This window comes from Strix uralensis, chromosome 3 (assembly GCF_047716275.1).
Source record: "Strix uralensis isolate ZFMK-TIS-50842 chromosome 3, bStrUra1, whole genome shotgun sequence".
Classification (NCBI taxonomy): Eukaryota; Metazoa; Chordata; class Aves; order Strigiformes; family Strigidae; genus Strix; species Strix uralensis.
Window position 1 is genome coordinate 23,232,377 of NC_133974.1, and position 144,179 is coordinate 23,376,555.

Sequence of the window (144,179 nt, forward strand, 5' to 3'; positions counted from 1 at the left end):
GATCAAGAGGTTAAAACTGAAATGATAAAATTTGAAGGATGGGTAAAGTGATTATCAAACTGAGGAAAAGCAGCGATATCAGATGGTTTCTGTGTAGTGACTGAGCAAGTGCTCTCTTAGAGCACAGGCAGACAGGAACAGGATAGAAGAGAGCATGTGTCCGTTAGCTCGTACAGAAACCTCACTTCCCTGACCCAGAACACAAAGTAACATCCTACTGACCCACAATCCAGTACCAAATGGCAGCTCAGGCATGATTCAGAATTGGCTCCCAAGAGATTAGCTGCATCTCCTTTACTCAAGTTTTACACCAATGTAATTCTGTGGCCTTCAGCAGTTTTACTTTGAATTTACATTGGACTGTAACCTATTCTCTAGACAGAGAAAACTGAGCAGAAGAAGCTAAGGCTCCCTCTACTTGTAACTCATCAGGAACACACCACATGCCTGAGCAATGGCAGCAATCACCCCTACCACAGCGCATGCCCTTGCCCAGATTTGGCCCATGTCAACCAGCGCTTAGGTAATTAGGTAATGTCTCCTTAGCAGGGTAAGGAACATCAAAAGCCGGGGCGCACTCCTGACAGACATCCAGCCTGTTCTAAGGACAAAAGCTATATCATGCCAGCTTGATCTCTGGTGCTAGCCCATATAATTTCCCACAGTACATGTAGTAGCCTCAGGGTTGAATGAGCCATCTGGATCTGTCAAGCTGGTTCCATCTCAGCAATGTCTCCTGGTGTTTCCAAGCTTAAGTCTGGAGAACTTCAACTGTGAAAGGTACCTCTCACAGTCTTGAGTGTCGTCTGTGCAGTGTTGCACTGGAATCCATGACAAATCCATCACATTTTTAGAAAAGAAAATGAGTGTAGATGTAAATGACAGTTTGTGCTCTCCTATTTATGCAGATCACAGCATCATTTCACTATGCATTCAGCTTTCACAGAAGCAGACATCTCTGCACTTTTAAAGCCTATCATTTTTTGTCACTATTTTGAGCCCTGTTGAGAGTGAAGACTTCTCCCACTATTTTTTAGTTTCAGTTTGAGGCAGGTTTTTGCTTTCTATTTAGACTAGTCTATGATGCAGTAGTTTATATGTATATTGAGAAGTGATTTTAAATGATAATCGTGTCCCTTGTCTGTGGACTGTGTTCTATGCATTGTTTAAAACCTTAAATTGTAAATGATCCTATTTTCAAAATCTTTTTGTTTGTAATTCATTGCCAATCAAAATATTCCATGCTAAGACTACCATTTTCCTCTATGTCCATTGGTGCAGAACATTCTACCAGTAGGCCCATCTTGAGTAAAGGGCGAGCTGAAATACTATGGATCTATGAGATAGAGGAGGTGAATAACATAAAATGAATGCATGCAGTTTATGACACTGGCATGCACAAGAATTCTGTGATAATCTGCCTGACTTCATTATCATGAGATATGAAGGTTGCTGCTGTGCTCATGAATGAAGAATATGCTTTTCCTTTCTATGGTCAATAATAAAAACGGTAATTTCTAGGAAAAATATAAACTGAATAAACAAAGACCATGTATGTCTGTTGCTGAAGGAATAATATGATTTCGAAGTACAGTTCAACCTCACACAAAGATTGTCTTTATAATACTGCAAGAGCCACTGAGACTTTAGATTAATTTATGCTTCATAAATGTAGAACACAAAAATTGAATCTCTTCAAGGGCTGAAGGAACTGACAGTAGCTTTTTGAAAAGACAGTCTAAGCAATGAATTAGTGAAGTGACCAGGTATATTCATAAAATATAAAGAAATAAGAAGTCCTCCTGCTTAGGAAGTAAACTAATCACTAAGAGCTGCTCATATCCTTCATGCAGATTCATAAACCTAAGGGAATCACAAAGGAATTCTAAGTTCCTTTGAAACATTTGCAATTGACTCTATTCAAAACAGATTACAGCTTTTTTGCGGGATGAAAATTCTAACTTTTTTGTGCTCTCTGTAGGCTCTTCTAGACAACAACCTCACTGACACTAAAAACTATATTCATATAGTATAGCTACAAGAAATAAATTAATTCTAATCCTAATTCTCCTGGATAATTGAGGCAGAAAGAGATTAGCTGAATTGTCCAAATTTGCACAGGAATTCCAGTCAGAATCTGACCTATGGATCCCATTGCATAACCTTTCCCTTTCATTTTGAAAAGGAAATTTATTTTCTTCTTTTTTTTCTCAATCATGCCAAACCCATAAATGTTTAGGCTAGTTTAGTCTACCCCTAAAATTTTAGTCTCATTTTGGGCAGAGTTTGTGAGAATGATGCCATCTTCTTGCAAGGGAGAAATAATGTTATGCATTTTATTTTCTTTGGATCATTCTATAAGTGTTTCTGAAAATATGTACATGATATAACTTTGGAATAAATTAATAGCTTTTTGCAAAAACACAAAACTACTGTTTCAATATAAAGCTTCTTTATTATGAAGTTAACAGTAAGATCTCCTAGTTTCTTGCATGAATGTAAAGGATTCGTCAGAGTATTCTCGTTATAACTTTCATTTGATTCCTTACTCCTGTGCAGCCAAATTAGAGGACAGGCATATGAGTTATACAATATAGGCAGATCATGTGAGCAAAGTCTCCATGGAAACTGCCTAATTCATGCTTTTATTTAATTAGACTTGTCCATTACCTCTCCAAATGAAATTTAATTTAAATTCATATGCCAGTCATTTTTTAAATTGTGTATGACTTTTTATCCGTCACTTAATGAGATCTCTAGTAGGCTGTATTTTAGCAGAGTGAGTTTATTTAACAATTGAGTTTATAAACAAGATGTTTATTTGACAGCTCAGATTATTCAACATTCTTAACATCCTCAGGACTTATTTTCTATGTGGTACCTGTGCTATGCTACCCATTGTTATCAGTTGTATATTCTTAACCTCATGAATTGTCAAAACCAGGAACAATTGTTTGAGAGTATCCACATGAGTATATTCACTCATTTTGCTTGCTGTGACATAATTGGGAAAAATTCATAATACAAATAAAAGGTGCAACCAAGCCAAGAAATATACAAAATGCACTGTTAAATGGAGCATTGAAACAGGCAAAACAGTGTGCCTGTTGTAAGCTGAACCACAAAAAAACCCCAGCTGGTCTGATACAGGGATTGAGGTACTCTTGAGAAAAGTCTGAGTTGGTTCAAACTTACAGGAATGTCTGCCTGAGAATATGAGGAACATTAACTGATGTGAGTTCTTTAAAAGTCATCAGTCCTTGGTCATACACTACAGAAACATGGTCTGCAATACCTGATTTTGTCTTTCTCTGAAGTATTGTTGGTTGAACGTATAGTGAGAGGCTATGGAGTACTCCATTCTTTTGCTGTTCTTTTGAGGTGACTGTGCTTGTAACAGGCACAGATGGTAAGAAAGAGTGCAGTGGAAGACTACCTATACTCAACTTCCACTCAACTGAGACACCAGCAAATATGGATAATAGGGCAAAAACATTTAAAAAAAAAAATTAAAGATAGTATTGTGTACTTGCATGAAACACATTGCTGTGATATTTTGTATCCTAATATATGTATTCTCCAGCCAATCTTGTACCTTAAGGAAGTGTTACTGACACAGTTTTCCATATGCAGCTCCATGTTAGAAATATCTGAGCTACATGCCGTGTCCAAGTTAATTTGTATGACAGCATAACAATAGCGCAATGCGGAGGCAACAAGCTGCAATTCTGAAAGTGATGTAGGCAGGGTAGCTAAAGGCTGCACTCGGGCCATTCAGCAGGTTTCTGCATATGTCACTGAATTCACACAGCATAGACATATCATCTGAGTTTAAGTACTTTTCCAGAATTACAGAAGTTGTCTCTGGCACAAAAGTAAATGTTATTGATAGGAGAAAGTCACCATCACAGCATTATCAGAGTTCAGAATTGCAGAATTGAAATGGCTGTGAATAAAATGTAAAGAAAGTGGCCTGAGAATCATGAGTGGCATTATTATCATCAGAAGTGGGAAGTGCTAAAGGTACCACTGGAAGACTGAAAATAATGATTCTTCCTGGAATGAATACATTAAAGCTAAAAGGCTGTAGAATTCAATGCAGCTAAGCAAGGATGAAAAGAAGAATGCAAAAGGTGTTATAAAAAAGCATTTATGAATATTATGACACTAGTGATGTGAAAACGTCTGGCAAAATTAAAACAAAAAATATAGAAGAACACTAGAACAACTGACAAAGAGGAATAGATACTGCAGATAATTTCATCTCCACAGCTTCACAGTATCAGAGATACTGAATGGTAATAAGTATCACCGAGTGGATTTAAAAACTAGTGGAGAGTTTATGTCTGGGTATACAAAAATATCAGAGTTATTAAATAGCTACTTTGTTTCTGTCTTTTCAGAAGAAGAGGGTGGCGATCTGCTCAAGTCGGGCTTCAGTTTTCCAGGGACGCCAGAGGAGGAGCTAGGTACATATATGATCTCTCAGATAACTTGTACTGCTTGTACATCCAGAGGCTGGGTGCAGCCATGGGGGTGAGGAGGCAGTAGGCTGCTCTGTGGTACAGCCTTTCTCCAGCCAGAAAGTCCACAGCAGGCATGGCACCAGACCATGTTAATGAGAGTGGCCAAAAACCTCTCAGTCCAATCCTTCTGGGAATTTCTCACCTACTATATAAGGTTAGAGAATTAAAAGCAGAAAAACATCAGATTTGGGTAACATCCAGGCAACCAAGAATTCAAAAGAAGTTGTTCAAAGAAATTATCAACTTTCCTTCTTTTGTCTTTTTCTTTTTGTCTTACCCCTTAGAAAACATAATAATTGCAGAAAGAGTTTTTGATGTTATCGTTTAAATTTAAAAAAATAACAGAAGCAAGAAGAAATCAGAAACTCATAGATCCCATGAGTGAAATCTTGATATCTGCCTCACAAAGCTAATAGTAAAATGTCCCACTGGCTTCAGTGTAGCCAGATTTATACCTTTTAGATTGCAAAATTGAGTTTCTGTTCCTGGAATTTCATATTCAGATTGCCACTGTTTTATGTGAAATCCATCAAAATTTTGATTTATATGCAATTACTCTATGTGGTTATTTTTGGAAGAGAAATATGGAAAGTGGTTTCTGTGTGTTTGCTAGTTAAAGCTCCCTTTATTCAAAGTGAGTATACTTACATTTCAGAAGTTAGTGTAACAGTAATTTTCCTCCTTTTATGCATATGCTTATGTTAATACATTACAACAGTTTATTTTGTGTTATTAGGATATTTTTGTGTTTGACAAGAATATTATAACGTCTTACCCTGACCTTATTGTTGCACACTGATAGGAGGATAAGTCATAGTTGCTATGTTAAGGAACAAACCCAAACAATTTGAACAAGGAGCATGATTTCAGGCAGGGGATGTCATTATGTTTAAATAATCTCTTAGAACAGGATTTTCTAAAACAAGTAGTGTTGCCACTGAGTTACACTCAAGTTAGGGAGTTCCATAAACATTTAGTGTAAAAATATGTGTATTATTGGACTTTTTTAATATTAAAAAACAAGTGAAAAAAGCTATGGGATACATTCCAAAGATCAGATGAAAGGATGTGTTAAGGAAGAGATTGAAGAGCCTTCAGGCAGCTTCTGCCTTAATTAAAATAGTGTAAGAGAGGAGTTATGGTTAAACATGAGGCTCCCTAGGAATCTCACAAGTGAATCCTATGGAGGAGTCATGGAATGAGCACATCTTCTTGGACATTTGGGCTTTTTTCTCCCTGCTGCCCCATTTCACAGCACACAGGAAGGAGTTCAGATGCCCTGAGGTAGAATTCATCTCATCTAACGGTTGGAAAGTAATTCAGATGTAGATGTCTAAACTGTAGATATCTGAACTTCCTTTAGAGTCAATGAAGAGTGATAGACTTTTCTAGGACATAGCAGACTTGGCCTACTTTAGAAGCTTAACTTAGGGTGAGATGAATCATGCCCTAGAAGTAACTGTAAGAAAACTGTTTTCCTTCCCATTTGGTTGAGAAAGAACTGCAGGATTTCTGAAGCCAGATGTATAAATCAATAGCATTAAATGTCAGGTATCTACAGGAGTAAGGACCCTCATATGAAAGAGGTAATCAAAGATTAACACAAAGATGCGCTAAACCGATCAATCATCCAGCATCCTGATTAGGAAGAAGATGGGGAATTAGTCAACAGACTAAAAACAGGAAAGTAAAAAACAAGAGTAAAATTGCAACCAGACTACAAAGAAACTAAGCTGCTTTCAAAAAATTCAGCTCTTTATGACCAGAGGACCAAAAAAAACCAACCAACCAACCAAACATGCTAAAAGCAAGGAAAGATCTGCCCTTGGTCCTAAATTTTGGGTCCCTATTAGCATCCTCTGAAAGTAAGTAACAAAGATCATTAGGTAATGAATGGAGAGAGGTGGATGTCTTGAGTATTTTCAGAAGGAAATCCTGTCCTCCTGACTTAGTTGCCAAACTGGAGATGGCCAAAATATGTGGACTGGCTACCATCAGTAATGTAAAAACATATGATGTCCCATTCTCCCTTAGAGAGAATCACTGTAAAACAAGAAGGAGCATACTATGGAAGATGGAAATTGGGAAGACTTTTATAAAAGTTTTGGGATAGTCAGTTAAGTTCAGAGTAGACAAGCTCTATAGTTACAGCTGTTGTAGTGATTAACATTTCCACAGACAGCTGGGACATATCTATCTGTCTGTCCCCCAGTGTTGTGTTCTGTTACTTGAAGATTTGAGTTCAAATCCATGAACTCAACATAACATTAGTGAAAAAGCTACAAACTATTAGATCTTTTTCAGACTCCTCTTTTTCTTGCTGTTGCATGTGTATAAAGTTAAATATTAATTGGAGAGAAATCTGGATCTGGGTGGATACTCTAATCACTGGGCTATGGAAATGGGCTCTCTCTCTCTCTCCCCATCCCACGACTGTGTAATTATTTTGTATGAATAGCCTCAGTCTGAAGCACTGATAGAGATATTCATTCCTGAAAAAAACACAGAAAGGTCTTTCCTTGAGAAGCAAAATGATTGCCCCAAGTCAAGGCAGAGTAGAAATGATATTCCTTAAGGTAGCTTTAACTGCAGGGCCATTCATTATTCTAGACCCTCGTACCTGCTCACTGTCCCAAGAAGCTTCAAGTTACAATCTCTCTGGTACTGAAAAATCTCTGGCTCCAGGCCCTTATTTGTAAAATGGGTTTAATATTTCCCAGTGAGGTTTCAGGACTTTGGTGGAGATTAATTAATGTTTGCACAGTATCTCACCAGAGTGAAAATGCTGAATAGTCACTAAATAATATTATTAATACAATGATCCACTGCCTTAATTGGGAAAAGGTATCAAGGGGTGGGACTGATCTCAGCTCTTTTACATTATTGATTCTATAAAAGACTTCATTAGTTAAAACAGGCAGAAATGCAATGGATTCCTTAAAAAAAAGCTTACCCAAGCATTCATAGTCTGTTCTCAAGAACAATATTTCATAGCTTTTCTGTTAGCATTTATTTGTTAAGAGATTTCAGGGTGATAAGTATTGTCACGGTTACAGGATTCACACTCACACCAAAAATTCCTATTCTTTTCACTAGGAATATCTCAAATAAGCAACCTGATAAAGGTAGCAGGGCATGGTGGTAGGAACAAGAGATCTGACATGCGTGATCTCAAGCAGCTCGCTCTAAGTCTCATGGAAACTGGAGTTCTTTCAATCCCAAGCTTTCTTCTGGCTGGTGGTTATAAAATCTGAACAATGTTAATGTGTTAGACGATAAACATTTTATGAAACTACTCTTTTCTATGCATCTGGAAACTTCTCAGAGTCTTATTTACTTTAGGCATGTATAGGGTAAAGCAGTATTTGCTTTGGGTGTCAAAAAACAATAGTGCAATCTAAACAAGAAACATATGGAAAATGTGCCATGTTTAAATGTCATTCAAATAGTAAAAGAAACGTGAACAGGGAAGATGGGATGAACTTTTCCTTAAATATAGATTTTAATAGATAGTACATGAACAAAATAGAGAAAAATATATTATTGAAAAAATATTTTAACTCCTTTTTATAGGTATCTAAACATTTATTTTACACAAGTTTTCTTAGCTTCTGATGCTAAGCAAAGAAAGAGAACTCACACTAAAGGCTTTTTGTTTCAGTAAATTACTGTTCTCTCTTCAGGAAAGGATATTGAGTTGATGTTAAGAAAAAGGTTAAAACGTATGAAACAGGTTGCAGTTACTAACAATGCTCTTAGCCTGCCCCAATTGCAAAGTAAACTGTAAGGGAGTTTAAAGGCAGGTTACATAAATGTATTTTTATTTCATAGTTGTTGCAGTCATGCTTTTGATTAATTGGTATGGTTCAAGTGTCAGATAGTAACTCATGGTTATTCAATCACTGTTGATTGCATGATCACATTTTTATGACCTTATGTGTTGAAAGGAAGAAAAGATATAGCCGTTCTTGAAAAAAAAAAATAAATAAAGGAATGACTTTCCAGTCTGTCTGTCTTTCTACCTAATGATCCAGCCTTCCTTCCTCAGTGCAGTCAGCATCTGAACACTTTGCACTTTTCATGGAGTTTAGCTTCATATAACAGGCATGACAGGAAATTTTTCCCAAGGACAGACAAGGGTTTGGCTTTCCTCTGTGCCAGATCCATGCCTCAGCCAACCTTCCCCCAGAGCATCTAGGGATGGTTAAACAGCTGCAGACATTGACTGGAGCTGGTGGGGCTTCAGTCAGACACAGTGCTTGGCCACACAGAATAAACTGCTACAGTGACACCACTAATTAGTAGGCACAGTAACAAACACTTTATTTTAAATTCTTAGATGGGCATTATCCCAGAGACTGAATGTTTCCCTGCTTTCTGACACTAACCTGAGGTACAGAAGTTACTTTTATTCTTGGGCTGTGGGAAACTGCAGTAGGGAGTATACAAGAGATATCCACAAAGGTTAACTTTAACCTAGTGAGGCAAGGTCAAGACTCTCTGTGGCCACTGTCATCACTTCCCATGGCCTTACCCTGGATCATACAAAAATTCATGGCTGGACAGGAAATCTTGACTGCAGATTTCCCAAGTTAATCCTCTAACCACAGGACTATCTTTCTTCCATATAATAAATATATGTAAACAGGTGGTTTGATGTGGAGATATAAAAGTCTTTTAAACTTACAAGAGGTTTTAAATATGAGATGCCCCAATATGTCTCAGTGTCACTGTTTTATTTGCTTATTGGTACTAGCTGAACAGATACTGCAAAAAATAGCCTTTTTTTTTTTTTTTTTTTTTTAAATTCCATCATACCTTTAAACAGTTCTACTTCAAATCCTTCTTTTTCCTGTACCCAGAAACTGTAGTGTAGAAGTTTACTGATGTGATGATCAAGGCCACAGAAAATGTTAATGGAATAATGAGGAATGTTTTTCAGAAAATAAATTTTGAACTTTAAATTCCTTTTAGTTATGCTTATTTAGTTATGCTTTAATTAGAGCTTATTCTGTGAATTACTTTGTCACAGAACAAAATCATATCATATGGCCTGAGTATCATATAAAAACATGCTAACTATCCTGCATTTTAATTATAGGCTGTTGGCAACAAATGCTTACTAACAATCTGCAGACCAGAAGCTACTTCTAAAAATTAAACACCTCATAATACCAGATAACTCTCCAAAAATCCCATTAGACCTAAGGTCAATTCACAAACAAGAGAAGATATTTGTAAGAATGCAAGATTAATCAAATAGCTTATTTGTTATGAATTATTCATCCATTTCTACTACAGAATACAAAGGGGCTTATGCATTTGCTACTTTGCTAAGAAGCAAATATTTTTGTTCTAAATGATTTGTGCATTCTGACAGGGCTGTCTAGCCAAGGAGTCTTCTAAGTTCAGTTGCAGAGGAAATATATTTTTCCAAATTGGGAAGCTTCATCCCATTGTTAGACCACATCTAGACTACTGATTCCAGTGTCTGCACTGGAATGAACAAAAGACCTTTCCAAGGAAAAGAAAGAGAGGGAAGAAGTGGGGAGAAAGTCAAACAGCTTAAGTTCCACATTTGGGATGTGGGATGTTAGCACAGGAGGGTTGTCTTCCTCTCCCTCATGCCCCACTGACCTCTGTAACACCTGGGTGCATAATTGATCTGCAACATTTACTTTCCCACAGAGAGGGTGACGGCTGCAATGGAGATGAAAGACTGACTCATCTGACTGCTTTGCCATGCCTGTCTTCTTCACTGTCTTCTCTGTATTGTCTTTTTTCAAAAGGATAAAATGTGCAGCCTTTTAAATGTATTCCCATGATGGGCAGCTTAAATTATGTGCTTTCCATTTCCCCAGAAAAGTCACCATTCTTTACCTCCATGTTCATTATAGGCTGCTTGGGCTCCATTGAGGGTAGGACAATTTGTATTGGCACAACCAGGGTGGTGGGGGTACTTCCAGCGTGAAGGTACAATGACCATGGCTGTCTCTTACGGTGCTGGCCATGAAGGTCACTGATTCAGTCTGTCTTCCTAAGGGGATATGACTAGCGTAAGTAGTGCAGCAGGATAAACACCACCAAATATTGCTAATACAGTCCAGGCTTTCACTGGTGAGTTCAGTTGTCACCTTTCATCGTGAATTTCTTGTGCAATTCCATTTGTTTTTTAGAACAATAGATAATCAGACAGCATCATATTAAGATGCCCTGTCTCCAACTTGCCAAGGCTGTGGGTACTTACACCACCACCTCATCTCAGGAGCAGGGTTCGCAGTTTGACCCTTCACTGCCACATGGAAAATCTGGGTGCTAATGGTTGTGGGAAAAGGTAACTAATATTTGCAGTGTTTCTAACAGACCCAAAACAGAGCTCAGCCAGGCAGAAAAGAGATGGCACCCTGATTTGAAAAATTCCCAGTCTGAAGGTTATGGAAAGAGGGAGATTTTTCTGCCTGTTACTATGGCAACAGGTTTAAAAGAGAACTTGTCACCAGGCTGCTGTTTCTTCCTGTACCCCATAGGAAAATCAGGATGAGACCTCCTCCATCTCAGTGGGTTGAGCTGAGCAGAAAAGTTCACAATACAATGACAAAACAGCAAGAGGTAGTGCCAAGGGTGTACAGCTGAGCAGATAATGATGAAGTCCAAAAAGTAAAAGAAATAATTGTTTTGGGTCAGACCAAGGCTCAAATTCTGAAATTTTTGGTGAATCAAAAGGCTGCAAAGAACTGATGCTGAAGCAAACAGAAAATCAAATCATTTTCTTCAGTTCTGACAATTTAAAAGCTGTATTGAAAGTTTAAAAAAAAAAGTAAACAGTATTTTGAAATCAAAAGGTATTTTAAATTGCACAGTCATATGTTCTGTGGCAATAATCAATGCTTTTGAGAATTAATGCTTAGATTATTTCTTTCCCAGAAGAACACTCTATAAAATAAGCAAAATCTTTAAAATATATCCATGTCTTAAAGAAATAATAAAAGGCAAGTTAGGAGGAATGTATAAGAAATATTTTTGCTTGGGTATAGAAACATTAGTTCTTGCAGCTCCTTCAGTATTACAGAGGATGGTAAACTTCCTCCATGATATATCATCATAAATAATGGACATATTCAGAAGAGTTCCAGAAATACTAAGCAAAAATAATTCATTCAAGGAAGAAGTTCATAAATATCAGCATTATTTCTTTTGTTTGATTTTCATTTAAGAATCAATTATAAGTATTTCTTATTAGAAAAAAAACCTTGGAGATTTGCTAGTTCCATTCAGCTGAATAGTTGGTCCAAGTGGTTTGAATCCTTGGGATTAAATCTTGGCCCCTGTGCTATCAATGGCAATATTTCAACACAACCAGTTTCAGCCTTCCATACCATTGTCTTCCTGACTGGGGACCCTTCCAAGCTTCTAACACATTTATTCCAGTCCAGCATGAATTGTGCTTTATGTGAAATACAGCCCTGATTAGAGGTGATCCTCCCCCAGGGATACCAGGTTTCACTGGTAAACTGACCAAGAACTTTTCTCAGCAAGTTAGTTTAGAACTAACCCTGACTCCAGTGAAGTTAACGGGAGATTCGTCATTGCCACCAATGTGACAAGGATTTCCCTTTTACTTCTAGAGTTGTGTAGATTCCTGTGTATAACTTTGACCTGTGAGACACAATTACTTCGGCTTTCTTTAATTGCTCAGAAAATTGCTGCAGTTCTAATGACACTGAGGGAAACTGATGGTCTCCTGTATTTGACCTAGTAACTGCAAGCAGCAAAATTTTCTCCTTTAGGAAAAGAAGTCCATAAAACCAGGCAGAATAAGGAACAAAAGTTTAACAGTGTTGGGCTAGCTTTTCTGGTCTGTATTTGAAAGCATTATAACCGATTGTTCAATGGTATTCACATAATGAAGCCCTGATTGACTTGATACAGCTGTATTTCTCCAGAAGAAAGTTTAACATGTTAGCTAGTTTAGGTCAACCTAATCTTATACTTTATATGTTTTTGAAAAGCTTCACTGTTCATACAGATTCTGTGAAAAAATGTTACTCATAAACCATTTTGTGGGCTTACTTCTGTCACAGCACTGTTGGAAAGGTGAATAGTGGCAATGTACTTCAAACTTGCAAAGCACTGTGAAGGTCTGTGTGCTACATACCACTCAATACTAGGACATCATACACTTCAAGCCAATGGAAATTAATTTTGCACCATCCTGAGGACTCCCTGCACCCCTCCACTTCAAACCCTGGACCTTCTTGCAGATCCCATATTGCCTCTCATGGTTTTCTGTCCTGTCCTTTGTCATGGCATGGGCACAGTGCTGTACCTCTCATCCTCCCTATACAGTCCAAGTGACCATTCTTCCACTCATAAGATGTGGGATGTCATAATTCCTCAAACACTGTTTCCACATTTCTCCTTTTTCACATATGGAATGCCCTATTCTCCATGCCAAGCAGTCAGTGTTGTAAGCCTATTTAACACATCCCTGGTCACAGCTTTCTCCAGTGATCGCAGTTCTCTGTGCTTTTCTTCCTCCCAGTATATTTTACTATGTGTCCCCTGAAATTCAATACCCCCACCTCCCACTCCGCCAGCTGAAGGATCCCATTCTTGCTCATTGACAGTTATTCTGCACTCCTTTTAGTATGTACCCTTTTCTCTGATCATGTTTATTTATCTCAGAATTAAATCTCTTGGGATGTTGGGTTGACAGTCTACTAATCTGTATTTGAAAGATGGATGGAGCTGAAGTCAGAGAATAGTTGTGCTGAACAATACAATTGGGTACCATCAGATATTTTTTCCACCTGCAGACATCTGTGTCAGTGCTCGAAACTGTGACTATACTGCATAAATGGAAGCACTCCATGTGCTCCCTACTTCTCCCTTTGGGTTTTCTGACTTTCCTCCAAATTGGAACGTTCTGGTCACTGATGCTGTTTTAGGAATAGCATTTGCATGTCCATTTTTATCTAACACAGGGGTTATAAAAACCATCTTACCCTTGCTTATTAGCTTGGGCTGTCAAATCATTTCCATGTTTTAGCATTAGACATGTGCCTCAGATCACCTACATTTATATATTTATGATGTAGTTTTCTGCATTGGAACTTGTCATCCCACAGCTTTTGCTGTAGTCAGCAGAGATAAATATGTACACGAAGGGTGGTATTCATCTGACATTTTTTAGATATGTACTTAAGGCTGGGATGAATCATGCCAGTTTCTCACACTCCAGAATAAAACCACATCCAGACAGCATATTTGTAACAATCTTTGGCCCATGTTGTTCTTGAAATCATGTCTATATATTTGTTGGAAGAGTCCTATTTACGTAGAATGAAACTATGACGGCAACGGTTTAACTGTACAGACTGATCACATCCTCTAGCTCTGTTTAGTCTGCTAGTATAAACACAGCGTATGTGCCTCCCACAAGGACCACTCAGGATCTGGAATAGAGAGGTATTTCATTTTCAGGCTTAAGTGTCAGAACAAGACAAGAATCCACGTGCAGCCCACGACTAGTGTTTGTGTGACAGCCTTGGGCATTTTGGTGTTTGGCTTTAGGTCCTCAGAACTGCCTACTTCTCTCATTTGACTGTGCAAGGAGACTGAGTACATAAAGTACCTTGTTGCAATAGTTCTGATAGGGCTGATAATACTTATTTTTGAGGGGATGCTACCCCTCAAAGTTCAATATTTCAAGTAAGCAGCCTGAGATGTTAGATAAGAATTCACAGATAGGTGAACGCACTGCATGCAGTGGAAATGCATCAACTCTGTGTAACGGAAAATACAAGTCAGATGATTGTAAATCTAAAGTTGGAGGTTAAAGTCTGGTAGTCACCCAATCTTTGCAATTTTATGTAAATTTTATACAAAGTGTTGTGCTACATAAATAGATTGGAAATCTCATGAGACTAGAAGAGCAGTTTAAGGCACCTCCAGAATTTCTTCCTGGCACTTGGCAGGTTAGTCATGCTTCTCAATCCCTGGAAATACTCATTTTCAAGGTTAGAATAAAACAGAAGAATACTATAACAAGTTAATGAGGAAACAGTGCTCATTAATGCTACTTACTGCAGTCCTTGGGCAGACAAATCTCCAGCTAAAATATTTTATTTATGCATTTTAATATTTAATATGCACTTATTTGATTAATACCCTTGGGTTTACATTATTTAATATTTGTATTACTTATAGGTTAGACTGTGAGTATATTTATTTCATAATACATTGCAGCACTAATTGAACTGAGTGAAACAGCATAATGCATCAGTCTGGTTTTTTGAAAGCTACATTCGGTATCTCTATTCAGCAATGCATTTTACTGGTTACACTATGCAAAAGAGCTGTTTCTTCTCCAGTGAAAACAGCACAAATGTTTCAGATGGGTAAGCAGTTTGCCAATAGGCTTGCAAGGTGAAAGCAATTTAAATTAATTTCTCAAGAGAAAAAGAAGTGCCTTGCAAAAAAGAAATAATTTTTAAAAAATTAAAAAGCAAAAATCAGGCACCATTTATTAGTTCCAGGAATTATTATTATGCTCCAAAAGCTTCCTTTCAATACATAACTCACCAAAAGATTTGTACAAAAAGATTTGTGGAGACATGCACTTCTTTTAAATGTCAGAGAGGTTTCCAGTGTTTTTACATTGATTGTTTTTAGCAAAGAGCAGTGTTCCAGGAACTCTAGAAATGCACAGCCCTTATTTTTCATTGCTTAGAGGTTTTTAGCCCTTCTGTCCTTGAACATCAATACTAATTCTAATTAATTATTTCAACCAGGATTCTTATTCCTTGAACGTCTCTTCGCTTGATACTGGCACAAGGGAGAAGCTTGAATGCTCTAAAAGTTGTGTCCAGTCCCTGAAGTCAGGCAAACTAACATCTGCTTGGTATCAGAAAGTCCAGAAGAAAAGACAGGGGAAAAAAACGGGGAAGGTCATGGCATAACATGGAAAGTGTTGAAGTAGACAGGAAGGCATGCAGAAATCCTTCCACCTGTCAAAGTTAAAGGTTGACTTATATCTGTATAGTCTCTGAAAAGGAGAGCTTTAGGGGATTTTCAGGATTTTGGAATGACTGGATTCTTTCTGACATAACAGCCTATGTCTTGGTCTAGGTCCATCCCCCTCCCCCACCCCCCCCCCAACCCTCCTCCAGTATTTATGTATTATCTGGTTATCCATTCAAAACAATGGAAAGGTTCCATTTTGCTCTGATGAAGCCTAGAAAAACACCATTCCTGTGCTCACATAGAATATATTTTTTCTCTGTTCCTATTCCTCTGTCTGCTTTGGGTTACATTTATTTGCTTTTCTGTCTCCCTTCTGTTCTTTGGTTCTGATGGTGGCAATTTCTTTAAGGGACTAGACATCAGTATGCTCAATTATTTTTACATTTTTAGGTTCATTACCCTAAGAAAATATAGGAGCTGCTATAAAAAAAAAAAAAAAAAAAAAAAAAAAAAAAAGAAGAAAAAAAGAAAAAGAAGCTTGCATTTTATTCTAGATATCATTATCTTCAAGACATAGACTAAAATTCCAGTCCAACCTGTCATTATTGGATAAATCTGGCATTATTTTGCTATACCAAAATCTTAATTTTTTTTTAAAGGATTGAGAATAAAACATGAATACTGTAACTTTAAGAATTTTTATGAATCAGCTGAGCTGTGGACATTGACTGTAGAGTCACTTTTAGCCCTTTGCAAATGCTAGAAAAGCACGTTAGCTTAACTGAATTTTAAGCTAGCACATTTTTCTTTGCATTTCTGGCAGTCCAAGAGCTAGCACATGGTCAATTACACTGGTCTGGTACCATACAGTAAATCATTCAGCCATAGCTCAACTGTTTCTTTGAGCCCTGAAACTGGCCTTCTGAACAAAGTTGACTGAATAGTACAAAGCACAGATAACTTGATAAATTTAGATTTTATACTGCAAAATCTTGAAGATTTTCAGATGGTTTGTAAGAAGTAATGGTGCCTAGGACATGAAACACGTTTGATGTCCCAAGCAGAGCCCAAACCTAATTGGAATGATAAATTTAGATGATTCACATGTAAGTAATTTGGGATTTTATCTAGTATCAGTTACTCTCTATGGCAGATTTAAGAGGGGAAAATTACTTTTGGAAAATGCCCCCTTCTTAATTCACTTTTTAGTTATTTTGATTATGCTTATTAAATGTCTACAGCAGTTTCTAACTACTGTGTTTCAAACCAAAAAATTCAGACATTCCATGAGGCACATGAATTGCTATAAGACTGTGAAAGCAACGTACAGAAAATTGTATTCTTCTGTAGTTACACTGAGCTAGAATCATAAGAAGTCATGAGGGATGGAAAAGCTGTTGTTAGATTATCCATTGCAGTGCAATCAAATCATGATGTCTCATACTCCTAGGGATGTAAGAAGATGAAATGTTTGAAGCCTTCTGGGATATGTTTGGTGCTGCATCAGGCCTAAAGAAATCACCAGGGACTACCAGTTCTGTGCTAGGAAACTCATTTAAATGAGTTTCTTATTCCTGTCTAACTGCTTTTGTTCTGGATCTCTGCCATGCCCTTCCATTTTTTTCTCGAATGCATTGCCGAGATGTAGTGCAAGAGATACCTTCATTCATAGATGTGCAAGATTGTGACGAAAAGACTCGGGGTTGACTCTCATCGTGCTGTCAGTTTGACGGAAGAGCCTCTTTCCACCTCCCTCTGGCTCATACCACTGTGAAAATGAAAATCAGCAACTCCACAAGCACTTTGGAAAATGTTGCCTGTATTCCAGTTTCCTTTTCTGTAAAAGGAGAACAGCGCCTTCAACATCTCATGGGACTGTAAGAACTAATGCAGTAATCTCTGTCAGGTGCATTGGGAACCCTTCATGGGAAGCACAGACTAAGTTCAACACATGGACCATTATTATTCCCCTGATAATGTTTGGTATTATACTGGGTTAAGTACCATTAATTACGGCGCTACTTATGTGGCTGAATCCCAATGCACTGTTATAATTTACTACCTTGTCTATATATAGCTGTACTTTTAATTGGATAATCAAAATTATGTTATATCAGAGAAAGAGTTATATTTCCTTTTTGTAACTACATTTATGCAGGGTATTATAACCTAAATAGTACAACAGACTGAGTAATCAACAGTAATAAGTTTTTATTCTAATGTGAAAATCACCAAGAATAAAGTAAAAAAAACTGGCATAAAACCAAAATAGAAGCAGAAAAGGAGATATGCACACACACATCAGTCTGGAGGTGACATTTAGACCTTTAAATCCATCTTTGACTTTATTGTGGCAGGATTGTGCCTAAGATGAAGAATATTTTATTATTAGTTTAATGTTACATTCATTTTAAAACATTATGCGGAGCTCTAAGGAAATTAGGATGTAATAAAATTATCTAAGCATCTTCCACTATAGGAAATTTAGAGCATTTAGGTTATGAGATTGCTGATGCTAAAGACTTGCAACAAATTGCATTCTGTACTGAAGGTATCATGACGTAACACTTACTAATTGAATAAAATTAAAGACATATGGGTATTGATCTGTTTCATGACTATATCCAGGCACTGAGTTTTCAACAGCAGTGGGAATATGATTTAGGGTAGTTTTTTCATATATTTAGAAACCCCTCAAAGTTCTGTTGGCTACTGCGTTATCTCTACAGGTTGGTCTCCAGTGTCCAGTTATGTTGTTATATATAATGAGTACATATTCTCTGGCTTCCATTCTGGTTGAGGCCTTCAACATCCTTGTATCAGGCACCTGTGCAAGATTATTTAGATTCTCTAGAGCAAATTTGCAGACAGACTGTGCTAAGCGGGTTGTATAAACACTTATGCATCTGTCTGATCCTCTAAAGGATCATCTTGCATCCTATATCTTTGTCTGCTTTTGAAATGTTGCTTAAATAAGCTGAAATTAAAGAGGGAAAGTGAATGCAAAAATCAAATTGAAGCATTTTTGGGTTTTTTAATTTTCTGTTTGTAGCATTTGACAGCTGCAAGAAATTGCATGAGAGGAAAAAAAAATGACTTGAGTATCAAAATCTTTGCTTACAAGCTACTTTTATTTAGTAATCATGCTTGTTTAATAACCACAACTTGGAGCACATGATCCATAGGAACAAATAATTGTGTATATCAAAACCTGTAGCTTGTACCTAATGATATTTGTTTTATCAGGAAAAACACAGAGTTGTTAAATAAATATTTTCTAATTTGGACATAAAAAGGGAAAACTGCTTAATAGACAAGACTTTACATATATGGGAATAGCGATAATACTTCTGGACTAAGGATAACATTTTCAAATAGTATGAAATGCTTATTCATAAACTGTTTAGTGATACAAAAATTAAGCTTCATTTCAACACGTTCATATTCCTTTTCTCTTTGCTGTTTATTATTTATGTTTATGAACAGTGAATTTGGGATCCTGAAACTGAGATTCATTTAAGAAAATGAAGTTCAGTTTGTGATATGGAAATGGCTCCATGGAGAAAGGATACATTTAGGTTAAGATATCCAACTGAGAAATCACAGAAATAGAAACTAGGCACATGTAACTCAAATGACTAGACACAAAACTTGACATATGAATTCCAAATATCAAATAATAAACTGAATATTGAATGTATGCATTAAATCTACTTGAGTAAATTTGCATAATGAATAGCTTCATAAAATTTAGAACTGTTAGCAGACAGTTTTGCAAACAAGAAGGAGACTGCATTCACCCCATAATTTGGTCATAGTGAGCAATTTTAACCAGTTTTAAAATGGTGAATGAAATTCCATGAATGGTGAGAGTTTCCATCAAACTCATAGAGAAAAAATGTTTAGTTTTGCAATATACTTGGATTTTGCAAATTAATATTTTAATCAGACACATAACATAGGTTTATGTGTTCTCCTGACAGACCAGCAGTACTCATGGTCGCCTTCTCAGCACTTCAATGAAGAAAGATACTCTCCTGCTCCGAGGAATATGAAAGGATTATCTGGTAGTCGCAACCAACCACAGTTATGTTCAGCTCATACTTGTGGCTTAGCATCCCCTGAAGATTGTGAACACACCCACGACCATATCCACCATGGGCAGGAGCCAAGGCAATCATATCTTCTCAGCCCCACAGAGAGTTGCCCGATGGACCACCATCGTTGCTCACCACGCAGCTCCATTCATTCTGAATGCATGATGATGCCCATGGTAATGGGCGATCACATGTCAAGTAGCACTTTCCCCAGAATGCACTACAGCTCACATTACGACTCAAGAGACGACTGCGCCATGTCTCACGGTAACCCTAAGATTAACCGTATTCCTGCAAATCTTTTGGACCAATTTGAGAAACAACTTCCTCTTCACCGGGATGGGTTTCACACTTTACAGTACCAGAGGACCTCAACAGCTGCGGAACAACGCAGTGAGAGCCCAGGAAGAATACGCCATCTTGTTCATTCAGTCCAGAAACTTTTTACTAAATCTCATTCTCTGGAAGGATCATCCAAGGGCAATGTTAATGGAACAAAGGGAGACAGTCGAGGGGATGACCATCATCATGGCCACCATTCCAAGCATAGCAAAAGGAGTAAAAGTAAGGAGCGAAAACCAGAAAGCAAACATAAATCTGGAATGAGCAGCTGGTGGAGCTCTGATGATAATTTGGACAGTGATAGCACTTACCGAACCCCTAGTGTGGTAAATAGGCACCATGCAGATCATATATCCCACTGCTATCCTGAGGCGCTCCAGGGGCATTTTGGGGATCTCTCATTGAAGACTTCCAAAAGTAACAATGATGTGAAGTGTTCGGCTTGTGAAGGGCTAGCAATGACCCCCGATGGTAAATATATGAAAAGGAGTTCTTGGTCCACACTCACAGTAAGTCAGGCTAAAGAAGCTTATCGCAAATCATCACTGAACTTAGATAAGCCTCTGGTTCATCAGGAAATCAAACCTTCCTTGAGGCCGTGCCATTACCTTCAGGTAAGAGGAAGATTTTCTTAAGATTTGTAATGAAAAAAACATCAGTTTATGCCACAGCCATCATAAAAATACAAGGGTAATCGGTATATCTCAAAGAATATCTGTATGGATCACCTAATGCAGATATTCCATGAACATGAGAAAATTCTAGTTTTTTTCTTTGTTTATGGGGCACAGATTAAAAACTATAAAACTGGTGTGATATAAATTAGTTTAAGGTCAGTGGATGTGTTTTCATCTTTGGAGTTCACACTGAACATCTTGATAAAATCCATGTATCAGACTGAAAAAGGGGCAGTTCTGCCAGCAGCCAGGGGTCTAGAAAAAATGTTTCAAACACATCTGTGAATGAGTGATTTTAAAAACAAGCTGCGTGGAATCCTATTTTTGTGTTCTTTTATTCCTTTTCTCCGGGTTTTTGTAAGTAACAGGAGAATGGATTTACTGGTGTACTCAATTGCTTTGTCTTGATGATGATTACTCACAAACTCCCTTTTAGTGATTGGGTCACCCGAGGTCATATTGAACTGAGTCTCTTTTGAGACCATACTATAAGCTATCCTTATTGAAAGTTACATGGGTACCTCAGGGAGATAAATATTTCAGGACTGGCATTCAGTCTATTTGTGGTTGTGTTCTTCACACTTGTTTTCTCTAGCAGCAACCAAGAAGCTCCCACTTTTTCCTACATTTAAACTCTTATACCTGCTGCTTGCTGCCATTTGCCACCCCACAGTCATGCTAACGTAGCCTTTTGTGATGCTGCATGATGATCTGGATCTTAAAGTGATACGGGTTTAAAAAATAGCTGCCAACATACTTTTTTTAGACATTTACATCATTTACATGGTCTAGCTCCAACACAGTCCCATGACAAGTGACATTAGCACATCAGGATGTACAGAGAACTGCAGTGGGAGCAGAGCAGAAAGGAGGGAGTAGTGGAGAGGACTTCTTCAGCTAGCTTTGCCACTGAAAAAACATAGTATACAAATATTTCCTTGGGTATTTTTACCATATACAGCCTTCAAAGCGTGCATTGTTCTGAGTACCTTCTCTTTTATTTATTTTCAAGGAACTTCTCTTTCTCCAGAACTTAACTGATTCTCACATTAACATGGGCAAATCTCCACTCCAGATTTATGTATCTAGAGATTTTTAGCTCCTGTGGGATCTGCAGAAACCAGCAAACACAGGCTAGCAACAACCATTGTACTTCTGTGCAGAGCTCTCTCCCCTCTGAGCAACAGAGGACCAAAACTAATGAGTCACACTTGAAGAGCCAGATCTTTTCAAACAAATATGCAGAGATCCAGCTTCAATCTTCCCCTCTGAAAGAGGGAAAGTTCCTCATTGCAGAGAAAAGAAAATAAATAAATTGCAACCCTCATAGCACTACCGTGCAAATGGATTCCAATTTAGACTGGCAGGTGTGATATTTTATCATATCCAAGTAGGGTTCTCATGTATGTAAAACAGCCTGCACTTCCCTGGAATTTTTTAATCTATCTCAATGAGCCAGAACTGGAAGTGCATCCTGTGCAGAGAGTTCCACTTGTGTGTTCTAAACCCATGTGTACATCTGCAATATTACAGAGAGGTTTAAGTATCGTTAGCTTTATCCTTACTGTGACATACTCCTACCTCTACACAGACAGCTCTGGTTCCTCTACATCTCTGCTGGGGTTTGTGCTTTCCTTCTCATCATGTTTCATTGTTTCTTCTTCTTTACATCTCATTTTTCTTTGCAGAAGCCACCAGTTTTTACTTTTTCATGGGCCTTCTCTTTACTCCCAATTTATATCAGCATCCTCAAGTGAATGTGAAACACTGAGTTCACAAACTAACTTGATTATCACTAAACTTTAGATCAAGCTCCCTGGCAAGCGTAGGGAACAGGAAAGCACATTTTTTGCAGTCATTGTTTTATGCTTTTTGTGAATTGGGATGACTACAGAAAGGAATTTTCATCCAGTAATTAGGTAGGTTCATCGACTGGCAGGTTTATCCAGCTGAAAAACTAGGAGATGGGAATTTAAATTTTTGCTGCACCAGAGACTTTCTCTGTGATCTTTGTTTTTAAGCCCCTTTAAAAATGGGATAATAGCCCTAGGGATCCTATAATGGAAATTTGTTAAGAGTCGAGTGCTCTGTTACTACCATAAAGAATCTACAGTTGTGTCCAAAGCAATAATACCAGGAATTCTATAACAGGAATATTCTCATTACAAAATATTAAAATAAAATATATGTTCTATAGAATCTGAATATGCTATTCAGAGCATAAATATCCTTCAGACTGAGTGGCTGGTTTATTCACTAGCCCAAGGTCAGCAAACAAACTGAAGGGACCCCATTCTGTCAATGTCATAACTAAATGTTTAGTTTTGAAACTTCTGCTTTGAGGGATGCTGTGCTGTCACACTGTAATCATTAAGACCAGAGATGTAAGTCCCATTATTAGCTCTGCCATGAACTTTCTCTCTGACCCAGGAAATGTAATTTGTTAATGGCTGTACACTTCAATTACTCTATCCGTGAAACTGAGGAGGGATATTTAACTTTTCTTATGGCAGTGTAAGAAACATCACTAAATAATGATTGGGTAAAAATAACCATTAGGTTCAGAAACTGAGAAAGGTGGAGAAACATGTCAGGTTCCCTAGCCAGGAGACTTTACTGCTTTGCTCCAGAATATCTGGCAATGAGAATTCAAGGGATTATGAAGTTGATTATGCAGCAGCAGATTTCCCTAAGGTGCATAACTGCACAGATTAGTGAAAAACCCCAGGCCCTTCATGGGATCTCTGTGTTTATAGCATTACAACACATGATATTGAAAAACATTTCTCCCAAGTGATGTCAGCTATATATTTTTTAATTCATTTTAAAACAAAGCTGTGAAATTATAGTCCTTCAGTGATCTGATACCTCAGAATAAGATAAATAAATTTTCTATGGTTATCTATTAATATTATAAATTTGTAATATATATGTGGCTTTTATTCTGCCACCTATTTATATGAGGATTCACTGTACCCAGCTCACTTTTCTATCTACTGGTCTCCTTCTTGTTATTTTTTCTTTCGACACCTGTATAAAATATTGCTACTTCTGTTTTCCACTGTAGAGTTTTGGTATACAGAGTCCAAACTGGAAGATGATGGCAGTGTCTTAAGCCTTTGCTTGAGACCATGTTTTCTGTGTTGTGTTTTGGGGCTTCAATTTTGTGTTCCATAGTAATTACTGAGCTGCTTTTTCCTTAAAACTGAAACTCTGAAGAGTGAACAAAGGAAATTTCTTTCTAAGAAGGGAGATTTTACCAAATTCACAGATACCTGAAAACAGGAGACGAGAAAGGAGGTTTTGAAGGCATCTGCACATTATATACTTAAGTCATGTCCTAGAGTTGAAAGCAGGTATTTCTTTAACCTGGTAAATCTCCAAGCTTGGTCTCTGGCTCCTTTCTTAGAGTATCACATTCCCTGCTCCTCCACAAACAGTCCTTGAATCTGGGGGATCTTCTCAGACAGAGAGTGTGCTCTTGTTAGAGGTGATTCGGTCAATGTGCCCTCTTCCAGCATGAGTGGTCATCTAGCCCTAAAGTGGACACTTTCAAAGAACTAAATTAGTAGAAATAAAGCTGTATAAAATAGTGGTTATTTTTCCCATCTAAAGCTTGGATCAGATTTGCATCACTCCTGATACAGTGGAGGTGGTGGGTACATGCAGAGAGAAGGGAGAGGGGAAGGGTGGGAAGCCCTTTTGGCCTCCGGCTCATTGTTAAATCATCTTAGCTGTAAAGTTAACCAGATGGTCAACTAGCACGACAAGAGCAGAGAGCAGCCATTTGTAACTATACACTAATAGCATTTATCAGATTCTTGTGAATGATTAGCAACAGTTTTTATGTATGGGCCTTTAATTTCTGTTTTGAGTGCAGACAAATTGAGCTACAAATGCCTATCTGGGCACCAAACACTTCTGTCATCTCACTCAGCACACAGAATAGCCTAAGTACATCACACATGCAGTAAAGTGCATTTTTGTATAGTTTTAGTTATAGCAGCTGCTACTGTTTTCCATGTCATTTTAATTTTAATATAAAATATGTTAAGAAAAAGATAAATGAGTTGTGAAATCTCTTCTGTCTTCATCAGCTGTTTTGGCTAATTAAGTTCAACATGTATACAGTGCAATGACTTTGATTAATTTCACTCTGATATGTGTACTAGTGAGGAGCAAAGATTTTCAACAGGAAAAATGGATACGAACTAGATAGCTGTGCTAAAATGATGAATACAAAAGTGTTGCTTACAGTTTCCAGGACTGAAATACCTGTGAATGCTAGTTAAAGAGAATTCCTACAATAAAGCCAAAAGACAGGCAAGAGCAAAGCACTCACCATCACTGAAGTTCTGGAGCACAGTGCTACGTGTCACTGATTAGTATTCCTCCCGCAGCCATTGAACAGCCTGCGAAGCAGCAAGCAATCAAGGTAAACATACCACAAGGTACAGTGAATGAGTCAGCACTAAAAAAGAAAATAGCATGTTGTTCTAAAAATGGTTTCAGCCCACTCCTGACTTCCTAGTGCATTTAAGTACTAGCGTCATCTGTTACAGCAGTGGCACTGCTAAGCATGTGGGTAATAATGTCAGCTGTGTACTCTACAGAATGAAAGAAAAGCGCAAGAGTTGATCTCTTAAAAGAGAAAAAGAAAAAAGCAGCAATTTCAACAAGGCTGCTGGTTTAAGTTATGCCTACATGGAGAAGAGATTTGAGGACAAGCTAATGGATAAACAGGCATTATGCCCTCAGTTACACTTTTCCAGGAACTCTTCTTGGGGACAGGACAGATTCCCACAAATGACACTGTTGCCCTCGAGAGGCATGCTACTGCTTTGCACTCTGGTTTGTGAGGATGGATGGATTTGAACTCAGTGCACCTTTCTCACCACTTCATCTTTGTGAAACTAGATTGTATCTGTTTGCTTGACATAAACCCCATATATGAACTACAGAAACTATATCCAATACTCTACCAACTGATGCATACTGTGGAGTTAGCCAGAGCCAGCAGAGTTTTGATACTAGCAGCCAAATCACTACCACCCACACTGCCTTCACAATGATTTATGACCAGTCACCACTCAAGAATTAACTGGGTTGTTTCCACAGCAGGGAAAGCTAGTAGCAATAGTAGGGTAGCAGGGTAGCCTGCACCCTAAATCAGCATGGACACATGCTGTGCCGTTCTGATTTCCACGGCCCATTACAGTCCCACATGGACATCTCAGCTAGCCCTGTGCCCTCCTAGTCAGGAGTGGAGATGTGCAAGAGACCTGTAATGCCCAGACAATAAGGGAAATGATGGGACAGTTAATGCCCCACAGTCCATTCGCAGTGTTAATGTCAGCCTGCAACATCTGGTACAGCACCAGGGGCCACTCTGTGGAGTTATTCCCCAGGTCAGTAAGGTATAATCCTGCCATACAGAGCAGCAAGCTCAACCATTCATACTTGTTCCTTATAATGCTCTCTCTACCCATCGTATCTCTGAAGTATGGCACTACAATTTTAAGAGTATTAAATAAAAAGGTTTTAATACACTTCCCTGTGTTTACAGCATGCTGACAGTTTCATGTGTCACAAATCCCAGAATACTTCTTAAATGCCCCTTCCAAGGGAAAAAGAAGGAAGAAAAAAAAAAAAGAAAAATGATAGTGTAAAGCTCTGACCAAACAGTTGTCTCAGATTACTGATATCTTGAATTACTGTTTTAATCAGTGATTAAACAGCACGCTGCTTCCATGCCCATGTACTAGGATGCTTATATTGGCTGAAATGAATTGCTGAAGTTTTTTCCAAAAAACAGTAGAAATTTCAGAGTTAGTATTTTCTTAAAGCTGCCAAAGCAAGTCCCTATTACTGTAGAAATGTCAAAGCTAGGAGCAGAAAAGGGAGGCTGTGATCCCACTGCCCTTTAATCAGGGGGAATTGTCCTTCTTTATAATGTTAGTACAGCATGTTGCCAAATTGTTTTTCAATGTTTGCCTCACCGAAGCTGAAGGCTGACCTTTGCAGTTGTTACCCAAAGGTGTCACTGAGTCTGAAGAAGTTTTCAGCCAGGAGTAACTTATTATTTTATAGACCCAGGCCAGTTGCATCCATCTGATGAGACAGCCAGGAACACGCACTTGGGGCTGTAATGACCGCACTCTCTCCTATGCTGCAGGCTTGCTGCCTAGGGCACACCCAGCTCCTGTCCTGAGCAGTTTATACCATTTTTCCTACAAGGAGGTGACTGTAAAAAATGATGAAGAATTCATAAATTTTGCTTTGATTTATGTTTTTTTCCATCTGGTTTTGGCCATTTTACAGGGCTGTGCTTAAAGGTTGTCTTTTAAAGTGGAGTTGCAGGTGTGTTTAAATGGCTGAATGTCTAGATGGACAAGGTCCCTGGTACTTTTGGTAAGGAGAACTGGTCTTTTGAAAAGTGTGCAGATAGTTAAGCATTACCTAGTAACTAGACAGGAAAAAAAATTACTCATTTCGTTCTGTAAGCTAAATTATTGGAGTCATCTGTCAATCATTAGTTAAAATGAGAAAAATGGATGAAAAGCAAATGTGTATATATATATTTTATATAGCTTTTAAAATCATTTTTTTTTAAAGTCATGCAGTTTTTTTCAGTAGTAGCCCTATAATAAATAGGAAAAAAAAGGTGATATCATTTCCTGCTTAGATTAAATAAGACACTGTTTACTACAGGCCACCTTTTGGGTCAGCCCTGGGACAGCTGCCCTGTCTAGCATTATAATAGCTCTGCAACAACGGAGTCCTTGATACATCTGCAGTCTCTGTGGTTTTAGAGGTACTGTGTGCATTTTAAGTATGTTCGGAGCACCTCTTCTTCCTTACTCTATACTTTTGTGACCATGTCTGTGGGGTCTTGCTCCACTCACACAGGTCACAACTCTGAATTTTCCTTAGTGTCTGCAGTGGCAAAGGCAAAGATATTTCCAGAGGGACCTACAGGTGATTTTGGCTAATAGGTCATGCAATGTTGAGGGTCTGGGCTGAAGGGTCTGATGATACTTTATTTTCCCATTTCTGAAAGTGGCTAGAAAAGGACGGAATAGTAAGGCACTGCAACGCCTGCGCTGTGCTGCACAGAGCCCCATCTGCCTGTGGGAGTGTTAGACGTGATACAGCAAGGCCACAGGGAAGTAGGTGACCTTCTGTGAGCAGGAACGCATGCCTCACGCACTCAGAGTCTTGTCTCCCACAACTTCATCAGTCACAAAAACCTGGGCTCCATTGTTTTTCAGGCAGTTCAGTCTACCTCTCCCAAAAATATCTGTCAGGAGAACTTGTAGTTAGTTTCAGTTGCTGATATTATGGTTCCTTGGGGGAAAGATTTCTTTCAATGATTGCTCAATAGCATGGGTGTGGAGTGCTGCAGGCCAGCTGACCTCCAGGCAGCTGAAAACTTACCTTTATTTAACTTTATTATGAGGGTCATACAGAATCACAGAATCACAGAACCATCTAGGTTGGAAAGGACCTTGAAGGTCATCCAGTCCAACCGTTAACCTAGCACTGACAGATCCCAACTACACCATATCCCTCAGCGCTATGTCAACCCGACTCTTAAACACCTCCAGGGATGGGGACTCCACCACTGCCCTGGGCAGCCCATTCCAACACCTAAAAACCTGTTCTTAAAGAAATGCTTCCTAATATCTAGTCTAAACCTTCCCTGGCGCAACTTGAGGCCATTCCCTCTTGTCCTATCACTTATTACTTGGTTGAAGAGACTCATCCCGAGCTCTCTGCAACCTCCTTTCAGGTAGTTGTAGAGGGCGATGAGGTCTCCCCTCAGCCTCCTCTTCTCCAGACTAAACAACCCCAGTTCCCTCAGCCGCTCCTCGTACGACATGTGCTCCAGACCCTTCACCAGCTTCGTTGCCCTTCTCTGGACATGCTCAAGTCATTCAATGTCCTTTTTGTAGTGAGGGGCCCAAAACTGAACACAATAATCAAGGTGCGGCCTTACCAGTGCCGAGTACAGGGGTAAGATCACTTCCCTGTCCCTGCTGGCCACGCTATTTCTGATACAAGCCAGGATGCCATTGGCCTTCTTGGCCACCTGGGCACACTGCTGGCTCATGTTCAGCCGGCTGTCAATCAGCACCCCCAGGTCCCTCTCTGACTGGCAGCTCTCCAGCCACTCCTCCCCAAGCCTGTAGCGCTGCTGGGGGTTGTTGTGGCCCAAGTGCAGCACCCGGCATTTGGCCTTATTGAAACTCCTACAGTTGGCCTTAGCCCATCGCTCCAGCCTGTCCAGGTCTCTCTGCAGAGCCTCCCTACCCTCGAGCAGATCAACACTCCCACCCAACTTGGTGTCATCTGCAAACTTACTGAGGGTGCACTCAATCCCCTCGTCTAGATCATCAATAAAGACGTTAAACAGGAGAGGCCCCAAAACCGAGGCCAGGCAGAACTCTAAGTCACTTTACCATTACTAGCACTGCTTGAAAAGCTGGATATTGCTTAAGGAAAACCTTCCCCACTTAAGTTGAAGGTAGTATAATTTTAAAGTGGCTTAAGCTGACCATGAAGCAGCATCCTGGGTCACTTACAAAAGGAAATATGCAGCCAGCTGGAACTCAGGTTTCTTGGTTGAATCCCTACTGGGTTTGTGTCTTAGACTGAGATATATATATATGAGATATATATATCTAGGTTCTCATTTAAGTACAGGCAAGGCCCTCCCTTCAGTCCAAGCTCATCTCATATCAAAGTTCTGGCACAAGATCTCAGTGAACTCCAGGCTTAGCAGGCTAAAATCACTTATAGTGTGGACAAGCCCACCACTGCCCTCTGACTGCACCTTGCTCCACCATGTCAAAACAGCACAAAGTCCAGAGGGTCCCAGAGAGATCCGGCAACATAGCAGATGATTTGGAGGTGGCTGAACTGCAAGGGTCTTTGCCAGCAATATGAGCACAGCAGGTCATGAGGTAGGCATTTGGCCCACATTCATCCAAACAGTATAAACAAAGCCACAGTCCTCACAACACTATTTACAGTATTTAACCATCCTCAGATTGCAATTCATATTGTTGCTGGAGACCCAGTTAGGAAACATAGTGCTGGTTCTTTTTTTTGAGTTCATCACTGTTGAGATATGAGTTATAAATTATAATTTAAATTAAAAGAACACTGTTCTTTAGAAAATACAGAAGTGGTGACTAAGCAATCTTCTTTCAATCAAGGATCAGTCAGTGCAGCTTTGCTTGGAACTACATGTGAAAAACTAAAATCAGGCAGTAAATAATGCTGGTACTGGTCTGCCTATTCGAACATCTCCCAGCTGGAATATTATGCTTGTGTTCTGTGATCTGCATGGGTGTCCAGTTGTTTCAAGTTGTTTTCAATCCAATGTAAAACATATATTGTTTGCGATCTATGTAATTTTCTTTCTCTTTCTGTGATAATATGACTGTTCATAGCCTGGAGAGAATGGCTGGCAAGGCTAAGATGTCTCTTCCTTTCTCAGATTAGCTCCTGCCTTGATGGACAGACTTTTGGGGAATGCTGCAAGAATTCTCTGTGCTTTTGAGCTGTCAAGGAGTTCAGGGAGTAGGGGGTGGCATGTGAAAATTAAAGCTAATTACAAGGACTGGCAATGCTAGTGGTGAGGAGTCATCCCTGGCATATTTTGTAGATATTTTTGAATGGCTTCAATGTATAATTCATATTCTTTGAACAATGAATCAGCACATTAAAAAAAAAAAAAACCAGAGAAAAAACTAGTTAAAAAATGAGCACTGAGAATGGTGTTGAGGTGCAGACACAAGGTTAGCTACTGAGAAAACAAAGTTTTATTTTCAGATACTGCACTCTTCCCTCCTGCAAAAAGCTAAACCAATAGGGTCTAGAGTCCACAGCCAGTAAACAGGTAAATGTCATTACTGTCATTAACTTCAGAAGAAAATTCTAGTAATTGGTCAGTGTTCCTTCTTCAGCAAAATTTTTGAATACACAGGAGGTCCAGCTCCCACCTCCCATTATAATATCAATGAGACTTTCTATCAAACTAAAAAGCATTTCTGTCTGTCTTGCAAGATTGTCATCTACTTTCATCTACTTGCAGCTATGCACAAAGGCTGTTTTTCTGAGGCTCCTTGAAGAAGGCATGATTTAAGAGAAAATCTCTTACCTACATATCAGATTGTGACCTTCTTTTTTGGGGAGGGACGCGTCATCTTCTTGACCAGGCTGAGAAAGCATAAAATTACAAAAATTACATACCTACTACATAGTGTTTCATATCTTACCTTTCTTCATGTCATCTATAGTCTAATTTCATGCACAGACAGCTTCTGCTTCTAGTAAAATATGAAGTTTATATTACTAAAATAAGATTTAGGTCATAATGAATATTTCAGTGGATTTTACATCTGCATGCTAATTAAATTTCACAGGACTCCTATGAGGTAGGTAATCCTTATTTTAACCTTTGAGAATAAGAAATATGAAGAAGTGATAGTCAGCTCCCTCAGCTGAAGCCATGTATTTAGAAGTGTTTCATTTTAGATAGTAAAGTGATATGCCAAATTTTAAGCAGATCAGCAGTTTAGTGGTAGGTCACCTTTAAAATTCTGGGAGCTGGGAGCAAATGTCATAGAAGTGGGTGGAACAAGAGGAACAGATCTTTTTTGAAATGCCAGTGGCTGTTGACAGTTTGACTTCTTTAGCTAAATCCTAAACTGAAATAAAAAAAACTTGAATTAACAGTGGTCAAAGTCCAGAATTAATATTTCATTGGTTCTTCAAGTTTTGACATAAGTATTTCTTAGATACAAGGTTGGGTATTCACACTGCTAGCACTAGTTCCTAAATGAGAGCCTAGATTACCTATCTCTGATTAGATATAATGAAAAACTTTTTGCCCCTGAGTGTGGTCAAACATTGGAACAGGTTGCCTAGAGAGGTTGTGGAGTCTCCATCTTTGGAAACATTCAAAATCCAGCCGGGCACCATCCTGGGCAACCTGCTGTGCCTGACCATGCTTTGAGCAGGAGGCTGGACTAGAGACCTCCAGAGTCCCTTCCAACCTCAGCAATTCCATGATTCCTAGTTTGTTCCAGAATTTTGGTGAACTCATCCCCGTTTTCCCTGACAACATGCTGTTGTTTACATGCAGAATCTGTGCAATCTGAGAATCAGGTTACAGACTTACTGCTGAAGTCCAGTATAACTGAGTATAACCAAGCTCCCTCATTCCAGGTAAGTGCCTGGATCACAAGGCTGCAACGCACCCTGTCTTTTACATGAAGTCCTTCTCTTCTAACCAGCTCTCCCCAGGCAATCTGTGAGTGTTTCATGAAAAGACCATGTGTTACAAAAAGATGAGGAGAGTATGCAAGCTTATTTATCAGCCCTAAGTCTTCTCCTTCCTGAGCACTCCAACCATTATTGATTGGTGGGCAGTAACATGTCCCCGTTCCACAGCCGTTTTGTCATGGAAGGAAAGAATAAGGCTGCTTAGTTCTTTGAAAAAAAAAAAAAATCTGAATTTGTTCTTTAGAAGATGGTTTTAAGCTGTGAATGGAAATGACAGAAGGGCTTTTCTGCTGCCTGTAATCAAATACAATAAACCCACGAAAGGAGAAGCATTCAAGATTTTCTTCATGTTTTGCATTTTGGTTGCTAACTAAAGGGACATTTTGGTTCCTTTTGGATGCTACTCTGAAGGAGCTAACTCTCCTAAATGCCTTTTATGGGGAATTTAGGGTCCTACCTAAGGTTCTGGAGTTCACTCTCAGGATCGGCTTCATAAAATGTATTAAGTTTTAGGTACCAGGTGCTCTAATAAATTTGGCCCTAAGTGACTAATATCAGATATCACAATGAATCAGTAGCAGAACCATTAAAAGATCCCAAATTTCCTGAACTTGGTTGTGCTCCTCACAGCAACAGTGCATGAAATTTATGAAAGAGACTCATCATTCTCTGTAATAGTTACAACCAAATCAGCAGCCAGTGACAGAATTAAATTAAAAGATCTAGACCTTGTCAGCTCGTTGTTCTTACAAAAGGAAATTCATATGGTAATATGCAGTCTAATTCCTATGTGGATAGAAACTGCATATACAAAGATTCATGTTAACATCTAGAACAGGAGGAAGGCCTTTTTAGACGTTATAAATATCAGCACTCATCACTATATGCAAGTAGTTAATTAGGGTAATTATTCCCAATTAGCAGCTGCAAGCCCTGCAGATGGGAATTTCAGGGGCTGGTAACTATTGTAAGAAAGCATTTCTGCAAGCTGCAAAGCCCTTTTCATGTTTTAGAAAATATGCATTTAATGACCCTCACGCATGCTGTTAAATATTTTTGTTAATATTTCAAAATAAAAATCTTTCCTGCATTATTATAATTCTTCTGCTTTTCTTTAAAGCTATGTTGGGGTCTGAGATGGCCTGGATTTGGAAAGATTTTTCCAAGTATTTAACCTTTCAGCTAAAGTAAATGATGAACCAAGCTAAACTGTGACTCAAATTTTGCTTTTATTCTCAGTCCATGAGGAAAAACATTGTTAAGGGCCCTTTCGTTGGTCTTTGAAGACAGCAAAAGGACTCCAGCTGTTTTCCTACACTCTGCGTGTAACCTAAGAGAACACATTGCCAAATTTGCTTGCCAGGCTCCAGAAACATTTTCCCTGTGTTCATTGTATTCTGCTCCTTTGAATGGCTGAAGGGTAAAAAATGACATATTTTAATTGTGAATATGTTTTTCAACCATAAATGCTTCTGTGATAGTCAATGAGTTACTCTGATTAGAAAGGAATTCTTGGTGTATTTTGTACATCACAAGCACAAATGGAGCAGGGCCTCTTCAGTTTTTAGCTTTTATGTGAATTCATTTAACTTATGAATTCAGAAAGCAAAAGAAATGTAATCAACAAAAATAGTAAGGCACATAACTGTAAGATTTGTCCTCATGAAGCTCCTTATCACAGTGAAGAAACTTAATTTTTTAGATACTTTAATGTAAAAAATCAGTCATTCCTATCTTTTAAAGTAAGATTTCAACTTCAATCAACAAATAAGCCTATGTTTACTCATTTAAATCCAGTCATTATCTAGTTATTTGAACATAGAATTTCAGATAAAAGAAAGTTGAGAAACTAATAATTTTTTGCATTTGTGTAAGTAAAGTGTTATTGATCAATGTATTTTTAAACTTTCTATCTAATTATCTTTGAGCTAAAATGAAGTGATTTCAAACCAAAATAATTATTCTATGAAAAAGTTATGAGTTTTTGAAAAAATAATATTAAGACTGAACATAATAATTCAGCTTTAGTACAGAAAATTGAACAGTATAGTTTGCAGTGGGCCCATGTGTGTTGCATTTGTGTGTGTGTGGTGGGGGTTTGGTAGCAGGGCAGTGGGCTACAGAGGTGGATCTGGTGAGAAGCTTTTTCAAAGCTCCCCCAGCTCCAAGTCAGACCCACCTTTGCACCAAGGCTGGGCCAATTAGCAATGGTGACTGTGCCTCTGTGATAACATATTTAAGAAGGGGAAAACCTGCAGTAAGGAGAGGAGTGAGATGTGAGAGAAATACCTATGCAGACAACAAGGTGAGTGAAGAAGGAGGGGGGGAAGTGCACTGGAGCAGAGACTCCCCTGCAGCCCGTGGGGAGAGGGCTGGCTGTGCCCCTGCAGCCCATGGACGTCACCCGTGGAGCAGGTGGCTCTGCCCGAAGAAGGCCAGGACTGAGAGAAACCCGCACTGGAGCAGTCTGTTGCTGGGAGGACTGCAGCCCACGGGAAGGACCCACGCTAGAGCAGTTTGTGAAGAGATGCAGCCTGTGAGAAGGACTCATGTTGGAGAAGTTCATGGAGGACTGTCTCCCATGAGAGTGACCCCATGCTGGAGCAGGGGAGGAGTGTAAGGAGTCCCCCCCCTGAGGAGGAAGGAGCGGTAGAAACAATGGGTGATGAACTGGCCACAACTCCCATTCCCCATCCCCCTGCACCTCTCAGGGGAAGGAGGTAGAGAAATCAGGAGTAAAGCTGAGCCCAGGAAGAAGGGCAGGGTGGGGGGGAAGGTGTTTTTAAGATATGGTCCTACTCTGTTTGATTGGTAAATTAGTAGTGGTGGTGGTGTTCAAATTAAATAGATGTCTTTTTTTTCTTGACCATAATTAGTGCATAAGCCCTCCCTGTCCTTGTCTCAACCCCTGCACCTTATTTTCTCTTCGCCATCCCACTGGGGATCTGTGCGATCTGTTTCATCTCTTCTTATCTGACTTCATCTTCAGTCTCTCTTTTTTTCTCTCCTGATCTTGCTTCTTTAATTTAATATCTCTATCTTTACTTGTTCACCCTCTTTTAAAACTGCATTTCCTCCTTAAATCCTTTTTGGGACTCAAAGCTCTAGGTCCATTCACTTGGTGTGTGGCTAATTCATGTACCCTGAAAGGGCAGTAAAGATGACAGGCAGATCTTATTTAAATCTGATCTCCAAGACTGCTCGAACCAATGGGAGCATTTTCTTCAGCTCTGTAGTGAACTGTCTGTAGAAGGTCTCAGATATGACTTGAAAGTCTTTATTAGACATCCTGGTTTGCAGAAAGTCCTCAGTATATGTTTAACTGGAATTTCAGATTTATAGTATATTGGTAAATAATGTCATTGCACTGTTTAATATATATGAAGTCATTATGTTGATCAAGGATTTGATGCTGCCAAGTACATCAGTCCTGGTCCACTGGTGTACTCTGTCACATCCTTCTTTTTAACCATGAGTCATTATAATGGATTTCAGAGAGTTGCTTATATACTTCAAGTTAAGCAAATGCTTAAGTGTGTTTCTGGATTAGGACCAGAGGACTCAGCACCTTGGAAGATTAAACAAAAAGCAAAGAATGAGCAATACTGGCAGAGACAGTCTTGCTGAATTTAACCATAAATCTTAAAAGAAGGCTGATTTCACTTTGGATTGGAATATTCCTGCTCAATTCTCTCCAATTTGTGGTGCAGAGAGCTATCCATCCACCAGCTGTGGATTATCTGACTACCAATCTTATTATTTGAAAAACCACATCAACTGCATGAAAGCAGCTTCAACAAAATGTATTAATAATTAACTGGCTATGTTCCTGATATTTTAGAATCTCTATGAATTATTTTTCAGTTTCTAACTAAGAAAAACGTCAAATTGCCACATTTTTTTTTTCACAAAAGTTTGCCCTAAATCAGAATCCTATCCATTTATGCCAAAATTACAGCTTAGTTTAATTTAAATACTTCATCCACCTTCCTGAAAAGCAGCCAAAGGCCCGTATAAGGAGAATTGGTAAAAGACTTTAAAGTGCTCAGTTTTCATTGAGTTTTAGGTCTGAGACACCTGATCAACTTACTGTTTATCAGCTGGAAACCTGTGTGTAAACTTTTAAGAGGTTGAGCTAAGCTCCTTCCTGCAATTTAAAGCATGTCTACAAATAAATATTGCAGCTCAGCTCACAAACCATGACTTGATTGTTCCTTAGGTTCCAACATTTATAAATGGAAAATTTCCAATCTTGAAGTTGGAATTAAATTGCCAAATCATTTGGGAACCTTAGAAATGTCTTTCTAAGTGATCTGTTTCTGAAGAATAAAAAATTCATTACTTGTCTTTGTAAAATGAAAAATTGAAGGAAGTATTTAAGTATATGAAAAATAAATGCACATTTCATGTGTGTGTTTTATGGTCTCCATTAGGTACCTCAGGATGAATGGGGAGGATACCCAGCTGGTGGGAAAGATGAAGAGATCCCCTGCAGAAGAATGAGAAGTGGGAGCTATATTAAGGCCATGGGAGATGAAGAAAGTGGAGACTCTGATACTAGCCCCAAGACATCACCAAAATTAACAGTACGACCAGAGTCGCTATTAAAATCCATTGGACAGAGACCACTGGGAGATCATCAAAAGTAAGTTTCACTATACCATGTTATACACCTTTTTGAAAGTTGCCATGACTTGGGTAATTTTTCTTTGTGTCTTACTGATAGTGGTTAGTATCCATGAGAAAATATGATACTGTAGTTAAAAAGCTAACTTTTGAGTCTTTGTTTTAAATTAGCCAGTTTCTTGTGATTACTGGATGAAAAACTGCCATCTTCCTCCATTCATATAATAAACCTGCTACTTCAGAAAGAGTTTGTTATATTTACTGAAAGAAATATAGCTATATTTTTATCAAAATTTTAAAATTCTGAATATTTCTTCTCTAGAAGGATTGTTTTATATTATAAGTCTTTGTTATTTCATTGCTTTCTCTGAAATAGAAAATATATTCTATACTAGCTATAATAACAAATATATAATTGTATCATATATTGGGCATCTCACACCTTCTTTATCGGTACAATGCTTTGTGTATCAGCTGTGTATTTAAACACATTGTGGAGGATTTTGTTTGACTGAGGGTTTTTTTCATTCATACTACCTACAATATGATCTATTAAATAACTAAAGCAAATTTTAAAACTGTAAGAAAATATGCAGTTATATAGGTTTTCAAATAGATCTTTATTTTTCTCTCCATTTTATCCTCTCAATCATTTTATAACTAAACTCTAAGTATACTCCTGAAGACAGTTTCAGAGTGGTACCTGATTTCAAATCTGAAGCTTCAATTAATGTGACTGGGTGTTTCTCACGGCATAGAAAATTGATCTTTTTGCCTGGAAGAAATGCATAAAATGAAGAAATTAAGAGTGCAACCTTTGATCAAAAGTTGTTTATTGTTCTGTAGGTAATACCATGCATAGTATACCAAAGTGACTCACCTTTTCATAAAATAAAACAAAAACCTTAGGCAAAAATCTTTTTGGTTTAATTAAATTGAATTATTTAGCTTGCAATCTGGAAGAAACCCATCAACTTTCACTATTATTGAAGAGAACATTTTACAACTCTGTAGTTTTGTATAGCTTACTCATGCATCTCTGTAGGCTCAATTCAGATGCACAAAGGAGTCTGTACCATGAGCTGCTGTAAGGCTTCTGAGATACCATGAAACAAGACTGACAGGTCTCTGCTCTCGATTGGCAACTAAAATCCAGGCAGGATACCTAATGGCATCTCAAAGAGTGTCAGAGACCTATGTTTAGGTAACTGAGACAAATTCTGAACGTGAATCTGAAGGACTTGCTAGAATATTAGTTTCAATGATGAAAACATGGTCTGTAATGTAAGTATTGCTGGCAAACCTGTACCTGGCTGATTTCCAAAGACGAAATTATGAGCTCTTAATGACAGTGGTTGGAAGTAACATTTGAATTTTTTATATCCTCAATCATTGTATCTGTGCTGAATTTTGGGTTTGAGGCATGCTGGCTGCATCAATTGGTTCAGTTCAAATTTTGAAAGTCCACAGAAAACAAAAAAGGTGGTTAATTTTCAGCTTGTGAGCATGTGTCAGTGGGAGCAGAAACCTTTCAGAATGAGAAGCCCATAATTTCTGAGCCATGTTGGAGACATGTGTTGCGAATTCTTTAGTCTTGTATTTTCTCATAAATGGATCTGAAAGCTGTGGGTGTTGCAAAAGGGCAATTATCCTTGTGGGATAAGATGTGCTAAGGGAGAGTGATCTAATGTCTGTGGCTTACTAAGAATGACCCTTCTGGAGGCAACAGGAAAAGAGGAGACAGGTGACTTTGTCAGACTTCCGCACATCAACCAGATGTCTTCCTGATGGTAAATTAAACATTTCCAGAACACAGACCTGAGTACAGAAACCTGACCATGTACACTGACAAGGTTGTGGAGTGGTCCCTTGCAGACTTGTTGCCTGGGTCTATTAGCACTGTTCCAGCCACTGCCTGGCCAAGTTCTGGTCATTGGTATAGGCCAGGGATCATTCACAGAAGGCAGTTTGGATGCAGTCATCCTGTTTTGGAGGGTATGTCATATCCATTGTAGTACCACAGACTTAAATATTTTCTCAGAGACAGTTCTAACTTTTCAAGTACCAAATAAAATATATACTATTCTGGTTTATGTTTTCAGCTATGGTTGGTCCTCTGTCATGATTTGAACTTGGCTGGCAGCCAAACACCACGCAGCTGGTTGCTCACCCTCCCCGCCTCCAGCCCAGGAAATAGGGAAGGGTCAAAAGGAGACCTGTAGGTTGAGATAAAAACCAGTTTAGTGATGGTAATAAAACAAAACAATAACAATAATAGGAAGTACAAATAGGTAAAGTACAATGCGCTTGCTCACTAACCACCAAGTGATACCCAGCCCGCTCCGGTCCAGCAATCCCGAAATAATGAAGATCCCACCATCACAAACACAGAAGCGAGAGAGAACCTGCCTCCTTATACACTGAGCATAATGTCACATGATATGGAATACTCTGATAGCCAATCCAGGTCTGGAACTCCAGCTGTGCCCCTTCCCAGCTCAACAAAAATTAACTTTATCCCAGCTGAAAACAGGACAGCCTCCCACAAGTGAATGTAGATAACAGCACAAATTTTCCTGTGAGCAGCAGGTCTCAGTGCCTGCCCTAGACACCTACAGCTTATAAAGAGATCCAGACAGCACCGAGACATACATACGTATTCAAACAAAGAATATGTTTCAAGAAAAAAAGTCTTTCTGATCTGTTAAATCCTGAAGGCAGGTGGTTATTAGTAGGCCAGTACTAAATGTTGTGTCTTCTGTCAGTTTTCCATGTATTGAAAATACTGCTCAAAATATAATTGATTAAAACATGAGTGTGATGCTGATGCAGTATTCTAGGATTGACAGCTGTGCCTGTTCATGGTCCCAAAGGATTTAATGGCATAGTTACCATGAACTGGAGTCGGAAAAGGAGGAAGCTTTTTGTAATACTGTGAAATATTATTAGGGGCTCTGTTGAGAATTTGTCACAAACACTGCACTAGGAATAATTGAGCAGCCAGGCTGCTGCTGACAGATATCTTTTAAATCCTCGGTTTTCCCTTAAACTGAGGGGCAGCACCTTGAATCTGCCAGCCTAACATACACACTTTTTTTTCTAGTGAACTTCAGGCAGAAATGTGACAACTATTCTGGTTCTTGTATGTCTTTCTTGCAAAAATCTGTGAATTTCAGCAGTCTTAAAGCAGACAGAAAATTTCTTGTCTGACAGGAATACAAAGCGCTGATCCTAAACCTGGGTTTTCACCACAAGCCATCTTCTCCCAGTATGTCTCCATCTCCCTGTCACTGTGGTTACCTTCTATGTCTGTGATTTCTATGAAGGTTGTAGCAAGGGATGATGGTTATAGAGTCTTCCTTCCTCCTCTGGCACAGCTCGGTAATCCCCACTGCATGCCGAGTACTCTTTGTACCACTGATCGTGCTGCTGAGCCAGAAGCCAATGTTTGGAACAGCATTCCTGCATGTATAGCAGGGCTGAATAGCATTTCTGGTATGTATTACGAGAAATTACATAATTCAAGATGTCAGCTGCATTAGCTGGCTTTTTAGCTTGTTTATCAGGAAGGAGGGAGCTAATGCACAGAAATAAAATGGGGCTTATACTCTCTTAGTCCTCTGCTTGGGTGACAGAAGAGCTCAGAACTGAGGTTTGACAGAGCACCAGTAATCCTGTAATAAAAACTGAATATTTATAATTTTGGCGGTGTAAAAACATGCATTGGCTGCAAAACGTATGTAGGTGGATTTTATAAGAATAAACCTAGTTTGCTATCGCTATCCTGAATAGGATAAAATGAAAATTAGAAAAGCCTTTACTTAACCTTCAACAGACTTCTGTGTGCATGTTTCTCCTCTAAGTTTTATCAGGCATCTTTGCAAGGAGTTCTTTTCCATTTAAATTCTGTTTCTACCTTGACAGAAGTAATCCCATATTTTGTCGGTTTGTGTTGCTCAAAGATTCAGCAAATTGAACATTAAAAATTCATAAACAATAAAAATTCATATTTGTATCTGAATAAATGATTTTATTTAACAACATACAAATAGGTAAATGTAACTGATTTAAAAGAAGCATTAAAATTCTGAAATAATTTCTTTTAAGTTACTCTTGGAAAGGACTATATTTTACTCTGAGCGGGAATAAAAAAGAAGTGCAGGGTCTGCCACTGCTGGTTTGCGCAGACAGCAGAAGCAGGGCATATATCCAACCACCATCATCTGATCACCACCTCTGTCAAACTGCCAGTACAGCCAGGATGATCCTCAGCCTGCTCTCTGCCTAGGCCACCTGGCTCTCCTCTAGATAGTGCCCAGGCATGCTTCAGGGACTAACCCTGTTGGATGCATCTGCCCTCCCTATAGGATAAGGAAGTTTAAGCATACAAGTCAGTTGGCCAAAGGGTCAGGTAACAGACCTAGCTTGTTTCTGAGTATAGCTGTAGCCTAAGTGAACTGAAGTTTTGCTGTATTTCTCAAAAATTAAATGTGCCTAAATATCTACATTACTGACTGAAGATAAATTCATTTCAATTATTTCAGTGTGAATGCTGTTTCAAACTAAATAGTATGTTGCACTACTTAGTCCTATAACATCAAGTTGAAGGCCAGTATAATTTATTATTTTTATGAAATTGCATTTGAGTGAAATATAATGCAATAAGGCTTGCTGTGGTGGAGATAGGACACATACTTGAATTTGCTTCCTTTCCAACTTTTTGCTTTCTTGGAACAGTGCCAGCAATCCCATTTATTGTGGAAATTATCTTGACTCCCAGTAGTCCCAGGAGAAAAAAAATATTTTTTATTTGGCATTTTGATTAGACATACGAAATTTTTCAGATGTCAGTTTTGGTATTCTATGAACAAATATAGGTCTTCTGGAGGTGAAATGCAAGCCCTTCCAATTCAGTCCACTTTTCTCTGCTGTGCTGTGATGCTGCTGGGGATGGAGTTAAACTGTGTTAGAAGGTAGTTTGCAGAAGGTAGCTTGTAGAAGGTAGACATGCTGCTAGGTATTTTCATTTACAGTAAAGGTCAAAATAGCTGAACAGTTTATGGAACCAGTAGCTGAAACAAAGGGAACATCTGTCCTAAATAAGTTTTGTGCAATCCTGGGAGAAAGACTGAGCCATGTGATTTGTAACGGTGTCCTTCCAACCTAGTACATGTCATTTCTCTGTGACAAAAACAAGTAAAGCCAATAGATGGAAGCATCAGAGACACTGGGATCCAGAAAGGAAAGCTGAAAAGAGGTCAATGTGATGGAAAAGCATTTTTATTACTGAAGATAATATTCTGGTTATTTGGTGCTTCTTGTTTTCAGGAAAAGAGTACTTAATATACTGATTATATAATGAACAGGATAGCACTGTAGAAATAGCAAGTTCCATTTTCAGTATCTCCTTTTTAAAGTATTGCAAAAGACTCTGAAAACTGTCTAACCATTTAGTGAAAAGGGATAACAATAGCATTTAGCCGAAAGTTAACACATTCTATTTGAAGATCAAACTGGTATCACTCACGCAAATGAATAGTCGTGCTGTGCTGAAGTTTTCCATTATGCTCTGAAGTGACTCATGGGAAACTAGATGCTGCAAAAATGAAGATGAAATAGGTTAAACTACAACAAAACAAAATCAGTGACAGCAATGTGTACTTTTGTTTTGTGAACCTTTAATGGCAGACTTTACTGTGGCAGCTGATAGTCCAGATACCTTAAGCTGATGGGTAAGCAGACAGGAAGGCATGTGAGCAGATAGTACAAAAAGAAGTTTTGATAATGCAGGCTGTAGGTAAGCATGCACATGTGGAGGAGTGGGTGTGCTGCAAAAACGTAATTGATTAAGAGTTTAAGCAGAGCATCCTTGCTGGAGAAATTAATGTCCTATTTCAATGCTATCCATTGCTGCACACTAGTGATGCAAGCCTCTGTTAATATTTAATGGTAAACTTCAATTTACCATTAACTCTTCTTCCGCATTTTAAATTAGGAATCGTTTTGAAGCCATTCCCGAGAAATATTTTCAATAAAAAAGATGGGGAAAATCACTAGAAAAGTAACCCTCATCTTTTATATGCTTTTTATTTATCTTTGTTTTTTCCTCAATCTTCTGACTCTAAAAAGCCTCATTACACACTTCATTAGTAGCTTTCTGAGGCCCTATAGTGTAGTAGCATCTACTCAGAGTCTCTGAGGGGTGAAATTGGAGATTTACTGAGGAGAGTTTGAGGTCTAATTACAAAGCCTTATCAACTAATAATGCAATCAGTGGGCCACTGGCACAGTGGTAGTGTTCTCTGCTGCAGTCAGTAAGATCTGGGTTAGATTAGTCCACAGGGTTAAGAGGGAATGCTGATGAAGGGCAGCTAGTCATCTGGCTACCTAGGAAGTATCTTTTATGGGGTCAGAAGATGGTGCCCATCCTTTCTTCCTTTGCAGAATAATAGGAAATGCTCTTAAGCAGTGTTAGGCACCTTGTTCTCTTAGAAGCAGCATAGTGTGAAACCCAGGCAGTAATTGAGCCCAAATCTCCTGCCTCATTGTAGTGAATACCAACTTTTTGTTGTAGGGCTGAAATGTATTACCCTGGATTAGTGATGGAAAGGTGGATCCCAAGGCTCTGAATAAAGTGCAGAGTCTCCCTAGGAATAAAACAGGCTTTTGTCAGAAAGATGCAATTATGTGATAGATGGCAGTGAAAATGCAGTAAGATTCAGGCCAGTCTTACAAATACTGAGATCCGAAAGAAAATATGTTTCTGGTTTCTAGTGCTTATTCATTCCTGCTTTCAACAAATGTTAGTTTTACTTTTAATCTGAAAAGGATCAAGACCTGCCTTTCTCATTTGTTTAGCTTTTAATAAAAACTAAATGAGACTATAAAGTATGTGTGTAGAAACACTTTTTCAGGCAGTGATTTGAAAATTAAGATGCTTTTGGTTAAAAAGCAGAAATCTTGTATATATTTTCACTTCTTCCAATTCAACTCTTATTTTTTCCACAGAATTTACATAGTCTCATTAATGTCTTCAACTTCAGCATGAAAAGGTCACTTATTTGCTTAAGACCTATTGTCTCTAATGGACTTACTTGTATGTTTAAATTAAGCTCATGTTCTGATGCTTTAGTGAGTCCTGATGGTCTGTAGTCTACATTTGTTCTGCCTAGTTATGTTTTTTTGCATGTGTACATGTATATATACCAAAACCAAATAAAAGAAAACAAAAGTCAGATAGCTTCCTGAAGAAAATGATGAATATTTCAGTTCCATAAAGGGATTCAGGAACATACAACCAATATTTGAGTTCTGCCTAGATCCTTAGATCCATTTCCTGAACTGATACATGATGCTTTAAATGCCTCTCAGTTTTTGCCATAACATCTGCCTGAGTTTTGTTGTTGCTGACCAGTTTGTGGCCTACTCTCCAGGGCTACTCAAAATAGGATATCGGAACAAGGCTTTTAGGATTAGCTATGTGTGCACATCTGTCACCTCTTACAAACAATAGCTCTGAGTTTAGATTTCCCACATCAGACTTTTTTTATTGCATGCACATTCTGCGTGATTTGGAGTACAGGCTTGATTGAGCCTACATTCTCTGTATCTTTGCAAGCAGTGATCAAGCCACCAGACTGTTTAACTATTCTGGATGATTTCCTCTCATTCTCTTCTGGTTCATGTTGTACAAAATCCCTAAATACTTACCAACAAGAAAGGTTCTCTCCTACCAGTGATTAGTAGGCATTTCATAAGGACAGAAACGGCAGTCTCCACCTCTTTCCTAATGTATTTCTGTAATAAATCATATGTTCAATATCTTTCAGGCACCTTTTTAAAAAAAGGCTATGGGTCAATGGTGAAAAATATAGGCTTCTTAAAAGTTTAATTTGGCCCAAAGTCTCATATCTATCACTGATCAAAGAGAAGCTCTAGTCTGGCAAAGATTAGAAAAGAAATTCTTCACTACAGATAAATTCACCAGATTTATGTGTACTTTCAGTTGTGCTATTTTGAAGGGAGAATCAGACATAGTCTATATTCTAAGTTCCCCAATGTTCCCCTGCATGCAGGCACATCTGTGCCCCTTTGCAGAGCTCTATTGACTTCAGCAGGGATTCACGGAGACACAGTATGACTTGCAGCTGCTATACAATGACATTGCTAGCTAAGCTTAATCATTAGATTCTGGTCGATGAGTTATTTCATGTACCTACAAAGACATAGTTAAGATAGATCCAGATAGATAAATGAATATCCATTGAAATGCAAATCTCTCCGTAAAATAGGTTTTGATAACTTATGCTACCTTGCTAATCCTAATGCACCTCCCTTTTAGGTGCTCAAGATGAATTCTTTTACAAATTTTATCTCTTTGTCCCAGAATGATACTTCTGAATTACATATACTGATTTAAACAGAAGTGATTGTACTTTCTTCAATGTTCCCATTCATTCTCAGATTTTTGCACAAATGCGGGAATGATCATGGAAATAAAAAAGTACGATCTTAGAATATTACTATTCCAGAAATTAATTTGATGGAAAATGGACTTTCTTTATATCTGATGCTCTTACTAAACCTGATAGACCCATTCAGAGTAAGGAGGTGACTTTCTTGCTGCAACTTTTAGAGGCCTAGGAAGATTTTAATTCACTTTTGGTACCTTCTTAACCCAGGGTGCACTGGTGGCTGAACATCTGACAGAGAACAGGTACTCTGGGGAGTGATCACTATTTTGAATGTGAGTAGATCAAGAAATGACCTTGGCAAGTGTACGACATTTGCTGCATTGTTGGCATCATGTTCATACTTTTTTGAGCAAAGGTTTATGACAAAGTATATAATATCAATCACTTATTAGAAAATAAAATACTGACAGTAAAAAAAAAAAAAAGCAAAAAAAAGCAGCGTGATAGAGATCCCTTTCTTAGGACTCACACACCCCATGTTCCCACTAGGGTTGTCTTGACTGTCAAGTACTGCTGCTCAGGAGTCTGAATTTGTAGGGATAATTTAGGAGGCTTCTTTGTTTTGTTTTGACCCTGGCTTAGCCATAAGCTGTAAAACCATGTCAGCCTCTAAATCTGGCATTTCAAGGTGTCCTAAAAAGTGAAAACATGTTGTTTTACTATCATATATACCTTTTCACCAAATGGCAAAAAGATTTGTCTTCTGCAAAACATGCAATGGTTGCATAAGTCACGATACAGTACTGAGTGTTGTAATTCTAGCTTACAGTAATACTTGTCATACAGCAATGACAAGAGACTTCAGGAAACACACCACAAACCATCCTGGGTGTTCATAAGCATCTGAACTCAGTGATGACAAAGCTTGGGCTGAGTGCTGCAAAAAGTGATATAGGTCAAGTCAATGGTGTAAGCTGTATGGTACAGACCACAGCAGGAATGCCTCAGAGCCCCCAGCACTCTACGCTGAAGTCGTTGGGCTGCTTCAGACACTATCCATGGTCATATAAACTTTCCAAAAGTTATATAAAACAATGCAATGCAGGAAAAAACCCCCAAAGTTAGCTATTTACTGTCTATAAAGTAAAGTAAGCATCTTACTGCTTTTAAAAATACAGTTAATAGAGGAGGAAATAGATGCCTAAATAGATGCCTAAGAAATGGATGTCTAAAGATGAGGAAATAAATCCTTCCCTTATCATTAGTTAATGCTTGATTGCAGCTATTGGATTAGTTTACGTGATTGTTCCTTTCATTAAAACATGTTCTGAATATCTTTACAAGTCTTCTGTTACAATGGCATAATTGGGAAAAGATAAGAAGATGTAGCTGTGCTCTTCAATCTCTGGAAATCTCTTGACAAACATTATCTAATACACTTGAACTTCTTCCTACGTTTTTACTGTACTGAGTCCTATTAAGGACAGTTACAAGACATGGCAAAACACAGAAGGAAATTTGTTTTCTGGAGTCAAAAGAGTAAAAAATCATCCCTTTTTGGTTTGGTTTGGTTTTTTAGTGCATTTTGTTGCTTGTAGGGCTAAAGTAACGGGTATTTTCCAGCAGTTATTTTCCACCATTCTGTTCCTAAATTCATTCTTGGTGAGATGTGGGCAAGAACCATTAGTTTGTACAGGAGAAGAGTTTGTGCTTTTGTGGAAGCCAGTGTCCCCAGTGAGGGAGTAGGGTTAGATGGCTGTAGCAGGGGTGAGCTGTACTCTGCTGACAGGTAGAGGTGTTAAAGGTACTTTTGAAATCTGCAAAGAAAAGAAGTAGGATAAGTGGCCCAATGCTGGCTTCTGTGATGATGTTTTGGAAGATCTTGAGCAGGACAACTGTAAGCTGGGAATTAAGAGGATTCTACGGAGCAGTAAGGATTAGGATCTGAACTGGTCAAGAATGAAGGAGAGCTGTACTTTGGGGTTTTGGTAAATGAGAGTTCTAGGGCTGGAGGAAGGGACAGCTTTCAGATAGGAACAGCAGGGCACATGAGGTTTGGATATAGAGGTCTGAGTTTCTGCAGACTAGGGAAATGCAAGAAAAGAAAGGCTGTGATGCAAGACTCTTAGAAACTGCTAAACAGGAACTCTTTTTTGAACTGATGCCTTTTCCCTTATTCTATATCTATTTTTTGCTGATGGAATATGCAGCCTAACCTCTTTCCCATTCACTGTCTATCAGTGTGACATGCTATCCCAGATATGTTATTGGATATGCTATCAGATATACTGTCCCAGATAAGCATGCTGTGCTGTAGCTCACTTTATGTGGTTATAATACAGTGTTTTGTGCTCCCTGAATACACTCATGCAATCTGCTGAGTGCTGAAAGTGCTGTTGCAAATTTAGCTATCTTCACTGGGAGTCCTAAAGCTTTGCTTTTAGAGTAGAAGTTCTCAAAAGCTGCAAGGTCATTACATGGGACTGTCTTATACCCAAAAGTTTCTCTAGGCTTTCAGCCTTGCTTGCAGCTAAGATACTTCTTAAATTTAAGACCTCTTCCTAGCTGCCCTGGACTTCCTCTGAAGCCAATGGAAAATGGAAAGCAACACCTGAGGGCAAAAACACTTTTAAAGGGGAATCCATTCCTATGATTTCCACTCTTTGGAAAAGCAAATGCAGAGAACTGACATGCCAGTTTAATTTTTCCTATTAGTCTCATCCTCTTCCTCCATAGTACCTTTTCCATAATACCAAACCTCCTTGATGTCAATGTGTGTATTTGTTCTGTGGTCCTGGAGATGAACTGTCAAACCATCTTATGTGCTCATGCTTGTCTTGCCCTTCTTCAGTGATCAGCTGAGATATAAGATCATCTATTACAGAGCATAAAATAAAAATTATTTTCTTTTATCAAAGTGATAAAATTGTAGTGTTTTGGAAATGAAAGTCACGAATTTTGTTTCCAAGCTTCTAGATAGAGTGGTTGTCATTAAAAAGCCAGCATTTATCAATGTCACATGTGGTGTGTGTTTTGTAGTGTTGACAAGCACAAAAGTTCCTTGAGCAACAGATAATGACATTTGAGAGCAACTTTTCCTTGTAACTTTTGGATCTATGGCATTTTGGTTCTGGATCATGTTTATACCAAGGTCATCTTTTTTACCACCCATTGACACATTTATCCTAGAAGATAACTTTGAATGTATATCTTAGAAATGAAAACTAATCATTTCTTTTTATCAGAAAAATTTCCAAGTATTAATCAAATGGATGTGAAATTGATTTTACAGCCTAATATATGTAACATTTCTTTTATTTTGCTACAGTCTTATGAATCAATTGCTCTCCTCTGATAAATGAAAGATTATTTAACTATCAGGTAATGTCCAAATTTGTCCATCAAAACTCAGCTGCTTAGCAGTACCAGGGAATACTGGACTTCTTTCCCTAAGAAATTATTGCTCTAGAAATTGTTGATTGTATTTAATGATAGCAATACCTCACAAGGAACCACTATGTGCATAATGAAATACTAGGTTGTTGAGCATTACTTAGCAAAAGAGACAGTTATTAGGAGCCAGTTTTAATTAGTTAATTCTTAAGTAGTTTATAAAATAATTTATAATTTATAATTTAATTCTATTGCTTCTATCTTTTCTTAATGTGGCCCATGTTTTAATGAAGAAACCTCAAATGTCTCTTTCACAAACCGTTTCTGAACTCAGAATCCCAGATTTTGCCACCTGATGACAAGTAGAAGGTCCAGATGGGACTCATCTAACTCTTTTGAAAAATACCAAATTAACAATACCAGACAGATTTAGTAAAGCATATGCAAAGAATCAGAATGACACAAAGCAGGTAACAGTTATCAGCCTGCTGCCTATAGAAGAAAGGAGGTTTAGTTACATCCAGCAACTAAATATAGATAGGGAGGTTCTACACCCCTTTACCTAATCTATTTGTCTTCATACCTATGGGAACAAAAAAATGCTGCTACAGTTCTTGTTTTCATCATCTAAAACCAAATTAGACTCACTATCAGACAGCTATCTTAATCTGCAAATCACTTTGTAATGACTTAATTAACCTCAGATCACATGCCTACATCAATCTCATACATTTTAATTTTGGTTTTAGCAGTTATAGCATAGTTTCTACATAGTTTACCTCTGCTGTGAGGTTACAGATGTATTCCATAGAAGGCACTGAATAAAGGCAGGAAGAAAAAATGTTTTTTCTCTGGGGAAATTTCTTAAGAATTCAAAAAAATGCCTGTCTTTCACCAAGATGAAAACAAAGCTTGTCCTTTTTTATTGAAGAAGAAGGTGGCAGCCTGCCTTAGAGGAGCAGATAACCCAGCCATTGGCAGATGCTCTGAGGAAGCAAGGCTATGTCTATGTTGACTCTGAGATGGCCAAGTCAGGGAGAACATGTGGAAGTGCTTGGGAACAGATCTCCCAAGTATAAGGTTGAGTGGATCCATAAATCTCATCTGCTCTTGCAGCTGGTGATTGTGAAGGGACCCTGGGTCATCACATGTCCAACATCAAAGGACATGGACACCCAGGGAGATGGACCTCAACACTATTTGCTGCTCTAATCGGAGCCACTATAAAAGGTCTGAGATTCCTTCCCAAGTGCTCCTCAGGGATTGCATCCAGCCCAAACTCAGGTTGCATCCACTTAGTGAGGAAGGCTGGATCCTTCCTCAAGCACCAACCTATGGTGACACTCAATCTTTGATAAATATAGACTAAGAAAGAAGATCCTGGTTTGTGCCTTATTTTGCACCAGAAGTTGAACCTGTGGCTTTCTCATCCACTGAGTGGTCTGGTCCTTCCAGAAAGGAAGCTTCCCCCTTCACAGGGAAATTCCCAACAGCCTGGGCATGTGTGACAGCCACGGCTGGGCTGAGTAACTCTGCCAGCTCAGTTTGAAATAACTGTATTGCCAATATTGACAGATGTTCAACTGGCACAAATCTATTGTTTCCAGAAACTACATTTTTGTTATAGCTACCTTTAAGGAATGAATATAAGAACTGCCTGTTTACTACCTGAAACAAAACATTTTCTGAAATATTAATTTATGCACTGATGTCTAGGGATAAGTGTCACATGACTTCTAAAATCTGATTTTTAGAGGTTCTGAGAGCTCTGGTAAACCTTGTCTGCAACTAATTTTTTTTTTTTTTTTTTTAAATTTTGTATTTTAAACAAAGTATTGTTCTTAGGCTTATTTATTTTCCTGGAATGATAGATAATCAATATATTTAACATAAAACATGAAGACTAATATACTCTTGTAGTGAAAGCATACTGTAAGGGGCTCAGTGTGGTGTTAAGGTCCCAGTCCTCCAAACTGGGAGAAGTGCTGTAAAAAAAACATTTCTAGAGCTTTGTGCAGTTGCTCTGAGTACCTTATTAATCTATTTTTTTAGCTGAACATGGGATATTTTGATCTTTTGTAAAAATATACCAATCCTTTGAAGATAAAAGGTCTCTTGATGCCTAACACCCTGATGAAAACCAGATGACAAGTAGCAGATTTTATCTATGAAGAAAGATTTTTAGTTACTTTGGTTTGTGCTTTAGCTCTGATTCTTGTTCCTGTTGACCTAGACATTCTCTTTTAGTAAAGTTCAACATTAACAGCCAGGAGGGTTGATGATGTTTAAATACAGTAAAGACTTAAAATTTCATATCATCTAGGTAGCAGAACTGCAGACAGATTCTCTGCTTGTGATAAGGCATGTGACTACAACAGATCTATGATACTTTATACAGAGAGACATCTGGACCCTGGGGAATGGATTTGTGAGTCTCATAAAAATTACTGGTTTTAGTGTCCTAATTGATTCCATCTGTAGTTTTACACCCTTTCCTTTTTTCTTCCTCTTTCCTTTGTAGTCAGAGCTACCTTCAAACTGCAAGTGACGTGCCTGGGGGTCACAACCTGGATCCCTCTGCAAACTACAATTCCCCAAAGTTTCGCTCAAGGAATCAGAGCTATATGAGAGCAGTGAGCACGCTCAGTCAGGCCAGCTGTGTTAGTCAGGTGGGAAATTCTTGTTATAACTTTTCTTATAGGTTAATCACAGATGCGAGAGTTGTTACTAGTGAATGGTTTTAGGGGTTTTTTTTAATTAATATCAAACTGAGGATGTGAATTGTCAAAGTAATTCAGTTCTAAGGAATGTAATCCTTGTTCAAAATTTCAAGAAAAATACTGACTGCTAGAAACAAAGGAACACTGTCACGCATAATATTTTCCATTTATTTTTCATTAAAAATATAAATACTGATATTTTCATTTTTCATCTATATTAAATATTTAAATGTTAAGAAGATTCAGACTGAGCATAAGGGGCACACTCCTACAATACTCATCCTCTGAAAATATCTACTCTGATTTCACTAAATGTGGGTTGTCAGATTAAGATATAGATTGAAATAATTATGCTCCAAAGGAGCAGTGATTCATCTCTAAACTCAATCTCTCACTCTTCTTGGGTGAGAGAATAAGTCCCATCAATTATTCTATGTACGGGGACTTCTGAAAAGAGACGTTTTTCCACCCTGATGTTTTTATGTTGCTTAGTTAGTACTAATTCATGTTAGTGAGACCTGAATCAGGCCTGAAGTGCAAGCAGCCTTATGAAGTATGCACATGTTCTGTTTAGCAGAGGACTTACATAAAATTTCCAATGTTTCTAATGTTCATTGATCCTGACATTTCTTCCCTCTGTTGCTTCATGACAGGTGGGCCCTGACCTCTTCTCAGACATGTGTTACTTTATTTTTCTTTGACCATTTAGTGAGGCACCTAAGGGTATAGTAGCTAATTATGCACAATGGTTAGTGAAAAAAATCTTTTTTAAGAAATTTTATATTCATCCACATTCAATTTGCATTGCATGGCTATTCAGGCCTGGATTCAACTCATCTAACTTGAGGCTTTTAACTGAGGCAACAACTAAAGCTTCCTCTGTAGTTAATGGAGTGAAAGAGTTTCTTCCAGGACAATGCACATCCCAAGTGGGCTTAGAGCCTTCTGGAAATACTTGTCAGTCTCCACTGACTGTAGAGAGTTAGAAGGCACCAGTCGCCTGACTAATGCCCTTCAGTCAAATTCCTTAATTTACGTGGGATAAACCTAAGTATAATCTTGTATAGCACACATCAGAATTAGAAACAGACAGTCAGTCATTTTCCAAACCTTTCATTATTTTTCATAGCTCCCTTGTAAACCTGTCCTCATCATTCTCATGCCTTGGTGTTCATTATCCTGGTTTGGTTATTTTCTATTTTTATTACACTCTGGTTCTGAGAAAGTTTCACAAGAATTAGATTCTGCATTCAAAGCAAGTGCTGTTGGCTGTCACCTAACAATGCTATAATATAGAACTATTCTGCCTCTTTGACCATACTTGTGCACAGAGGTGTTCACTGAGCTGTCCATAATGACTAATTGGTTTCAGCAGTGGTTAAAATTCTTCATTCAAATGTGCATTACCTGGAAAGATGTCCACAAGAGATTTCACGTACAGGTAGATTGCTCAATTGGCCAGATTAACTAAACCTGCTGGATATAGTTCCTTACTTTCTTTTCCAGTATTCACTAACCTGTGTTCATTTTGTGTCAACCACATGCTTCCTACCTCACAGTTCAGCTGTTTCCAGACCAGTAGTAAATGCATTTAATTGATACTACACAAAGTAAATGTATTAAAATAACAAGTTTTGAACCTTTGCTGTTTCCTGTTCTTTTTCCATGAAACCATCATCTTCTCGTCCCATCTACATAATAGCAGTTTGTATGATTCGTGGTATTTTTAATGCCTTTTTTTTTGTGAGATCCTTCCTTTTTCACTCTTGACAAAGAGTGAAGAAAGATGCTGGGTTCCATGGTTTATATTTTAAATTTAAGTTTTAAAACTTTTATTTTTCTATTGGCAGTGACCTTAGTTTAAAAGAAGTGGTTAGGATTTAAAGTGTTTATGGACTACATTACCATAAATTTCCTGATCAATGATGTACGCAAAATATTTCAGAGTGAGATTTTTTTTAAATATTTTCCAGATTGCATTAGTCTACTTAACTTTATTAGAAGCAAATTTTGTGAAGCGTAATGTAATTCCTTTCAGAAGAGATTTAGTAGAAAAAATGTCTTATATGAAATTTAAATATCAGTTATTATAATTAGAAGTTCCATATGAAAATTCCATTTACTTAATCAAAATCCTAAAACATTTGAAACATTTGCACTCATTATGTTTCCATAATGAATAATGTACTAGAAACAGTAAGAAAGAAAAATGCACTTAGCAGCTGTATAGAAAAAGTAATATCAACTGGACATGCTGTTTAGTGACGCAACAAATTTAACTTGGTATTTATACTGTTTCTGATTTCTAGCACTCTCTTTTTAAAAAAATTATCATCAGGAGTACATAACAGGAGGCCATGCATTTGTCTGTCCAGTGTCAACTTCCTATCTGATTTTGGATAAACATAATTTTGAATTATTCAGGTACATTTACAGGTAGGGCTGACTTCAGAGAACCTGTTAAAAATGATGTAGGTAGAATTCAGGCACTCATCTTCGAAACTGGAATACACAGTTCCCTACCGAGAGGTTCCCTAAGCCTGACCAGCCTGACTAAACCCTGTTTATTATGAAAGCTACCTAAAAATGTACAGTTTTACATCATGCCCAACCTGCAGGGCAGGGTCAGCAGGTAGATGCTGGCTACTGCTCAAACCCTGCAGGAAGCTGGAGGGTGGTGCTGAAATCCCCCAAAGGGACATCCTTGGAGGTGACACAGGTAGGCACATCTAGGGTGCTCTGACAGGCAGGGCTTCTCAGCACACCTCATGGCAGAAGTATCAGACTTAAAATAATGCTGCTGAAGAAAAGACAGCAGTAGTGGCTGCATCTTGTTTTTCCACAGTAGTTGAATGGCTGACCCAATTAACCAGGAAATGAGTTTGGTTTAGGGCCCTTCTCAGCTAAAGCTGGTCCAAGATTACTTTCTCATCTGACCACTTTTCACTCTATTATTTCAAAGATCCTTTCACATGCTTCATGGGACACAACTCTTGATGTAATATTTCTCAAACCTTTCAGAAGCGTCACCTCCTCTGAACTTACATATCTTCAAGTATGAGATACTTGCTTGAGCCCCTTTATAGTGAGAGGAAGATAACAACCTGACACACAGCTAAATGTCCACATAAGTGGACTTTGCTGACAACTTAGGAACCCAGGCAATCCACCCTTACCTTTCGAGGGCTAATATTAGTATAGATTATTTCTGTTCTCCTATCCTGGCAGAACATGGATTTCTATCAATGCAGAGTGATCTTGTTAGTTACCATTAAATCATGTATTTACAATCCTCTGAATATGCCAAAAGACATTAAATGTAAAATTAATTGTATGGCATGTGTAATATACTTACTATATACATATAAACAGCTGATGTAAGTTAAAAAATGTGAATGTGATCAGAAGGGATTACTACATTTTAACTATTTGCTAAAACAGTTCTTCATCAATGTACAGGTGTCCATTTGAGATGTTGAGGCCGTGATGATCACAAAAAAGCAAGTCAAAAATCAAATGCATTGTTGTTGTTTATTCAGATGAGTGAAGCAGAGGTTAATGGGCAATTTGAATCGGTGTGTGAATCAGTGTTTAGTGAAGTTGAAGCTCAGGCAATGGATGCCCTTGACCTCCCTGGATGTTTCCGAACAAGAAGCCACAGTTACTTGCGTGCCATTCAGGCAGGCTATTCCCAAGATGATGAATGTATACCTGCGATGGCATCTTCCAACATCACCTCAACTATCAGGTCAACCACAGGTAAGCAAATCTACACTGACCCTTCCATTGTTCTGTATGTAAAAATATGTCATCTTGTTTTGTAAAAGGACGTTTGACACTGGAAACAATTTCCCTGTGTAGTGATAATATTTGATACCAGTATTCTTAGGTTTGCAATACTGTCCCATTGTGGCTACAGCTTGGAATAAGCTCCTTCTAGGGAGAATCCTGCAAGCATAATATAATGGACCTGGATTTTTGACCCCCATTTCCCATACATACAGTTATCCAGGCACAAATATAAAAATGCAAGTGTAAATGGTATAATTTAGATATTGTTAGACATTTAGGTATTCTTATTTATCAGGTAACTGATCTTCTAAACAAGATCAGCTGCACTGATTTTAATTTAGGTCCTTAAAGTAGAAAAAGAAAAAGAGAAGCAAGATTTTAAATATTTGAATCTGAATCATAAACATTATGGCAAGCTTCACACATCTGCTATTACCCATCAGTAACCATTAGCATGCATTGTTATACCATTCACATTTAGGATCTTTCAACATTCTTCTGGCAACTTTCTTTTCTCTTATTAATTACTTAGCAAAGATTATAGCTTTATTCATTTTAGAATATTAGTTTCTAGTATAGAGAAAAGATTGCACAGATAGAAGTTAAATAACTAAAATGAAATCGATAACGAATACATATTCTTTGTTAAGTGATCCAAATTCACTTTCATGATTCCAAATATGTTAATTTTAGTTCCTAATTATGATATTGTCCTTGCCATGTACTATCAAATTGAAGTGCAGGCCACCCATATAAAAACGCAGAGCTCAGAATGTATCATGCAAAAATACTTTTTTAGTTATTTGCTTGACACATCTGTTGTATAACAGAACAGTGGGAGCTTAGAAAGGAAGTAAGCTGAGGTTGAATAAGATGAATTTGCATTCCAGAAGTAGCACAAAATTTTATTTTATCTTAAGCATAGTATTTTAATTGCTATATATAACTTTGTGTAAAACCAGAAACTGTGGTTTGCAATGCCACCTCTAGGGATGTTTCTGTCCTATGTTTAATAGAGGTGCTATCATAATATAAAATAAGATTTTATTGCTACCGCAGAGACTAATTTTCATCTTTGTCATATAGTACTGTATGAGTATTATGAAGAAACCTTCCATGGCAAAAGAAACAACTAAATGTCTATTTTGGTATCTGACTCCAGGTACTGAATTGGAATACTTTCAGAATTACTTTGGTTACCAAGTTTATTGGTTTTAACCTAAGCTGTCTTGAGTTTATATGCTAGATAAGCCCAAAATTCTCACTGAAAGGAATTTATTTTCTCTAGAGCAACAAAGCTGAATAATAGAATATGTTTGAGAAAATAACCAGATTAGGGAGTAAATATGTTTGCATCCCAGTGTTTTCGTACTTATGAAAAATGTTTTGCATTGATTAGCAGTCTGCTGGTTAAATACTGTGGGTTTGAAAACCTTTCTTTCACACATGGCTTCTCCCTCACCTCAGAAATTATTTATCAAATAGATTTTCTTATGCAAATATATAATCTTACTGCTTTGTTGTGGTGAGGTGATACTGACTTCATGGAGAAAAAAGATTATTTGAGATGTTTTCCTGAACCAAAACTCTTTCCAAGCCTATGGACTGTATACAGTTCTGAGTGTGGTTCTGTATTCAAAATATTATCCCTGTACCACTGAGCAAGTTTGTCCTTAGCTTCTATATAAGATAAATATTAAAATTAGAAATATTTATCTGATTTACAACAAGAATAAGGATTATGTGATTAACTATTAACTGAAAATTTCAGTTGCCAAATAAGTTCTCCTTTTTAAAACCCTAGGGGTAACTCTTCCATATTTCTCTCTTCAGACCCTGTCACTTTGGAGGGAGGTGCTTCATTTCCTATCATTACTATAATTGAAAAAAAAAAAAAAGTCTTACTTCTCTAGCCCTCTCTGAAAATTGTAGAAGCTGTTGCCTGAAATGCGAAAATGGCGTTGGCAGATATTTGACGTTTTTATGGACTTCATTCAAATAAATGTCAAAAAGGTCGAAGTTTCACATCAGCCTTCAGTTCCAATTCAGTCTTTTGAATTCTTAGGAAAATTACATTACATTAATTCCTTTTTTGCTTCTAATGTAACAAACTCTTCTTGGCAAAGAAACTAAGGCAATTTCTTAGAAAATTAACAGGCATTGCAATTTAATTATTACTTGAAATTTTAGTGATATAGGTCATGATTGCCTCTTATCGATGTTGTAAAGCAATTAAATCATAACACACAGGCTTAGCTAAAAATTAATTCATGTAACTAAAAATGTAAATCTAAAATAAAAAATGTAATATTTGATCTATTAATTCAATTACAAAAGTGTGGAATATATATTTACAACATGCAGTTTCTTAAAACGTTCCTAGATGCATTAACAGCTTTCAGAAGGTAGGAAGGTTGTAACTATAGTAAATATTATGTGGGACAATATTAATGGACTCTGTTAGCAGGGTTTTCTAATAGATGGAAAAAGAATGATCAGTAACTAGCTCTTCTTAAATGCATACAACTTTATAGAGAAAGCCCAATGGTAATATCTATGGTACTAATTAACACATAACTTTTTCACGGACCCACATAGTTTAATTTGTGGAACCAGACTTCTTCACCTCTGATGGAGGCTGTGTGACAAGACATAGGGCACTGCCTGTTGCCCCAGGTGTAAATGAATGAGACAAGTGACAGTGCAGAGGAGGCAGCCAGCATTGCTGTCTCTCTGTAAGCTAGACCTGGACTCCGTGTGACCCATATTTCATTGTGGTTAGGGCATTTCTAGCCATCCTGTTTCATTTTGTAAAGAGATAATGAACACAGTAAAAAATATTCATGTTAAAAGCCCTGAATGACAGCATATGCTTTCTGTCTCTGAACTGTATCCAGTCGCAGCTGTCAGATGCACAGCTGAGAAAATACAGCTCCAGCTGCTGCCGCCTCCCACCTTGTCCCTCCATCACTGACAACATATAATTTCCTGAATGGGAAGTCACAGAGTGCAGTAGTCATTCTAACTACTACTGCCTTACATCTTTGCTACTCTTGCAAGCAATGCTTCAATTCTCAGGAAGAGTTCATAAAACCTAGGTCACTTTTCCGTGTTGTACCAGCTTGGTTCCCTATTGATTAACTATATCTGCACATATATATGCTAAGCTGTCAGCTTCGAAGGCTCCTTCCTGGTAACATCTGGGTAGCATAGCAGAGTGCTGCGGGGAGGTACGTGAGCTACCTGAGGTATCACTGGAGTTGTGTCACCAGCAGCTCAGTGCACAGAGCCCTGGCTGTTGGGAAACAAGGTGCATTAGGCTGGGAGCAGTGCCACAGTAATATCCCTCCTGCAATACCCAAGTTGTTTTACTGAAAAGTAACTCAGATACCCTGGTACAACACTGGATTGTACTATGAAAACATAACCAAGGAGGTCTGGAAGATATTAATCACTCTCTCCCTTGTTTCCTCTTTGCCTGAGAAGGTCAACTTATTTTTGTTACATGTCCTATATGTAGAGAGATTCCTGTATATGACTTACTTCATAGACTAACTTATTATAGAATATTTCAGGATGTTTTCTCACGTTTTTTTTTTCCTGCTGCTGTTGTTTGGGTTTACTGTGAATGCAGAAATATTTACTGTATTGCAATGGTACTGGAGATAGCAGTTAGGATGGTCTGTTATGAAGCAGAAGAACATGTTAAAGTCTGTTCTCTGAGACAGAGAGTAATTTGGTATTTGCACATTTGGCCATCCAGGATAACCTGAACACCAGTTTATCATCTGTTCAGATGGCGGGGGGCACACTCAGTTTCTTCTGATGGCATTACATTGTACATAGAGATTGCATAAAACCCTTTCACCTTTATTGAGAGAGACACAGCCGCTCTAGCCTGCTGCTCAGGACACTCACCCATCAGGTGGGATATCTGCTCAGTGAATATTGCTTTTATATGCAAATTGAAACAGCTAAAGCAGTAAAGACTAAATATGCTATAAGGAGGAACTGAAACACTCCAGTCAGAGGTACAAAATCCTTCTCCAGCAACAAGCACTGAGTGACTGGCCTCAATTAAGTTCTTCAGCTTTTAGGCTGATGAATAAAAGGGACCATCATTTTCAGTTTCTTAAAACTAGTTCATATTTTCCTCTAACTCAAGTTTTTTTGCTAGAACTGTATTTTTTGATGAAGTAATTAATGACAGAAAAGATACACCTAGTTATGGACTTCAGCACAATGGGAATTGGGTCACGGTACATAAAGACACCTGGATTTCTGTCCTATGTTAAGTGTAGTCCAAGATCACTTCTCCCACTTCAGGGATTTCCAGACGATCTTGAGAGAAACTTAGCATAAAGCACTGCTGATTTCACGGGGTATAGTTACTAGCCTTAATTGTCCAGTGCACTACTATGACTTCATTTTTCTAGAAAATGTGGCATAATGCAAACCTGTCAGATCAGTTGTATATGCTCTTCCTTTGATCTAATTCATAGTAGGTAGCTCTACTAAATTCATGTTTACTAAAGAGTCCACTGGAAAATATGAGAAGTAGGGAACTGTCTTTTGTCCATTTTACTTCTCTCAGCCAGTAGCCTCTGCTTGGCAATGAGTAAACTTCAGAGAATTCCACATTTACTGAACTATTGAGCACTAATTCCAAAACCAATTAATTCAAACAAGGTCACATTGCATGAGGGAGTTTTCAATTACAGCTCATACGATTACTCAGATGCCTGAGGAATTGCAGGTTTCCTTTCTCCTGACTTAAAGCTATTTTCAGCTTTCCAATTTTTAAATAAGTGGCTACGTAGGTTGAATTTTTAGACCACATGTTTGATATTTAGCCACAAATCTCTCATTGCCAGTAAATAGATTGCATGGTCATGTACCTACAAACATAAAGACATGAGGATACGGTATTTCATCAAGAAGTTCCATAGCACAAATACCCCTGCAGACCCAAAAAGGACTGATTCTCTTGTTGCTATCTCAACACTAATGACAGTATTTATTCTTTTTGGTTTTCTGGGTTTTTTTAAAGATATGAGGATACCAAGGGCGGGCAAAAGCTGTCATGCTACTACATGTGGAGCTAGTGGAGTTCAGTGAAGGGTCACTAAGAAAACAGAGGGTCTCAAGCATCTGTGGCATGAAGAAAGGATAAGAGAGCTGGGACTGTTCATCCTGGAAAAGTCTCAGAGGGGATTTTATTAATGTATATAAATATAAAAATTGGAAAAACACACTCCTCAGTTCCTAAAAGATCAATAAATGCATGATTTTCTTTTATTTCCTCAAGAATGAGATACTTCATCCAAGTCGCTGCTTGGATCTTCTTAATCCAACACATTATGGCTAGGAAAACCAAGCCTAATGGGGGAAAACATATGCATGAAATGACATCTCCACAATTTCTGTTCTCTCTATAGAAATAAATGCTGGGTCTTAGAGGTTTTTACTGGTACCCGTTGCTAAATAATAGCTAGCACCGGTATCCACAACAGGTATGTTTAAAACCACAAAACCTTAAATCCAAATAAGATATAGAAGGCTGTTTTCTCAATTATAATTTGCCTATTGACTTTGCTTAATTACTGTTGGGGCTCCATGGAATTATCTGGCACTCTAACTCTCTGCAGGAAACATACCATCTATCTGTGGGAGCACTTGGGGATCCTGAATTAATACTTTGATGCTGTGCCAACTTGTGTGCCTATACTGTGAGAATTAATCTTATACTAACAAATGACGAGGCCAGTTCTACACTTGGATACGCACACATCATTTTCATTGCTCTGGGTGTATCTGGGGGGAATAATTAGTCTTTAATTCTTTAGCTCTGCTGCTATGCTGACACTGCTGTTTAATAGCAGCTCTACATGGTGGAAGTGGCCCAGGGAGTCACTGGGATGAAGGTGACACAAACCCTTCAGTTCAAGGAGTTGAACAGAGGATGGCCAAAGGGCCATTGCAACTGTTCATAAGTCTGGGATTCCCTGAGATGGAGTAAGACTGTGCTAATCAAGGACTGCTTGGTTGCCTGGCCTCTTCAGGCTGATGAGGCATGAAAACAGTTGGAGCAGTAGCCAGGAGCTTTTCATAATTTTCATTCTCCTTGGTATACATGATCTGCAGAGGCAAAGATAAAAAGTGAAGTCACAGCCTTCCATCTATGGTTAGTTTAAAAAATGTGTAATGAGTGTTTCTCCCTTGCTCCTCCTGTTCTGTGCTTAACATAATTCCTCCGTAACCTATTAGGTTTACCTGACAGCTGGTTCTTTCTTTATTAAAAAGGACACCCCTGTTCCCTCCCCTGGCAGAACTTGGCTTCAAAGCTGTTCTGTGGGATCAGTTTTCACAGAGTTTTCTCAGCTCCATTTTCTGTATGATATCATACAGTGGGAAAAAAAAAAAAAAAAAAAAGAATGTATAAGAAAAAATCATGCAAGGAAGGTGATTCACTGCTCAGTGTCTGAAGTCTTCCTGACATGATAGAAGCTAACAGTGGCAGAAGTAATTCTCAGCACAGCTATTTAGCTTGAGGTTGCCAGAGTGTTTTGTCCTCAGGTGGGTCTGTGCAACTGGGGGAAGCTTGCACTTGGGTGGGTGAGCCTGGAAGCACCAGTTCATCATGCTTCCTTGTACCTTTAGTAAAAAAGAAGATACGACCCCTCTCCTGTCTGTGCTTCTCCTTCTGTGTTCCTCTGTGAATAAAAAAACCTCTAAGGAGTCTTCTCAGAAGCTCTGCATGTATTCAATCCTGGATTTTGTTAAAGGCATATATGTCACGAGCCATAATGGTGACACATGCACTGGAATTACAATGCTTGCTGTGCTGGGTGTACAGACATCATTTTGACTGCATTCTGACACTAGTTTTTATTAGTTCGTGTGTAATATTTCATCCATCAGGGCTTAGTTAATGTGACTAAGCATAACTCTCTTGAAGTTGACCCAATTTTGCTTGTTGACAAATTAGCCCTTAACTTTGTTACGTTTTCGGCACAACAGGGATGTGAGCTGTGTTCTGCTCAAACCTCTTTACAATAAGAAAATTCTCCCAGAAAACTGTGTGTGCAGCCACAGGGGAATTCCTGTGGGTCCCAGCAGAGGCACAGGGACCAGGAGAGTATGTGTGAAGAAAGAGAGCTGCACTTCAAAATGACAATAAATTCCTTTACAGCACGTCAGGTCTTGCTGCCATAGGGACCCTTCCACTTCTAGAATGTCCATTGGCTAGTAAAGCTATTTCCAAAAATGTATTATCAGGCATTTAGGGAGGCAAGTTCAGGTGCTTTCGCTACTGTTCTGCCTCACAGTGAGGACATTTTTATTAATGCTCGCCACTTACAAATGTAATTCTCCTGAAGGATGTTATGTCTAACCTGCAAAATTGCCTTTTCCAGGAGAAGAGAATGCTAGCGGGCAGCTGCTACCCAAATCCTTCCCAATAACACAAGAATCTGAAGGTAGAGACAAAGCAGGTTCTTCACTAAATAAAACAGTATCTGTATTTCAGTGGAGAGGCACAGAAGTAGGAGAAAAACTTTTATAGTTACCTTTAGTTTTATTTCTGGCAAATTCTGTTTTGTTAATATAAAAAAAAAAAACCTCTTGGGATGCTTGCACATCTCTGCTGGCTTCTCAGCAACTCCCATCCTCTATTTTCACTTCCCTGAAATGGAGTTTCATCAACATAAGCTTGTACTGAAGTCTCCATTTCTGTGTCAGGAATTTTATTCAGACTCAGGTCTACCCTAGAAAGGCAACTGGTAAACCTGATACTTAAAATGTACTTGAAAGAATTTTTTCAGAGGATCAGAGAAAATAAAGATACTAAAATTGGTGACATTTCTAGGGCGTGACCAGACAGAATTAGCCTTTGGCCAGACAGTTTAGTTGAATGGTGTGGGGATTGCGTCCAGATCAAGTCATCTAAACATAGATGCTGTTGTGCAAACTAGTTGTCTATGTTCCCATGCAATAAATTCAGATTAGTTCAAAGGCAATTGGCTGGTACTGTTTGAGATATTTGAGACATCCACATGGGATCTGTGAGAGAATTGCATCCTTCTGGACAAGCAGCTGTAGGCTAGGCAAGAAAGCCTAGTACCTCTAAAAAGGTCTTAGATACCTATGTTTAGGTGAGTTTGACTCAGACTGAATACAGTGTATGGAACCTATTGTGCAACAATAGTCAACAAACCCCTACCTACACTGAGGTGTCTTACACTCACCTAATAGAGCCCGATACTTACCAACAAACTCTGTACTCACTGTAAGGCCAAGGTTTAATCTCAGTTAATATAGTCAAATATAGTCAATTAAAATATACACACTGGAATCCACAAATATCAGAGCAATCCAATCAGCTCATTACTACTCAAGGGCAACTAGAAGACATCCAAACAAGGTTAGGGAAGGTATTGAGTTTGAAGTGAGTAACCCACCACTTGGCTTTCTGAGGCTGAGGACAGAATATCAAGGACATATCAATGAGTCATGATTTTTATATGCATTTCTTTACCTTTTGGAATAGTTCTGTGTCCAGAAAAATACATATATTTACGCTCTTTGTCTCCTTCCCCCAATCAAAAAAACCATAAACATTTCAATCATGAAAATTCATCTCATCTAATACACATATCTAAAATGTGGCTGTCAAAGGCAGTCACATTAACATCCTATTACAGTCAATGGAATGTGATTTATCTCCTTTAGGATTGGTATCTGTTATGAAAGAAGTTGTCCTCTGGATGTCCCTATTTCTCTCTGTTGCCTGTAAAAGTAGTCTACAATGATAGCATAGTATAGTTAGCTAACTTTTATAGATCTGAGGTAAAAGTCAGGGCTATTCAAATTGCATTATAGGCTGAAACGAAAGATTAAATCCTGGTCCCACTGAAAACAAGGATAACTGAGAGACCCATGCTCTCACTGATTTAGAGGGTTGAGAGCTCAAAAAACAGCAGCATCATTTGCTGCACCTAAATACAGGGCCAGCAGCCTGCAAGTAGCTTTCTGAGCACTGGTTTTGACACTGACTCCATCTGCATCTTGGGTAAAGTGATTTCTTGCTTTGACTATTGCCTGTATTGTTGCCACTCTCAAAAGTTCACTCTGAGATTGTGTCCAGACTTGTCACTCTCTGTGGATTAAAAGAAAGATTTAAAGGCATTAAATTATCTTCAATTAAAATATCTTGCAATCATTTAAATTCTTTAATGTAGGACCATTGTCATAATACACTGTTAAAATGATTCCATTGTGCAACGCTTCCTTAAGATTTACTGAGCAAACTTTTCTTGTGCTATTCAGTTTGGAATTCCTTACTGTAAGTTAAAGAAAATCACAAGCTGCACGTAGTTACTGCAAAAATGAGAACAGAAAATATAGAAATAAAACCAATGATAAACCTCCATAATATGTCTGTAAGTGGGTTTAGGAGGCTAATGGAAATTATTTGACTTGAGTGATAAGGGTATGTGGGAAGTCAAGAAGAGATTTCTTTTTTTAAGTACAGAAGTACAGCAATATTGGTTTGATTCTATTGAAAAATGTTTTCAAAATTCCTTTTTTTTTTTCAATGTGAAAAGAGTAGCCCAGTAAGAATGACTCTTAGCTTTTGGAGCTCTTTTTTCTCTTTGTCTCTTACTGTTTTGATGACGTGACAAATGCAATCTGTATTCCTGAATAGCTGGACATACATTCTGTAAATGAAATATAGTTGAAGGTACATGTTTCCTTCCTGCAACTGAAAAACTGAGATGGTGTTTTTTAATGCAACTTCAGTATTTTAGAGGCACATAGGAACTGTTTAAAAGAGCAAAACAGCTGTCCGCACTTTGCCTTGCCATCTACAGGATGCTGGCTATAATTTCTTGCTAATTAACTGATCTAAAATAGAACCCTTTGTAACTAGTCCATCAGCAATCCATGAGGTTTGTGTTGCCCACATCTCTTTTAACTTTGGCAAAGCCTTACAGTTTCTGATCTTGATGTCTTGTTTGATTTGCATTTCTGTTTTGAGACTAACATTAATTACACTGTCAAAACAGATTTTATCGTTTATGTAACATGGGCTGCCTACAGACTTAAGTTTCCTCAGTATGGAGGTAACAACTTATGCACTGAATGACTTGATTACAGTAATTCCTTTTAGACTGTTCTCCTCCTGGGAGACTGTAGCGTGTACTTAGACTCCAGCTTTTTTCAAATTTAATGGTCACATTTCCACTTAATTGTTAATTTCCTGTACAAAATCAGATAGATGTACAAAACTTAAGCCTAAAAGGATCTACTCTGAATATTGAGTCTAACCTGATGCACACACAGATCTTTGAAAAAAACCACAACTCATCCAGTAATTTTGCCTTACCCCATTAAATTCTGATTGAGGTTATGTGTCATGTTAATGATTTCAGTCTTTTTTCACAAGTGCTATATATATTCTGTTTAGCAGAGAGATGTCAAAAACAGATGCTGCTTAAAAAATAGCATTTTATATGGGATTCATATGACAGCAGTGTCTCAGTGACATGCTATTTTAAAAAACTCTTTAAAAAGTCATATATAAGAAGTACAAATCTTGCTTATGTCAGTAATGTTATGATAATGTTCCAGATACTGAGTTCGTGTGAATTGGTCTGATTCCACTGACTTCAATATCAACAACTTCAGTGGGATTAACAGCATGTTCTAGTCCAGTGCCTAAAACTGTAACCAATTTAAAACTACAGAAATACAGAAGGTTTGCTTTTAATACCTCTGTGGAGCTACAAAGGAACCTTGGGCCAAGCTATTACTAGCTTCTATGTAGTAGCTGCAGCGGAAGGGATCAAGAAGCAGGAAATTAAGATTCAGTCATGAATGCAGGCAAATTCCACGCAGGCTTGCTTTAACAGACAGCTCACAGGGGATGTGGAGCAGAGGAGATGAAGCTCCCACCTTTCCAATGAACACAGGTTACAGAAGACAGGAGAGGTTATGTCCCAGTGCATACCAGAGTTCTACCAGTGCTGTCACAGGGACAGAGCTTTTGGCTAGAGTTTATCTCACCCCTTCAAGCATTTCAAAATTAGATGTCCTGATCTGAGCTGGTTGTCCTTGGTTCCCTTTATGGTTGATGGAGAAAAGTAGGCACCTACATAGAATGATTCATTTCTGGGTAAAATAAGCATCTAAGATGGATGAGAGTTGCCCCAGAATTACTTATTTTTCTCCCAGTAATGCTAAAAGAGATCAGACAACTAACTTAGACTTGGATGACTGTTTTTTAAGTGACTAATGTGAGGTGAGATATATAGTTCTCAAATACTGTCTTGAAGGTATGATATAATTCATTGTTACTAAAAGACCCTAGTTAAAAAACTGGCATAGGATAAGTGCAGCATCTTGCCCCCATGGACTATGGCAACATGAGACCATCTCAATTAATATCTGACTTTAGGGTGTAAGAAATATCCAGGTTTACCTAAACATAATACATGTAAAATGACCCATCATGGAAAAAAGGTTAGGAAGTTATAGATACCTACCATCCAGACAATGCTTTGGGTTATTTAGTTTAAATAAAATGCAGCTCATCATATAAACTGTTCTGATAAAACTCATCTGGGTGTAAGCAGTCTTTCCAAGAAAATATCTCACAAAAGTATCACTGTGAATATATCACTGTTTTTTACTACTTAATCTGGAAAGCAAGAAACAGGGTTCTTTTCACTGATACCCAAGCTCAGAATGACACTCTACTGAGAAACTACCTGGTCTCTTTACTTGCTAGGATTCATTGTAAAGGGCTGAATGAGAAAAGGGAAGAAGCAGGAAGATAGGTTAATAACCAAAGTATCTTTCTGATTATATTTGAGAGAAATCCATCCAAGATTCGATTAAAAGAATTAAATAATTTAAAACAGTATGACATTGGTAAGTTTTAATGACTATTTTTGCAAGGTTTGAATATCCTTACAGTTCAAAAAAACGCTCTCATTACCTCACAAATGGAGAGACTCTTGAACATGGAAAGCCCTCAGAAATGATAGGACCTTTCACTAGCAGAACAGCAAGCAAAGGTGTAGACCTACCCAGGGAGCTGCAAAGAAAAGGACTGGAGAACCCTGGACTGTATGAGGGTGTGATGTGTCTTCCCCACCTGTCCTGCATTCACATACAGCTGATGTTTCAATTTAAGTGCAAAGTGGGTGTGTTTGAGAAGTACTTTGAAAGACTTGCATTTATATTCAGTTAGCACTGCCTAGGGTCAGGTAATGGAGCAAAACTTTTTTTTTTTTTCTGTGCAAAGCCTGAGCACATACTGCTCCAGCATTGAAAAGAGAAAGTAGACCCCCAAATCACCTGTGTAGGTCTTTGAGGTGGCCACTGATGGCACACATCAAAAACGTCAGACTTGGATTGAAACAGAGTAATTTACCTTAACATTTTCCTCTCATTCTAGATGATTACTTTTTATTAATTAAGTAACCAGAGGCTACATGTGTCAAAACTAAGCATTTCTAAATCATCTTGTTATGACTCAACTTTAAAGGTATTACTGATCCAAGAATGAAACCCCTTTCTAACATTTCAGAATTTGACTTTAGGAAAAGCCTAATTGCTTCATAAAAATTAAACTGGCCTGTTTGACACTACAGTCTCCTTTTAATTATGTTTGACATTGGAGAACAGTGTATAATGGAAGTTGGCAAGACACATATATAAAAAGATGTGTCCCAACATCTTCTCTTTTAAATAAGGACTTGTATTCTTATTTTTGACATCCATGGCTTGGTAGAAAAATCATCAAAGACTTCATTCTTTTTGTGGGAAATAAACTCTTTTAATGGCTGAGATTTTTTTTTTCCTTTGATTTCTTAACAGTCTCTTAATGTTCATCATTCTTTGTTTTGAGAAGTAACTGTTATGTATCCACACAAACATTTTTATTTTAAGAGTAGCTTAGAGGTCCTGATGGCCATAATGGAGCATAGTGAAGTGCATTTCAAGGACAGCCATGTTAGCTGGTACTGTAAAAGCCTTTGGCTAGAACAGTATTCATGATGGTCAACAGACTATACCAATAACTGAGCACCCTTTTCATACAGGATTAGATTTAAATGTGGCCTTTCTTTATGAGAAGGTCTCTTTTTCCTCTTCTGAAATGGTTTCACGGTTAGCATTCACCTTCTCTGTGCAAAGCAGAAGATCTAGCATCAGCCTGGGAGTCTGCACAGTGTTTCTCTCTGTGCTGTGGTTCCCCAGAGAAGCCCTGTCTGCCTGCAGCAATATGCCCCTGGGAGCTCTGCCTCCAGGGCAGATCCATACTCCCTGCAGAGTAATTATCCTCCTTCAGAATAAACCTCCTTACAAAACAGAAAATCCAGTTTATTTCTGCCGTGTGTCATAAGGGACAACTGTTTCCTTTAATTGATGGTGCTTTCATGTAAATTCATCATCCATTTAACTTTGTGATCTCAGCCTAAATAATGTTATTTTGACTAAGTGCTTAGTGGTTATATTGATTTGTAAAAACCCCTCAGGTGACTCTATCTTGCAAATGGACCAATAGCAGTGATTTATTAAAAGGCTGTCTTTTGAAAGGTGTTCTGTATGTCACCTACGGCCACTGATATTTCATCAAATATATCATGTCTCTCCTCCTGCCTTTTGTCTGTGAATCTCTATGGATAACCTGAAGTTATATCTAAATTGAATTATTTTAGTAATTTTATTTCTAGTACAAACTGTGTTGGCACTGAAATATGGGCAGAGTAACTGACTTATTTCTATGGCTGTAGCAACAGTAACCTTAAGCAAGTTTAATGAAATTCAGCGTAGATTAAGAGGGATATTCTGCTTCCAGTTACATCAATTCAATAAAAAAACCCTGTTACTTATGAATTATTAGGAAGCTTTCCTTGGATTTCTCTTGTATGTGTCCAAACCATCAAATTGTCAGTTCTCCAGTGCTGGGATTGTCTTCCTGGTTACTCTGCAGTATTGCCATAATGCCTGATGCTCTGGTTCTGACCGGTGCTTCCCGGCTGGGATCACAAAGCACATAGGAGAAATTAATGCCGTTTACAAAACAGGTCACTTGTAGCCATCTCTGTGCCAAATTCAGCACTGATAGGCAATTTTGTATATGTGAGGGTCATCTGGTAGTTAAGGTATCAAATGTAAGTCATGTATGTGCTAGGAGAAGATAACTGGAGTTGGTGTAAATGTGCACTACAGTCTTTATATAAAGGCAATGATCCTTACAAAAACAAATTGATGTGTTAAACGTTTTCCTGCCTGAGTGACAAATTAATGCATTGCTACCTGATCCTTTCTCCTAAACAATTTATACCTGGTTTTCATCATTGTTTAGTCTAGCCCACTATGAAACAGCACAGAAGCCATTTTTGTGTTTTCAATCCATTTCTCTAAGAATGTCCTTCCTTAAAGGAAAATACAGTGGAACCAATTGCTCATGTTTATGTTGAGGCGAGGCAAGTACCTGAACAGTTAATACTTTGATTCAAATGGAAGTCTGAAATACCCATAATAGTTTAGAATTAGAACAGTTTTTTACCATTTTTATCATTTTTGGTTGATGATCATAAGCTAAAAGATGGAGATAGACTGCATCTTATGAGCTCAAAAAAAATATTTTTCCCACTTTATTAAGAAAGACAAAAAATAAATTCTTCTATGTTGAGATAGCCTTTGAATACAACTGAAAGGAAAATCTTAGTTTCTTTTTCATAATTCCTTCTGTGTTTAGTTTAAAAATTAAAATTATATATTTACCTCTTGTGCCATCTACTTTTCTTTGCATTTAAGAGCAGCTCTAGATTTTACAAATTGATTAACAGCATGGCAGAAGGCTGTTGCGTTTACTTTGCCTGAGCCTCACTTCTCAGCAGCAGAATTGGTGAGAGAAATATCAGGACTGCCCAGCATATGCACACTAAAACTACTCAGAAAACTAAAGAAATCGGAAATCTTTGGTCATCTTCTGTGAGCCACAGAAACAACAGAAGATTATCCAGGATTGATATTTTATATGTCAAAACACAAAGCATGTCTCTGCTTCTGCTGAAGTCCACATTTTAGATCAGTCTAAAGTTGCACTGCAAGAGCTCTGCCCTCCTGGCACTCTGCTTTTGCACCCCGCTGTCCTCACTCTGTGCTTTGCCCCCAGCTGTTGTGCTGGCTCTGACACCCAGCCTGTCCTGCTGTGACTGAAGACAAGGATCCTCCATCCCAGTCTCCTTTTTCCCAGTTCAGCTTTCAACACCAGTGCTCTGGATGCAGTTACTCAGGCACTTTCTTTGGCCAGCGCTTGGTGCCCAGGGGCTGCACTGCCCACCACCAGCCCTCCCTGCAGAGATGGCAAAACCCACCACAGCTCTGGAGTTTGTAGAATGGTGGACCAAAAAATGGGGAAGGCATGAAGCAGCGCTGAGGAGGTTTATGTTGCTTACTTTGAAATAATGACCACTAAGGCCAAGAAAATTTGCAAAGTAGCAAATGATGCAAAGCTGTCAGGAGCTCCTGTCCATCAGCATAAGAAGGGGATGATAAATGAAAAGGAAGTTAATTTTCTATTAGGAAAAGGAAACGTTTCCTCCCATATATAATATGTGGTATGTACGACTGCTAGACCAAGAATTGGCCCTATCATCAATACTGATGATAACAGGAACATTCATAGACATAACAACTAACAGAAAAAAAACTTGAAAGTGACATAAAATTTCATGCATCAGACCTTAAGCCAGTACTTATTTATTAGAGACTTAAGACAAAGCATGAACAGTAAACTATGGATTACAGGGTTACTTTTCCCCTTTAACAAGCCCCTAATCTATTATGTAGTCATCTCTTAAATCAGCAACACATACCAAGTTTATCTAAGACAAGTCTTGCTCACATTATTCATCTAAGCTATCCCATTTACTTCACTAGAACTGCTTGAGTGATTAAAGCAAATAGAATTTGGTGTCAAGATTTGTCTCGCAAATTCACACTTCCATCCTCTTACCTGACTTTGTTACAGTCTCCAACTAGTCCCAGATCTCTGTGGCTCTCAAACTGTTGTTCCAAATATGTATTCATTAACTGTGTAGAGATGGATTTTTTTTTCTGCTCAATATTTGATCTCTGTGACTGTACCTTAGAAATTAATCGTATTTCTTCATGCCATATTTCACTGTAAATATGTTGCCAGTTTCTCACAAACTTTCAGTCTTTCTCCTGATTTCTTCTCCTTATTGAACATCTGTGGGTTTTTAAATTCCCGTTTAGTGTTCATGATCAAATGCTTGCCAGAATACTGCAGTAACTGTAATACTTAGTGGCTTCAAGACATGTCACTCCACCAAAACAATCAGAAATTTCCAGAATAAAATATTCAATCCTAGGGGAAAAAAAGAAAAAGAAAAAGCAAGTGACTATTTTGGTTTTGCTACAAGGAGAATTTTTCTTTTTTAGAAATGTAAATGAAGATTAAGTTAGCTATGAAGGGTTGCAACAGAAGTTTAACATTTATATGCATTAGACGGAGAAGTGATCTGCTGCCTGAGTAGTAGGGACATACTTGCTTGTGATGTTTCACTATCACATTTGCCATGTTTCATTATTCATTATTTGCATGAAGACAGACAGTTAAAGACAGTAAATTAGTTATAACAGTGATGACCTGTCTTATGTTATAGGTAAAAATATCTTCCTGTTCTGGATTTCATTCACCCTATTTCACCCCATTGTCTCTATTTCTAATGTTTCCCAGCACTTTGATCACTTGCATCTACGTTTGCAGGGGGAAGGTGGGGGAGCAGTATTATGGCAGCTCTCTTAGTGGACATTCCTTAGAGCCACTGCTTGAGCTCATAGGACACTGTCTAAATTTCCAAGCTTTACAGCCTCTCCCTTCTTTCATGAACTTTCTGTATTCCCTAAAGCATCTGAAAAATATTGGTTTTTTCTTTCTTCTTAACTGCTGGTTACAAAACTGACAGGAGATAAGATTGGTGATAAGACAAAAAGACAGCACTTCAAAAAAAGCACACAGTCTCAGAATCTGAAGAGCATGTTTTCACGTGTTTCACTCTGTTAGAGCAATTTAGCTCAGAGCAAGACTCTCTAAATCTGTACCAGAACTGAGCAGTGTCAGTAGTAATTCAAAACGTGCTTCAAATGAAGGTTTTCAATTCCTAGCTCTGCCTGGTGCTCTTTTATTTATGATCACCCTTTTATTTATGATTATCAAGAAAGAAAATTTAAAAGCAGTCTTCTCTAGTCTCACTTTTCCCACAGGCTAACCTGGTGATACAGGCTCAGCAGTCCCAGGTATTATCAAATTCCTAAACTGGTCTCTTTTCTCCAGAGAGCTACAACATAGCTTCATATCAAAAATCATGACGAGAGAGGCACTCTTTCTGATGCATTGCTCATCGGCCCATATTTGTATAATGGAAAGAGGAACTCTTGTAGAATCCTTTTTGGACTCAAGTAACCCCAATCCCAAGGTTTTCTGAGTCACTGTTGCAATGTCCAATACATTTAACAACAGAAAAAGGCAAAACTTAAGTCATTCATTGTCCTGGTCTCTGCATGTTACATTATGCTACTTCAGCATTATTGATATGGGGAAACATAATAATTTTCTTTATCTTCCTGAAATTATACAAGAAATGAATTGGACTTGATTTTCCTGTACAGGAATAGGGAAAGCTATATCATGATGCATTTTTGTATCAGTTGCAGATTTTATGAATTATGATTATATGTGCTTTGGGGAAAAAACTGTTCCATAACATAAATGATCTTATTAGTAACAAATAAGTATAGTGGGCTTAGGCAATTAGAAAATTCAGCTGTGTGATATTAATGACTAAATATCTATCTCTATGAAATCTCTAAAATTTTGAAAGGAAGCAGTATTGGCACAATTCTGCATCTGTAGAGCTTTCTTGGATGTTTTATTGAGCCTTTTGCTGCAAGACAGCATCTATGTTAAACCAGCCTCAGACCTGCTCTGCTCATCAGACTAAAAGTCTTAGTTCTGCTTATGCATAACCAGTTCTCCCAGTGTTTCAGACCCTTTTTGATGTCTATATTTCCATATTCTCTGTATTTAGGTATATCCCTCTTCGATGTATGTTCTAAGGATTTAAGGCTTACTGCAGAATAATAGACAAAACTCACTTGGTATTACTTGTAGTTTTTGCTTGTTGTCCAAGTGTCTAGTAGCTTTGCACATATTGTAACATTTTTTGCATGCCTGGGATTTCCTTTTATTCACCATATTGTGGATATTTTTAAATCATATGCTTCTTCTGTAAGTAAACAATCTTGCCTAATTCCAGTCAGTACACCTGCAAGTATTTTTAAAGTGTGGCATACTGTAATGTAGAAGTTTCTGAATAATATTTTGTTCCAGTATGTTGTTGCTACTTTCTTAATATACTGTATCAATACTGAGTACAGCAGAAATGACCTTAGAAGCCCCAGTGTGTACCTACCCAGCACAAGTCTTAACACACACAAATCCTCACTAACTCTCTTTCATCTTCACTGTAATCTGGGACTCCAGTTTCCACCCCTTGCTTCCTGGTTGAAATAAAATGGTGCTGGGGATATTCATCTGACTCTGAGACACTTTCAACTAATAATGAGGTTCGCAAAGAGTGCTATGTTGCACTGTCTTCATTTTTAAGTAGCATAATCTTAATGTTAAGGTGATTTCTGTCGTGAAGTTTCCATCAGATTAATCTTGTTTTTTCTTTTCCTTTTTCTTCTTTGTTTTTTTGGGTTTTTTTTGGTTTTGGTTTTTTTTTTTTTTTTTAATTCTTTCCATAGCTGTAACTTACACAAGTTACAAAAAAACACCGCCACCGGTACCCCCTCGTACCACTTCCAAGCCACTGATCTCAGTCACAGCACAGAGCAGCACAGAATCCACCCAGGATGCATATCACGACAGCCGGACTCAGAGGATTTCCCCATGGCCACAGGATGGGCGAGGGATGTACAACTCCACCGACAGTTTGGACAGTAACAAGGCCATGAATCTCGCCTTGGAAACTGCGGCTGCGCAGCGCCATGCCTCTGAGAGCCAGAGCGCCTCGATACGAACCAGTGACAAGGCCATTTTAGTGACAAAAGCAGAGGAGTTTCTTAAGAGTCGACGTTCCTCTATAGGGATCCAGGTAGCCTATCATTAACATCTGTTCTGTGATGAATTGCTTGCCTTCTTTCTGTAAATAGCATAGAATGACTCATTCAGCTTCACTGGCTCTAATAATCTAACAAACAACCCCTGGCTGCTTAGCGTTAATTGTAATTCACATCATGGCAATGTGGCTGTGCAGAAAAGTCTTCAACTAATATGCTGTACCTGGAAGAAAATGAATGAATAAATCTCTAGGGAGGTTCCCTGTCATTAACACTTGATATGAAAATTATACTGCAGAGCTACAGGTGAACAGCATGTTCATCTCCTGCCCTCCATGAATTCACAGTCCTTTTTATAGAATTACACCAGCTTTAAAATGCTTGACTGTATTTTTTCCATTATCTTTCTCTTCTGACCTTGGAAAATGTGTGATGCTGCTGGATCTTCAAGTTATTCTACCTAAAAAGAGCCCACTCCACCCTTAATTTCAGTTGTGCTGGGGAGAAGGTACCAAGGAAGATAAAGAAATGTGCTGGTGTAGATACAGCATAATTATAGATGGCAAGTAATGAAAGAACATTAATAAGCACAGTCTTTCAGCCTTCCTCCATTTGTACACCAAATGGAATATTTATTTCACCTGGCAAAATGTCTGTCAGGCTATGGAAACCTCAGTTACGTTGTGTTGTTTCAGGTGAATGAAATAAGATGATTCCAAATGCAAATTCTGAACCCTATTTCTTCTACTAAATGGAAAACCCTATAGATAGCAATGGTCATTGGTTTAGATCTTGAGGAAGTACCAAGTAGTAATAAAAATCAGAAAGTTGAACTTGCACAGAATGCAAAGTCCTTTGAGACACAGGAGTAGAGGAAAATTTAGGCGTCTGTTCTGCTGTTACTTAGAAACATATACAATTTTAAGTATGTGAATATTCCCTTTTACATCACTAGGCTCACTTCTGTGCTTAAAAATCTCTATTTTTGCCAGATCAGCTATAGAGAAAATGCCATGTATTTTGGCATAGTTACAGGTATTGTGGAGACAGCAACATAGATCTTGAGCAGGTAATAGTCCATGTAACAAAGCCCAGTGAGTGACTGTCCATCTACTAGGAAGTATATTATTTTCCTTATAAAGTAGTAATTCCACATCCATTAATGTCCAAACACAATCAGAGAAAAGTATTTGGGTTAAGCATGTCATAGCTATTGATTGAACTTCACTGTTTAACATCTTAGTGTGGTATAATTTTGCTGTTTCACAACGTATTAGACTGCCAGCAAGTTGCTTGTCCATTTCTCAACATAAAAGTATTGGCTTCTGCTTCTTTAGATGCAATTTAACAACAATAGTAAAATATTCAGATGGCTACTTTTCAAATGTTTTACAAATTATCCTAAAAAAGAGCCTTAGCAGATAACAGTGAAAATCTTAAACAAGCAGTAAGTCATTTTTGGTACCTTTTAGTCCATAACCTGAAACTTACTCTTCAGAAAGGAATAGTATCTAGTGTTGTTCTTATCTCTTCTTTACAGCAGCTGTGCACAGTGGTATTTAACAATGTTGGTGTCTTGCTTCAGTCAGTCCTGGTATTTCAGCAATTAATCCTGAAACTTTGATTACATCACTTGATCCTGTTTCTTACTGCAGGTGATGACCAGTACTTTTCACGGGGCTCTGACCCTTCTTGGTATGTGGTGTTTAATAATACATGCTTATAATCCGCAAAAAACATCTGGGCAATGATTTCCATGGAGGCAGCAGATCTTCTGTAGCAACTTATCATCTGACGCTTGGCCCATAATACTGGTCCTCAGGTGCACACACTGAAAAAGGCAAATATTGTTTGCAACAGCGAGTCTCAGAAGGATGAGCTGTTTGTTATCTTTTGGGAAGTACAAACTGCTTGGTTGTACCATTTGGCATTAGATAACGTTAAAATTGCAAAATTACCCTCAACACAGTATCCTGAGAATACATTATAGTTGTCTGGGTTTTTTTCAGCAGTAAGTTTCAAACTTCACATTAGTGTGAAAAATACCTTTCTGCAGCATTTCTAAGCAGAAAATGCATTTTGTTGTATGTCTGTTGCCAGGTTTGTAAGGAATAAAAACACAGGGTAAAATATTCTTATTACAAACTACATAAATAATAATTTATGCCCCCAAAATACAGTTGAAATATTTAATTTCTTTTAGACTTCTGCATCAAAGCACCTTAAAAACCAATGGTTTTTATTTGCATATTTCCTTGATTGACTAAATGACTTGTTTTCTCATTAGCATGCCATGCCAGGGTAATGCATTGGATTTGCATTTATTTGCATTAATTAATTTGCTATCAGGATGGTTAATTTGTGCATTTTTTAATGCTTCATTCCTTTAACACATTGGTGTTAGAATGCTTGCCAATGGAGCTTCATACAGGATCAGAGAGGTGCAAAGATAAAGAATGACCAGCAATGCCTCTGCATGTGGACCCAGCCTAGGGCTCCCATGTCTTAGGTATAGATGATTTGTGTGGTGTACATGTAATGAAGAGAAGTCCTTTTAAAAAGTCCTGCCATACTAGGCATGTGCCGTAAGATTGGTATTCACATGTACAGGGAGTCCAAGCTCCTAGGGGAGCATTGGACTTACTATGAAGATCAGTAGCACCCCATCTGCAGGGACAGAGAACAGCACAGACATGGTAAGCCATCTCATGGTATGTTAACCGTATCCCAGATGGGGATTTTGAACAAAAAAAGCCTCAGAAACAAAGCTTTTCCCGAACATAGCTGTTGGGTTTTGTTTTTTCTTCACTGCCATACCTAAATCAAGAGGAAAATTGTCAGACGTGTCAGTAGGCACTGGAAAAAAATGTTGATTCCTGAATTCAAATGAATTGCAAAATACTGCTTCTGGGATTAAAAATCTAGTCAGCATTCTTAAGAATATATATACAGAAAAAAGAACAAAACTCTAGTAATACTAGTAGCTATAGTCTTCATATCTGTCTTCTATCATGACAGCAGAAGACTAACGAAAGTATTGGAATTCAAATGGAGCATAGAGATTGTCTAGAGTAAAATAACCACTAAGTCAAGAACAAAGTTATTGCTAATATATTTTCAGGGATTTTACTTGCTCTTTTGCACAACCTTGTATATATGCTAATGATTAACATTCAAAAACTGCTCTAGTTATAAATCATTTTATATTAAAAGCATTTAGATTGCAAAATATATGAGAAAATATGTCAAGAAATTGTTCCTTATTTATTTCAAGTATTTCAAAACATGCAGTCCTTTGTTTCTTCTTTATTTAAAAGACATCAAGGCTTCTCAAAAGAACAGAAACCCCGGAAGTAGATGAGATGGAAACAAATCTTCTAAGTGTGGAGGCTGATTCATGATGGTATTTTTGGAGATGAGCACTAATTGTAGCATAGAGAATGGATTCTGTCATCTTCATTTATCATCAGGAGACCATGCTTCAAAATATCTAGGGTTTTTTTTAATCTCCAGAATCTTCATTAAACAAATCGTTCTTGTAAATCAGAAGTTGTATTCAGGAGGATTAGTGCAATAACTCGCCTGCCTAATTTTTTGTGTCAAAAGAGGATCTTCTGCACAATATTTATATATGTATTTAGTGAAATTATTAACATTGTGTGGTAAAAACTTTTTTTCAAAAAGCTCTGCAGTCTCAAACTGGAATTTCCCTTTAAGGCAAAGCATTTTGCACCCACATGGCATACTTACTTGGCCTGTAGAAGTCAGTAAAAGTTTTGATAACAACTCCATGGTACAGACACTATAACCTGGCCTTTAGAGTTGGAATTGACCTATACATATATATATATATACACACATATAGATATATATAGAGAGAGAGATGAGTTAGAATTCACAGACTTAGCTAGTAGTTGCATTTTGGCATCCTCAGTTATCAAAAAGCTTAGCAGTTGGAATTGTAGTTAAAACAAAGCTATGATTATTTTAAAGCCATCTAATTTTTTACTCTTTTCACAAATTACTGTTTCTCATTTTCTTAAGTGCCATCTAACATAATGAAACATTCAAAGTGGGGAAGACACAGACTGCTGCCTTGCAGAATATTTGTTGGTTCAGAACAATTTGCCACTTAGCATTAAATGCACCAAAAAAGTTATGAGCAACCACAGCTTATCTTGTTGTTACTATTTCATAGTAACTTAACACAAATCCTGTTTCTAAACTCTAGCATGCATTTTTAGCAAAAAGTGCTTTCTTAAAAAAACAGCAGAAGTTTTCAACCCATTGTAGGATATTCTTGTGGTAATTAGCATTTACTGTGCCACACAACATATTTGAGTAGTCCAGATGTTCTGCTGGAAACTCAAGCATGAAAGTGTAGGTTTATTTTGGTGGGTTTCTAAAAATTATCTTGAAGGAGTGTATGGTTTTTGGCTGATAAAAGTATTCTGTCAGTTAAGGAAAGCAGTAGTAGTTAGTACTGTAGTTTTATTTGAAGTATTTTTCCTACTCACTGCATACAAATGAGATCTCCCTGTACCTAAGAATGGTTATCTGCATTCACAATTACATGTTCCTGATCTAGTGTCAAATGTAGTGTTTTCTTCCCTTTTTTCATTCTTGTTATCACTGAGAAGCCTACGCAAGAGAGGTAAGGTGAATTATTTCCCTTCCTGTGCATCATCAGAGATTGTTTATTAAATTCTAATTATAGAACAAATTGGTTACAGCAGTGAAAACGCACTGAGGGCAGTGAAGTTGCATGGGGAGAGATAATGTGGCCTGAAGGGCTCTTATTACTGATGCTTATGAGAGAGAACCAAAAGACACCAGGTTCTGTTTCCCTTAGAGACAGTATGTATAGAAGGTTAGACTGGAATTTTTAGGACACCACAATGTTATCACAGAATCATAGAATACCAGGTTGGAAGGGACCCCAGGGATCATCTGGTCCAAGCTTTCTGGCAAAAGCATGGTCTAGACAAGGTGGCCCAGCACCCCGTCCAGCTGAATCTTAACAGTGTCCAATGTTGGGGAATCCACCACTTCCCTGGGGAGATTATTCCAATGGCTGATTGTTATTGTGAAAAATTTTCCTCTTGTGTTCAGTCGGAATTTCCCCAGGAGTAACTTGTACCCATTACTCCTCTTTTCCCTGTGACTCCTTGTAAAAAGGGAGTCTCCATCTTCTTTGTAGCCACCCTTTAAATACTGGAACATGGTGAAGAGGTTTCCCCTAAGCCTTCTCTTCTCAAGGCTGAACAAACCCTGTTCTCTCAGCCTTTCCTCATACGACAGGCTTCTCAGTCCCTTGATCATCTCTGTGGCCTTTCTCTGGACCCTGAACAGCCTGCCCACACCTTTTTTGTATAGCAGGGCCCAAAACTGAACACAGTCACATTTCAGTGCTCCTGTCTAAGAGCAGAATAATACTTTAACAGAGAAATAAAGGTTCCTTTTAAGTAGTTATAATTATCAGCTAAAAAAGCTTACTAAATACTTTGAGGGAATAATTTAGTCTGTTCATGCATCTTTTTCTAGAATGAGTGCCTATAAACAAACCAAGATTGATTATAACAAGCAAGTTATTTGCATTAATGATTTGCATCTATTCAAATAATTTTATGTTAGTATAACTTACTTGTGGATCATTTATTACCAAGCCAGTGCCACTATCTGATACTTAGTTTTCAAATTTGAGCTGGATCAGTCATCAGTGACTGATCACAGAGGATTCATAGTATTGTCTGCTCCTTGTATTGGCAGCAAAAAAACATGGAGGAGAGTGTAATGCCTTTGTGAAAGGTAAGACAAATAAGATAGACATAATCTCGAAATGCTCCATTACATTTACTATTAATATTATAAGCCTCATGGGCATACTGTAAGCCCATTAGACAACATTTTTCATGGCATAAAGTGCCAAATTTTTAAAGAAGTTTTAGTTCTTCATTTGCAAGGAGAGAGGAAGATGACATGCTATATTAGATCTACTCCTTTCTTCTGCTTTTGATCAGTGTCTGGCTATTTTCTTTTTTCCTCTTCTGTGTGAGATTCCCTCATAACCAGATAGACATAATTTGTCACATTATTTTGCTTTACTGAGATTGTGGGCCAGTTTGCAAATATTAAGGCTTTTAGAACCCATGCAAATATTAAAACATAAATGAATCGTGGAGAATAACAACAGATTTATTAAGACTTATTTGAGTTTCAGGAGCCACACAATCAAACCAAATGCATTACTTTTTCTCCTCTGCTCATTTGAATCTAGCCTGGCCAATCTGATTAAACCTAAAGAGTTTCCTGCTGTCTTCTAGCAGGAGTCTTTATAATATCTGTCATTCAGAAATGCAATTTATTTGTTCATTTGTTTCTTTGTAAGTGCAAATTATTTTGTTGTTTCCCAATTTTACTTGTGTTGGCACTTACCTCCATTTCCCAGATGTATTTTTTTTGTTGGTTGTTACAATATTTGCAATCCTAGATTGCGCACACACACAAAAAATTTGGCATTCTCCTGCTGTTACAAGGCACAGTGAGGAAATGAAAGCATTAAAATATGAAAGCAATCATCAGGTCATTTAGTCAGTGTCAGCCTTGGCAAGCTGAAGGGAAGGAAAATTTGGCAAGAGTTTATATTTAGAGGTAACTAATGTCATTTTTATTTTGATACCTGAGCCATCATTTTTCTGATAATTTTGTTTTGAATAAAATTTTAGAGCAGATTACTTCATTTATGTCTGTAAATTCTAGGTGTCAATTGTATATTGGGCAAATTATTCAGAATATACTTCTAGGTGAAATACCAATAAGAAAGCACTTGAAAACAGGAAGATGAAAAAGACTTTTTCTCGCTCTGTTGTATCAATGGAAAATACCAGCCCATCTAAAATATAAAAGGGAAATATGCCTCCACACATCAGAAGCAGAGTTCAAAAGAAGACATGCTATCTGTTACTAAACCAAACAATGTAGCTGGCAAAAACAGATATGCTTTTGATATGCAATACAGAAGAAAATTGTGTGTTGCCAGTCTGCCTGCTTTGTTCCAGCAACATCAATTGGCCAAATTGATGTTCTCTGTAGGGACCTTCCCTTGTTTATATCTTTAGACCATCATGTTTCCAACAGCACTACGTCTGAGCTGCAGAGACATCCTCATGGAAGGCCAAAGTCTCTGTCCATTAACCATTGCTCACCTCTTCAGTGTTACTAGCTGTATGCTAGCCCCACAAGGATGATACCATCGAACTTCCTTAGCCTATTTCCATGTCCAGCAACCTGGGCTCCACTTCATCCCTCAGGACTCATTCAGTGGGTCCCAAGGAGCATAGGATGTAGAAATGGTCATCCTCAGAATATCAGTCTATGAAGGAAGTGCAGCGCTTTAGAAGGAACTGAAGACAAAGACTGACACATGGGGAGATGTCAGCTTGGTTTCTTTTGTCTGGCTTCAGCTTAGGTCTGGTCTGGCACACATTGTCTGTCCCTCCATGCTGAGTCATGTGAGTGAGCAGGAGGCCCTGACGAACCCTGTGTTCCCATCTGTTCAGCTTCTTCAGCCTGGCCACCCACAAACCTCTTTTCCCTTGTCAAACCTTCAGGCTTGTAATGCTGTGAAGCCTGAGCCTGCAACACTGACACCATCATCTGGAGCTGTGGTTCATCCAAACAATTTCAAGGATCTTGATCAACAATCCCACAAATGGAAGTAATGATGTTGGTCCTTTCCTTGGACCCAGTCCAACAGAATCAAAGAATAGAATAGAATCATAGAATGGTTTTGGTTGGAAGCATCCTTAAAGATCATCTAGTTCCAACCCTCCTGCCATGGGCAGGGACACCTTCCACTAGATCGGGTTGCTCAAAGCCCCGTCCAACCTGGCCTGGGACACTTCCAGGGAGGGGGCATCCACAACTTCTCTGGAATACCTTTTCCAGTGTCTCACCATCCTCACAGTAAAGAATTTCTTCCTAGTATCTAACCTGAATCTACCCTCTTTCAGTTTAAAACAGTTACTCCTTGCGCTATCACTTCCCTCCCTGATAAAGAGTCCCTCTCCATCTTTCCTGTAGGCCCCCTTTATGTACTAGAAGGCTGCTACAAAGTCTCCCCAGAGCCTTCTCTTCTCCAGGCTGAACAACCCCAACTCTCTCAGCCTGTCCTCATAAGGGAGGTGCTCCAGCCCCTGATCATCTTCATGGCCTCCTCTAGACCCTCTCCAACAGGTCCATGTCCTTCTTATATTGGGGGCCCCAGAGCTGAACACAGTACTGCAGGTGGGGTCTCATGAGAGCAGAATAAAGGCAGAGAATCCCCTCCCTTGACCTGCTGGCCACAGTTCTCTTGATGCAGCCCCAGGTCCGATTGGTTTTCTGGGCTGTGAGTGCACATTGCTGGCTCATATTCAGTTTTCCATCCACCAGTATCCCCAGATCCTTCTCCACAGGGCTGCTCTCAATCCACTCATTGCCATTTGTGCTTAGGATTGCCCTGACCCATGTGCAGGACCTTGCACTTGACCTTGTTGAACTTCATGAGGTTTGCACAGGCCCACCTCTCTAGCCTGTGAGAATCCCTCTGGATGCCATCCCTTACCACACCACTCAGCTTAGTGTCATCTGCAAACTTGCTGAGGGTGTACTCAATCCCACTGTCCCACTGTCCATGTCCCCAAGAAAGATGCTAAATAATACTGGTCCCAGTGTGGACTCCTGAGGGACACCACTCATTCCTGGTCTCCACTCAGACATTGAGTTGCACTCTTTGAGTGCAACAATACAGCCAATTCCTTATCCTCTGAGTGGTCCATCCATCAAATCCATGTCTTTCTGTTTTAGAGACAAGGATGTCATGTGGGACAGTATCAAATGCTTTCCACAAGTCCAGGTAGATGAAGTCAGTCACCCTTCCCTTATCTGTAACTCTGTCACAGAAGGCCACCAAATTTGTCAGATACGATTTGCCCTTAGTGAAGCCATGTTGGCCATCCAACATAGTCCTAGCTGTGGTCCAAAGCAATCCAGGTATACTGACTTCATCATACCATCAGCATCTTACCTGGTGTAAAGAAGCCTTAAGAACCCCGACAGGGTCAATGCCTTTTTCCATGCCTTGGGATTGCCATTCACAATCAGTTATACTGTGATTCTCCTTTACACTGCCACTAGACCTTGTCAGAAGCATTGCCACGTGAGGCTGTGCACAAAGACCCAGTCTCTTCTCCAACCTTTGACTAACTGGTCATAGCACTTTGACATTTTGTCCTGCTTCTATAAGGAGAGAGATGCAGGCTCAAAATCACCCTTACTACTTATTGTCCAAAATGTCCAGGTTGGCAGTTTTATCGATTATACTTCAAACTTCTGAGGCAGGAGGTATAAAAGGAAGTCCGTGTTCCCTCTGTCACTGCCCTGAGAGGTATTACCCTCATCACTGGGACGCTGTGAAGTTAGAGCCTGCTCAAATAGTTACCTTCCACTGTGTTCATTTTGCAGAAGATTCATCCTCTGCCTTCTGTCAGTCAGAAGTTTGTTTCTATGATTTAGGAAACAGTGCTCAGACTTTCATGCATCCTCCTGAAGAATGAATGAAACTGAATGTTCCCATAACCTGACATCAACACTACCAGATATCTGACTATCTTTGTTAAATCTGTAAGACCATAATGAAATCCACTAATATTCCTTGGTAATTGCCTGTCTTCTGCCTGTTCACTACAAAGACAATAGACTGGAAATGCTCAGGAGATCAGATTTCCTCTATCACTACCACCTACTTTAATAGCCACTGCACCTTCTCAACATAGGAAGAAATCTTGATTTTGAGATCATGGTCTTAAGCATTCCTCCAGTGTCACCTTTCAAACTGCCAAGCACTTACTGTTCTTTAATAACAGAAATTACAGTCTCCTTTGTCACTCTCTTCCTCCAATAAGTGCTTTATAGTGACTCCATCTGAGATCAAGATAATTTCTCTGGCTTTTTCACAGGTGTTACATGATGCATCAGATATGGCTTGGAAGGCCATGGTCTCTGCAACTTTAAAAAGATCTTCCAGTCTTCTTATCTCCAGAAGGAGACTAAATCCTTGATTGAAGATGTGCCCTTTGATGACATTATTTATTGTAGTTTAAACTCACCAAGTTCCTAAATTATGTCTTTTAACTCAGACTGAGTCTGATTGCTTTGGGGATGAAGCCCAATACCATAGCTCTTAACAACAGTTGAGATTTCCTGACTGCTCCAGATGTTGCTATGGATTTCTACATCAAAAAACTTCCTCCAGAAAATTTTTCCCCACCTTAGACATCATCTTCCTGCTAGCACTCATACAGGTGTACCCAAAAGCCACAGTCTAAACATTTCGTGTTATCTGCTCTTCTTCACTACCTACCGTCTTCTGTCCCTTTGAGAATAAGTTGACTTCATTCTTCAAAACATGTCTATGCATATTTGACAGAGATCTCATCACTGTAGTCAAGGCTGCAAGTGTAATTTCCCTCTCCACTGCCCCTCAGCAAGCTAGATGAGTATCTCATTCTTAGCCCAGTTAATTCATTTCTGCTCACCTGTCACTAATGAAGATGTTTTATATGCAGCTTTTCTCACATTCCCTGAAAGAGTTAAGTGAGTGCCTAGTCCCTCAATTATACTTGAACTTATTATTTAAGACTCTTTTGAACCCTTCTATGCTATAAATAATGGTGTCTATCCTGACAGATCTCTCCTGTGCTAAGAGACTGGACCTTATGGCTGTTCTACTTATAGCAGTGTTCTTTCGGCAGAGGGTGACCCTCCAAGTACAACTTAAGCTTCTCAACCATGTTGCAGCCAAGACTCACCTTAACTAGGAAACCAGCTTGCCTGTTTTTTGGTTGGTTCTTGTGTTGTTTTTTCTTCCCCAATATGCCTACCTCTGTGGTTGAGGGTTTTTTTCACTGTCAACATCAAGAGGGATCTTTCTTTTTATATTGATAACACCAAATCCTGGAGACTGTTACCAAATCTGATACCTTAGTTCTCTCAATGTTTTGCCTGTCCAAGTTAACATACACAGCTTCCATGCATTGCCAAGGTGGAAACAGACAGCAGCGCACGCTTTCTCCTAGACCTCATGCAGAATAAATGGTATGGATGGTAAATATGTCTTTCCCTGACAGTTTCCACACTGAGCTTTTGGCAAACCTGTGCCTGACACTACACTGTACAGTTATTAACATGCTGTTAACATTTACTAAAGGGTTTCTGCACTAGTTGTTTTCAAGAACATCTTCAGTACCCACACCCAGGTAAATATGAATGTGTACTGATTATTGGCTGGAATTCCCTTCCATGCAAATGTACATGGAGCTACAGTTTGAAGATGGAATCAGAAGTTACCAGCAACTGGCTTCTTCAAGTAGTCCACATGTACATTCACTTTCCACCTTCCTTCCCCCTTCCAGAAACCTGGTGGGACTGGGACTCTGCAGCTGAGATACAGCTGCAAAGGCCATTGGGCTCCTTCCAGAGGTGCCTGTGACTGCTGCAAAGGGAAAAGTTACCTTGTCTTCATCATAAGATATACACTTTGAATTCATGCATGGAGTATGCAAATTGAAAAACTGGTTGCTGATTTTTGTTTTATTTATGAAAGTATCATTCAAAATGAAAAGTCAGTTCTATTTTTTTTCTTTTTTCCTGACTCTCCCTCGATTCAGTATAATTTGCATACTGCAGCGCTCGTTATGTCTATGTCAAAGACTTGGGGGCGGTATGGTGGTGGGGAGTGTTATATAAAATCCCACAGAAACTTGCAAAAGTAATGTGGTCTCAGTTATGAAGAAAACTCTACTCTGAATATATCTCAGTAAGTGTATTTCAGATGGGAATACTATAAAAAGTGCATAAATTAGTTGCTTGATATAGCATTTTCAGGACCATGTTATTAAAAAAGGTAAGATATGGCATTCTGCTGTATCCTTCACGTCATTTAAATGGTTCTGTATTTGTCAACGCAGTTGTCAATAAAATTTCATTGCAGCATTTCTTTTTATCACTTGCAAATTTATCAGGCTACTTGAGATTTTATTTTGTTTTGTAAATCAAGGACTATAATGAGACTGTTTTATAATAATATAAAAAGAGTCTATCATTTGGATTCCTCGTTCTAAGAAAAAGCTCTTCCAGACCAAGCTTAGTCCCTGCTTCCGCTGAACTGAGTAACTGCATCTGCTTAGGTTTGAAATAGGGAATTACATAGAAGAAGAGAAGTACTTTTGCAAAGCTTTATAAAACACAGCACCAAAACTATTATACCAGGCTGAATACCTATTTAATTTATTTTACTGTTCTAGGTGTTTCTTAGCATTAAGAGAGGAAATATATAATTAATTTTGAACAAGTGCAGGTAGAAATAGGGCTGAGTTGTTGGTCCTCACTCTGCAGATGTATCTTTTGTGTTGAATTAGGTGGAAACAGCAACTGATTCAGATACTGAAAGCAGAGGCCTACGGGAATACCACTCTGTTGGAGTACAAGTAGAAGATGAAAAACGGTAATTCAAGAATGTACAAAAATCTGTAGTCTTTTATAACACAACACACATTTGTAAACAGAGTCAATAACAAACATCTGGCAAGTGCTGCCCCTAAATAATTCACAAAGCCAAATTTCTTATAGGCAAGCTGGTCATTCGGTAAAATTTTTAGATATTATTTAGCAGTTGCTTAATATTTAGTTAACTTTCCAGTTTTTAATTGGAGGGAAGGTAGTAAAAGTTTTAAATTAAAGTACTGGATTAATATAATATGTTGGCATAACAAATTCAAAAAGTTGTATATTAGAATACTCTTCCTTTGATAGGACCCCTCACACTGATCCAGGCTTTCCCAATCCACACAGAGTGATATAACAGTTAGGATGTAAACCATGGTACCTTTATCCTAAACTAGAATCAGCTTTTATGCTTGTTCAGTCCTTCTCTAGCTTTGTAAAACTGCTGGCCCATGTACTAACCCACAGTTTATCCCTGGCAGGCACTGCCTGTTAAGTACTGGACTGGGACCATTATCTCATTTCATGGCAGCTGTCAGACAGTATCTGACTGCTAATTACCTTTTACCATCATTGACTAGAAGTAATTTGAAACAATAGTCTCAGATGTGAAAAGATTTCACAAATAATGTTTGCTTCTCTATCTAACTTTTTAACATAAAGCTTTTCTAAAATGTCATTATTCGGTGGCATATCACAATAGAAAATCAACATTTAATAGCTGTCCTATGAGGCAAGTAAAAAATACCACAGTCTTAAACCTGCTGCTATTATTTTTCTTTTATTAGAGGATTCTCAACAGTCCTAACTTAGGAAATTTTCAGATTTTGTCTAATTACAATTCTTAATATTTAAATTCTTTTTATACATGTACTTTACAGACTTCTATCAGGAGATGTAACCTTGTGGTTCTGCTAGTTAGTTCCAGTTCATTTAGTAATGATACATGGTATTTTGTAGTATCACAATAAATCAATATATGCTTCCAGTGATAATTTAAATTATTTTCTTTTGTATCTTTGCACAGATCAATGATGCCACTATGCATTTTGGTTTTCCTCTCTGTTTTTACTCATTGTCTTATTTTAGTGTGTCACGCACAAAGAAAAAATATTTAACATAAAGTCCAAGGAGAAAGCCAAAATCCATTCACTGAAACATTATTCTGTGCCTCTGTATAATCACATATGTATTTATATGTCTTAGTCTCTTTTCTTTCTTCCCTCTTCACCAAGACACGGTCGATTCAAGCGCTCAAACAGTGTAACAGCAGCTGTCCAGGCTGACCTGGAACTGGAGGGTTTTCCAGGACATATCACCATGGAGGACAAGGGACTTCAGTTTGGTTCATCGTTCCAGCAGCACTCAGAGCCCAGCACGCCCACCCAATACAGCGCAGTGAGAACTGTACGGACACAGGGACTGTTCAGTTACAGAGAAGATTATAGGACCCCAGTTGACACCTCAAACCTTCCACCACCAGAACCCTGGCTAGAGCCAGCCATTGAGACAGTAGAGACTGGTCGGATGTCTCCTTGTCGACGAGACGGATCTTGGTTTATGAAGTTGCTACATACTGAAACTAAGAGAATGGAAGGATGGTGTAAAGAAATGGAAAGAGAAGCAGAAGAAAATGATCTTTCTGAAGAAAGTAAGAACATTTCCGTATCTTTTCTTATAGATGTCTACTAAAATAAGAAATTGGTTAGGATAAAGTTGTGGTCTGTAGTTTATCCTTGCTCATTTTGTAGTAACAAAGATACTATACAGAACCATTAGATGGAAGACCCCTGTCCTGCAACTGACTGTGCAACCTCCAGTTTTCCGGAGTAAAGTTTTGTAGAAGTAGTTGAGGACCCAACTGTAGAGTCAGGCACATGTTCAAAGTCTGGTATTAGAAATGGCTCAAATGGTGCAATAGCTCCATCCACAGCTCCAACTCTGACACAGTCTTCCCACTCACTTCTATGGCTCCAGTGCTTGACCCTTTGCCAGAGCACACAAGGTGGTCCTACGTGAACATTTTTTGCTGTTTTCCTGAAATCTGAGAATTTGCCTCTTATTGATGAATAGTCACTTTTAAAATGTTTTCATTCCTTTACAGGCACTTCTGCCTATCATAAGGGGTCTGTTGGAAGAACAGAAAGGAGTAGGCAAGAACAGTAGTTAAAGCACTTCTGCAGTTACACAGGCATACGCACTATTAGATAGTTCAGCTGCATTTTCTTATTATAATTTTGTCAAGAATCGTTATTATTCTCTCACATCTTGTGGACACCTTGAAAGGAGTGATGGGATAAAGTGAAAAATAATGTAGACTATTTTGGAACAAGATCCAAGACAGCACTAATGATAGTAATATATCAAAGTGGTCCTAACACGCAGTAGCCAGCTCCCCGTGATTCCCTCTGAGGTCAATTATCCTTGTTCTTCAGGCTCAGTTTTAGAAATATTTCAATCCCTGCAATCTGAATTATTGTCTCAGCTGAGATTTTCTCAGATCACAAATTAGTTCATACTGAGTTTTTTTACTAGCATCTTTTCCTGCACTCTCACGAATCTCACCATCGCCTCCAAAAACTCTTTTCTGATCATCTTCTTTCCCCCTCACTGAGCTCTTGCTATGATCTACCCTCAGGTCTTGGGCTAGGCCTGCATGGTAACTAAAGGGCAATTTCTATTTCTTGAGCTGACCTCTTCAAAAGAAAGGATGTCTACATTTTTACCTCATCATTTTTTATTTTACAGTCATATTTCTTCACTTTATTGTGCACAAGTCTGCCAAGTAACAACATAGGATTTGAGGTGGGGGAGAGCATGAGGCTGTTTTTCTTCCTTCAGCCTCCAGTGCTTTCTGGAGTGTAGGTTTTTGTCCTTATTTTCATCATGGCAGAGCTGAGCTGAGAATTTTCCCTTTGCATTGATACTGTGAAGACTTTAATACTCTCCTAGGGGCTGTTAAAGTACGAATAATAAAATATTTTGCTTTGCTTAGCCTGTGTGAGGATTTCCAACCCTTCTTTCTTAATGGTTATTTTTTTAATACTTCATTTTACTGTATACATCTTATTTTTCAGTTCTCCAAATCTTTGCACCGGTGAATACTGACATTTCTCTGCCATCATTGAGTATCCCAAAGCACCTGCTTCCAAGGTTGCCTGTTACAGATGTGGGGACATGAGTGCTTACAATCTGAACCAGAAGTTCAAAGAGCAAGACTTTAATCTCCTTAGAAAGAGTAAAATTATTAGGGAGCAAAGGGGAGAAACACACATGCAGTTAGCCCCTCTCTTCCCCTAGGAGGCTAGTGAGGACTTTGCAGGCAAGGGGTGGACTTTTCCCACCTCCTCTCTCTGCAAGCTCTTCCTCATGCACAGCCCTAATCAAATCTGCAGCCACATGAAATAAACAGTGGAAACACTCTCACGTCAGTACTCCTTCTTCACTCAGAAACACAGATAGGGAATTAGCAGTGTTATTCTCTGGAATATGAAGCTGTGTACTATGTTAGGAAAACTTGGAGGAGCTGATTTTAGCTGCCTATCTGTTCCTAGGTGCAGAACCAGCCTCCCTCCCACCATGTGAAGCTATGCTCTTGCACCCCAGAAATACTCTGAAACACCTTGCTGAATGGGGGAATGGCAATTAGGAAGATAGTTTTCAGTAAATTGTACAGAGGACATAAAAACAAATTGGACTTCAGCATTTTTTACTAATATTTGGAGTTAGTGACACCCCTTTAACCTAGAACATTTCAGTCTGAAAATGAGATGGAATATCAGGATTTTATGTTACCCTGTTTGCAGAGTGACTCTACTCTGTAAGAGAAAAAGAGCAATTCTCTGATACAGAGTTACTAAAACACAACTAAAACAGACCCTTGAAATCCCCTTTTTAAACCAACTAAAATGGGTTAATTACTTGTGTTTGGGGGAACATTTTGACCTCCATAATAGGTTAGAGAAATTATTATAGAATAGGTCTATACATATGCAAAATCAGATGTTTGTCTTCAGCTGATTGTCAAAAGTATCAACCAGACTTCTGACTTTTCATTTTGTGTGACTCATTTCAAGAGATTTTCCTCAAATAATTTCCAAATTACATTATATTTGAAATGGTATCCCTTCACCTAATATAGCTTACATCAAGTAAAAGGAACTTCTCAAATAATTACTTTCACCGAGGGAATGAGCTTCATAGCATTTTAAAATTTTAGTGTGAATAATTTTTTTCCTGTTGAGTCTTTGACATATTTTGTATCCCCAGTTTGAGCTATGGAGGTTGAAAAGTATGTATCCACAAGAATTGAAGTTTAATGATATCCCAATATGAAATGTGTCTTGACATATTTAAGCATTTAGCAGTTCCCTGAAGAAAATACATGCAAATGGGGGAGCCAGAAGCAACTAAATATGTTTTTCCATCTTCGAGCAGGAGCTACTATTCCCAAAACACTTTGCAGCAAAGTTTGCACATTCAAACTGTCATTGTTAATGTTGAATCATTCATTTTCAGCCTGGGTATATTAATTGTACCTGAAGACCAAATATAGCTTTGCATCTCATAGGAGAAGGCTGTCTTTATCAGATCATTTCTATTTAGTTTTAATCATGGGAAGAGTTAAAATAGAACTGCATTTTAGAAAACAACTTCATTTTCTGCATTTACACAATAGCCCTGAGATCACAGACTGCTGTCTGATTGCTGTATTGATTTTTTCTTTCACTGTAGCTTTTCTCCCATAATGTTGTTTTAAGAACCTCACTCACCAGGTCTTAGAAAAGGAGAAGATAATCATTGCAGCAAAAATAACCTCTCTTTCTTTTCACAGAATTTGTTTATTTGGTCAGTTGCCATCAGTTGTGTTTTGGAGTCTCTGTAAAGTTCATATGGTTTGTGGGGGCAGTTATCTGTGTTCTTAGTGTTTATTATAACATATATAGATATATATATATGTGGCTGTAACTGTTCCCAGGGTAAGTCATCTGATCATTTGCACTAGCAGGGTGCCTTCAAACAAAAATATGTGTTTCTCAAGGGTGCTGACTGGAGTTTCAGTTTTACACCCTGAAAATTGTGTTTGGCTGTGACTGGTGTGTAGGTGATGACAAGAAAAACACTCTCAGTTGTCACAAAGCTATTGAAAACTAGGAGGGCCAGGACTGTGCTGCCCGTGAGCTCTGTGATGGGAGCAGAGAGACTGGCACAGGGAGGGGGAGAGTAGGCGAGCCCAGTGGGGAGCCACAGTCCCTGCCCACAGCTTGTAGGCAAGGACTGGCAGAGGGAAGCAGAAGACATCCCGGGCTTCTGAATGCTACATGTTTGGCCACTGAAATATTTCAATACACAAGTCGAATGGAGAACAGCCACAAAGAGTTTACTCTCATATAGAAGTCCTAAGACAGGTGCAAAAAAATTAGCTGTAGTATAAGCTATGCCAGCAGATGGTTGTTTTGCTGGTATCTTCTGCATTGTGGTTAGGAGGTCTGCTGGCATAGCTACATAGTAAAGTGCTCTCTAATGAAAAAAAAGGTATTAGAGAGTGAGAGCTCAAAATATCACTTTTCTCTCCCCCTACCCCTTCATTCCATGGATGTTGGATTTTTCCTTGCTAATCCTCTGGCTGATATTTCCACAGTACTGCAAGGGTTTTACTAACACGGCCGAATAGTAACAGAAAACATAGAGTTAAATCTCCCATACTTTGGGGGAAAAAAAAAAATGCAACCAATTTATTTTAGTATATTCAACAATTAATCATCCATAAAAGCTTTTTTAGGTGTTTGACCAAATATGGGTTATCCTTTATTCAAAGAGAAATTACTGACATAATTTCCTAATGCTTTTCACAAACCTATCCTTCAGGAAATATTGAAATTTACATTTGGAGTGTTGTGAATGACTACAGAATGTCTTAACTGCCCTGAAACAGTCTTTAAAGTCAATAAAATACAGTCCCATAGTGTGGAATCTAAGAATTCCTCCTGGAATTTGTATTGTTCTGCTCAAATTTTCTCCTCTTTGAACTCAGCTCCATTGAGGTAAAAAGCAAATTTGCCGTGAGTCCCACTTGGTGCACAAAGATCCCATTGCCCTGTCTACCGTTCAGAGCACTACCAACTGGTAGCTGTGTTGTCCTAAAATGTCATCTCACTCTGAACATTATACATTTATTATTACACCTACCTGCTGAGTTGATAGTGAAAAAGACATATATTTCTGAAGATTACTAATTGTAGGTTTAGAGATTAGACAAATATCATGTCCTGCTTTGAGTTAGGAGGATGAACTAAATGCCAGTTTCAATATTTTTTCCAGGCATATTTTCGCAGATTGTTTGTATAGCAATTTATTTACAAATATAGAAAAAAAAAAGTAACAATCAAATTGAATGAATATTTCAATTAATATGCATCTTTTAAATAAACAGTAATTAATACCAGCGGCAGATTTATTGTTAGTAGTTTCTCACTGCTGATGCAATAGTGGCACAACTGAGCAAAACTTTTAACCTGTCAAGAATAGAGTTTCAGCATCTGACTATAACCTTTGTTTCATCAGTATAGATCTAACTTTCCCCCCTCTATATTTGTGCTATGAAACCGTTTTTAATTACAAGACTTTGTAGCATTTCTCAAGCAATACAACACATATATATTACTTGCAATTTTGTAATATGTTTATTGCAGGGGAAAAGACACCATTGTGTTAATTATGCATGTTGTACACAGGCAATTTACACAATCTCTATCCAGGGTATAAATCCTGACTCTGCTCCTACTGCAGTCATGGTCAGAGTTTTGTATGTCGTCAGAGTAGAAGCCATACAGGATCACACAACAAAAATGGAGTGCTTCATACACTTCAGGGAGCAGAATTAAGGTTGTGTGACTCTTTCGTGATATTCAAGTAAATATAACATTATCTTAATGAAGGGAGGTATATGAATTATAAGAAATTACATATATTTATGTGTGTTGGTAGATTTTATCATCATTTATTTACAAGCAAAATCTTCTAGGCATCACCAAACATCTCGATCTCTCCAGTCTCTAACATTCATCATTCTTTCATGGAGATAATCAATCTGCACTCATCAGAATAATTCCCCAATGCATGAAATTAATAACAAGGCTTTGGCTGTCTATTAATATTGTGCTAAAGATTATGAGTTGAAGTGTTTTAATAATTTAATTACAGCACAGCAGAGTAGCATGAATATGAGAGATTTTAACTTCTATGTTTTATTATGTCTGATTTACTTGTTGAAACAGAAATAGAGTTAGAACTTTAGTAAATAGTAGGGCTGTAATTATACATGTGTATTCACCACTGTGACTCAGTGACACATGCAAGTAGCCCAGAACCACTGTCTTTCTTACACCCCCAACGGATATGTATATCACACCAAAATGCTGTGTTGCCAGTGCTGAAGTCTTGTCTGGTCTGACTGGGCTTTAAATCACCAATGCTTGTTGACATGATCCTTCAGGATAACAAAGATAAAACAAACGTTTATTTAATATGAGGGTTGGGGTAACTGTGAGATTCACTAGAAAATATCATTCATGTATAGTCTGTCAAGGTCTACATTTCTGCAGTAGGGCTAAAGCCAGTGCCTCTTACTCAGCCTATGTATTTGAGCTATGAACTCTAAAATTCAGCAGAGGAAACTAAAACTGAACTTTACTTACTATGAGACAGGTACTATGATCATCAGCCTACAGAATCATCCTCATTCTCTTTCTGCCCAGTGAATAGTTGAACGTAGCATTGAACAGGCGATGTGAGGGACCTGCTACAGCACAATTCCCTATCCTGGCAAAGAAAAGACTCTGACCCCATGTTGGGAGTTTGTCTTATGTCCTGAGCTACAGAGCACTGAGGGAAAAGGAGGATACCAGGCTGTTTGTCACTTAAGTCTTTGCCTTTATTAAAAATGCTGGAAACCAAATTAAAGCAATTTGTTTCAGATTAAATGAAACATTCCTTTTTTATTTAGGTTTTTGTATGATTGTTCAGGTTTTAACACCCAAAACATTACTATCCATATGCCAATAACTCCACAGAGGAAAGTGAGGGGTTTGGTGATCAAAAACCCCAAACCAATTAAAATGTTTTATTTCATTTGGCCAACAAAACAAAAACAAAACCCCAGTGAATTACTCATGCAGCCCTGAACTACTTAACCCTTTCACAAATGAGTGCCACACAGGACTGATGAATTATGCATATTGCTGTTTAATTTAGTGTTGTGGCGCAGCTGTACTGTTTGTCTAACAGAAAATGGAATAGAGTTTGAGAACTACAGCTCTACATATTAACGCATGCTTTTAAAGTTACAGAGTTTGTAAGCTTCCACAGAACTGGAGTCTAAAACTTCCAAATTATCTCTTGCTGCTACTTGTGGTTAAGCAGATGTTTCACTTGTCTGGAGAAAACAGAATTAAAATGTAATACCTACTACCAAAATAATTCTGTTTTCACATGCCATTCAGTCCCTTCCTATACTTATTCTAAATAGCAACAAAGTATTAAGCCCTGCCAGAGTTTAATGTTTTCTATATCACAGGCTGCAGATCAGTTCTGCTGTACTATTGTGGCTTAATTCCACCCTCTGCACCCTGTTTAAATTATCAATTTTGTTTCTTCAAAATTAATTTCAAAATGTCAGAGACATTCCTGTCTCACCCCTGCCCCTACCTCTCTCTATCTTTACCCTAAACATTATTTAAAGACCTGGAAGTTCTTTGGATAAAACCAATTTTCTGCAGCTTATAATGCTTTTTAAAGAGTTGCTTTTTCAGCATAGAAATGGATGTGGAGGAAAGGAAGTGTAAGAAAGGATGTGTAGGAAGGAGGTGTAGGAAAGTGTATTGCTACCTACCAAAGTATGGTATTTATCCCAGCAAATGTGGGAGTCCAGGAGTTAGTTTCCTAGGGATAAGCCAGTCCCCTTAGGCATTTGTCAACAGAAAGAAATAGGCATCTCCAGGAAGAGATTCAGTTCATCTAAAAATAAGTGCTTAACATGGCTGAGCTGAAGAGCTCAGATTACTGATTATAGAGCACGCAGAAATTTTGATTTAGAGATGAGTCTTGGAAGCAAAGTCAAGTAAAATGAATTTGGTCCCTTTCCCTAGTGCTTATACACACTGTAAATGGCAAGTACACTGACAGTGGGGAAGGCCCAATAAAACATGTGGGCTGATCACAATTCAGCAAAGTCCTGGAGCACCCGCTTGTGCCCCACTTTGTCTGAAGCTCCTGTGCTTAGGACTTTCTGTATTTTCCTGCTTAGGCAACCTATAACTCCTAATGGGGAGATAAGACATGTCTCAGAGACGTGATTCCTCTGAGGATCTCATCCTTATGGTAGGAGTATCTTATGTTATAGTTTAATGTATTAACCTTAACCGCAGAAGAGGCAGGATAAAGAGTGCTCACCCAGGGATCATCCACACAAGTGAGTGGTCATCTGTAATTGCAGAACCAGAAGATATTATGTGAGGTACATGTAGAGCTCCCATTGACATCAGAGGGAACAGGCATCTAACTGGTTCTTGGGGCAAGGCTATTTCAACAATTTTCAATTTATATGAGCAAATGTGAAGGGGGAGGGGGGGGGGGGGGGGGGAGTATCATCTAGTTTGAAATTTAAGATTGTTCTCAAAAACATAGGTATGTATGTCCACTTCAGGAAGCTGTTTGTGATCTTTTCTTTTTTTCTACTTCCTTAGGCAAATACAGTCTTAGCTGTTCTGAGTTATTAATATATCATTTGTTATTGCTAAAGGGTAAGATGCCACAGAGCTTTCCTATATCCTGATCTTTTTCAAAAATATTTTATGTATATAATCACAAGAAATAAAACCAAATATTTACTTCCCTTATAAAATAAACAGTAATTTCAGCTACATATTTTTTGAGCTCAATTTTGCATTTACTGCCAAAAGACATCTATTGGTAATAACACGTCTGTATGTTTAGTCCTAGGTAAGATCCGAAGTGCTGTTGGAAGTGCTCAGCTCCTCATGTCTCAGAAATTCCAGCAATTTTATTGGCTTTGTCAGCAAAATCTGGTAAGTCACCATATCTGGTCATTCCTGAAGAGGTTGAGGCTATTGATCCATAGATATTCCACAAAACATAACTTTAAATTTTAGAATTTAATATTTTTACTTCAAAGGCAACAACAAAAACAAGTGTAGTGTACCCAAAGAGTAGCATTCTGAAATGTCATTTTTAAGTCTCACATTTTGTCTTACTGCTCCTTTTTCTTTTTAACTTAATCCTTAAGTATGGCGTTAGTACATTTTTTTGTCAAAGCAAACATGTAATTTCAGTGATTTCAGTCTGGCTGTGTTTTGTCTTCTTTTTCTGTCTTTATTAAAGAAAAAAAATGAGAAGGGAACAAATGCAAGTTTTCTGAGACATAATATTATGGCTTATTTTTGTAATACCCTAAAATAGTAACTATATTTCTGGTAAGAAAGGAGAAATTTTTTACATTACAGTAAGTGGAGAATAGTAAAATAGCAGAATAGTGGAGAATACGTGATCCAGCTTTCTACCTACCTGAAAATAGGACTGCTCTTGGAAATGGAAATATACATAATGTTCCTAAAATTGAGTTTCATAATTTGCATTGCCAATTATATATAAGATGTCCTAGGGCTAAAGGAACAGATGCAATATATTACCTATGAGAGTTACTGCTATTGTTCTGGAAGTTCATTATAGACTAATTCAATTCTAAATGTTATCTTCATTAATATGACAGCAGCCATCAGTGATACAAACGCTGTGGCAAGATGGTACTAATCAACAGAAGAACATAATTCTTGTAGCTACAGTTAGTGGTAGAACACCTTTCTTTGGCTCACTCGAAAATCAAGTGTAACTTTCACCTTTCGACTGCCCTTACACCTCATATATCAAAAGTGATGAATTCGGTTGCATGCATGACAGCAGACATGACCTATATGTCTGGTTAGATACATTTCTTTATTTTTTAGTATTTGCCACATAAGTTTCTAAGGCAAGCCATTAATTCTGCAGAGACCTACTTGCTACTTTCCATCCATAAAGTTAAACATCCAGAATTTCTGAAACTGCAATCAAATATTACTGAGAAAGTCATGCCAAAAATGTCCTACCTTCTGATAGAAAATGCTAAGATACATGGTCCTCATTAGGAAAGAATCCAATTATCCACTTCAAAGACTCTGTCAAAACAAGAATTTTAATAGCTGTTACAGAATGACAGAGGAAATATGCAAAGTCAGGCAAGCAGGAGATGACCACATTTGTAGTATCAAATACATCATGTGTACTCCCTATCTAGTCATTTGTTTCGTAGTGAAAGGAGAAAATCATCAATGTCTAAAAGTTTCTTACTGCAAATTTGAAAGTGCTCTCCATTACCTGATTGATTAAGCTATGCAAACTAAGATTTGGAGAGCCACTTCATTTATCCTCAAGCGGGTCCAGCACTTGTGCTTGAGAGCATTACTGTAATAACAAGCACAGCTCCTGCTCAGCACAGCCGTCAGCTGTTTGGAAGTGTGAACAATTCATTACTGCAAAAGCAATAGGAGCACAAGGAGAAATCTGCAGCTTTGCAGACACCACGACCAAAAAAACTGTCAAGATTTTATTTCTCTCCTTCTTATTTGGAGAATAAACCTTTGAACTTCATAACAGCAGCTTTATCCCACCCTGAAGACTTAGGCTCTGAATATTCTTCAGCTTCATTAAATCAGCAATGGGCTCTGCAGAAAGCAGCAACTGCAGAACTGGACTTTTACCTCATTCATGTTTTGAGGCTTTTCTTCCTATGCCTAACGATAGCGTTTGTTGCTAAATAGTCACTTAGTGCATATCCACAGCAGGCTTTCCATATGCTCTTAAGGCAGCATCTTGGTGCCCCATGGGAATGCTGCCAGATAGCAGCCAGTTAGTGCGTTCCCCCACTCAAAAACATATAGCACTTACAGGGCTACCACATGGCAGTTTTTCTAACAGTGTTCAACAGCAATAAGCATAAATGTAGGACAAAGAACAATGGCATTTACTTCTGCCAATTCAAAATGCAGCAAGGGTTTTGGAAGAGCAATATACTTAAACTGAAATTTAACTAGGAAATTCACCTATCTCCTATGGACTTTTCTAAAGGGTTGGGGGAACTTTAAGGGACACATTTGATTATACTCTGGGTTGAGATCTCTTATCAAAGACTCTCACTTAGGATAAATTCATAAAAATATAAGCTTCAATGAAGTTTTTTTTAAGAATCTGGCTGGCTATCTCCTACAGTGTACCGTTCCCACTAACTGCTAGAAAAAAGCCATCACTGATTAATAACTACTTCCTTCTGCATTATTCACATTATCTCTTGCAACACCCTGTTTTTTCTTTGAAGTGTCCTCCTCCATACTCTCTAGTCAGCATAGATCCTACTCAGCTTGTGAGATGATCGCTCAGTATGTCATGGTTGCAGGCAAAAACAGAGCAGCTCAAACACCGGCTAGGTACTTTTTGCATGTTTTAAGGCTTCCTTCAGGAGGCCTGCAGAGCTGAATTCCAAATAAGATACAAATAAATGAGCAGCTTCTGAGAAGAAACAGGTTTAAGCCAATCTTTTCAAAACTTAGGTCTAATAGCAATCCTTTGTGCCAACATTTATTTGTGGACTATGGATCTGTAAGTGATAGCAGCGGGAGGCAGCCCTCTTGTGTCCAGCCAATGCACCGCACACTCCGCTGAAAGCAGCCGCACTGAAGGCTGCCATCTTCCCAAACATGATGACCGATGGGGTGCACAAAGGTACAGAAGAGCAATTAGCCTTGATTCAGTGGGCAGTGGCATTTCAATGACTAGCATCAATTTATGGCTGTTTAGAGGGAACAGTTTCTCTTCTCCCCAGAGAAACTGGGGAGAGGGACTGAGGAGACCAGGCTGGAGAGAACAGATTGCAATATAAGATATATTGCTGTGGGACTGTCCTGACAAATTTCACACAAGGAGTTGGTTCCTGAAGCCTGAGATTTTGATCTCTGTAGAGTAACTAATACCACTGACATAAATTGGTTTGAAATAAATTGGGATCTACCCGGTCAAGTAGTTTTCAGTGAACACTAATCTGGGCTTGTATCATGATTCCCAGAAGTCTGTTATAATCTATACGGCCGGTTCTGTTAAGTCCCCAAAGCTCCCTATGAAAAGGAGACTTTCTTCTAGTGAAGAAAACTTCCAAGTGGATAGACTTTTAGGCTGGTTCTTGGTCCAGATTCCCAAAGGGGTTTAGGTATGGGTGACACTGCATGTTGTCATGCCCAGCTCTCACATTCAGCTCCCATAGTGGCATCTGCAAACCCAAGTTCGAGTAGCAATTCCTAGTTTAAGACCCCTAGAAATGTGCAATTCAAGGGACGAATTAAATAGAAATGCTGACTTATGTCCCAGATTTTAGGCAACTATGTGGGGATGTGTTTAATATCTAAAATGCCTTTGTCCACTAGATTTGTAAAAATGGGGCACAAAGCCTTTCTTCAGAAACAATACCAGTGTTTCTAACATAGTAAACTAGTCATTACAGCTTTTGCCAAGGAAGGGGGAGATCCAGAGTCCCTTTGGCCTGGTTTTGACTACACCTCTTCCAGCTCCATTCTGTAGACCATTTTAATGGCTTCCTCCTGCCCTGGAAGGGAAGAGACCTTTCTCCATCATCTTCACAGAGTTGTTTACCAATTAAGCCCAGTTTCATTGCGGTGACAAAGCTGTCTTCTTGAACTAGTACCAATGCTCATAGAGCATAGGGTTAAGAGTCTGCATACCACCTTCTAACGTAAGTTGTATCCAGCACTGACATCAGATGAATAGTCAAATGGAGGGTCATCTTAATAATTGGTACCACCAATGTTTGCTCCATTAAGTCCTGTGCACATAGCACCACTTAATTAAGTACCTGGGAGTAGTGCTTTCCTAGTTTCTGAGTGTGATTCGACTCCCTGGAGAACAAAATCCTACTATCCCCATCAAAAGTGTATACCTTATGTATACATTTGAAAATGCAAAACAACGTAAACATCAAATTCAGCATAAGTTGACAACATCTTAGTGATGTTGTTTTGCCTTCTAATCAGCTATCGTGAATGTAATTATTAACCATAAAGACTTCAAGCTGGCTAGAATATGAACTATATTCTCCTTCCCTTTAATAACATCAGGCAGAGGCTGTTTGTTTCTTTATAGAAATGCAGGTCAGCACAGCATGTGATGCTAAGGAACTTCTCATGCCACACAGATTCAGGAAGGCTCGCGTATGACATCCAACTCATTCATGTTTGGGTTGTGTAGGAGGCAAAACTTTCCAGTCACAGCTCCCAGCTGTAAAGCACGCATAGCCTTAGCAGCACTGCAGCAATGTAATCTGGCGTGCTGCCTTTCCCACCTCAAAGCACGTTGTTTAAAGCCTCCTAGTCTATTCATATTCTCTCCTTTGTTCATGACAGGACCCGAGTGCCATGCCGAGACCAACTTCCCAGGACCTAGCAGGTTTCTGGGACTTATTGCAGCTCTCAATTGAAGACGTCAGCATGAAGTTTGATGAACTGCACCAGTTGAAACTCAATGAATGGAAAATAATAGAATCACCTGAAAGGAAGGTAAGCAGACCATGGACAATACCATTTACTCCCCGTTGTAGTCCTGCAGTCGCCTTGTGTTAAATACAATAGTGAAACTCGATAGGTTTCTAACCCTAGAAAGTATCTAATTGGCATGGCCCAATTTATACGCAGAAATCTTCATCAGATGTGTGTTTTTTCTTTTTAACAATGTTGAGCTGAATTGTATAACAAATAAAATGGATTTTAAGTTAGTCCACTCCGAAGCACTTTTGTTCAAATTATTTGGATTCACATTCTAGAGGCTAGAACTGAAATATGTTCTGATTAATTCAGACTGAGCCCATGAATTCAGTCAAGGTAAACTCAGCACTCTGCTACATTTGGGGCAGCTCAAACCTGAGCACTACAGTGTTTAATCCTGCTCACACAACACAACTGATACTAGAACAAGAGTGAGATAAAAGCATGTGGCGAATCATAGTGCAGGTCAGACTAAAGCTTGGCCCACAAAAGTCTGGGGGACAAAGAGTACTTCTGGCAAACTGCCTGCACATCTGCCCTGCAAGTCCACCACCTGGGAGGCACCCCAGCCACGATGCTTACAAACCAAAGGTGGCAAATTGCCCACAAAAGCAGTGTAATTCTAAAACTGCCTTTCCCATTGATAGAGCTCCATCCCTCACTTTAATTACCTCACTATCCTTGCTGATTATTGTATCAGTCAGATGAAGACAGCATTTGGTGTGAGTCAGTACTGTTGGCCTCAGGTGAATACTTGTTTGGTTTGGGAGGAATTAGGAGGCATTTTGACAACTCTTTCATTTCTTCATGCTCCTCTTGGATTTTAATTTTCAGCCAACTGGTTGGTGGATGGTGAGTTTGCAACTCTTGCTTACTAGTGACAACTGGAAGTAAGAAATTATTATAGTGACAGCAACAGTGATGTTCCTAAGAGAGAAATAACTAAAAGTTAAAAAAAAAAAAAAAAAGATGGGACAACAGGAATGGAGCCCTTATGTTCCTGGCTGAAAACAGGAAATAGAGAAAATAAAGACTGGAAGAGCTGATTGTCATGGGGAACAGCAGCTTAGGCTGCTGCACTGTTCCTGTTGAATTGAGAACGTAGAACTATGTTCTTAAATAACCTTAGTTATTTAGTCTTGGCTAATGCATTTTGGTAGTAGACTCAGAATTTGTTTTTTAAAAAAAGACCAAACAATTAAAAGTCTGTAAACCATAGGTGCATCAATTCAATTTTTATACTATTTGAATCCTGCTGTGCATCAAATTAACTGTGTTCTCCATAAGGAACAGCCCATACTCTGGACTATTACTATTACTTTCCGAAGTGAGAAATCAGAAAGACTGATCATAATACTATTAATATGAAGTTGTGGAGTCTCTGTCTTTGGGGAGATTCAGTCCAGTATTAAATATGATGTTGAAAAACCTGCTTTAACTTCAAAGTTTCATCTAATTTCAAGTGAGCTTTGAATGGTGGTTGTACAAGATCACCTCCAGAGGCCCCTTCCAACCTACACTGTTGTATGATTCCATGATTCTACATTATCTTTTTAAGGCCCTTATATGTTATTTCACAGACTCTAAATGGAGTAAAATATCAATTTCATACTTCAAAACAATTCTTGATTTAAAACCTGGAGAGCAATTTACAGCTACTTTGGTACAAAAATCTACTGACTCTCACTTTATAATTTGATAATTCTTCAATATAATTTTCTTTAAAATGGTCCAGGCTGGCAAGCGGAACAATTAGCCCTATGTTCTCTCTCTGGCTGGTGCTTGCATGTTTCCATTTAGCAATTCATGGAGGAGACTAAACTAATAGACATATATACACAGCTGCTATCTCATATCCAGCTGAGGCTAAACTCGGTACGATTAATTTAATTAAAAATCCTGTCCTGCTAATCTTAGACAGTCTTTTCACTTGATCAGACTACACAGATGCGCTGAATTCTTATTGGAGAGCCAGTGTGTGTTCCTGTTTATAATGAATGTAATAATGTGTCAACTAAAATTAAACAAATTAATATGAAAGTGAGGTACGCAGCTTGCATGTGCAGGATACCTGCAAGGACAGTAGAAGGAAGCGTAGACTTTTTTAAGGCATAAGACTGCAGAATTTGTAATGGTTGCTGGAACAACAGGGTTTTGTCAGTGTCCCTAGTGTGGATAGCTGTTCATGTAATCCATTAGTCAGCTGATTGGAGAGCACAAATTGAGCATGCTTGATGTATGTAACCAGTATTTTGCATTTCATGTCTTCGATTTGCATGCTCTGCTAATGGTACCTTCCACACACAGTTCACCCTCAGTTTTAATACCCTATTGCAGGAAGAAAGAAAGGTTCCTCCTCCTGTACCAAAGAAGCCCCCAAAAGGAAAATTCCCTATCACAAGAGAAAAATCTCTGGACCTACCCGACAGACAGCGACAAGAAGCTAGAAGACGGCTAATGGCTGCCAAGAGAGCAGCCTCTTTCCGGCAGAATTCAGCCACAGAGCGTGCAGACAGCATCGAGATATATATACCAGAGGCTCAAACCCGGCTTTAAAGACAGAATGCTGCAGAGTTCCTTTTTTAAACAAAATGCTTGTACAGTTTGTCACTTACCTGGTAATTTTTGTCTCATTCTCTCCACTAAATATGCCCTTGCTGTTGTGTTCTTTGTGCCATAAGCACAGTGGAATGCTTTTGATTTCCTCAGAATTTGCTGAGCTCACCGCAAGAACGACTTCTTTTTGTATTTATTGTCTGACTTACAATCAGCTACAATGGATAGGGCTTGTCGAGACCTGACTTATCCAATATATTCTCAGAGGACAACAAGAAACACCTCTTGAGATGGAACCCAGCTTACTTTTTTGTTATTTATATTTTTATAAAATGTGTGATAATTAGGGATAAGAATAACAAACTATAAATGGGTGCATCTCACCATTCACTAGAGGCATTAGCTAATCCAAGTAGAAGGTGCTACAAATGTAAAGAGCAGGAAAGAAAGAACCCATTTATCTCTCTGACCTCCAGTTTCTTTTCCTAGAACCCAGCTAACATATTTACCCATGTGCTCTGCCACTCTTCTCATCTTTGTTACTGCAAAATAACATTAGGCCTCTCATGTCATGTCAAGTTTCTGGAGATGAACAGGGATATCCAGCCACTAAAACTCCAAAGTTCATCAGAAACCAAGAAGCATACAAGTCTGGTGGTGGTGGTGGGAATGCCCACTGAGAAACGTTTGCTGTTAGCAGTATAACGACACTCTGAAACCTAAGCAAAATTATAATGCAAGAGGACTTGAGTGATGGGTGAAAGGAAAACGGAAGCCTTAAAAAGTTAGATCTTCTGTAGCAAGATGTGTAAAGAAAAAGTTATACTCGCTCCTTTGGAACACTCATTGCATTTTTAACAGTTCTTTTACGTGTTAACATTTATTTTATAAACCTTCTCTCTTTCATTTCAAGAGCTATGCTACATGTAATATTTCAAACTCTCAAAATGTTATATCAATTGAGTTTCCAGGGTATCCTTGAGAAAAAAAAAAAAAAATCTTGCTTGTTTAAAATGCCAGTTGTGATGTTGTAAACAGTTTAAGAAATATGAATGTGAGTGGTAAGTATATCTAAGTTTAAATGGTTATGTTAAGGTAAAGGTGAACTGTGGTTTACAGTTGTATTTTTTTTTAGAACTATTTTTCTATGCAGTATCATTTATGGCAAGAATAAGCTTCTTGCTTGCTTCAGACATTAAAAAAAAGAAAAACATGACTCAAGAAATAAGTGATTTCCAGCCATGGAATATAAGCAAAATAATATATTTTTAAGCCTCACATTGTCAGAAGAGAGAAGTGGTAACTACCACAGTCAAGAGGCTTTAATTTAAAACAAATTAAGACACAATTATTCCACTTCACCTACCTTCCAGAGCCAACTGAGCAACCCAGCACTTAGAAGTCTTCAGGTGAAGACGCAATAAGATGAGTAACCTGCAGCCCCCAATTCCAAGGTTTGAATCCTACTGAACACTACTTTAGGTCAAAACAGTCTGAACCCAGTGAGACAAACAGCCCCAACTACTGCATTCCCTGTTTACCTGCTTTAACAAATGCAATGTATTTAGCCATAGGCAGAACAGCTATTTAATTATACTCGAGCACTTTGGTTCTTCACCTGATGAGCACTTTAAATCCAAATCCCACGCACCCTGCAGCCTGATGGATGACTGAAAACATGAAGTATCATAGGTTATGCAGATCTGACATTGCTTCAAATCTGTTTTCTTTTGGGTTTTTTTGTTTTTCACTTTCCTTCTCTTTTTCCTACAGTGTGTAGTATTAAGCATGAGTTCTGTCTTTGGAGCACAGCTGATAAAGCATGTTTAGCTTCAAGATATGAATCTTTAGAGATGAAGTTTTGAGAAGTTTCTGTGAGGAGAAAACCCTGTAAATTGAGCCTGATATCTGGTATATACTTTACCAAATAGCCTTAAACTATATTTGGAAGCAAAAACCAAGACGAATGTATATCCTTCAAAAATGAAAAAAAAAAAAAAAAAAATCCCTGAAATATTCTTCTATAAATGAAAACATTATATTTCCCATCCCTCGTGTTTTCAAGGCATTTTCTATTAAGGAAAGAGCTGAATCCTAGGTAGTGTACAATATTGATGCTACTTCCTATATTTGTCATACTATTTTAAATACAAATGTACCTGCAGACATTGGCATCTTTAGTCTTGAAAACTGATATCTTATTTAAAGTGGAGCTGCTAATTAGAAATATCCAGACAAAACTAAAGCCAGTGACTTTCCTAGATTTAAGAAATTTAAAATAGACATACACCCCCCTATACATATATATATACGGCAGCTGAAGAATTTTATCTAATTTTCCTGTACACTTCAAGGAGAAATCACACTTGACTTACTCGCTTGAAAACCCCCACCTGCAGCAACAGGTCATGCGATTAAGACAAGTTGTATTTGATTCTGCCAGGAATCAGTTTATAAAGACAAATTGTAAAAACAACAGGTTACAGATGAGCTTAGATCCCAGCTGACCTAATAATGCTGACTTGGAGCAGTCTGAATAAGTCTTTAATTTTAGAATCATATTTTGATAGTTTTTTGATATGTTAAAATTTTATTGAATGTTCTAAGGCAAAAATAGGCCTGCATGAATGACGCCAACCCTGTATTTTACATTTCCCATGCCATTATGAGAAAATGTTCAATATAAGCTTTGGCTAGCTATGATTTCTGTTTGTTCCACCTTTGTTTCAAAAAAAAAACCAAAAAAGAAAGAATCAAAAGTAAACTAGATGCCTACTGAAAAATCTGATAATATGTTATCTGTGCATGTTACATTTCCAAGTGCAATATATTACATTATTGTACAGGTAACATTCTATCATTAAAGGCAAATAATCCATTTCTATTTACATATTGTACATCTGGTTAGTTTAGAAAAATAACATTATGCTTATCATACTTGTGTTGCAAATAAATCAAAGTCAAATTGCTTCAGTCCCTGACATGAGAAACACAGCATACGATATCTTAATAAACATATAAACAGATCAATTGTAATTTGACCCCACATCATAAAAATAAAATTCATTTGCAAAGCCAATGTAGGAGGAACATAAATAAGCATAAAGATGGAAAGTGGAATGCTTTCTACTTAGAGACTTCATGGTATAGACCCACACAGAACAGCTGGATAGAGCCAAATCATCTAGTGTTTAATTAAACACTAATTGGACTAAAATTTATTTTAACAGATGAAAATTATAGAAAGTCTCTGTTCATTTTTCATTGCCTGTAAAACACAAGTATAATAAACAGAATTCTGAAAATTTAAATACAGAAAAAGACCTGACTGGTAAAATTGTTGATATTCTCCATACTTATTTTTGCTTTGTATATTTTTTTAGATTTGAAATTATTTGTAAATTGGTGAAGTATATTATGAAGTGTTTTATTATTTCATGTCAACCTGATTAGAATGGCCTTTGGCAGTGTGCGAAGACTAATAATGTTGTACAGTTTAATACCAAAAAATGGCATTTTAATTCATGCTTAAACCTGGTCACTATGTTTGAGTTGATATCAATCAGGAAGGAATTAAAGCGTGCATAGGAAGGTGTGTGGATTTCATATATATATATATATAAAAAATACATTTCATATAATGGAAATTATTTGTTTTAAAATAAGCCCATGTACTGCTATATCAGTAAATTAGTATTCTAGTTTCATCTTCTTCACCACTGCATCTAGTATAAAGTGAGGGAATGTTCGGTCATTGGGTGATTTTGCCAGGAAAAGAAATAACTGCTACACGATGACGTGCCATACGAGAACCGCAGTCTCCTCATGCCCTTCTGGAGCGGTGCCCTTGAGAGGCTCCTGGCCCCATGGCACCCCCGGGCAGCACCACTGCTCTGCGCCAGGTCCTCCCCACGCAGGTCCACCCTGGCCCCCTCACGCCCAGAGCAGCGTGCCTCCAGATCAGCCCATCTCAGTCCTTTGTGTTCAAAGCCTTGAGCCTGCCCTGCCCAGTCGGTGGGTTTGATGTCCTCCTCGGCGTTTCAGCGTGGGCGCCAGTGGCAGGGGGCACACCGGAGGCTCGTCCATCGAGTGCTGGTTTGTGCATGTTAATTTGAGGTCTGAAGCTGGTTTGGCAGCTCCAGGTGTCAAGCTGTGTGTGCTGAAAAGCTGCGAAATCCTGTGTAGCAGGAGCCTCAGTATTAGACAGAGAGCTGAAATGAAATGTGAAGCAGCATTACTCCCGTTACTGTTCCCAGAGGATCTTATGATGTAGTGATACCACCCGCAAACTGCATACGAGGTGAGGAATATCAGCAAACCCCTTAATGTCTAGAGAGGTGCTTCCTGGTGTATGACAGGTTGACACTTATTTACATTTATACAGTGCCTTTCATCCAGAAGGATCTCCAAGCACTTTATTAGCTGACACACAAACTCCAGGCTGGGCTGCAGCTGGGACCAGGTTACCCTGCCAGTGGCCTGGTGAACCATCATGGCAGAACACTGGGGGCTCTCCTGCTTGTCCCCATTATGCCAGGGAGTTTCCTTCCACACCACCCTCCCAGAACCCGGGAGGACCCTTACAGTCCAAGCCTGTGCCAAAGGAGAAGCAAAGACTCGCTGAACCAAGAGAAAGACCTGAGTGAAGCAAAGCAGAGGCGAGGACAATGCTCATACGGTCCTTCCAGGGTGTAGGCAAGGAATGAAGAGCATCAGATCAAATTTCCAGAACAATCTCTGCTTTTTCTGTTCACAATTGCAGCGAGGCTCCTCACGGAGGAGGAGCTCCCCTGGGAGGGCACCGCAGGAGAGCCCTGGCCAGTTCCAGGCGCGGGAGCTGATGACACCTGCAGCTGAGCCCTCTTGGTCAGGGATCTTGGCAAGTCTCTCCCTCACAAGTGCATTCCCCCCTGGCTTTCTTAGCGGGAGAGACCCATCTGGGGCACATGCTGCAAAAGCAGCCTGCCCCTGTGGCGTAACTGCCAAGTGCCCTGTTCTCTCCCCAGGTCTGCCCTCCAGCGAAGCTAACGTGAAGGATAACATGGGGCACAGGATTTAGGCATAAGGATTATGCTTTGGGCAGCTGCTCATTACTGAGACTCAGCTCTAACCCTAAGGGTTCTTTGTATGGCAGAGCAATGGGGATGCCTCTCTCTGCATTGGCAGGATCGGCAGACTAGAGGCAGCCATTTCATACAGCAGATAACAGAAAGAGGGTATATACATACACACGTATATATGTAACAACTTTTCAGTGTCATGGTCCCAGAGAGTTGGACCCGGGAACCACAGTCAACACTCACGCTCCTGTAGACCATGCCACTTTCTTGCAGCTCAGCCTCAGCACTGACGGCCATGGCAAGTTCACTGCGTAGTGCAGCCCCATGGCCCATCTGCAACTATTCACCGTGTTCACCTCCAGGGACCATCTTTGGGAACAGCTGTTTTATAGCATACTCATATGCATACACAGACTCCTGGCAGGAATTAAGCCCTCTGTATACACAGAAATTGCTTAATTTATCTCTGAAATGCAGCTACCTCTATGGTGTAATGCTGCAGCTGTTTAACTACATAATAGGCTGTTCAGGACAGCAAGTATAAAACTGAAATTGAAATGGAAACTTGCCCAAAAGAGACTTTGGCCAGCATATTAAGGCTGATTCAGCTCATCTTAATGAGATAAAATTCTAATAGCTGCAAGAGGCCATGGCATTCATTATATCTAAAAACCATATTCCAGATCCCTTCTCATTAAATGCATATCGCATTTCATAAATGATGATCACAGAAGAACACTGCACATTCACAGTCCCACCTTTCCACACATGAGCGTTTCTCCCATTACCCTTCATTGCTGAAACAGAACTGGGCTTTTGAAGTCAGATAGTAGATAATGTAAATTAGTATGTATACGCAGCTTGCTCTTTAACTGAGCAAACGCAGAACAGTTTTCATCAGTTGGCAATTTAATTCTCTATTTTATTAAGGCCAAATCGTTATTTTTCTAAATTGGTTTTGTTGGACAGGATTTTTTACTTCTCTAGTACAAAACCATTAATATTTTCACCTAAGATTAAACGAGGGGGAGGTTTATTTGAATATATGGTCATTATTCACCAACACGGCCCATAGTGAGGATTTTTCTTCTCCTTCACTTACTCTTCTTTCATTCAACACAGCATTTCCCATTCCTAAAGCTGAACTGTCATGCAAGTTTCTTATTTGTGAGATGAATTATTGCAGAGCTTCAGGCTAAGTTCTGATCTCAGCTGTATTAGAATCAATGCTAAGCAACTGAAATTAGAAAGAAATGTCAGATTCGGATCAGCATAATTCAGATCAATATCTGTCTCAGCAAGTCCTACTGAGGTAGGAAAGACTCACGGTTGGAGTTAGCGACTGCATAACCACTTTGCAGAATGTAGTTCTTCCTTTCAGGTAGGTCACAATCAAGCAGAGGGCTTGGTAGTATCTTCAAGCCTCTGATGATAGTCCTCACAAAGAAATACTAGTTTTGTTTATAATTATCTGCGGAATCCACATGCTCATATCCATGCTTTGATTTACCCTTTGGAGGTTTAATAGTATGGCCATCTCATTTTAAAAGGGCTCAGCATTTATGTATTCTTTAGTTCAATTTATATATTAATTTCCTGAATTAAGAATATTTCCCTTTCAAGTAGCCTGCATTATACTGCTCTAGAACTGTTCTTTCCTGAAGAAAAGCCACTATGACTGTGCAGGATTTTCTGTACAGAGACAAAATTCATACTTCCATTTATCATGTGACATGCCAAAACAATCAAGTGTGGCCTATGGACTAAATTAAATGCCTCCTATAGAATTTCAAGGAATGTTAGAACCAGGAAACTAGCTGTTTAGTTATCATTAAAAGTATATATAAATATATATAAATATATATATACATAAGAAATCATATCAACAATGAGGATGAACTGAGTGCCAAATATTCACCATCTGTATAAAGCTACACTTCACTAGAATTAAACTATTTTATGTAATTCTCTTTCTCATGCTTTTATGGTTCTTTTGATAAATTCTATTTAGTAGCATGCAGGATACCTAAATTGAATGTACAGTATGTTGTTTCATTGCTACAATAATTTCTCGCTTCTCAGTAATATCTTCTTTACCAGAATGTTATTTGTTACTTTGAAGACATATTTGAGAATTGTTTTATTATTGAGTTATTCTTTTTTCATGGTTCTCTACTCACCTCCAGCTGATTGTAAGAAAATGTGCTTCACTATTTTGCCCCATGGCTCTTTTATGAAGCTGCCTCTTTCAATTGGTTTATGTATTGTTTATGTTCATCTCCTGTAAATAATTCTGCAATTAAATTTTTTGAGAAAAATAGAGTATACTCTTTATTACATTTTAAATTTTGCATTGGGTAAAATATGCCATTTCCAATCAGACAATTTATAGACCACGCTATTACTTTAGACATGTAGCCTTTTGAGTGTCAGGAAATTCATTTTCAGTAGAAGAATTTTTATAGGGTTTTATCTGACTTCAAGGGAAGACATGTTTAAAACCTGAAGGAATTTGGCAAATAACAGAATCAGCTATGCAATGCTATTGATGTGTTTTGATTTATAGTCATTAATACCATAGGTATAGAATATCATGCACTGATTTTGAATCAGACCATTGTGTGTCATTAACAGAAAGAATAATAGCCTCTTTTGCATGTAAAACATCCAAAATTCAATTATTTGTAAGCAGTCATTATTGGGCAGACATAACTGAAAGAACTTGTTATGGAAAGGTGAATCCTGGAGTATCTCTGTGTGGTTTTTTTGCTGTTTGCAACAGAATCACCAAAAAGAACTTTTAGCCCACTTTATGTTTTTCAGCTCTTTCCAGGGCAGACAGATCTTCTTCTGGAAATGGTTTTAGCATCTCAGCAGAAAATTTGATCAATACTTTGCATTGGCCACACCTCTTAATAAGACAGAGCCACAGTAAGGCATGAAAGGAAAATGTGTGGAGTCTCTGAGTCTAAATAAAGGAGGTACCAGAAATACTATGATGAATATGAATTTATTTGGCATAGAAAAGCACTTAGTTGCTTGAATCATTGGATTTTTATTACTTATTTATTCTATATAGTATTGTAACACTTAGGAGTCCTAGCTATGGACCAAGACAACATTGTACATTTACAAAATTATAAGATTTCCATTAACCCAAAGAGTTTACAACACAATCATTAGGTGAGAAACAACAGATAGGCAGATACAGGAGAGAAACCAAGGGAAAAAGTGAGACATTATTAATTAAAATGAAGAGAAGAGGTTGCAACAGCCCAGCAGCCCATCAGTTGTCAGTTGTTTCATAGCCATCAGAAAAAGAGAGGATAATGAAGTGGGTTGGAAGATACCCTCAGGGATCTCTTCCCAAGAAGGGAGGGAGTCCAAGAAAGATGTTTGTTTGAAAATTTAACACAGAGATGATGAATTTTGGTGCCATAAGTCAATTGGAGGTGAAAGCTGACATCTCCATAATTAATGAATGATGCTAGTTACACTGTGGACAGGTGGTATACGAAGAAGCTGTGAAGGGTCTTGGCAGTAAGACCAATAGAGTTAAATATTAATTTCTCCGCTGGCTCATTATTTGTAAAAAGGAATTTTCATCTTTAATACCTGTTGTGGAAGGCTCTAAATTTTCCAGTTATATGTCAGCAATTCTAGTGAAAATGGAATTTAGAGAGAGAGGTCATTAGAGCAGCTAAGCGCTTCTTTTTGTCTGTATCCTAACAGTAGATGTTATGACCTAGAGCGTCACTCACAGCAGTTCTGTACTGATGTTTTACAACTAAGAAAGGCCTTGATCACTTCTAGCTGAAATTCTAATAACCATTTAGCTTGTCTTAGCCTTGATGAGTTGCCTAAAATAGGGTGATCCTTCCTGCAATCTGGAAAGAATCTCAGGACTAACAAGCAAGCTGTTTCTTGCACAATAGTATTACAGATGGTTGCATGTCAACCTTAGAATTATAGGCATACCCATATAAATTAGGACAGTCATTGCTGATGAACTAGTAAGGTCAGTAAAGCTGAGCATAGAAGTGGCATATTTTAATTGCTGAACCAAATAATCAGGTGCAGAGTACATGTTCTAGAATTAGCATATTTATTCCAGTTGAACCACAATGACACTGGCAGTGGGTTTGTGGAAGGCTGTTATTATTTTAACTGCAGCAGCACAGCTGAAGTGTGAAAATTTTGAAATGTAGACAAGTGCCTTACATAACCTATTTCAGCCCTAACACAATCCCTGGACAGATTCTGCTGTGAATTTTTAAACAATCAATTTATAAGTAGCTAAGAGGATAATACAATGATAAAAACTAGGCAACACTGATTTGCCAACATCCTATCATGTCAACCAATTTAATTTTCTTCTTTGACAGGATGAATGGCTTAATGGATTGCATAAAAACAGTAGACTGTGATAGATCTTCACTTCATTAAGGCTTTTGATACAGTTCCAGTGTAACATTTTTATATAAAACCAGGAAAATGTTGTCTAAACAAAATTATTGTAAAATTAAATCTGATGCAGCTGATAATGTTATTTTAAATATACATATATCCTTGACGAATTGTGGAATCTGAAGGGCTTGTGAAGTGGGAGAGAAAAGGAGAATCTTACAAAAAATCTAACCGGCTCTCAGTACGAGTCAATAATTTCATTGAAAATTTTGATGATTTACTAAAAAATATAACATTCATTGATCACATGATATGGATCTGGGAGAGGATCTGTAGAGGATCTGATCAAAATTCACAGTGATCCCAAAAAACTGGACACACTTTCTAAATCCAATGTGATGTAATTCAGTGAAGAAAAAATACAAAATGCTATACTGAAAAGATGTGATCAAGCTCATATATGACAGAAAATCTGTTTGGGAAAATGTAGAGCAAAGAAGATGTGGTCTATGGTGAATCACAAGCTAAATGAGAGTCAACCTGATGCTAAATCAACACCAGCTAAATCACATGCTCTTAAGGAAAGGGAAAATCTAATAGTGACTGTATTACCATATCATTAAATTAGTGTGGCTTAACAAATTATTGTGCTGTGTAATCATCCATTGTATACACAATCTTAAATTGTGGCGCGCACATATTATTGGACTTGACATTACAAGCCAAGCTAAAACAAATTACCCATAAAAGGAAGAAGTCTTCAAATCCATAAAAATCAAACTCAGGTATCAGAGGTATGGCTTGTCCTCCTCCATCTAGGCTGGTCAGTAGCAATCTCCATGGCCACTACATTTTACTCTATGTCAAGTGTCTAAGGACTTCTAACAGGCTGAGCCCCTTTCAGGACCTTGGGTGGAGATTTTGCATGTCTCTGTCCTAGGTTTGAACCACAGCAGGGCTGTGTTTTGTGCTTGGCTGCCTAGAATGTCATGTTTGGGCAATGGTGGGATACAGACTCTCTGAACCTCTCCATCTTCAACTTAGCCACGTCCACCCAAGCCCTCTCTGAGATGGCAGAAATTAACCTCTGAATCTCAGGCAAATGCTCAAAATGTTAACAGGTGAGATAGGTAGGCAGAACCATTTCAGAATATCTAAAAGTGACACTGAATGACTGAGTCCTCAGTCATGCCACCGAGGAAGTATCAAGCCAGATTCGGGGGATGTAGGGATGTCTCCTGTACGCTACAGAGAGGTTCTTCCTTCACTCTGTTCAATATTGGTAAGGTTTTTGTTAGAGTATTAAATCCTGTTTTGGAGGAATTGAGAAGCACGTGGAGAAAATTCAGAAGAAAGTAACAAGAATTATAAGAGCTTTAGAAAGCATGACCTAAGTGAACAGAGTTCAGAAAATGGAGCAAGAAAAGACTGACTTGTTTCAAAACAAAGAAGTTGTTATGAACTGCTAATGCAATTGCTTCCCCATCCCCTGAAAGGAGGTTATTATCATAATTAGCATGAGTCTAGCTTTTTTTTTGTTTGGATAAGGGTAGTGAATCCTGGAAAAAAAATATTTAGCTCAAGGACTCAGTAATACAAGGTAGCAAACATACCCTATGCAACCTTGCAGATGTGATCCAGATGTCAGAATCCCCCAGAGAGCTGCAGAAACCACCACCCAGCATCCGGCCTGCACACATGCTCTGAAAGGGATGTGCCCAGATCACCATTCCCCTCCTCTCACTTGACACACGATCCTATTTATAAGTAATTGGCCATTTGCAAGTGTAAAAGAGGTATTCACCTGCCAAAGATGCAAGTACTGCTCAGAGAGCTGTTTCCCAGCTCTTCCCAAAAGGAGAAGATGACCAGGCAGGTGGATGCAAGAGACTAGCCTGGCCTGTGACCACGGCTCGTCCCCCAGCATCACCTTGCTCACATGTACCTCAGCTGGCCTCAGCACTCAGGGAGATGAGTGCTCAGGGTCATGGGTGGATCTCCGCTTCTCCTCCTGTGTATTACGGGTCTGTCAGATCACAAAGGAATGAAGCTGGGCCATTCTTGAATAAAAGGCCTAGGTATTAAATTAAGGACAGCAGTGTTCTTTCCTCAGTACGAGGTTCATATCCCTTTTTATTATTAGCAGGCACTGGGCTGCTTGAGATGTTGCAACTAAAGGCAAAATCAAAAGAAAGTTTCTGCTTCACATGAAGAATAACATCACCTCAGCCTTTACCACTGAATGGAAGCTCAGATCCTGACCAGGCATAGAAGTAATTAACATGCTCCACCAAAATCTCCTAGAAAGTCCTTGTGGCTGTTGTGTGATTACTGTATTCTCTGTAATAACACACTCTCTGACACTAACTCGCCTGCATAGGTGTGAGCTGTTTAGACAGTACATAAAACCACCGAGAGCCTTGCTTGTCAGAAGGGCTGTGCACCCACCATTGCCGTACTTGGTTCGCCTCCTTGCAGCTGAACATCATCATACTCGCTGCAGAGCTTGGCACTGAAATATTTGAGGAGGACAGGCTTAGGTCAATGGAATGGAAAATAATGACAAATCAATTTAAATGCAGATCCTTGAGGAGTATATGATAATAGACTGCTTCAAACAAATTTAAAAAGGAAATTAGCTTTGGTAAAAATCAGGGATTCTAAGTATTAAGAAGTGACATAAAACCAATCATAACAGAGGTGATAAATCAGTTTTGCCAGATAGGAAATAAACCATGAGTGAACAGTAAGGGAAGCAGATCAATGTTCTGCTTTGGGGTTTGAATATGTCAAAGTAAATTTTGTAAAATATTTATAAATTTATGAAGCATTGACAACATCTTAGAAAAAGGCTGGCATTTAGAATTTTATGAACGTTTATATTTATATATTTGTATGAGTTTATGTGGCTTTGTATGTCTGTATGTATATATATACATGTGTACATATATGTATGTATATATCCATACAGAAATAAAAGAGGATCAACTGTAAATTTTATATACATTTCCTTTTTTTAAATTGGAAAAATTTATATTTGGTTTGGTTTGTGCATGTCTGTATCTTAGAATAAAACCATTTGCTTGTCTAAGTCACGGAAAGAGGAAGCTGAAAAGAAGGATGAGGAGAACAGGGCTGAGGAAAGGGAAAACCAGTAGACCACAACAAACCTAAATGCTATATTCTTTATTCTTTGCTTAGTAGGAATATATGTCTACTTTACCTGATTTGAAACAAGATTTTACCATAATTCTCCTTCAGGGTGAAAAAGCATTTTTGGATTAATTCACACTACTTTTCATTTCTACAGCCAGATCACAAATCGAATACACACATCCACATTGTGCCAGAAAGCAAACAGTCTGTGCATGAGATGAGCTAATTCATGCATTTTGACACCTTCCAGCCTAAATTAGGACAGGTAGTTGTATCATTTTGAGACAAGCTGCTATATAACAAATTCAAGACTTTTTATTCACTCCATTCTCCCAAGAGAATCTTTCCAAAATACATTTTATCAATTGACTTATTTAATGTGACATGGAATAAACAAAATTTACGAGAGCATACTCATTTGTAATAACTAGTAAGAAGCTGTAATATTCCATCAGATTCTGTAGTAACCAAAGAAGAAAAAAGCCTAATACCTAGAGATAAATGTGAATCTCTATCCCTTCAGTCAGAAGAGTCATTTAAAGCCACGCATGTACCAGCTGTGACAGCACATGTGGAGGGGAAGTTCCCAATGTGTGGCATTTCCCAGCTTGCTTGTTTCCAAATATCAAAGTAAAGTAAGTGTAATCAAAATGCTGTTGTAAGACAGGGGTTACAAAGTTCTCCCTTGAATTAACTGTTTCGAAGGAGAACAATGAAAGGATGGGGCTTGTGCAGAGGCAGACCTGAGAAGCAGACAGCAGCACTTCATGACCACTTGAAAGACTTGTAGGAAGCCTCTGGGGCACGTTTACCATCTGTGATGTGTTTCACTTAGATGGCATTTACCTTGTGAGACCTAACAGACTGTGACCCTTCCTGGGCTTCTTTCTGGGGCAAAACTTTTCTCTTCTGGAAAGCAGACAGAATAGTTGGCCTGTGAGCTGCTCGGGATTTGTCTTTATTGACACAAATGAAATATCTGTAAATATCTTCTGTGATAATCCGTCTTGTTATCTAGTGTCAGATTCTACATTGGGACCATTGACTTTTTTGAAGAAAGATTAAAGGTTTCCGGTAAAGCTGCTGTTGTATTGTCACCTGTCAAGAAAGGTTAAGTGAGTTCAGGGACAAGATGAGTGGTAACTCTGAGTTAATTCGTGAAAGTGTGTAGTTTGCAAGATAAAATATATGGGGGAAATCATTCCTGGGGAAGTGGGTGGGAGATGTCAGAGATGGATAGGAGGGAACAATAGCTGCTTTTCAGTCACTAGCTAAAAATGAAAGATGATTATAATCAAAATAGGATCTAGCTTGCAGTAATTCTCCTTGCATTAACTGAGAGTTCCCCAGGGAGATCTGGATTTCAGAAAGCATAAGAGGGACTGATAGCCCTTTCACTCCCCATCACACCACCATACCCTCTCTGCTAATCTGCCCCCCTTTCTGATGCTCTCAAAAGATATAGCCATTATTTCCTTTTGCTCTAAACAAACAGACACTGCTAGGGTGCTGGGAGTACCCTCCCTGTGCAACTCTGGTTAAAAGCAAACCTCCTTTGACCCTTCTTCCTTCATTTTACCTTATTCTGGAAGGAACCTCACTGTTTCTTACATTTAGCTAAATGAACCAGTATAACCAGTGTAATGAACCAGTATAAATGTGGTTCTCTCACCCTTTTTGGTCAGGAAGAAAACACAGAAGCAGACAGATTGAAGGATGCCTTTGAATACTGTGTGGAGGGACAGTCGGGGGGGGGGGAGGGGGGCACTAAATTCTTCAGTTCTTTTTGGCTATGTCAAACAGGAGGGAAGAAGCATTCGGCAGTCCCATTTTGCTAATCTGGAAAGCTTCAGGAATGACAGGAATATATCACATCGCCTCCCCTGCCTGCCCTCCTGGGTGTCTTTCCAAAGGCAGGCGACGTGCAGCGGCTTTGCTGCAGCCTCACATTGCGCCTTGCCGTGCAGCTGGCTGCGGGGCTGCTTGGCAGGCGGCAAGGTGCAGCTGCGGTGTCCAACGGGCTCAGCCAGCGCTTCCGAACATGGCTCTCGGCATTTCAGAAGTTTATACTGCCACCCATTGCTCTGTCGGAGCACAGTTTCCCTGAAAGTAATAGCAAACTCCTGAACAGATTTCATTTGCAATAGCACATTTCCCTTTCTAGCGTCACAGCTCTCCATCACAGCAAACAGATACCTTAGGGAATAACAGGATCTGAAGTGTGTCTGAGTTGGTTAGGGTGGAAATGCTTTCTCAAGGGTAAGTGTGATCAGACTGGAGTCACTGGATCTCTTTTAGATGCCTGCTTCTTCTCAGCCAAGATTGGCCCCAACTTTGTTCCTTTGCCACAGGGGTTTTGTTCCAGATGTCAGCATGTTGCAGTGGTTCAGAGGAGAAAATTCAGGTCTTCACAACCTCTGAGCCTGAGCATCCATTGCCTGACAACAAGATACATTACACCACATGACTGGAAGCAACTGCACCTGCAGGGCAAGTGCAGTGGGAACTACGACTCCTATAAAATGAGACGATAAGAAAACTACATTTGGTACATCTGGACCATCAGTGTATGTTGCTGTCATAAAATAATCTATGTTTTCCTGTAGACAGAGCTTGCAAAAAAGGCATCAAAACAATATACCAGCAGTTGAGGCAATACAAAGCACCAAATTCAAGAATTTTCTTCAATGCTGTTGATTTCACTCTTTTTCAGAGAGTTTGGGGAATTTCGGATTGTCATATAGTTTTGCAAATGTTTACTTGCACCATACTTGTGTCATTCAATGAACTTTGCTTTAATTGTAATTTAATTTCCTCCCTTCAGCTTCATCTACTGTAACAGCTGTGCACTTCAGGCTTGCACAGACACAAACACACACACAGGCAGGTATGTGTAGATGATAAATTCCCTTCACACAAGTGCTTATTGTTAATCCAATTCAATCTCAATTTTTCCATGCCAATTGTCAGCATCTGGTGAAATCATCTGGCAGGACATTTTAGGCAAAAGAATTTATTTCTGTAAGTGGGACTAGGAAGAAAACGCATTTTGTTTGTATTTTAAAAGTTGTGAGAATCATTTTGCCAGCACTATAGTGTTGAGGAACTCCATGGTATGTCTGGAGTAAAGCTTGGCTCTGCATGAGCCATGTGTGGAAAACAAAACAGAAGCCATTTGAACAAGGGCAGCTCAAGGTGGCTGAACTTTGGGAGCTCCAGGGCACAGCAATGACCACAGGGCAGGACAGAGACCAGGGTTTTCCTTTTCCTTGTTTCTGCCAGCTTTGAGGAGACTGAGAAGGAACTGAGGAGTTCTTGCTACCTGGAAGTCAGGGACTCTCTTTGGGGATCTTTGTGCTTTACTGTCTGGTGTCCAGGATACAAAAAGGTGCCAAGGAAGAAATCCGGCTCCTACTGAGGAAGGAGGGGAGCAAGCCTGGAGGGGAGGAACAGGAGAAGAGCTGAAGGGTGGGAAGAGTATGCTGCAGGAAACAGGCAGAAATACATGTGAAAGAGGTGCTGCACCTGGCCAAAGCCAGCTGCTGGGATGGAGCAGGACCTTCTCCTCCCCAACCCAAACTGACTCCAGGGCTACTCAATGTAAATGTTCAGCTACTCCTAGCCAATGCCTCTGAAAAACCAGTAATCAGTACTCAGCTATGTCTCAGCACAGTTAAGAGACGAGTTCACACGGAGGCCAGCAAAAATGTTGGAAGGATCTAGTCCTTTTAAACACCAAACTGGATTTTAGCTGGGGGTAGAGGAGATGGGAGATTTTAAATGGTCTGCATTGAAAGCCACTTGCAGGGTGCTTATAGGAGGAAAAAAAAAAAAAAAAAAAAAAAAGTCCCTCATCCAGTAAAGAACAGATTTAAAACAGCTCCTCTTTATGTCAAAGGAGTTGGTGGAAAGCAGGATGAGCAAGCTCCCAGCTGGAGCATGGAGGGTTCCTCAGCATCCTGCTTCCATTTTCCCACTGTCAGTGCTGCCACATAATATGTAACTATGAGAAGCTACAAGTAACCACAGTGATTTATAATACAGTGAGGGGGAAAATACATAATGAAATTAAACAAGGTTTCCTATCTGAACACAGAGGAACTTCAATAATTTTAATTAATGGCCAGGAGACACATTACAAGGTACAAGACAAACAAAGAGGCATAAATGAATAAATAAAAACATTAAGAATGCTGCATCATAGAATACGTTTTTCTCATTTTATTTGTTGCTTTTCATTCAAATTACAAAAAATACCCCACTTAGAATTGTAAGTAATATACAGAACTTGTTAATACTTAAAAAAAAAAAAAAATCAACAGATCAAACCCACTACAAAATATTGTAGATGTTATTTAATTTCAATAATGTATAATCAGTCATAGTATATCAGGGAGGGTCAGCAGTATATTCATTGAACGTAAGTCAAGACAGGTATGCCAGATATTACTAAAGTACCTGGTCACTCAGGCTTTGCTCCAGAGAACAAATTGCCATTTATTTGCAACTACATGAGGATTTTTGCCATAAGCATTTGGGACATATTTCTGAATACTGGGGCAGGGGGAACCCTATTAGTTTCATATGGGAAGAAAAAGCACAATTTGAGAATGAAAATTTGTGGTAAAAATCAGGATGAACTGTCACAACTTGAAAACTGACATGAGAAAATATCTTCTTCTATAAGGCTGTAACTGCCCTTCTTCCCTGCTCCAGCCCACCAACATAGGCAATGGCCAAGCAGAAAAATCACTAACGGCAGCTTTGCTCTGGGCTGTCTTCAGTCTATGCTGAGTAACTTTTCTCTAATGAGGAAAGTAACACCATATTTGGGGTTAGAAAAATCTTCTCTTCCTATTCTTGAAACATTAATTAAGTATCTGTTGTGTTTACTCACCTAAAGAAAAGACACAGGGCAGTTCAAAGTTTACTTTAATGTACTACAAATGCATTTTCAAAGCACTAATAAAGGATGATTTACTGGAGTCTGATACTAACTAGCAGAGTACAGCTAGTCGAGAGTCAAAATGGAGTAGCCAGTGTACTAGTGGACATCCTAGTTGAGAGTAGAGAGGACAAAGGATATTCCTCACCATCTGTAGTTTTTATCTTCCATAAAATCTTGACAGCAGTTTCCTTCTAGAAGTAGGCTGCTCTTGCACCATGTTGGATTAATATAGCTCCACTGCTATTAATATTACTACCACTTTCTTTGGATAAATGCTATCTGCAGCAGAAAGAAAAAAAGATTGTTGAGAAACCATAAATTAAAAAAAAAAGTCCGTTCACAATGAATTGTCCAATCCATTCCTAATTTCTGCCTAAAATAGTCCAGTTTCGCAAATCATCTCAGTGCCAATGAATCAGAATATTCTGATGGAATGAAAAGAATGGTGAAAAGAAAAAGAAACTTTAAACAAGTATTTACATGTAAAACAGTTAGGAAAGTAAGTTCAGCTATAATTAGGCTTAAAAAACTTTCCTTGATATTTTTGATGAACTATTTATAGTCTATATCTAATCTTTAAAAGTTATATTAAACTTCAGAAAATGCCTCATGGATGAGCATAGAAATAATTTAATCTGTTTAGTTTATAAAAAAAAATCCACCCAACCCACCCTCCCCCAAACTCAAAAAACTGGCAGGTCATCTGATTACAATATATCAGTATTTTCCCAAGGAGGAAATTGTGGGAATTAATAGGCTTCTTAATCTAGCATAGAAAAGTGTACCAGGCAACACAAAAAAGGGAAGCTAGACTGCTTCGAACTACAGAAAAGGCATGCATTTTAAGACTGAGATTAGTCACTGGAACAAGCTGCTAATAAAAGCAGCAGATTCTTTATTTCTTTCAGCCTTCAAAAGCACAGTAACTGGCTTTCTGAAAATAAGCATTAGTCAAACTCAAGTGATGAAGCCTGATAAAGGAACAACTGTGCGAATGTTAACCGCTTGTGATGTGCAGGAGGTTAGATTACATGCTCTAGTGATATCATCTATCCTTAAATTCTCTGAGTAAATTCAGCATTGACTTGTTTCCAGCATAATGATCATAATTCAGCAAATCCACCTTTTTCTTCTTTTCCATTTTATGTTTTTCATCAGAAAACAGGGAGACAATTACCATGTGCCTGTCTATGATTGCTTTGTTATTTTCTATGCTCCTAAACCTTGATAAGAAACAGAATTCACTTTATGACCCCTTGACACTAATATGGCATTAATACAAATGAGAGCTGAGGCCATTACATTTATCACAGCAAAGTCCACAAAAATCACAGACAGTCATTGTGCATGCTGTAGCCTCAGGCATGTGGGATAAATGACAAGATTGTAGCAATTCATTGGGAGCTTCAGATCTCATTTCAATTCTACCAACAAATAAACACCAAAGATGTTTAAGTAACTGTTTGCTTAAAAAGCTTTTTTCCTTTTAATTGAAACAGTAGGGGAATTTAAATTCTGCAGATTTGTGTCATGTATGTTCCACACCAGCTTTCTGCCTGATACACTGTTAAGTGGTGTTACCCTATCTATCTGCAAAGCAAGCTCCCACGGCATCTTCCATTCCTGAATGATTTCTAGCACTAATTTAAATAGGACAACAGATTTGTTAATAATAATGTTCTTGGAAAGTATTGAAGTATACACAAAACCAGTGCCACTGCTACCATTTACTCTGGGGAGTCATTCGCAGATGAGGATCTGTGTCCCTTTTCGATAGACTCTCTTTCTAAATTCACGTGCATCTGGCACAAAAAGTCCTGATCTTAGCCTAGCAGCACTGTTGTCTATTTTCCAGAAAATAACATCCATGCATCCTTCCCAGCACCAGGTTCTCGCTGACCTGGGGGAAGAGAAGGCAGCCACTGCTGCACCGCTGGTTTAGGGTTCTGGCAGACAGCGGGACACGGGGCAGCAGCAGCAGCAACCTGTCCCCAGGTGGGCTCAGGGAGCCACAGGGGATCTGCTGGGGAGGAGGTGGGTTACACAAGCAGACAGGGATGGGAGGTGCAGCAGCTGAAAATATCACAGTCTGGAGCTTTGATTTAGGCATCAAAAGGTTAGCCAGCAGTGCCGTGAAAGATGATGTTAGGACTCTGTGTACCACTGATACATCCCTACTTCACCATCTGGGGTTGCTGTCACTTTGAAACAGGTAACATAGTTTTCCTACTCTGCGGAGAGTGTCCCCTCCTCTTTCATTGTAACAAGCCGGGATTAATGTTCAAACACGCAGAGTGAGAGTGTCATCTCCATACACCACCAACCCGTCTACCTCTCTGCATAGGGACAAGCAGTCGGTGGAGAAAACGTGTGGAGGGTTTAGGATTGCTGAGCTTTAAACCAAGTAGTTTAAGGCCCTCTAATCACACCGCTGTCATTTGTTGGGGGATTGCAAAAGCTGCTGAGGCAGGAAACACCCGGGGCACGGCCTGTCCCGCCCCGCCCGGACACGGCCCGTCCCACCCCGCCCGGGCACGGCCTGTCCCACCCCGCCTCTCGCGCCAGGTGGCAGCAAAAGAGCAACGCACGGCAGCGGCCGCTCCGCCCGGGAGCACGCGCTGCCGGTGGGGGGCGGGGCGAAGGCGGGGGGAAGGCGGTGTCATTCCCCACCCCCCGCCCCCCGCGTGCGCCGCCTGAAAGCGGCAGGGAAAAGGTGCAGGGTGTTTTGGGGTTTTTTTCGCAGAAGATGGTTGGTTTTATATTTGTTTGCCTAGTCTGAAAGTGAAAAAAAATAATAGTGAAAAGTGAAAACAGTGAAGCTGGGAGTGCAGGTGAGACACAGAACCACAGAATCATCTAGGTTGGAAAAGACCTCGAAGATCATCCAGTCCAACCGTTAACCTAGCACTGACAGATACCAACTACACCATATCCCTCAGCGCTATGTCAACCCGACTCTTAAACACCTCCAGGGATGGGGACTCCACCACTGCCCTGGGCAGCCCATTCCAACACCTAACAACCCGTTCTGTAAAGAAATGCTTCCTAATATCCAGTCTAAACCTTCCCTGGCACAACTTGAGGCCATTCCCTCTTGTCCTATTGCTTATTACTTGGTTAAAGAGACTCATCCCCATCTCTCTGCAACCTCCTTTCAGGTAGTTGTAGAGAGCGATGAGGTCTCCCCTCAGCTTCCTCTTCTCCAGACTAAACAACCCCAGTTCCCTCAGCCGCTCCTCGTACGACATGTGCTCCAGACCCTTCACCAGCTTCGGTGCCCTTCTCTGGACACGCTTGAGTAATTCAATGTCCTTCACAAAGTGAGGCGGGGTCCGAACGGCCATGGCCTTAGCGTGCCCGGGTTGGCAGGACAGCTGGCCCCAGCCTCTTCGCAGGTCCGCAGAGCTGGGCGCCTGCAGCTGTGAGGTCACGGCCATACGCTGTTTCTACAATGGGAATTTAGGGCAAGGAGAATTTGCCAAAAAGTGACAAATACCATGAAGAACTACAAAAAAAGTGTCAGATCTTCATAAACTGAACAGCATGGCCATGTTCCCATCCAGAAGACAACATCCCATTTATTTACCCTTTAGCCTCTCTTCCTGTGGTGTATTGTAATGCCCCTTTGAAAATGATGTCTTTAGCAAGTGAGACACAGCAAGAAATGTCTTTTGTAGTCAATACGTGTTAGAAACTGCACCCATAATCTTTCTGAGTAATGAATTGAGAGCACTGAAACTCAGGAGAGTTTGAGTCTTAACTATGTACTATTATAGGATAGTCACAACACTACTACTATGAAGCTCTTGAAAGTTTTTACTGTGAAGCTTTTATTACAGAGCTCACTCCTGCCCTGTGCTTGATCTTATTTGTAATAATTATAAATCATGCATTTAACCCATTAGTGGATAAGAATTGTAAGACAACTATTAATTTTTTTCCATTATATTTCTTATAGGCTGCTTTTAGACTATATAAAGTTGTAAAATTGACTCTCAAGAACCACAGCAAGAAATCATAGAATTCTTGTACAGGAATTTAATCAGCCTCTCCCAGATAATGCTGTGTCACATTTCTGAATGACATAAGACTGCTTGTCCCCATGGCCATCCAGGGCCCCACAGACCCTGTATCATTTACTGGATGTTGTGCCTCACAATCAACCATCAGGCAAAACTGCATCCCTCACACCTGCCTCAAACCAGATGTGGACTTAGACATTAAAGCTGAGAAAAAGATCCCAAATGCATTCCCTGATCTGTTCCTGAGCCCCCCACCTCCTGCCCCGGATGGGCAATGTTGAAAAGGCTTTGGCCCTACAGCTTCTGGAAGAGGCATGTGACTATCCTGCAGCAGGTCCCTGGCTGCTCAGGAAGAGTCTGTAAAGCCAAATGCAGCCACAGGGTGGAGAGAAGAACTGTGTAACCAAAATTGCACCCATTGACACAGCCTGATCGTACCTTCCCTGGGGACCACAGTCCCTGCCATCCCCCAGGAATGCTGCCTCCAGAATCTGGGTGCTACCCCCCACTTTGCTTCATTAGAGGAGCCTTTGGAAGAGTTGCGAGATACATCCATGGATGAGTTCAGTCTGCGAATATAAGTTAGACTGTTGGCTTTCTGCAGACCTTAATTTCTGAAATAATCTAATATGCTTTATTTGGGGCCACTGCAGTAGTTTTTGTGAGTAATCTCCTATTTTAATTAAAGAAAGTAAACAGAAATGTGGTAAAACCCAAATGTTAACTGGAGCTGCTTCCTTCCCAGTGGAGCCTGAATTCCAAAGCTTCAGCTTTCAGTCTGCCTTCATATGGTGCCTTGGGGTGTATGAACAGGTGGTATAGGAAGATAAAGCCTCCTGACATTACAAAGCTGTACTGACTGGCCGTTTAGGCACACACTGCCAATGTTGGAACCTGTTCCACTGTGGGGCACAAATGTTAAGCACTATGAAGGCATCCCTGTGTGCCACGGCCCTGTCTGCATCTCCCATGTAGCTAAGCCCCTGCTTGGTGGGTCAAGGTCTCCTGGGGCCCTGACGGCCATAAGGCCAAAGCCCTGCAGGATGGAGCCATGGTGGCTCCTTCCTTTCTTTCTCCAGAGAGATACTCCTTTGGTACTAGCTATGCTCTGGATCCTAGAGCCTCTGCCCTCTATTCACAAGAGAGACACCTACCCTCTACACTGCTCCAGGCCAGGGAAGGGCAAAAATGAGATAGCAAGGGCCTCAGAAATTCCTAAGGAAACATAAAAAGTACACTTCTTCAATCAAACAAAAATATTTAATTAACTGAACAAAGTAGTTATTTAAGAGCATACAAGTAAGCTACCTAAAGAGGTATTGATCTTGTCACTGCACTGTTACCTCGACACAGTCTCTTGAGTCATGCTCTTCTCCAACACAGCAGTGGTGTGTACAGAGCTCAGGCTGTGCTCGTCCTTTGGCAGGTCTTGTCCCAGGCAGACAGTGTACCAGACTGTGCTTACAGGAGAACATCATGCAGGATGGCATATTGGCTGTGGATCCCATGAACCTGTGGTAGCTGTAAAGACCTGTACAGCTCTGCAGTAGTCTGCAGATTAGTCTGAAGGCAAAAAGAATTGTGGATAAAGAAAGTGAGAAAGAATGAGCTCATTTTTACCTCCTATATCAGAAGTATAATGCTATACTACTTCCTTGTTCTGTCTCTTAATTGTCTGATCTGAGTAGATTAAGAAACAGCTGCTGCCTTCAAACTCTCTTTGGCAAGTACATGGAGAATTCAGGGCAGTTAATGAAGTGCCAAACTCCATTAGTTCTACAGCTGATGTGTCCTGGTATGCTCCCAGCCAGTCTGAACAAGCATGGTGGGCTACTGGAGGTGCTCTGTCACCATGGGCTGTCACCATGGGTCCACAGCTATCTGGAGTGCTGGATGCAAGAGACATTTGTCTTCATTTTGTCTCTCAAATTGTCTTAGTACAGCAGATGATCAATCAGCTGTTCCAGAAAGGGGCTGAAATACCAAAGTCCTGAGAGAAGGTGGTGAGAGGGACCTCTCTCTCTCTTTCTCAGCCTTGCTGTGACGCTCTGCTCCTCTGCTGAAATGAATCTCCCCCAGCTGTTTCCATCTTGACACAGAGGTTGCTCTGTACCCTAAAACACCCACGTGAAGTGTCATGTCTTCCACTCCCCCTAAGTGATGCCAGATCATTTGTGGGGAGTGGAGGAAAAAAAAAAAAAAAGCAGAATATTCTGCACTTGAGGGTCAGAAATGAACCCTCAGATCTAAGGATGGTCATTCATGAAGATGGGTTGACAGGGTCCAATGTCAGACATAATGAATCCTTGTCTGGCGTGGCTCTCAGAGCTCATGAAAACACAAGAGGGAAAAGCAGGAGACCACATCTGACTTGATTTCTCTTCTCTGAGTAGGCAGCTCTGTTAGGTTTGTGCATGGCAGGGTTTTGGTAGCAGGGCAGGGGGCAACAGAGGTGGCTCCTGTGAGAAGCTTCTAGAAGCTCCCCCAGTTCCAAGTTAGACCCACCTCTGGCCAAGGCCAAGCCAATTAGTGACAGTGGCTGCACCTCTGTGATAACATATTTAAAAAGGGGAACCTGAGAGGAGGAGGAGGAGTTGTGAGGGAAATACCTATGCAAACACCGAGGTCAGTGAAAGAAAGGAGGAGAAGGGGGAGGTGCACCGGAGCAGAGACTCCCCTGCAGCCTGTGGTGAGAGGGCAGACTGTGCCCCTGCAGCCCATGGAGGTCACCAGTGGAGCAGATGCCCACCTGCAGCCCGTGGAGGGCCCCACACCAGAGTAGGTGGCTGGGCCTGAAGAGGGCCGGGACTCTGAGGGAAGCCCACGCTGGAGCAGTCTCTTTCTGGGAGGATTGCAAGGTAGGGGAGAGACCCACACTGGAGCAGTTCATGAAGAGCTGCAGTCTGTAGGAAGGACTCATGTTGGAGAAAGTTCATGGAGGACTGTCTCTTGTGAGAGTGTGAGAGCAGAGGAAGAGTGTGAGGAGTCTTCTCTCTGAGGAGGAAGAAGCAGCAGAAACAATGGGTGATGAACTGACTCTGCCACGCTGTGCCACTGTAGGGGTGGAGGTAGAGAAATCAGGAGCAAAGCTGAGCCCAGGAAGAAGGGAGGGGTGGAGGGAAGGTGTTTTTAAGATGTGGTTGAATTTCTCACTGTCCTACTCTGTTTGATTGGTAAATTAGTGGTGGTGGTGTTGTTCAAATAAAATTGATGTTCTTTTTCTTCCCTGATCGAGTCTGTCTTTTGCCCATGACCATAATCATAGAATCATAGAATCATTCAGGTTGGAAAAGACCCTTTGGATCACCGAGTCCAACCATCAGCCCTACTCTACAAAGTTCTCCCCTACACCATATCCCCCAACATCTCATCTAAACGACCCTTAAACACATCCAGGGATGGTGACTCCACCACCTCCCTGGGCAGCCTATTCCACTCTCTGACCACTCTTTCGTGAAAAATTTTTTCCTAATGTCCAGTCTAAACCTCCCCTGTTGGAGTTTAAAGCCATTCCCCCTTGTTCTGCCACTAATCACCTGTGAGAAGAGACCAGCATCAACCTCTCTACAATGTCCTTTCAGGCAGTTGTAGAGAGTGATGAGGTCTCCCCTCAGCCTTCTCTTACTCAAACTAAACAGTCCCAGCTCCCTCAATTGCTCCTCATAGGATTTATTCTCCAGGCCCTTCACCAGCTTCGTTGCCCTCCTCTGCACTCGTGCCAGCACCTCGATATCTCTCTCATATTGAGGTGCCCAGAACTGGACACAATACTCCAGGTGTGGCCTCACCAGTGCAGAGTACAGGGGGACTATCACCTGCTGGTCACACTCTTTCTAATACAAGCCAGGATGCCGTTGGCTTTCTTGGCCACCTGGGCACACTGCTGGTTCATAAATGGTGAGTCATTCCTCTCTGTCCTTGTCTCGAGTCCCGAGCCTTTTGTTTTATTTTCTCCTCCCCATCCCTGAGGGGGAAGAAGTGAGCATAAGCTGCACCGTGCTCAGTTGCCCTCTGGGCTTAAACCAGGACACCAGCACTGTAGGGAGATAAAGGTGTACATAGAGGGTTTTCTTCTCTGCAAATAGTCTTGTACGTCTCATGTAATGGCCTGGTTGACAGAGCTCATCAAAGTACTAGCCAGCATGTTTCCAATGCAAACTGATGTGCTCGCTATTTTGTGACCTGTGTTGTACCTTCCTGCCAATATCACATTTATTCTGTGTCTTGGGCAGCTTCAGAGGGACATTGGGATGTATGGGGCTGATAACCCAGAAAGAAACATCCCAGTGGCCTCACCTGACTGACTTTGGCAGGCACACATGGATCCCTAGCCCTGTCTTCAAAGCCTCACTGGTACTGCCTTGTCTCAGATCTTGTGCAACTCGCTGTGAAATTGTCAAGAATCTAAATCGCTTCCAAAGGCATGCTTGTCCTTTACAGGGATGCACATAGCCTTGACCTTCAACCATCATTGCTTGCTGCCAATGGTGAAGCTGACCTATGCTGACTGCAACAGTATCTTCTTACTGCTGAGTTTATGTTTCCAACAGCCAAGCATCAGGAGAGGTATGGTCCTAGAAGATGGTGACCAAGGCCCTGATGTCTTTTAGGTCCCAGATCACACAGAGCTCAGCTGCTGAGAAACACTTCCTAGAGTAGACAATTTCTCTCCATTGACTAGAGGGAAACTGGGGAGATAAGACTCATCTGACTGACTTAAACACCATGAACATCCTTTCTGAAGACCTCTAGGATTTCTTTTCTCCTTTTCTCCTCCACTCACCATCTACATTTATGACTTTTTTCCTCCAAACGATCTTTCCTAAATAAAGTATATATTCAAGCTGCACTTTGTTCTATTTTATAGATAAGTCGCCTGAAGCATGCATTCAAATCAAAGAAATCACAAGCACATGTCTACTTGTTTTTCCACATGCTAGGTGTAGGCCCAAGTCTTAGCTTAAGGAAAACTCTATAATGTTAGTGTCTCATACATGAGACAAAGATGCTGCAATGTTGAAAAGAACTGATACCATTTTTCATTCACCTGGTACAAACCATGCCTTCATATCAAAGCAACTCTCTAATGCATTGTCAATGCTTTATTTAGAAAATACTTATTAAAATGAACTAACACATACAGTAAACAAAACAGCTGAGAAGTATTAGGGAAACCTATGGTAGAAAAAAAAGTGGCTGGCAAATAACAGTTTCACTGAGTCTAAGCAGACTATTTTGTAATATTATCTTATTTTGCACATTTACTAAATCACAACAAAGAAACTGAAAATCAAGCCTCCTTTAAGACATATCAGTAAACATAATCTCAATTTTTAACTATAATATGAAAGTGAGAATAAGGCATCAAAGTGCAACACTGACAAGGGTGTAAAATCTCTGTTTTAAAGTAATTTTGCACTTGTTTCCTACCAACTATCAGGTTTAATATGGAAAAACAAGTTTCATGCACAGAAACTCTTCCCAAACTCAAAACCTAAATTTCTACTCTTCCTTTTGGTTTTCTGATGCTTTTCTAGAGTTTTTTTTCCCCACTAGAAACAGAAACATTAAATACCACAAATCCCTGCAATGAGGCAGTACACAATAAATGTTGTTCACATATTTAAAATTGATATTTGATTCATTATGCCCAAAATATGGTTTAGGGTTTTTTTTCCCAGAATCAGTTTTGTCTCCTCTTTTTTTTTTTTTTTTTCTTTTTCTTCTGCAGAGGTTTGTAATGTACTGAACAGAGAAAATGTTAAACACTACACATTAAACATTTGCCTGACAGTCTGATGACTCTACCACATTATCTGGGCTCTGCTCACTACCTCTGTCCTCTCAGCCATACTCTCCTCAAATATTGACACTGCTCTTCATACACAGAAATATTCGTATTTTAGATACTCTTCAATCCAAAAAGACCTTAGAATTTACAGGTCGTATTTTCTGTCTTCCACTTCAGGCAGTTGTGAAAAGTGTGATGTAAATCGTCTGTGGTGCAGCCTTCACAGTCCTCAGATGGTGCTTAATGACACCATTGCACAGCAGCTCATAAAACTGGGCACATACGTGTTTTTATGCCTATGGACTTGTATGGGCTCAGTTCCATATTTCTTCCCAAATTTAGTACATTTCTGCTGAACTAGCTTCTGATCTCTTTTGCCATCCTATTGCACACCTGTCAAGAGGTTGGGGCTAAAAGCAGATAAGGTGTCAAGCCATTTGTGCCTTCAGGGTTGTCAGCCTCTTGAGAAACATCACTCAGCTGTTGAGAAATGCTAAATAAGTAAGGCCTCACTTCTTGTCTAGCTTAAATTTTGTTCTTCATGTGAAGAAGGAGCTCTTTTAAGCATTAATTTTAGAAGATTTAAGATTTAGCTGCAAAAGATTCCCTTCAGACTATCTCATGCCGTTATCCTGTCAGCAGGAAAGCAAACATGCTACTAACTGAGCTGTCATAGCCTGCTCTGAGAAGTCAATCTTTAAGACACTCTCTCTTCATCTTTTAAAGTAGTCTTATGCAACCTGACCTGTCAAGCGTGAGCAGGCCAAAACATAGGAAAAGAATACCAGGGAGCAGGATTAAAGGACTATGGCATGGAGATGCTCGGAGAAGGACATCCTCACATGACTTTCAATATAGGGCCTTCCAAGAGAAAAGGTTGATAGTTTGGCAGCAGAGGTTTGGGGATCAGGCATGGGGAAGAGAAGAGGTACAGGCTAGAGGATTGTTGTGGTAGGGAAGAGAAAAGACGTTGAGGATGTGTTACTTTGCAGTAGCAGGAGAGAGGGGAGGTGGACACTGAAGTGAGGTGAGAGGGATTTGAGAATTGGGCCTGGGGGTATTGCAAAATGGAAGAAGGGAGTAGATGTGACAGGAGTAGTTATTAGACAAGCCTGATGACACTGATCATTGTCAATGCCCTTCCCATGAACACACAAGGACACTCCCAACACCTTCTTCCTGGGCAAGCAGCTACTGACAGTGCAACAGTTCACATTAAGGTATGTTTACAGTAGTAGGCTAGCTGTCCTTTCTTTTGAGTAACCACTGTTCAGCAACAGCTAAAACTGCTTTATTCTAGTATGAATGTGTGCTGTTGAGTGGCTGCTGCACTGTAGATGGCTAACTGTCCATGAGAGTCTAGTGGTGGTAGCCTGGCGTTGGTCAGCCAAAGACCCTCATGATCCACCTGATAATTTAAATTGTCCTACTGTAAATTTAGTTGTGATTTCTGTCTAAATGTCCCCACATTCCTATTGCCTGAAGTCTTCTGGACAAGACTTATACCAAACTTGGACCAGCAGTCTGCCTCACATTTTTTTCTGCCCTCCCCAGCTGTTTATATATCATCACAGCCCAGATGTTTTGAAATGGATCTGGCACATCACATCACACTTGTTTTTGTCGTTCCTTCAGCTTCATTAGTTTAATGTCTGTCTGTGAGCTGCTTTCCTGAAAACAAAGAGTTTTCAGTTAATAATATGTTATAAAAGGAAGGTTTTTAAAACATAATGTCTTCTTCTTAATAGAATAGCTATGTCATGTTTTCTTGTCCAAAAGTGTTGAAGTACTTACAAGTGTAGTTTAATGACTTTATTTAAAAATATGTGCATATATGTGGTGGTTTAGCCCCTGCCGGGGTCTGAGACCATGCGGCCGCTGCCCCTCCCCCACAAAGGGAGTGAAATACAAAGCCCCAAGACTGAAATAAGGAAAGGTTTAATACAACAGTGCAATAGCAACACAACCAACAACAACAATAACAATAACAGTAATAGTGATAGCAATGAACAGAGCAAAATAGCTACCAAATACAGCAGTGAGAAGCACGATGTACAAAACCACGAGTGCACCGCGCTCCCGCGCCAGGAAAAATGTGACCTGCCAGGATGTGACGTCCGCATGGTATCTGAATAACCCGGCTAGAGCTCCCCCCCACTGCTGGGGAAACTTAACCCTATCCTGGTTAAACCAGGACAATATATAAAGACACTTTTCTCTAAAAATGCATACCTTTTACTGACTATTTGAATGTAGATAAGTAAGACCCTCCATATTGTGTCAGACCAAAGGTCCTTCAATAATGTTTTAAGTTCACTGTCTTGTCTTTCAGGATTAGACTAGCAGAACTCAAAAAGCCAATTACAGTTGAAGAATTATTTTAAAATCTATCACTTCTCAGCTCCAGCATCTCAGTTAAAAACTGGGCTCAGGTGAAGAGGCTTAACACCTACTTATGTGTCCAGTGGGAAGGTCAACTGGACACGAGCAAGCACACAGTGAATTAGTGGGAGATCAACATCTTGATCACATAGGGAACGTCTGCACAGCTACCCTAATCAGAAGTAAAACTATGATGCCAGACATTGAAGAACATAGGACATACCTCCACGACTGTTCAGGAAACAGAAACATAGAAAGAAATTTGGAGATCATTCTGGTAATGCTCGTGTGCAAACAGGGAGAGAGAAAATAGAAATAATATTTTCATAGTATTTTCCTACAGGTTGCTGGTAAAACAACTACGAGAATACTGTGTCCAAAGGGATAAAGATTAAAAAAAATTATAGATGAAAATGACAAAACCTGTTATACATTGCTTAATCATTCCAAAATCTATTTAAATGATCAAAGATTAAAGGCCCCTTAATCACAGTTTATAAATGCCAAATCTAGCTGTTGAAGGTATAATGAGATTCAGTGGCTGGGAGATGAAGCTAAACTAATTCAGACCATAAATAATGCTCTGATTAGTTATCTGTGTGCATATTAACTGTTGAAATAATCTATCAAAGATTGCCCATCACTAAAAAGAATTAAATCAACGTTGAATTTTTTATTTGATAGACATGCTTTAATTCAGCAACATCTATTGGGCTTGAAGCAAATTAATTAATGGATGTCCAGTGACCTGTATTACTCAAAAGGCTGGAGTGAATTATTGTAAAGCCTATTAACCACTGAGTTCATTAATTTATCCACTGCAAATAACAACCTCATAGCTTGGTGTTGCAAGGTTTATGTCTTCATGGGCTTAGGAGCATTGGGTAGTGTTATGTAGTGTGCTGTAACTTGAAGTTACATCTCAGTATTTCACACAGATCAGCATAGTGACTTGTCTTTCACCTGTATCTGTGATGACTGACCAAGCAGCATAAAAGCAGTTTTTGTCACACGAGATGACTTGCTGTGTGTCAAGAACCATCCGAGGCAACTTGGCTTTAGTCTGAGGAAGGGACAATTCTTAACAATGAAGGTATATCCCATTCTTAGACACCAAACAATACACTGAAGCTCTGGGAATTGGACAAAAGCATTGACATGATCATGTGGTGAGCCACCATACCGTAATGGTTATATGTACTACTCTTAGCAGTAAGATTTCACCCAACACTTTTATTACAGTTTGTTATTTCTCTTTCATTAGTTATTTGCTAGCAGCTACTGGCCTCGCCCCTGACACATGCAGGTAATAAGAAATGCATGTTCAGGGAGAGGCTGTTTCAATTTGCTGCTAGTATTAGCCAAATAATACCCTATTTTGCATTGGGTGCAGTGTTGATTTTTTTCTTCTGCCAGTTAAGTCACATCACACACTAGCCTAACTTAAGGTCTATGGTGTACAGATTTTCCCAAGGATTTTTTCTTTTGTAAAGCTCTTACACTGCTTTTTCAACCATCAAGGGCTGATGCTTTATGAATCTTTCTCATATGAAATTGTGCCAAATGGCAGTCATGGAAGTCACCACTAATTGTGGAGAGACAGACAATGGACACAGCTCCTTCTCCAGCTCCAGGCTATGTCAACTAGAAGGCCATTATGGCTCTCCTGCCAGACACTATAGTTCCCTCCCAGCTGTTAGCTGAGCTGCTTGGAAATGTTCCTTATCTACATGGAGCTAAATGTGACAGGTCAGAAAAGGGTTACTGTTCAAAGTAACCCAGCTCACTTTGATGGGCATATAAGTAGCTCAGGAGCAGATTAGAAGGGGCAGTAAACTGTAACATGGGTGGTGGGGGAGAGGAAAGGTGTTCAGCTGAAGATGACAGCTTCTGCTAGTACAGCCAGATCTTGGAGTGAACATGTGCCCCAGCCTTAATTTTGCTTGATTTCTCATGTCTCTAAAATAAGGAGCACAATAGGAAGCAGGATTTTCCTCTGGCAGCTTCTACCTATCCCAATCTCATCTGCATACCTCCCCATTAATGCTGAATTTTAATTTGCCCATCGAGCACTCTAAAAGCTCCCTTTGTTCTTATTCACTTCCCACTCACTTCTAAAGACACTGTCATATTGTGACTGCTGTTATGCAGCAGTACCACTCTAATTAGTACTTGAACTTATTCCTGCCTGTTACTTTGAAAGAAGCTGGAGGTATTTTCTCATTTTCAATCTTCAGGTCTGTTCATGAAAATTCACCTTCTGTGATAGAAGATGAGTTTGCAAGTCATAATAAGTCACAAAAACTTAATTTAATAGATTGCACTTAAGTGATTTGTTGCTATGGCCAATGTATTCACTTCTCTCATGCTGCTTCCAGCTACCCAATGCCAGCTCTGTATTGAATACAACATGGGAACATATTGCAGCTTAAATGGGGTAAAATAAGAAGTGTGTATCTGGATCCATATTGTTGTGCTTCAGGTGAATTTGGTATTTTATTACTTATTGCTGTTATAATATGTTACTGCTGATCAGATTTCCTCAGAAATCTGTCATTCTGAAGTACTCACATTATTTTTTTGTCTTTGAGTTTATCCTCTTCAGCACTGCTAATGATTAATTTGGTTCTCTTGGCATGCAGTTTTAAATCCAGTGACTTCAGCAGACTGAAACTATAACCTTAGCAAATGGAAATCTATTGCCTTGTCAGTGCAGAGTACCTTTATATGTGCTGAAGGGTTGAATGCTCAGCAAACTCTCCTACAATGAGCACGCCTGCTATCTCCTTGGTAGTAAGCTTGATTTCTGGTATTCTAGGTAAATTTAGGTTTCATTTTATAGGGAAAAGTGAGCTCACTCCTGCTGAAAGACCTTAAGGGACGTTTCATTCTGCACAGCCATTTCACCCCTTTCTGTTCCTGAGCTGGAAAAATGTTTTCTGAGGGATCTTTTATTTGTCCCTTAGGAAACCTGGAATCGCCTCAAGACCAAATAAGAATTAGAATTACTTGGCAGCTAAAATCTAGTTTCTGATAATAGCCTATCTGTTGGAGATGCTGGAACAGCACAGATCCTGCACCTTGCCCCTGTCAAAACTGCCTCCTTAAAACAGAGGTGATGACTAATTAATTGGCTTCTACCTTCAGTTTGTTCTCTTTTTCAGACATTTATTTCATTTGGATTCCTTATATATAAGATATGCCTGATGCGTGGGGGTTTTGGTTTTCTTTTTCAAATACCTGGTAAAGAATTTGGGCCATTGATTTCTGTATCTTGTGTAAGCAGCTATCACTTTTCTGTCAATTCACAAAAATAGCAACTTCAGTACAAAGTTCAGTCCAGACTGTCAACTTTGTAGAAAAAAATGTACTCTGGTTACTATAACTGGCTGCTATAACTCTCAGTGGGGCTTTTCCCTTATTAACATAATTCATGGCAAAATAATGCTTAGAAGATATAGGAAGAAAATCAGTTAAAACAAGTATCTATAGAATGGGGATCTTTTTTTCAAGAGCAAGAATACCAGGCTGACTTCACCCTTAGGGAAGTTGTCAAGTTCTATGCAAGTGCGAAGACCATTACACTAGGGCCTGCTTTATTTAGGAGTCTCTAACACTGTAAAACTGCAAAATTATACAGAATATATTCTAATTTTCCTTATGCTGTATTTTCAAATGCCTAAGTCCTCCTAAATACAAGGATGCAACAAACAGTAACCAACACCCATCTCTGACATACCGTGCACACTTAGTAAACAGATAAAGCATTGTGCTGTAGCATTATCATTTTCAAAGAAAGGAGGATGGGTTTGTAACTGTAGAACAGCTTAACCTTCAAAACACTAAAAACTGGCTCCTTCCACGGCCCATTGGTCATCAGCAGGGTTACGCTGCAGCCTAACCTTTCAAACCTGAGGAAATATTTACACATAGATTTAATAGATTACAGTCTCAGTCCACAAAGACTTACTTATGTTTTTCACTGTGAGGAATCCCACTGAAATCTTTACAGAGTTGGGTGTGAACTTTTCTAAAGACTAGGCTTGAAAAGCCTGTTTGTGCTTCTGAGTAGCCATTACTAATTGTTTTAATCAAATTGTTTTGAGAGAAGCAAGGCAAAGGAAACTGCTTTCCTGTGATTTTTTCACCATAAATTTCTCTCATACTTCTGTAACATATTACTCCCGGCTGCCTTGCATCGTCCTTATCAACTTGCAGAGTGAGCTGCCCCTGTGGCTGCATCTGGCAAGGTGCTGCTGGGTTTTTGGCTATCTGTGATTACTGATGGGCCTGTAGCCAAACAGGATAGAGAAATGTTGTTTTGTGGTGCAGCCTTTCTTTTCATGCGGTACTAATTGAGGTACTACTTATTTTTATGAGACTTTTAAGAACATATTTTCTTTGGATGAAACTGGCCAACTGGTTCAAAAGGTACTATGAAAATCTCATGTGGGCTGATGCGCAAAGGGTAAGATTACATAAAACCTTATTTCTTTTAATTTTTTTCATTTGTTGATTGTGTGTTTTCCTTTAAATGTCTTTAAAATACTCTAAAGTCTCCTATAATGGGTTATATCCATAACCTGTTATGGTTTATTTCAGTGGGATTTTGATTAAGCTTGCAAGAAATTGGAGAGAATAACTTGGCAGAAAATTCTCTGCCACATTTATGTTTCTTTTCTTCTCACCCTTGAAATATATTCTTTCTCCTCTGTGGATATGACTCTTGTGAATGGAAGGCCTTAAGTTTTACCCTTCACATTAAACTATCTGACAAAACTACTGTAGTATGCAAGAGTCTAGTAAAATAGTGTAAATGCCAGTTTACATTTTACTGACAGTGAAAATTCAGGAAGGATGGAATACAAAGAAATGGAAAAAGCCCACACAGGGCCTGACCATGAATTGGTATAAACCAATTCAGTGGTCACGTGCTCGATGATGCCTTCTGTTTCAGCACACCACAGAGTTGCTACAATGCAGTAAATAGTGGACCGTGATGAAAATTCTAGGCTAATTAAACACTCTGACAGATTTGTGGCAGACATCAAGTGCTTGACTTCTGACCGCTGCATATAACACTAGCTTTGGGGAGAAAGGAGGTATTAGGAAGGTTTTTCAGCACAAGAGGCTTAGTTAATTTAAAAACTGTGTTAGATATTAAAAGAGACTGGATAACTGATGTTTACTTATATTAATATGGGTTTGTAGAATTTATTTTTATTTTATCAGGAATATCTGAAGTAAATGGTCAGAATCTTCTTATTCTAAATAAATTTAAATAGACTACATAAAAAAAAGTATTTCCATCTTTTGCAAGTCTAGAATAACCTGCCATGAATCTCATTCTCAGCTGCTGTTTTAAAAATATCTTACATTTCTCCCAACTATCCCTAGCAAAATGTTTTAACAAAAATAATTTTTTTTCCATTTGTCCTCTATTGCTAATATTAATTGTTGCTTTATATTGTTATTATTGCACAGTACTGCAACTTGTGAAATACCTGAATGTCTCCACTTGGATGAAACTGAAAACAGGAAAATAGCTTGTCAGGTTCCATCCTCTTTACTGCTTAGGGACTGCTTATTCCAAGAAGTCATTTAAGCTGTTGAGAACCTTGTCAATATGATGGATTTGCTGTCATTTTACTGAAATCCGCAAATGGAAACTTATTAGTTTACTGACTGAGGCCACAGAAATGTTACTGGTTTCTGCCCACCATTGCCAAACAGTATTTGTAAGGTCATCTCAGGTAGTTTTCATGGGAACTGTTTGAAGCTGTCTACAGATACAACTGAAAGATGGTCTGAGGAGGCAATCTGGGATGAAACCCTTGCTAGGGACCCACTGGCAAGCCAGTCACTGGCTGCTCTAACTTGACAAACATCATTTTTCCCTGCTGGTAAAGTCCCTAGTTTCTATTTAGGTGAGACTATCTGGAGCTAAATAAAACTCCAAAATGATAAGCATATATTCCATGAGACAGACACAGGATTTTCCTTTGATTCTTGAAGTGAGAAATTAGAAAGGACTAGAGATTCTGGGTATACCTGAAACACCAGTTAGACTAACCTTCACGACTACAGCTGTGAAGCAAGAGCCTAATACCAAGGCAGAATAACTTGTTCCAGTGAACACTGTTAAGACATGTAGATTGGTGAGGGAGGAATAAAAAGGTTCAACTGCGAACCCAAGCTTGTATCATCACCTCATGCTAGTTACCTGAAGCCAACCAGAAGCAACTGAGGAACTCACATCCAGAACTGGATACAGTCAGTATTATTCTTATTTATTATTCCTACGGGCTAAAAATGATGCTGGGCACTAGGAGGTGAAAATCCTCAGGGAGGAGACTAAAGAGGCATTGACTGGCCAGAGCTCTAAGAGAGTTAGATAGAAGAGGGAGGAAAAAAAAAAAAAAAAGATTAAATATATTTAAGCAGTGATTCAAGAGACATGTTTATGGTACATGGAACTTAAAGAGAAGCTTGAAAAATGGCAAGAGACTAAGAAGGCTTTGGAACGAGGTATGGACTTAAGTACACAAAGAAGGGTGAAGCAGCAATGTCTTATGCATTGCAGATTACTTTCAGGGCTAATGGGAGAGAGAAGTTGAGATTCAGAGCAATTCTTGAGAGAAATGGCTGGACCAAGCAGGAGAGACCTTGCGAGTGTCTTGTATCAAACCAGAAATAAATTAGAAGAAAAAATGGGTAGCATATCTTGCCTTGAATGGAAGTAAAATAAAGAAAAGGGAGGAAATACTGACAGCATAATTGCCCAAAGGCTGTACAGGTGAGGTCCAATTAAGCAGTGGACAGGGAATGGCCAGACGTCACAGGGTCAGCACAGGTATGATAAACATCCTCAGCAGTGTCTACACCCAATAAAGCTTTTTTAGTGAGACCGGGATATACAGCACTACTCAACAGCCACTGTATACCTCTAGCATTTTCATTAAATGTTCATAAAGTAAAGAGAAATGGGGGATAAACTTAAGAGGGACTGAGCAAAGACTCTCCCGTTTTTCTACATTGTTTGAATTATCTGGAAAGATTCAAGCAGGAAAAAGCAGCCAGTTTCATTGCTGCAATTTTTCCCACAATTGGTAGCTCAAAGTCTGGATGTTCAGCAAATCTGAATTTTTTAAAATTTTGAGAATACCAAGTGCTTCAAGGCAACTATTACTACTATCTGTTCTGGAACATAAGGAGTGATTAACTCATTTAAAACTGACCATAAGTGAAATAGAAAAAGAGTTTGTAGAAACTAGTGCTAGTCTCCAGGTACTAAGCAAAGCAAACCAGCCTGGGTAGATGAATGTTATGCAATGTAAAGACTTTCTGAATCCTTGGCACACACGAAAGCCTTGTAATACAGGTTTTATGAAAGAAGTCAAGTATACTTCCTATTAGTTGAGAGGAAAAATGCCTTAAACAGTCATGTTCAAAGTGCTCACTGGAATAACTGTAGTTTGCATGTAGGAATACTGCGTAAGTACTTGTTGGACAAGAATCAGGAGAACTTTGAGAGTATGTGTAAAACATTAACAAAGCGAGATTACGCATTTGGTATTACCACGATGTTCCTTCAGGCAGGCATGTAGTAAACCTCCCACAGACCTGAAGCAAAGCTCACACAATTAGTAGTAAAGCTCCCATAGACTTGAACTCAGACTGCAGATTAGTAGGTGGTAAAGGAGCAAATCTCAGTTTAAAAAAACAATTCAAGAAGCATGTCATTGAAAATATATGTTTACATGACAGGTCAGCACAACTTGTGTGTATATGCATGGATCTGTGTCTGTAAATGTGCAAGCTTTTCTCAAACTTTGAGAAGAGAGGGCTAAAATCTTTTGAGAAGTCAACGAGGTCTTGACTTTTAAAGTAGCAGTAGACTTTTCATCCTCTACTGGGAAGATTACCAGATCAGGTTTTATTTTTACTCATAGGACTTAGTTCAACATATAGTACCACTGGCTACAAGTTTTTGGTACTCTGGAACTAAAAAATGAATGAAAATAACCTAAGGCAGTAACCAGTTCCTTCATGTGTTACTCAGAGGATGAGAGAGTGCTGTAAAATGATCAGAGAATAGCCTCATCAGGCAAGATTCCTTCCAATCCCCATCCCTTCGCTGCTGATGTAGATTATTTCTGGCCACTTCACCATCATGCCATGTCTCCTGCAGAGAGAAATCTCCCCTCTGTTGCCATAGCAAAAGGCAGAATTCAGAGTGGCTTGTTCTGGACTTTTCTACTCCTACATGTCCAAGGCAAATCTTTACAGGCTAAACAGTTGTCTGCAATGGGTGATAATGGGATTGAAACTCGTTTATCAACCCACTCCTAAAACACATTGCTCAACTCTGTCAATGACAATAGAAGCACCAGTTGGCTATATTCTGTATTCCCACCACACACACACACAAGTACTCATACATGTCCTATAATAGTCATCCTGCAGCATCTTGCACAAACTGTAGGCTCCCTTCTCACTGAAGGTCTCACTGGTTGGCTTTGTGTCCTCCATACACATCGCCTAACCCTCTGCCTTTAAGGTGCTCTCACACCACTGAAAGGGTACTAGCCTGCCTCTGAAAGTAGAGGGAGCTGGAAAAGGACCTGGGATCTTGGCATTCTGAATTAGGGAATGAAGAAAAAAAAGGTGATAAAACTAAAGACATTTTTAACTATCATCAGCTATCTGTATATTCATAAATACAACAGAGAAGCTACTGATTCATCACTATGCAATATTTAATTATTAGTATGCTATCTGGAAGAACTTTGGACTGTGCCAACTATTTTTCTAGATGGTTCCTGGATATTGGGCATTGGGCATTGGTCCCATTTGAAGCAGGAGTCTAGTCAAAATTACCTTCTGAAGCCAACATTTCTATGGATATTTTGGGAGATAGTGTGTGCCAAAATCATATTCAATGAGCAGCTGTGATGTAGTCACCCTGTTTCAAAGTAAGAGGCAGCCCCCACATGGGAGGGTATATAGATGTAGCCATTGAGACAACAAAACGCAGATATTGTAAAGTGAAAAAAAATCATGTTCAGTTCTAGACTGCAGGCAAGCCCTACCAAAACAGTATAAAGAGGCTCTTAGCTACAAGGGGCAGATCATCCAGACTTGCAGGCAGGGCTCCCTGCCTGGAGGTGCTCTTTGCTCTTTCAGCTGTGGCATTCTGAAGATGCCAATAAAGTCTTCCAAAGTTGAGACAGTGCAAATAGTAGGGAAATTTGTATGGGGCATGCTGTAGCGCCTAGCCAGAATGGCTGTAAAAGGAAGAACTGAATATGACATAATATGGAAGATAAGCCTTTCTGCAAGAAGAACTATTCTGAAATACCTAAAGTGATCATAATTACTATAATGAGGCACCTATTAAAAAGTTGTCACTAAGTATGGTTGTACTATCAGTAGATTCAGAAAGTAACACTAAACTATTTCATCATGGCTACAGCTGGTAGTAATTAAAAATGTAATTTTGCTTGAGAAGTCAAGAAAGGCAGCGAAGACAAGGAAAACCTCCAAGAAAGACATCAGCCTGTAATCTTGTTTTTTACAGTACTATCACAGTTCCTCATATGTAAGTAAAAAAAATCTTCTGCCTTAAGGTGTTACAGTTTAAAGGAATTCTTTAAAGGAATTCTTTAAAGACAGCTATGGGAAAAATAAAATTAGGGGAAGCTAAAACACATGCTCTTGGTGCATTTATATTACTTGAGAGAGCAACTTCTTCCAACAATAGCTCACTCAGCTTTTGCTTGTTCAGCTTTCTTATCTTTTTCATGTTACCCAGGACAGGTCCAGCATCTGTTAGGGAACAGAGGTTATTAAATTAATATCCACCACGAGTTAGGAAACACTTCCCAAGTGACATCTCCTCCAGATCTTCTCCTTTGCACCTCTCAGGTCCTACCGCCCTTTTTACCCTTCAGAGGTAGTAAATGGCTCTGACCCAGAGCTTTGCAACAAATTTACTCTCACTTTTGTGCAAAGATGAATCCTTCTGTCTGCAAGACCAACTTGCCAGAGCATGTCATTAGAATGTGTCACTTGATCATGAGTGTGCTCTCTGCATGAAATAAGTATTTTGGCTGAAATTCCTCGCCCTGTATTTACTGCTGAGCCTGGGCCTCCTAGGCAGTGATGAAGTTACTGGCAGTGAGGTGGCAGGTGTGCTCCGGCGTGTGACTCATCTCAGTGGCACACAGGTAGTGTCTGGGTGTGTGGGCATGGCTTCAGCCAAACCCTGGCGTCCCTTGGGGCTGTCTGTAGAGGAGCTCAGAGGGAAGGTGTAATGGGTCACATCCAGAGCATTGAAAGGAGACAAAAGCAGTAGATTTTGTTCCCAGACTTTTCCTATAAACTGCAGGGCTGGCTGTCCGTATCTAAACAATGAAGGTGGCATATGAACGGATCTTCCTTTTCACAGAGCTCGGGGTGTCCATCAGGGACAGGGTTATCACATCAGCAATTAAAAGCAAGTGCACAAACCCCTCCTGCCCAGTTATCCTGCTACTGTGGCAGGATGCAGCTTTCCACAGGGAATGGCCGCACTTCCTCTCACCAGCTGCAAACCGAGCATGCGTCAGGCTTCCAGCTCTGATCTCCCAGCTCTGGTC

At 39.0% G+C, this 144,179-nt stretch overlaps 1 protein-coding gene across 1 annotated transcript; it reads left to right on the forward strand.

The window, feature by feature from the left end:
• The first annotated feature begins 19,527 nt into the window (after positions 1 to 19,527).
• DLGAP2 (DLG associated protein 2) lies at positions 19,528 to 104,064 on the forward strand. The gene is made up of 10 exons (XM_074864711.1): positions 19,528 to 20,544; positions 36,336 to 36,547; positions 50,857 to 51,004; positions 54,595 to 54,814; positions 73,703 to 74,052; positions 86,476 to 86,561; positions 87,796 to 88,211; positions 96,554 to 96,645; positions 101,080 to 101,232; positions 103,555 to 104,064. The coding sequence occupies exons 1-10, from the start codon at positions 19,543 to 19,545 to the stop codon at positions 103,771 to 103,773; spliced, it is 2,898 nt and encodes a 965-aa protein (XP_074720812.1). The 5' UTR covers positions 19,528 to 19,542; the 3' UTR covers positions 103,774 to 104,064.
• The last annotated feature ends 40,115 nt before the right edge of the window (positions 104,065 to 144,179 follow it).

Excerpts from the sequence above, each read along its gene's own strand:
- DLGAP2 (XM_074864711.1), top strand. The coding sequence starts at position 19,543 with ATGAAAGGATTATCTGGTAGTCGCAACCAACCACAGTTATGTTCAGCT. Across the intron at positions 51,005-54,594 it reads AGGCCAGCTGTGTTAGTCAG|ATGAGTGAAGCAGAGGTTAA; the intron begins GTGGGAAATTCT and ends TTGTTTATTCAG. Across the intron at positions 88,212-96,553 it reads AAATGATCTTTCTGAAGAAA|TCCTAGGTAAGATCCGAAGT; the intron begins GTAAGAACATTT and ends CTGTATGTTTAG.